Source organism: Ipomoea nil, unplaced genomic scaffold (assembly GCF_001879475.1).
Source record: "Ipomoea nil cultivar Tokyo-kokei standard unplaced genomic scaffold, Asagao_1.1 scaffold1978, whole genome shotgun sequence".
Classification (NCBI taxonomy): Eukaryota; Viridiplantae; Streptophyta; class Magnoliopsida; order Solanales; family Convolvulaceae; genus Ipomoea; species Ipomoea nil.
The window spans coordinates 1824863-1965867 of record NW_017618406.1 but is presented as its reverse complement, the minus strand read 5'-3'; the positions used below and the strand labels follow the sequence as shown (position 1 = coordinate 1965867).

The 141005-nt window shown below is 36.1% G+C and overlaps 11 protein-coding genes, 1 long non-coding RNA gene and 1 pseudogene across 20 annotated transcripts; 5 read left to right on the top strand and 8 right to left on the bottom strand.

Moving 5' to 3' along the window:
• The first annotated feature begins 1486 nt into the window (after nucleotides 1-1486).
• On the top strand, nucleotides 1487-22533 carry LOC109147261. Its single transcript, XR_002048610.1, has 3 exons — nucleotides 1487-1576; nucleotides 17150-17153; nucleotides 22523-22533. It is a non-coding gene; the product is annotated as an uncharacterized LOC109147261 (long non-coding RNA).
• On the bottom strand, nucleotides 1965-3881 carry LOC109147240 (F-box/FBD/LRR-repeat protein At1g13570-like). Of its 4 annotated transcripts, none has more exons than XM_019294878.1 (4): nucleotides 2896-3881; nucleotides 2616-2783; nucleotides 2199-2539; nucleotides 1965-2138 (listed from the first exon to the last, which is right to left on the bottom strand). In XM_019294878.1, the coding sequence occupies exons 1-3, from the start codon at nucleotides 3649-3651 to the stop codon at nucleotides 2210-2212; spliced, it is 1254 nt and encodes a 417-aa protein (XP_019150423.1). In that variant the 5' UTR covers nucleotides 3652-3881; the 3' UTR covers nucleotides 1965-2138; nucleotides 2199-2209. The 4 variants fall into 4 exon arrangements, with proteins under 4 accessions (XP_019150423.1, XP_019150424.1, XP_019150422.1 ...); XM_019294879.1 differs by having other exon boundaries at nucleotides 1965-2539; nucleotides 2896-3655; nucleotides 3785-3872; XM_019294877.1 differs by having other exon boundaries at nucleotides 1965-2539.
• A 6559-nt stretch (nucleotides 22534-29092) lies between the features above and the next one.
• Nucleotides 29093-31139, bottom strand: LOC109147231 (F-box/FBD/LRR-repeat protein At1g51370-like). Its single transcript, XM_019294860.1, has 4 exons — nucleotides 30917-31139; nucleotides 30391-30806; nucleotides 30139-30303; nucleotides 29093-30020 (listed from the first exon to the last, which is right to left on the bottom strand). Exons 1-4 carry the CDS (start codon nucleotides 31137-31139, stop codon nucleotides 29688-29690), a joined length of 1137 nt encoding a protein of 378 aa, XP_019150405.1. The 3' UTR covers nucleotides 29093-29687.
• A 2031-nt stretch (nucleotides 31140-33170) lies between these two features.
• LOC109147230 (FBD-associated F-box protein At5g38590-like) lies at nucleotides 33171-34765 on the bottom strand. Its single transcript, XM_019294859.1, has 4 exons — nucleotides 34453-34765; nucleotides 34035-34255; nucleotides 33617-33775; nucleotides 33171-33257 (listed from the first exon to the last, which is right to left on the bottom strand). Exons 1-4 carry the CDS (start codon nucleotides 34763-34765, stop codon nucleotides 33171-33173), a joined length of 780 nt encoding a protein of 259 aa, XP_019150404.1.
• Nucleotides 34766-42109: 7344 nt separating this feature from the next.
• LOC109147247 lies at nucleotides 42110-43939 on the bottom strand. Its single transcript, XM_019294893.1, has 3 exons — nucleotides 43025-43939; nucleotides 42757-42909; nucleotides 42110-42656 (listed from the first exon to the last, which is right to left on the bottom strand). Exons 1-3 carry the CDS (start codon nucleotides 43478-43480, stop codon nucleotides 42303-42305), a joined length of 963 nt encoding a protein of 320 aa, XP_019150438.1. The 5' UTR covers nucleotides 43481-43939; the 3' UTR covers nucleotides 42110-42302.
• Nucleotides 43940-67136: 23197 nt separating this feature from the next.
• On the top strand, nucleotides 67137-68729 carry LOC109147227 (F-box/FBD/LRR-repeat protein At1g13570-like). The gene is made up of 3 exons (XM_019294857.1): nucleotides 67137-68028; nucleotides 68133-68300; nucleotides 68388-68729. The coding sequence occupies exons 1-3, from the start codon at nucleotides 67948-67950 to the stop codon at nucleotides 68727-68729; spliced, it is 591 nt and encodes a 196-aa protein (XP_019150402.1). The 5' UTR covers nucleotides 67137-67947.
• LOC109147228 (F-box/FBD/LRR-repeat protein At1g13570-like) lies at nucleotides 67285-67836 on the top strand. Its single transcript, XM_019294858.1, has one exon. It carries the CDS (start codon nucleotides 67285-67287, stop codon nucleotides 67834-67836), a length of 552 nt encoding a protein of 183 aa, XP_019150403.1.
• A 19044-nt stretch (nucleotides 68730-87773) lies between the features above and the next one.
• On the bottom strand, nucleotides 87774-97027 carry LOC109147242 (F-box/FBD/LRR-repeat protein At1g13570-like). 5 transcript variants are annotated; one of them, XM_019294881.1, is made up of 4 exons: nucleotides 96145-97027; nucleotides 95891-96046; nucleotides 95509-95778; nucleotides 88005-88165 (listed from the first exon to the last, which is right to left on the bottom strand). In XM_019294881.1, exons 1-4 carry the CDS (start codon nucleotides 96934-96936, stop codon nucleotides 88130-88132), a joined length of 1254 nt encoding a protein of 417 aa, XP_019150426.1. In that variant the 5' UTR covers nucleotides 96937-97027; the 3' UTR covers nucleotides 88005-88129. The 5 variants fall into 5 exon arrangements, with proteins under 5 accessions (XP_019150430.1, XP_019150426.1, XP_019150427.1 ...); XM_019294882.1 differs by having other exon boundaries at nucleotides 95894-96046; XM_019294885.1 differs by lacking the exons at nucleotides 88005-88165; nucleotides 95509-95778 and adding an exon at nucleotides 87774-87918.
• A 2932-nt stretch (nucleotides 97028-99959) lies between these two features.
• Nucleotides 99960-108696, bottom strand: LOC109147253. Of its 2 annotated transcripts, XM_019294910.1 has the most exons (5): nucleotides 108457-108696; nucleotides 108163-108339; nucleotides 107901-108088; nucleotides 105141-105145; nucleotides 99960-99972 (listed from the first exon to the last, which is right to left on the bottom strand). In XM_019294910.1, coding segments are annotated over exons 1-5 (480 nt in total). In that variant the 5' UTR covers nucleotides 108565-108696; the 3' UTR covers nucleotides 99960-99970. The 2 variants fall into 2 exon arrangements, with proteins under 2 accessions (XP_019150455.1, XP_019150454.1); XM_019294909.1 differs by lacking the exons at nucleotides 99960-99972; nucleotides 105141-105145 and having other exon boundaries at nucleotides 107714-108088.
• Nucleotides 108697-110981: 2285 nt separating this feature from the next.
• Nucleotides 110982-112120, top strand: LOC109147226 (annotated as a pseudogene).
• Nucleotides 112121-112190: 70 nt separating this feature from the next.
• On the bottom strand, nucleotides 112191-115179 carry LOC109147225. Its single transcript, XM_019294856.1, has 4 exons — nucleotides 114693-115179; nucleotides 113254-114519; nucleotides 113028-113059; nucleotides 112191-112268 (listed from the first exon to the last, which is right to left on the bottom strand). Exons 1-4 carry the CDS (start codon nucleotides 115177-115179, stop codon nucleotides 112191-112193), a joined length of 1863 nt encoding a protein of 620 aa, XP_019150401.1.
• A 49-nt stretch (nucleotides 115180-115228) lies between these two features.
• On the bottom strand, nucleotides 115229-117127 carry LOC109147224. The gene is made up of 3 exons (XM_019294855.1): nucleotides 117027-117127; nucleotides 116006-116931; nucleotides 115229-115896 (listed from the first exon to the last, which is right to left on the bottom strand). The coding sequence occupies exons 1-3, from the start codon at nucleotides 117125-117127 to the stop codon at nucleotides 115229-115231; spliced, it is 1695 nt and encodes a 564-aa protein (XP_019150400.1).
• A 21544-nt stretch (nucleotides 117128-138671) lies between these two features.
• On the top strand, nucleotides 138672-140139 carry LOC109147222 (F-box/FBD/LRR-repeat protein At1g13570-like). Its single transcript, XM_019294853.1, has 3 exons — nucleotides 138672-139325; nucleotides 139426-139599; nucleotides 139679-140139. Exons 1-3 carry the CDS (start codon nucleotides 138672-138674, stop codon nucleotides 140027-140029), a joined length of 1179 nt encoding a protein of 392 aa, XP_019150398.1. The 3' UTR covers nucleotides 140030-140139.
• Nucleotides 140140-141005: the final 866 nt, after the last annotated feature.

Here is a 141005-nt window from a genome sequence, read left to right as displayed (position 1 = left end):
GTAGCAAGATACCTTAGCACCAAAAGTGATATGAGTGTGTTTTTGGGATGGAGATGTATTTGTTTGGTTTCAAGATCAAGAATATAATGATGTATCAAGCTCAACAAAAATTTCCTTTTTAGACTTTTTTCAGTGAATTCAAGACAACTGTGTTTGAACTGAGAAGTGAACATAGTTCATTTTGAACTTCATGCTGGGGAGAATAGATTTCACATTGGATAGCTTTCACATAGACTCTTCTCGGTTCTTTTGAACCTAGCCAAGCACCAGGTAGCCCTCTTCCAGGTAGTCATTTTCTACCACATTTTGGCCTGAGAATGTCAGCATAGAGAGAAGTCCTTTTTGGACCCTTTGACTTGTGTAGATTGCTGACCAATTTGGTCAGGAGTGTTTACATCAAATTTTGATATGCTAGAATGTTATCACTTTGAGTACCAAAACAATTCAAATTGCCATTTTGTCCACAAGCTTGCAATGACCCAGATATCTACTTTACTACTACCCATATAAGATAGTGATAGTACCCTATAAAAGACACGTAGCAAAAATTAAGCATGCATAACCCAAAACAGTAAGAAGAATACTTAGAGACATTTCTTCTTCTTCTTCTTCACTTCTTCTTTATGTATAACAAACTTTCAAGAAAAAAAATTAGTAAAGCATAATTTACACAAAAAATTACTTCAAAGGTCATTTCAAAGTGCACAAACCATGTTTGTGCCGAAGTTTTCAAATCTAGTATCATAAAGAGCTTTTAGTCATGAAGTTCTCAAATCTAATATCATAAAGAGATTTTAGTGTTCCTTGCCCAATGATTCCTCCTTTTTAACCGTCACTGAATGTGATTTGACCAACATACTCTTCAGAGATATTTTTGAGAAATCCCCTATTTCTTGTCATACGGTGAGAACACCCGTTGTCAGAACACCATGACAACAAAGACATGGAGAGACTTGCAGCGCACCTTTGTCCTCCATACTTTCTTTTGCACTTAAATTTCATTGAATTGTGTAAATTTCATTGCTTGGAAAACCAAGTGATATTTCAAAAATATAAAATTACATAATTTATATCCCCTTAAATTTAATACAATAAGAAATAAGAGTCTTAAATTCAAAACTATCAAAATGGACTCAACCAGTTGGGTTGGACCCATTTAGCCCGCTTTTTAGGCCGATTGTGCAATCCATTTTGTTGCCCCGTATATATATTTTAAAAGATTAATATAAAACATTATGCTTTGTCTAGCCTTTAACGGTTTAACCTATACATTATACAATAATCCATTAAATTTGTTAGTTACCAATTGTGCACTCTCTGCGATTGTGGTTTGAGGCAATAAGACAAAGGAAAAGATGAAAAAGTAAAATGAAATAATTCAAAGAAGTTATAGTCTTAGAAGAATCTAGTTTATATTTAATCTGATCAAAATTTTTTATGTATGTCACATTTTAAGTCAAGTTTAGACTAGGATTATGTGGTCTAATGGTACCCGGGTTGAACTTCTATTTGGAAGGTTGTAAGTTTGAGTCTCAGTAGAGGCGTTATTGCCTCTTTTTGTATGTGTTTCAATAGGGTGGGACTACAATCTAATAGAAAGTCAAGTTTAGAGGTACTTTTTTTTTTTTTTTTAATTATTGAACCCCAAATTAAACTATTGTACAGATCTCCTTTTATCCTGTAGTTATACCATTGACCAGTGTCCACCTTGGCCCTTGCAATGTAGACTTTATACAAAATCTTTACCTTCTTTTTTTGAAAACAATCTTTACCTTCTTAATTATTCATTATCATAGATATATAAATTATTACTATAAATACACAAATTTACTATTGTAAGGAAATAAATTCACTATTGTAGCCAAGGACCTTGTGGTAACACCAAGTTGCTCCCTTATATACGAGGTTGTGAGATTATTGTATCTACATTCTTGGAGAGTCTCCTGCTTATGAATTCAAAATACTTCACCCTCAATAAAAGTTAGGTCCATCATAGCCTTTAATCTACCACGACTTAAGTACCAACTGAGTTGTCGAGACAGATTCAAAATACTTTACAACATAATACTTACCGAACAATATAGGAAACAAGGTACCATCCTTATCTTACAAGATTAATATTTCAACTTCCACCCCAAACATGACCTTACAAATCTATGTTGCATCCAAACTGACCCATGGAACTTCATCATACTAAATTCCTACAAGGTTAAAACCATATGTAATTAAATAGTCCGGACACGGTGTCGTCGTGTTCCACGCAAACAATCCGGGCTTTCAGAGATGCACGAGGAAAATGCAATAATTCCCTTAGACTTTTGACAGCTTCGGAGGTATCAATATCAGCATATTCCATAATTAAAAATCTCTCTAGTGCAGGGGATTTCAAGAGCAACACTTTCACAAAAAGCTTTTCGGGTATAGATCCACTAAACCCTTCAATCATGACTGTGTTAAGAATCTTCAGATCCTGCTTTAAAATGCAACTGTTTGGATCATCCAAAAGTCTTGTACCCGTTGTAATTTCACACATACACTGCTATCACACAACAAGAAATGAGGAAAAGAAACAATCATGATTGCCAAATATGTAGTCCATAGGTTCCGTGTCTTACATTATCTGATGCAGTCATCTTCAGCTCACATAGGTTGGGGGAATGTTGAAGCAACTGCAAAACAAAGGCAAGCTTCTCTCCACATGAAAAACTTAACTCATACAGCTCAATCACTCGCAAATTTATTGCGGTCGGGAATGTCGTTGTGGCTATTCCTGCATTTTTACACTTAAAAAAAAAAAAATCATATGTGCATTGGAGAACTCTGTCAATACTAACAATCAATCCATTTGCATAAGCTACTCATAAAGGAAAAGAATGCAAAAGTAGAGATTCTCACAGGCAACAAATTGGCACTCAAGCAAAGAGCCTTAATTGTTCTCAAATACAGGGTAAACCACCTGGAATCATCAAGCTCCCAACACAGAGAACCGATAACCCTCAAGCTTTCAAGTTTTGGACTGATGATCTCAAAATTAGTGATCCCTTTACAACGACTGAAAGACAGCTCCTCAAGATTAGGAATTCTGTACACAATTCCCTTAACATTATCACTAAATTCAGCATGCTTGAAAGCTAATGAAGTGGCGCTGGGAAATATACAACCAGGGATCGACAAATCAAAAATTAAATCACCCAGAAACAGTTGCTTAACTGTCCGGCAGGAAAATATACAAGATGGCAGCTGATGATTATCCGAAATAAACAAGCTAAGTTCCTGTAGACCATTTCTGGAAAGAAGACGACACCACCTATCTAAATCAGATTGCTGGGGCTTAGGATCCGATGCGTGCCGAATGTGTAAAGTAAATTTCTTAACGGGTCCACGGAGCATGAGAATATCATTTATTGTGCTAATCTGAGCCATACCTTTCTCACCTTCGTACTTTGAGAAGCATTCGAAGAAGTCCTTATCAAATACAAGCTGCCCATGCCGCAACCAAACATCGTTCCAGTGAGTCGAGAGCAGAGCAGTTCTGGCCGCGTCTCGAGTAGGCAAGCACTCCAAAATCCTTTCCTTCACTTCTGCTGGCAGTTCACTTATTGCATCCATTCCTGCACCCGCTTCGGATTTTCTTCGACGACAACTCGCCATTAAACTGGAAACCAAAGATAAAATCGCTCGATCCCCATTCCAATTCAGTTCACTAGATGATGGAAACAAAAGAAATTTCGAAGAATTTGGGAAGAAAAAAAGAGATTAGGGAAAATGTGTCAGAAACCCTCGCCTTCTCTGCTCCACTGTCTACTGACTGGATATTTTGACTTTTGAGTTTGGAAATGGGAAGAATACAGGAAAACTTGGTGCAGGTGTGGTTTATAAATAAAAGTATAAATTCATTAAAATAAATTATTTGAAAGTAATTTATTTGAATAGTGATAATACATTATAAAAATATTATGTGTGTTTCAATTTTTTTTCTCTCAATTTTTACTCCCCACATAAAATTATATTGAGACCCACATGAAAAAGTAGCTTATCAATGCTTGTCACATGAATAAAAATTTAGGGAGTAAGATTTGAGAGTCCATGTATTAGAACTCAATACATTATTTTGTATACTATGAAATCAAGTACATTCAGTACACAAATAATATACTTTTAGTATATTAAAAATGTACTTTATATTTATGAAAAATACATTATTTGAATATTGAAAGTTTATTATTTTATATAATATACATTCAGTGTACAAATAATGTACTTTTAGTACATTAAATATGTACTTCTTTATGGTTGCCTTGGACGGTAACATTGGGCTAATATTGTAATGTTAATTAATTTATCAAGTAATTGCAAAGTTATAAAAATATTTCTCAAAAATTTAATTGATATAAAAGTATCAAATGGTCTCTCAGTTATAACAGGATCTCATAGTTCTATTCGGAGGTAAGGGGAGGGGGAGCAATATATGGATAACATTTATACTACTTAGAATTCATAGGCAAGATTTATAATTCATCTATACTTTACTTGAGGGCATAAATTATAATTTGCTCAATATTTAATCGTTGCATATTTCTGAATGTCACTTCATTTTGTTTTGAATATATTAATTTTTATTCTTGTGGACTTTTCTATTGATGATCTTATGCTTGAGAGCCTCTCATTTATGTGAAAATGATTGTGACTACTAGTTGGCCCATATATGGCAGGAATATTTTTTACTATCAAACCCCTTTTATTAAGGCCTTAACATTGTCAAATAAACTAATTTATTTAGGGCAAGAAATGGCACCATATTGAAGTAATTTATTAAAAAAAAAAAGAAAAACATATAGACATTATATATTTGATTAATATAAGAATTATGTTTGATTTCACTTAGATTTTAATTAAATGTTTTCATAATTGTAGTTAGTAATTTATCATATATAAAATTTTTACTTTAATAATATTAATCATACAATAATTATTACTCAAATTATCAACTATACTTTTAATATAATAGGAATTTTACAACTATGATTTTTTTTTAAAAAAACTATTATTTTAAAAAAATATTTTAATATAATTAAAATTTTAACATTGAGTATTAATGTTGGGCATATATTTTTGTGCATCGCGCACATAAAATACTAGTATTCTCATATAGCCGAATAAGATTAATCGAATTAAATTTTGGTTATTGTCATGATATTAAGGCAAATTATTGTGTCGACCATTGCCACACAGTACTGTGTGGACCATAACAAAAAGTACATTTTTAATATACTAAAAGCACATTATTCGTGTAATGAATTTACATTATACAAAATAATGTATTTTCTGTACTCAAATAATGTATTTTTCCTGAATACAATGTATACTTTTAATATAAAGTAAATTATTTGTATATTATTAAATATACCATGTAGTGTGATGACATCCCTGAACAGATATTTTACTTGTAAAGAATCATGAATATTATTTGATAATATAGCCTACACAACTGTGGACTATAATGATATTTAATTGCAATACTTGATATGACAAGCTAAGTTGTCACGTTTGGGGTACGTAGGAAATGATCATGAATATTATTTGATAATATAGCCTACACAACTGTGTGGACTATAATGATATTTAATTGCAATACTTGATATGACAAGCTAAGTTGTCACGTTTGGGGTACGTAGGAAACGATTTTCATCAATGAATAAGGTGGGTTTCCATCCCGCCATAACGCCAAAAAGAATGGTGTAAGGTGGGTTTCCATCCCGCCAATGAACAGTGCAACGCTATATTCATCCGCGGAAAATTCTAAAGGGAGAGGAAAATGATCCTTTTGCCCTTGCTTCTTTTTATAATTCCAAATGTATTCTTTATTTGTTTTATATGTAATGTTTTATTTTGTTAAATACTTATATTTAAACTTTGTATTATTAAATAAAAATTATACCATTTTAAAGATCTCATTGAGACGATCGAAACAAGACTAATATTGAATATATATTAATTAAAATTCCAAATACATTAAACATAACTAGAACATAATAAAAGTTAAAATACATACGACATACATCAAACATGACTAGAACATAATAAAAATTAAAATACATACGACATAATAATAATAATAATATTAGAAAATACAACACAATTTTGAAAAAATATAATAAAATTAATAATTTTCTAGTCCACTCCCACTTCCTCCCAAATTATCAAAGTATTTATCAAATTCACGATTTGATTGAACTCCTCCTCCATGCTCTTGATTTCTCTCTGCATTAATTTGTAGTTGTTGGCGTCTAATCGACTCACGCACAGCTGGATCTTCTATCAAATTTAAATTTATTATGCACTCCGCAATGCATTGATTGAGCATTTGTGGGAACGATTTAGTAATTCCGATAATTAAATGTACTAGATGTTGTATGTTGTATTATTATTGTGGAATAAATTAAATTTTCAAAAATATTGTTAAATTCAATTTTTTAAAATAATTAATGTTATAATTATGTTAAGTCGCTAGTCTGTTTCAGTTCTAATGTTGATGAAAATTGTAGGAGCATGGTAACAGGTGTCCTAGGAGTACAGGCGGGTGATACAACAGGGAAGTATCTTGGCTTGCCATCTTTGGTGGGCCGGAATAAGAAGGCGATTTTGGGGTTTGTAAAGGATAAGATTTTGAGTCGGGTGCGTGGCTGGAACTCCAGGTTTTTGTCGCGGGCAGGGCGAGAAGTCTTGCTCAAGAATGTTTTGCAAGCCTTACCATGTTATGCTATGTCAGTGTTCTTGTTGCCTGATACACTATGTGCTGAAATAAAGAGGATTTTTAATCAGTATTGGTGGACTGGAGTGGTTGGTGATTGAAGGGGACTGCGGTGGAAATCGTGGCCAGCTTTGTGCGAGCCGAAAGCAGCAGGGGGGTTGGGATTCAGGAGGTTGAAACATATGAACCTTGCATTACTGGGTAAGCAAGCTTGGCGGTTCTTAACACGCCCAGACTCCTTTGTGGCACGAGTGTTTAAGAGCCGCTATTTTCCGAATACGACTTTTCTTGATGCAGAAACTGGCAGCAATCCGTCGTATGTATGGCGTGGGATAGTGGAGGCGAGAGATGTGGTGAGACGTTGGGCAAGGCGTAGTGTCGGAGATGGCAGGAGTACGGTAATTGGGACGCACCTGTGGCTTGTGACTGCGGAGGATCCATATGTGCGTACCCTTTTGCACCCCACGATAGAGCATTCAATGGTTAGTTCGTTGTTGAGAGATGACAGCATGGGATGGGATACGGACTGTGTTATAGATGTGTTTGATGAGAGGGACACAAGGTGTATCCTCAATATTCCAGTCAGTATTCGGCGCCCAAGTGATGCATGAGTATGGAGTGGTGATTCGAAGAGGTGTTACACGGTGAAGTCATGCTATCGTCTAGTAGTTGGGGAGATGCATGTGGGGAGGCCTTGGAATAAGTTATGGAGTCTGGATGTGCCACCAAAGGTACGCCTGTTTGCTTGGCAGCAAGCTGCGAACGTTTTACCAACACGAGATGCTTTATTGTCTAAGCGGGTGTCTTGTATGGTTACTTGTCATATGTGTGGCGCCGTAGACGAGTCCGTAGCACATTTGTTTTGGGAATGTATGCACTCGGCTGCCCTCTGGACAACAATGCAGTTTGCGACAGCAAGGAATGTTGATGGGGAGTTTGTGGACTGGTTTTTTGGTTCCCTGTCGGGATTGAGGGATGAAATGCAAGCTAAGTTGGTGATGCTGTGCTGGGGTTTGTGGAGTAGTAGAAACGATGCAGTATGGAAGGGGAAGCCGTTTGTTAGGGAGACTGTAGTGCATGAAACTTTGACCTTTTGGCACAATTGGAAGGTGGTGAACGGCAGTGGTGGGAGGCCAGGGGAGATGGTTATGGCAGTATGGGTGAGGCCGGCTGCGGGAAGAATGAAATTGAACACAGATGCCGCATTGGGTAGTAACCATGGTGTTATGGGGTTAGGGTGGGTTCTCCGCGATGATGCTGGGTTGTTTTTGGCGGCATGTAGTAGGCGGGTAGATGGGCAGTACATGGTGGAGGAGGCGGAGGCTTTGTGTCTTCGTGAGGCTGTGTTGTGGATACGGAATACAGGCATGGGGGAGGTGGATTTGAAATCGACTCGCAGCTATGTTATCATGCAATGGAATCGGCACCTTTTAGTTCCGCGTTTGGTCTGCTGATACAAGATGTAAAACAGGTAGCTTCTTCCATAGGGGGGGGGGGGGATTACCTTTTGTTATGCTAGGACATCTGCGAACCGTGCAGCCCATGCTCTTGCAAGGGAAACCGTTTCAGAGACAGGTCCTGGTGAGTGGTTAGATGTACCACCACATTATCTTGTTGATGTTCTTGCTTCAGATTTAATAAATTGAGTTCAGTTCTTCAAAAAAATAATTAATGTTATAAAAAAATTAATGTTAATAAAAATTATTATTTACATTACAAATTATATTTTATATTAAACTAATTAAGTTCGAACTAAATTATATTAAACTAACTAAATTCAAACTAATAATTGAAAAATAAAATTATTTTAGTGTAAAAGTTTGGTGTTTTGGTGTAAATGGGTTGGAGATTAATAAAATTTGGTATGAGAATATGCTGAGAATATTCCTTCTGATGTGACATTTACTGGAAAAGTTTGATGTTTTGGAGTTGGATTGGTTGGAGATGCTCTAAATTGACATATTAGCCCTAGAGATATGTATATTGAATAGTATAAGATGTTTATTCTATACATTTATAGATTTTTAATTATTTTTATATCTTTTTAATTTAAAAAATAGAAATAAAACTTTATATTGAATACACTATTACCAATGTTGAATGATTTCTATAAGTACTTATTATTTATATAATAATTTTGTTTCAAATCTTTTATGATATATCGTATATTTTATATATTTTAAATAGCTTCATGTATTGCAATTGAAAAAATAAAAACCAATTTTTTTGCCATAAAATAATAAGAAATGCATATTCCATCATTATTTTTTCAAAATTTATAGGGTACCGTAAATTACGAGATAATTTTCCAAACTGGATTTCAGTGCTTGGATGGGGAACATAGCAGTGAAGGGTTTAGCAAACTGCAAACCTCTCCCAACTCAAACGCTTCTCCGTTATCTTCCGTTATTTTCCATTCTCTCTCTAAAACTAGCTTCATACAGTGATTTACACAACTCGATGTTTCAACTTTTAAGGATAAATGTTATATATATATATATATATATATATATATATATATATATATGTGTGTGTGTGTGTGTGTGTGTGTGTGTGTGTGTGTGTGTGTGTGTGTGTGTGTGTGTGTGTGTGTGTGTTCATAGATTGAGCGATTGAAATTGAATAAATTGATGTTGAAATATTGTTTACTGGATTTTCTTTTATGTAGTTTTGCTAGAATTTTTTACTTGTTGCTGACTGTAGACACAGAAAATTTGAAGCCGACAAGTGGACCGATTAAATCATTATCGAGCCCAATTTCGGGATTGATTATTAGTCCAATTTAATTAATTGAGTTATGATAATTAAATTAATTTAATTAGTCCAAGTAAATTTAATTTGGACTATTGAATTAAGTAATTAATTGGTCCAAGTCCATTTCATAATTGAATTATAATTATAATTATAATTTAAATAAAATATGATTTTATTATATTTGAATTAGATAATTATAATTTAATTTGAATTTGAATTAGATGATAAAATAATGAACCTAGACTTGATTTTGACAAAGTTCATTTTAGTAGATAATTAATTAATTTAATTAAATAAATATTAGTGGAGTTTGTTGAGGGATTTTAGTTACAAACTTCACTATAAATAGAGCCTCAATTTCATTCTTCAAATCACACCTTAAATACATTAAGAACAACTTGAAGACTTGAGAGCTTGAAAGCATTGAAGAACACTTGACAATTTGAAGGCTTGAAGATTTGAGAGCTCTTTTGAAGGCATTTGAAGATCTTGAAGAATTAAAGACATTGAAGACATTTTTTGCAGGTTTTAAAGATCTTGAAGCAACTTGAAGCTTTTTTGTAGAGTTGATTGCTTCAGAGCTTGACGTTTGCTGTTGAAGATCACGCCGTTTGAATCCCGGAAGCTACGCGGTTTAAATCCCGGAGGCACGCCCCACTTGAATCCCGGAGGCTACGCTATTTGAATCTCGGAGGCACGTCAATAGATAACGGCATTGAAGAACGCTTGAAGACTTGAAGACATTTTTGTTGATTTTGCAGGCAATTTGAATCCATTGCATGTGTTTTGAAACTTTGCAGGGTTGATTATTTCTAAATTCTTGACGTTCGTTGTTGAAAGTCACGCCAATTGAATCCCGAAAGCTACGCCACTTGAATCCCGAAGGCACGCGCCAATTGAATCTCGGAGGCTACGCTATTTGAATCCCGGAGGCACTTCAATAGATAACGTCAGTGAAGAATCAGAGGACTAGACAGAGATTTTGTACCTGCATATTGAATTATACACACACTGTACAAGGAGTTTTGTGAAATATATACAAAGTTTACTTTTTTGTGTTTACAGATTTTGGCACGCCCAGTGGGACCACTCTGCCTCTCATCTCTTCACTATCGATCTACATCAGCAAGCAACTCTACTAGCAATCGGAATGGCGTCAAGAAGCTCGATGTTCAAGAAGTCTTATGCCCAAGCCGCTAGTTCCATGTCTTCATCAACAACTGGTTCTGAAACTAGCCGAGAGACCAAACACCATTAACCAGGAGCCGTGCAAGGAGCTTAGGAATGCAACCGCCGGAGCCTGAGTCAATTGTTCGACGTATGATTCAAAGACTTGAAACGGCCCCTACCGTTCCGAGGAAATCTATTTATGTTGCAGGTCCACCATCTTCGAAAGGAGCAACCGATAGCGGGAGGCAGGCTTCTTCGAAAGGTGCAGCTGGCAGCGGGATGCTGACATTTTCGAAAGAAGCGGCGAATAGCGAGAAGTCATCTACCTCAGAAGGAGCGGCTAATAGCGAGAAGTCGACTACCCCAAAAGGAACAACTGGTAGCAAGAGTCCAACATCTCTGAAAGAAGCAGCCGATAGCGGGAATCCAACATCTCTGAAAGGAGGTGCTGGTAGCGGGAGTCCAACATCCCCAAAAGGAAACGCTAACACCAGAGGCTCGTCACCAACATAGCCGTCGTCTAACATGTGGAAGGTCCCGCCAGAATGGTCACACATCCATACAGGCATGCCGGCTATGACAACAAGCGTGACAACTATAGAGGACCAGCTTGCAAGCATCACTAAGGCGCTTGAAGGGATCACCACCCTCCTTCAAAACCAAGAAAAGAGAATCAACGACTTAGCTGAAAAGGTCGAGGGCGCAAGGAATGGTGAAACTAGTCGGGCTCTTGGAAAACAACCTGAGGTTCAAGGAGAAGATGCCTCGCACTCACCAACTTTCATTGGGCGAACTACAGTGCACGAGGAATCAACTTCGCACATACCAAGTTCGGACAGGAGCATTCCAGTCACAGGGGGCATGATACCAGTAGATCGGCTTGACGAGTTCATCATGGGAGCTATCAAAGGAAAGCTCGAGGGGGAAAAACCTTCATACACTTACACCAAGCCTTACACCCAAAGGGTAGAGAATTTGAAGATGCCCATTGGATATCAACCTCCAGCATTTCAACAATTCGATGGGAAAGGCAATCCAAGACAACACATCGCCCACTTCGTGGAAACATGCAACGACGCTGGGACATACGGAGATCTTCTTGTCAAGCAGTTCGTCCGCTCTTTGAAGGGTACTGCCTTCAATTGGTACACCAACTTGGAGCCTAGTTGCATTGATAGCTGGCATGACATGGAGCGCGAGTTCTTTACCCGCTTCTACAGCACAAGAAGAATCGTCAGCTTCTTAGAACTCACCACCACTCGCCAAAGGAATGGTGAAAGCTCGACCGCTTACATTGAAAGATGGAGGGAGTTATGCTTGAATTGCAAGGAAAAGATATCACAGAGCTCCGCGATTGAAATGTGCACCCAAGGCATGCACTTCGAGCTCTCCTACATCCTCCAAGGGCTCAAGCCTAAGACTTTTGAGGAATTATCTAGTCGCGCCCACGATATGGAGTTAAGAATAACAGCTAATGGTGGACAAAACATACCCATTCAAAGCTTCTACAATGGGGGAAAGAGTCATGATGACGTTGAAAATGGCAGCAAGGCCTTTAAGAAATATGAAAGCATGGACACTATGCATGTGAATATTCAACCAGCTAGGATATTCACTGAAGCTACTAATGTGTCTAAGGGTGCTTCTAGATCATTACGGGGTAGTAGAAGGCTTTCTTTCAGGGAAAGACAAAACAAGAAGTATCCATTCTTGGATTCTGATGTCCCACATATGTTTGATGAGCTATTGAAACACAATCTCGTTGATTTTCCAGAAATGAGGCGACCACACGAGGCATCAATGGTGGATCATCCGAGTTATTGCAAGTTTCATAGGCTTGTCGGACATCCAATTGAAAATTGCTTTGTCTTTAAGGATAAAGTAATGGAGTTAGCTCGAGATGGGAGAATTGAACTTGCAGATGCCACAGCAAGCGCTAATCAAGTTTCCATCTCATGCGGTAAATCTACTTCGCTACTTATTGAGAAGAACAATGTGAAGGGAAATAGAAAACAACACAAGTGTATATTTCCTCTTAACATCAAGTCTTATGATACCAAACCCGAGTATGGTACTCGACTTGTTATTAAGCATGCTAAGCAACACCACGTTTGTGCTGCAACACGACCGCCTAAGCAAGCTATGAAAAGGTGGGTTAAGAAGAAAATGGTAAAGGGCCCTATAGATGGGAGGACTTGCAGCCACCATATAAAAGCACGAGTTCCAGTCACATTGGCAGATTACGTGCCGAAGTGGTTCCATATTACTCCAACTAACCAAAGAGTGAAGATGAAAATTCCTCTAATCAGCCCATATGCTAGAGAAGAATATGCCTCAACACATTATACCACAATATGTGATGGAGGAAATATTCTTCAAGCTTCCTCAATGTGAATTGAAAACGCATCATATTCAAGACTCCCCGACACGAGTTGAAACTGCCTCATATTACTTCAAGGCTCCCCGGCACGAGTCGAAACTGCCTCATATCCCACAAGGCTCCTTGGCACGAGTTGAAATGGCATTATAGTTTCGAGACTTCCATGCACTACATACTTTCAAACAGTGTATGCTCTCAAGTGGCATGTCCAAGAAAGTCTCGAGGGGGCAATTTGTAGACACAGAAAATTTGAAGCCGACAAGTGGACCGATTAAATCATTATCGAGCCCAATTTCGGGATTGATTATTAGTCCAATTTAATTAATTGGGCTATGATAATTAAATTAATTTAATTAGTCCAAGTAAATTTAATTTGGACTATTGAATTAAGTAATTAATTGGTCCAAGTCCATTTCATAATTGAATTATAATTATAATTATAATTTAAATAAAATATGATTTTATTATATTTGAATTAGATAATTATAATTTAATTTGAATTTGAATTAGATGATAAAATAATGAACCTAGACTTGATTTTGGCAAGGTTCATTTTAGTAGATAATTAATTAATTTAATTAAATAAATATTAGTGGAGTTTGTTGAGGGATTTTAGTTACAAATTTCACTATAAATAGAGCCTCAATTTCATTCTTCAAATCACACCTTAAATACATTAAGAACAACTTGAAGACTTGAGAGCTTGAAAGCATTGAAGAACACTTGACAATTTGAAGGCTTGAAGATTTGAGAGCTCTTTTGAAGGCATTTGAAGATCTTGAAGAATTAAAGACATTGAAGATATTTTTTGCAGGTTTTAAAGATCTTGAAGCAACTTGAAGCTTTTCTGTAGAGTTGATTGCTTCGGAGCTTGACGTTTGCTGTTGAAGATCACGCCGTTTGAATCCCGGAAGCTACGCCGTTTAAATCCCGGAGGCACGCGCCACTTGAATCCCGGAGGCTACGCTATTTGAATCTCGGAGGCACTTCAATAGATAACGGCATTGAAGAACGCTTGAAGACTTGTAGACATTTTTGTTGATTTTGCAGGCAATTTGAATCCATTGCATGTGTTTTGAAACTTTGCAGGGTTGATTATTTCTAAATTCTTGACGTTCGTTGTTGAAAGTCACGCCAATTGAATCCCGAAAGCTACGCCATTTGAATCCCGAAGGCACGCGCCAATTGAATCTCGGAGGCTACGCTATTTGAATCCCGGAGGCACTTCAATAGATAACGTCAGTGAAGAATCAGAGGACTAGACAGAGATTTTGTACCTGCATATTGAATTATACACACACTGTACAAGGAATTTTGTGAAATATATACAAAGATGAAAAGAAAAACAGTGATATTTGGATGTCTGCAACTTTGTATGTAATCAACAAAGTCCTCAACCAGCACAATGGACTTATTCGCACATTTGTCTTTGATTTTCAGTAATCCAATACGAATACACTTTGGTCGCGGTTGTTTGACTTGGACCAGTGGTTCCTTTTTGTCACACGAAAAGGTACGTGTTGAAGAAATCCACATTTGTCTTATGATTGGAGATGAATATAGTCTTCAGAATTTCATATTTTCTTCCCTAACACTAACGAGATTACATCTTAATGGAGTCTCTATTAAATTAATAGATGCCCATTGCACATTATCAAATATCACTCCACTTTTTTTAATAATGTCGACTTTGTTGGTGTTGATCTTCCGATTCTGGTTGATTTTCTCATGCTCGAGAATCTCTTATTTATGAGTTGTGATAATCTGTCTAATTTGAATATTACTGTTCAAAAACTCAATAGTTTAACAATAAACGATTGCCGTTTTTACAAACTCCCTATTAACTTGGACTGGAGATATGTTCGTGCTTTTGATTTGGATAGTTATGCTCTCAATGTATCAGAACACTTTAATTTTAGTGGTGACTTTTCTTCAACATTCATTCATTTGCTTCGAATATGCCCAAAGTTATACTAATATTCTACTGATATTCTCACATAGTAAGATAAACAACAGAAAAATTAATATAGGAAAATTATCAATAAATTTAGGGAAAATTGTAATTTATGCCCCTCCATAATATGTCAATTATCAATGTCACCCCTGAATCCCTGATTTATTATTAGTGTAAATGTTACCCCTCAATTTTCAAAATGATACATGTATTGTCCTTCCCAAGTGTAAACGTTGCCCCTCAATTTTCAAAACGATACATATATTGCTCGTCCCATACGGTATAGGAGGGGCAATATATGTATTATTTTGAAAATTGAGGGGCAACATTTACACCACTAATAATTCAGGAGTGACATTGATAATCAACATAATATGGTGTGACATAAATTAAAATTTTCCCATAAATTTATATCAAATTCACATAACTTTGGACATATTTGAAGCAAATGAATGAATGCTGAAGAAATGTCACCGCTAAAATTAGAGTGTTATGATACCTTGAGAGCATAACTATCCAAACCAAAAGAACGAATATATCTCAAGTCCAAGTTAATAGGAAGTTCATAAAAACGGCAATAGTTGATTGTTAAACTATTGAGTTTTTGAGCAGTAATGTTCAAATTAGACAGATGATCACAACTCATAAATAAGATATTCTCAAGCATAGGAAAACCAATCGGAACCGAAGATCAACACCAACAAAGTCAACATTATATTATCAAAACAAAGTAAAGTGGAATTTGGTAATGTGCAATGGGCATCTATTCATTTAATAGAGACTACATTAAGATGCAATCTCCTTAGTGTTAGGCAAGAAATTATGTATTTCAGAAGAATATATCCATCTCTAACCATAAGAAAAGATGGATTTCTTCAACACCTTTTCGTGTGACAAAAAGGAACCATTGGTCCAAGTCAAACAACTGAGACAAAAGTGTATTCCTATTGAAATACTGAAAAATCAGTGATAAATGTACGAATAAGTCCATTGTGTTGGTTGAGGACTTTGTTACTAAACACAAAGCTGCAGACATCTATATATCGTTGTTTTTCTTTTCCTCTTGTGTGGTTTGGGTCCTGATATCACCACTAGCATGGAAATATTTTCTAATAATGCGATAAAAAAAAAACAAAAACAAAACCAAAAAAAAAAAAAAACCTAGAGTCGAAGTAGAGCTCTATAAGACTGAACCATATCTCTCTCCAAAAAGTAGACAAAACATCCCTTCTAGCAACTTGTTCAATTGGTAAGAACCCCAAAATCATGTCAACTATACCTACGGGGAGATCTCTACGTTTTCTCCCCATAATCCAGATAACTTTAATATATGCAAATTAATGTACAAATAAATTAAAATTGAAACAAAACCTTAGCATGGTAAAATTGAAAATAGTAAATTAGTAATTATAAATTGCAAGCCTTAGCTGCACGCATGAACATACTAATTTTGAAAGATGTAAAATTTAAGGGAGTGCCTATTCTAACCCACTGAAGTCATTATGAGCTTTATGCTATAGAAAGCATGAAGCATGATTAAGGTAAAAGGATTAGTACACCCATGCATTTCAAAAATCAATACCAAAAAATAATATTGTACATTGAAACTCGGCCGGTTAATGAAAAAGAAGAAACATATCAACACAGAAACCACTTGTTTCTCAAGGTGGCTAGTACATTAAAGATGGTGAATCTACAATAAATAAATGCAATTTTTTTTTTTAATAATAACACCAATAGTGATCTTATATTCCCATCTTTAACCCCCATTCTACAACCATCCTAGGTAAGTTTCAAATAAGGGGAAATAAAAAGACACCTTATTTATGATTTTCAGCCGCCAACAAGTAAAAAATTCTAACAAAACGGCATAGAAGAAAAACCAGTAAACAATTTTTCAACATCAATTTATTCAATTTCAATCACTCTATGAACACATATATAACATTTATCCTTCAAAGTTGAAAGATCGTGTTGTGTAAATCACAGTATGAAGCTAGTTTCAGCGAGAAAATGGAAAAGGCGAAAGAATGTATACATACAAACAAACACCTTGGCGCACAAAAGATAACGGATCGGAGACGCGTTTGAGTTGGGAGAGATTTGAAATTTGCTAAACCCTTCACTGCTATGTTCCCAGTTGAGTACTGATATCGGATCCGGAAAATTATCTCTATGGTGTTCTATAAACAACAATATAAATACCTAAATACACTAATATATGCCAAAAAGGGAATCAACCACAACACAAATTGGGAACAAATATACAAAATTTAAGAACAAACACCAACAAAGCAAGAGAACATCTTGTTGGAAAAAATAGCTTACAATGACATAAAATGACATATTAAGTGGCTATTTTGTGGTACAATTATCAGTGGGGTCCACTTCCGATTTGGGTCGGGTCAAAGTGGATTCGGGTTCTTCGTAGTGAGACGAAGAGATTGATATATTGTACGCTCAAAACGGATAATGGGTGAATGCATGAGATATTGATTCTCAAAGTAGACCCATTGAGTTGGAAAAATGAAGGGAAAAAGTGAGCTTTTTGTTGGTGATAATGAACCACAATCGATTTAATATCCCAAAAATAATATTTATATATACACACACAAGTATATAAAATATTATTGGATATTTACCCGAAATATATATATACACACAAATATATATAAACGGATCCAAAGGTTATATATACATGTATATCTACGAAAAAGATATACCAATATATATTAACCAAAATTGAAACTAATAATCCTCGGATTATAAGTCCAATCCAACTAGTATATCAAAAGAGGGAGAACAGATTTTTGCTTAAAATCATAATCCAAAACAAGAAAGAAGGAGAAGAAGAAAGAAATGTACGAGTTAGGCGAGATGCCTTTCTTTCCTTAAAACCTTATTTGCCACCTCCCAAAAGTGCTAGGAGCGTTGTGGCCTAGGCTTCCCAGGATAAAACGTACAACGGTTCGACGTTTGAGCACCCAAACGAACGAACCCGGCGAACTAGAGCATGGGACGAACACAGCTACAAGAAGGGAGTAGGAGCAGAGATTTTGGAGCTGAGAAAACAGAATTTCAGTGTTGTGTGTGTTGTTTTTCAGTCTGTGTAGAAACACTGCTGCTACACCCCTTCTTATATAGGGGGTGAGGAATCAATAGCATTTAGTTTAGCATTTAATCCACGATTTGTAACACCTGAAATAGCCACCATTATTGAGATTTAACTCAAAAATTCAAAAGGTGGAATTAATACAAGATTAATCCTGTAACAGTCCAGAACCAACGAATGGTCCGCGCTGTTTCAGCTCAGTTACTTTCGTGTAAGTCACACGAGAGTTCGAACTCTCGTGTAAGTCACACGAGAGTCAAACTCTCGTGTAACCTCATGACAGCGCACGAGAGATCACTTGATCTCGGGTGATCTCTCGTGGTGTGGCCATATAGTGTTGGAAAACTGTACAGAAATTGACATAACTTAGCTCGCAAGGCCAGCCAATTTCCGGACGACATTCGTGCCCCCAGGTGCCGGCGCACACGAGCTCGGGCTTGAATCAAGCATTTTTCAATCTCGTCTAGTTGGAATTTGATTTGCACCCCCCCCCCCCCGCGCGCGCGAGAGATCCTCTATGCTATACAATTCTACAAGCTTCAAAAGAGCCCTTGTATAAATGGGGGGGTGAAATCCTCTTTCCAAACCAATGTGGGAGAAAGCTCACTTTTCCCTTCATTTTTCCAACTCAATGGGTCTACTTTGAGAATCAATATCTCATTCACCCATTATTTGTTTTGAGCGTACAAAATCTCTTCGTCTCACTACGAAGAACCCGAATCCACTTTGACCCGACCCAAATCGGAAGTGGACCCCACTGATAATTGTACCACAAAATAGCCACTTAATATGCCATTTTAAGCTATTTTTTCCAACAATCCCCCACATGAATGAAAATTGATTTTCAGGGTATTTTGAAATCGGAAACAAACTGTGTTCAACGGTCGATCCCTGCATAGGATAAGTAGGGATCACTATACCCTTTTAACCTTCCCTTGTGAAGACATGTTTACTCTACTGGGTGTACGGTAGAACGCGATGTCTTTGAACCGACTGCCGTTTGTGTAGACGATGACATATCTCACACAGGAACCTCCCAACCATGCTCTGTTCTCATGAGTGTGCCCATTTTGGTCGTGGGTCACCGTCCTGGTTCTGCAAGAGTTTGTGAAGAATTGTGCCCATCAATTCTCCTTTGAAGCGAACCTCACTTCTCTCTCACATAGGTGATTCTTTTCCGAGTATCCCGCATACTCACACATGTCAACCGACATTCGAATAATTAAAGCATCAACATGCTAACCTTGCGCGGGAGCCACTGTTTCTAACGAGGAGTGGTAGGGAGTCGAGACCCCCACAATGACACGCTCCGTTCCATAATTTAGTTGTCCCATTGAACCTAGGTACCAGCTAGGTTGGGTGTCCACTATAGAACTTTTAGTCCAAGGGCTTTAGACCCATTCCTCGTTCCAACTTCTCCACAACTAATTGCTTACCCTCGGGTTAGCGAGTTAGCGGCCGCTACGTTATCTTTTGACATCACGTAGTCAATAGAGATAACCCCCGTTGTGAGAAATTGTTTAATGGTATTATATCTACGACTTATAAGTCTAGACTTACCATTCCACATTTAACTCTGTACTTAACCAATTTTGGCTTGACTATCGCAATGCACACAAATTGCAGGTACGAGTTTACCACCAGAAACATTCTCGAAATAATGGCATAGCCATTCAGCCTACTCGCTCAATTCAAAATTGGAATTAATCTGAAATTAATTCCGTGAACTGCAGCGTGGAACATACCGAAGGTTGGCATAACACTTTTCGAACAACGCTCGTGCCCGTGAACATGAGTTGAGGCGCACGTGAAAGACAACCTCTATACTATACAATTCAATAAGTCTAAAAGAGCTCTTGTATAAATAGTGGTGCAAATCCACTTTCCAAACAATGTGGGACAAAAGACTACTCCCAAGCTTTTTCCCATCATTTTTCCAACTCAAATGGGTCTACTTTGAGAATCAATATCTCATTCACCTATTATCCATTTTGAGCGTACAATATATCAATCTCTTCGTCTCACCACGAAGAACCCGAATCCACTTTGAACTGACCCAAACCGGAAGTGGACCCCACTGATATTTGTACCACAAAATAGCTACTTAAAATGTCATTTTATGTCAATTTATGATATTTTTTCCAACAATTTTAAATTTGATGGTGTGGATTAGAGAATGTGAATCGATCATTAAAACTGAATAATAGGAAAATACAGAGATATATCCTATAACAAAGACTATCCTATGCCTGAGTAATAGCATCTAAGTATAACTACTGTAGACTAGTCTATTACCACACAAACACAATCATATACTATACAAATAATAATATGGAAATAATAGCTACACTAATACACCCCCTCAAACACAAGGCTGGAGAGCCTCCACATTGAGCTTGCCACGTAGAGCAGCGAAGCGCGGCCCAGGTAAAGGCTTCGTGAAGATGTCAGCTTGCTGATCCGTAGTAGAAACATAATTGACGACGAAGTCCTCGGAAGCAACTTTATCACGTACAAAGTGATAGTCAATCTCAACGTGTTTCGTCCTGGCATGAAAGACCGGATTAGCACACAGATATGTCGCTCCCAGATTGTCACACCATAGCGTCGCGAGATGCCCTGAATGGAGACCCAGTTCCCGTAACAACGAAACAACCCAGGTTACCTCAGCGGATACATCGGCAAGGGCCTTGTACTCTGCCTCTGTGGATGATCTAGCTACCGTCCGCTGCTTCTTAGACAACCAAGACACAAGATTCGAACCCAAATAAACTGCAAAGCCACTCGTACTCTTCCTGTCTAGCGGACACCCAGCCCAGTCAGAGTCGGAGAAGGCATGAATGGTAGTCAATGAAGATGGTGTAAGCCGTAGCCCATAGTCAAGTGTCCCCTTGATGTAGCGTAGGACACGTTTGACCAGGGCCTAGTGATCAATCGTCGGTGAGTGCATGAACTGACACAGGCGATTGATAGCATAAGACAAGTCAGGCCTAGTGATGGTCAAATACTGTAACGCCCCTACAATACGCCGATACTGCGTTGGGTTTTCAAACAGTTGTTCTGAGGGTGTCACCGCCTTTGTAATCGCAGCTGGGGTGGCAAGAGGCTTACAGTCTAGCATCCCAGACCGCCCAGTAGGTCTTTCATATAACGGCGCTGTGAGAGAATTAGACCCGTGCCTGCAGTGATTGTTTCAATTCCCAAAAAGAAGCTTGGTGAGCGAAGATCACGGATTTTGAAAGTTGAGGACAGGCGTTGCAGGAGTGTGTTTACAAGCTGTGAATTGTTGCCCATAATTATAATGTCATCAACATAAATCAATAAGAACACACGAGACTCTCCTGCAGTATAGTAAAAGAGAGAAACATCTGTCTTGGATGAGTTGAACCCTGCAGATAACAAGAAATCATGAAGTCGTTTAAACCATGCCCGGGGGGCCTGTTTCAGACCATAAAGCGACCTTTGAAAGTGGCAGACATGTCCTGGGTTTGCTGGGTCTTCATAACCCGGTGGTTGTTTCATGTAAACGGTCTCTGCTAGATGACCGTTCAGAAACGCATTATGAACGTCTAACTGGCGTAGAGTCCAACCGTTTGAGACAGCTAGAGAAAGAAACATACGGACTGTGGTCGGTTTGACCACAGGGCTGAAAGTGTCAAAGAAGTCTTCTCCTGCGACTTGATTGAACCCTTTGGCAACAAGGCGTGCCTTGTGCCGCTCGATCGAACCATCAGCGGTTCGTTTTGTACGAAACACCCACTTACAGCCAATTATATTCATGTGGGGTTCGGGCGGTACAAGTCGCCAGGTGTTATTGTGGAGTAAAGCATTAAACTCCTGGTCCATGGCTTCACGCCAGTGTGGGTGTCCCACTGCTTGTGAGTAACACGTGGGATCTGTAGACACATTGAGGGCCTGAAAAGGCTCATCTGTTCCCCGAGTCATGTGATGGAGACGCATGACGTGGTCCCTGATTTGCGGTTGGGCTCGGGCCCTGCGAGTTCTCACCGGTGCAGTATTAGTAATCGCATGCCGCGGTGATTCGTGTGCCAGTGGCACGGGTTCATCCGAACTCGGTGTAGGCCCATCTGAGTTTGGGCTTGATATTGGGCTCGGTGTGGGCCCTTCTGGCGGAGCGTGAGCTACAAGAGGTGCTACGGCCCATGGTAGTTGTGGCGGTATAGCGCCCTTGTGTGTAGAATCTGTAGAAAAAGGAAAAACAGACTCGTCAAATCGGACATGACGACAGATGTAGGTTTTCCCGTTTGTCATGTCAAGGCATCTGTATCCCCTAAAGGAAACAGGGTAACCTAAGAATACACATGGTGCCGAGCAGTATTCAATCTTGTGCCGATTATACGAGCGAAGATATGGATAACACCGGCACCCGAAGACACGAAGGAACGTATATGGGGGAGAATTTTTAAAGAGACGAGTATATGGACTTTCAAATTGTATGGCTGAGGAGGGTAGGAAATTGATTAAACAGGTTGCAGTTTCAAACGCAAAGTCCCAGTATTGATGAGGTACATTGCCTTGGGCGAGAAGGGCGAGGCCGGTTTCGACGATGTGTCTATTCCGACGTTCTACCCTCCCGTTTTGTTCATGTGTGTAGACACATGATTGACGGTGGTTTATGCCCAATTTTTGAAAAGTTGTGTGTAATTTTCTGTACTCACCCCCTAAATCCGATTGAATGGACTTGATAAAACGCGCAAATTGGCGCTCTACCAACACACGAAACGACTCGAAGGCTTTATATATGTCTGATTTTACCCGTAACGGATAAAACCAGCAAAATCTGGAAAAATCATCTACAAATAATTAAAAGTAACGAAAATCACTAGTTGATATTACAGGCGACGGACCCCAAATGTCCGTGCAAATCAAATCTAATACATTTTCGCTACTACGAGTGACATTGTCTAATTTGAAACGCGATGATTTGCCAAGGTGACACGGGGCGCATGACTCAACTTGTTCAGTTTTATTTCCGATGACCGGGCAAATTTTGAGAACTTTATTTTGAACAAGTTTATGTGGATGACCGAGCCTGCAGTGCCAAACAGTGGGATTGGCACGGGAAGTTATAAATTCGAAACCTGACCGAGACAGCGGGAGCTTGTACAGACCACCTGTGGTGGGATCCCTAAGCAGAACCGCTTTGGTTGTTGAATCCTTCACAAAAAAAAAAAAACAAGAATTGTGAAATTAAAAAAAAAAACGTTATTATCAGTAGTAAATTTATGTACTGATAAAAGAGGTACAGATAAATTTGGGACATGTAAAATATTGGTTAATTTTAAGGCTTTTGACGCGGATGGGATTGATGCATGACCGACTCGCGAGATTGCCAAACCTGCGCCATTTCCAACCCGAAGAACATCAGGTCCGCCATATTCATCAGATTGCGCTATCATCTCTGCATCCGGAGTAGCATGCGCGGTGGCTCCGGTATCCGGATACCAACCGTCGCTCGGCGGTGACGCCGCCGCCGGTGGTTCGCCGGAAAGTGCTACATGAACCTGTGCCGAAGGCGGTTGAGTCGTGTATCTTTTATAGCAGTATACCGCGGTGTGGCCGTGTGACTGGCATATCTGACACCGCAGAGCCCCTCGTCCGCCACGACCTCCGCCCCGGTTCTACCCGCCACGGCCGGCACCCGACTGCCTGCCGCGACCAGGAGACGCCTGCCCCTGTCGTCCGCCTCCACGGTTCTGGCCACGGCCCGGAGTGGTGTACAGGGCAGTGTGCGACGCCGTTCCATCTGTCGTCGGGTAATCATCCACGAGGATGAACTCGTGGGCCTGCAAAAAATCTGAAAGGTGAGAAAGTGTCACCGCATTCCCGGACGCAGTGAGGGATGCCGCCAGCAATTTGAGCTCCGGCTGGAGTCCACGAAAAACGTAGAGGTTCTGCTCCATGAGGGAAAGCGGCCGGCCGGCCTAAACCAGTGACTCGACGAGAACCCCCGCCCTTCCCAGGTAGTCAGCGGTGGTGGAGTTCCCTTGGCGTAACATCTGTATCTGCCCCAACAGATTTAAACACCTGGCTTGACTAGAGGACCCTAGTGCATTGGTGATGGAAGTCCACACCTCGGCTGCAGTATTCCGGCCGAACACCAGGTGCAGTACCTCATCAGACATGGAGGATACTAATAACGACAGAATTGATTGGTCCTGCTTCACCCAGGCGTGGTACGCCGGATTCGGAGCGGACACGGTTGCCACTGCACCGGAGGATCCCTCGGAGGTTGTGGCAGCGGGAATGAAGGCCGGAGGACACGGGCAGCTTCCGTCTACATAGCCGAGGAGTTCTTGTCCCCGGAGGAAGGGAATCAGCTGTGTTCGCCAGAAAAGAAAGTTTCTGGATGTCAGCTTCATCGATATGTAATGATGTGCTCCGGCAAGAGAGCCACTGCCGGCCGGCGTAGGGGAGCCGGCTGCTGAGATAGTGTGCTCGGAGGAGTTCTGCGACATGGCCGGAGAGTGAGGGGTGAGAGCAGGGCCGTTCCAATCAAAATTGGGGTCCTATGCAATATTAAAACGTGGGCCCCTTTTTTCAAGTAATTTTTATATTAGTTATAGAGAAAATTTCAATTTTGATCATATGACTATAGGGGCTTCATCAATTTCAACACCTAACTTTTAAAAGTGTCAATTTAGTACCTTGAGTATGTAATTTTTGTCAATTTTGGTCACTCCGGTCAAATTTCACCGAAAAATTTTAATAGTTGAAATAATGAGGGTATTTTAGCCAAAATTGACATATATCTTGTGTAAAATGCTGATGAAATTTATCTAGATAATTTATCTTTGGGACCTTTATTTATTGATAAATCTCTTTTAGGATCATTTTTCACAAGAATATCTATTAATTTAGAATCAAAATCAAATAAAAGCGAACCCTTTAGTTTATCACTGTGACCAACATCATCTAAACAACTACCAACATTCTTATTATTTTCATTGTCACAGTGATACTCATCATCGTTGTGCACAATATCATTTAGATTTTAGATTTTTTCCAATCTCACAATCATCTTGATCTTCTATATGAAGATTAGCATCTAACAATTTTTCCTTGGCATCATCTTTTTGTTCCTCTATTTGAGTGTTTTTTTTTTTTTTTTTTTTTTTTTTGTAATAAATTTTTCAAGAACTCCCTTTTGAGATTGAGTTAGTTTCTCAATTCTTATTTTCTTTTTACGCTTCTCAAACCCAGATGAATATTTTCTAGAAGACATAAAATCCTAAGGAAAAATAAAAATTTATTTAGAAACTCTATGAATAAATAATCAATCAAGAAACAAATTCTTGAATATATTATTCTGAAATCAGAATTATTAAGTCATGTAAATAACACAATAAACAAAAATTGTAAAACAATACGTAATTTTAATTACTTGTCAAGAGAATTGAAGAACTTTAGAGTTTATATGATAAAAAAAGAATTGAAGAATCAGTAGCACACGAGTTGAATCTCGTCTTTGCGTCAATTCATTAAATTGTACTACATGGACAAAGAATAAAACTAAATTATATGATGCCTGCAAATTATCGTCTTTAAAAACTTATTTAGTGAATTGAGAATTCCCAAATTGACAAATTTAATTTGCAATTTTGCATAATCAATTAGTAACTCAAAAATGGCACTACTCAAATACTGAAATTATAAATAATAAACTCAAATTAAAAGTGGAGGATGAACAGATACTCAGAGAGCTGTAGCAACCTCTTTCACACACGTCATCTACTCAAAAGATTGGATATATATTGACTCTGCAAAAGTAATAAACAAATACCTAGACAATTTGTTGTAGAAATATCTCGTGAATCGTGATTCTCCTCTGTCCGTCCACTCCGTCGTAATTCGAACGCTACATTAAGGACTTAGGGAATAGGTTAGTCGGCTTCGCAAAGTTCGCACGTTGAATCGCTATTCGCTGCTATATATATAATATAATTTTTTTTTTAAAAAAAAATAAGGGGCCCCCAAATTGTGCGCCGGCCCTGGGCAGACTTACCCAGGGACACGGCCCTGGGTGAGAGAGGGTAAGATTGTGCGGTGGAGGTAGAGAGAGAATCGAAACCCGTATGATACCAGATTAGATATATAAGGTGAATCGATCATTAAAACTGAATAATAGGAAAATACAGAGATATATCCTATAACAAAGACTATCCTATGCCTGAGTAATAGCATCTAAGTATAACTACTGTAGACTGTCTATTACTACACAAACACAATCATATACTATACAAATAATAATATGGAAATAATAGCTACACTAATAGTGTGGACGTAGGACCTACTTTTGAAAGTGAGATACACTTGCATGGATAAGTATAGCCTTAGGTGGGAATGTAGCACACATCACTCATATTATAGTTAATAAACTCTAGGGTTTTAAGAATTTAATTTTGGAAATGTTGGTATCTTTTGAATGCCTTTTGAAATTCAAATTCAAATGATTAATTAAGTATTACTAATATTAACAATAACAACAAACCAAACTTAAAGGTCTAATTTTAATTAGAGAAAATTTTAATTTTGGTCCATTAATTATTGGAGTTGTGTTAATTACAACACTTGACTATTGAAAATGTTAATTTAGTACCTTGACTGTGTAATTTTTATCAATTTTGGTCACGCCGGCCAAATTACCGGCGAATTGTGACCGGAAAAACTTAAGTCAACATTTGTATTGAATTGGAAGGGGTAAAATAGTCTTTTCCTATTCCTTCTGATTTGGGAAAACGAATTGGAAGAAGAAGGCCGACGGCAAGCAGAAGAAGGCCGACGGCGGCGGCGGCGGAGGCGATTCGGTCGTTCTCAAGGCGGATTTGCATTGCGAGGGATGTATTTCCAAAATCGTCAAAACTATTCGAGGCTGTGATGATAATAATGTCTCCTCTGTTTTATTATCTTCTTCGTTGTTAGATTCTATGGTTGCTATTGCTATTTTTGTGCCTTTGAGAAGGGAATATTCACGGTTATGCTCTTTTTCGTATCTGCTTTTCAAGTTTTCATCCTTCCCTGTGTTTATGTGTTCCGAAAATTTGTATGTATTTGAAATATATTTTTGTTTTCTTCAGAAACTAAATTGTCTATGCCCTAAAATGACGATTATTATTTTAGTTTTACAAATTGTGTTTAAGCTAATCTGATTTCATTGCGTTGGGAAGGTGCGGAGGATGTGAAGGTGGAGCTGGGCACAACAAAAGACTATTTTATAATATATACTCACTGAAATTGGAGATTGATATGTGAAGATGGGTGGACTGGGAGGAGTAGAGGTCGAACTGGGTGAAAATGCAAGTGAAGTCTTCTAATTGTGACCGGAATTCAAGAAGGAACAAGAAAGAACAAGAAAAGACTATTTTACCCCTTCCAATTCAGTACAAATGTTGACTTAAGTTTTTTCGGTCACAATTCGCCGGTAATTTGGCCACCGTGACCAAAATTGATAGAAATTGCATAGTCAAGGTACTAAATTAACATTTTTGATAGTCAAGTGTTGCAATTAACACAATCCCAATAGTCAGTGGACCAAAATTGAAATTTTCTCTTTTAATTATTATGCGTAAAGGTTTGTGTAAAGACGATCAAGTGCTCAAACTCGTGACCAGCTATGATACCAATTGTTAATATCAAACATTTAACACTATGTGAAAAACTATAGCTAGTAGTGAAAATATAATTTTATTTTCTTATACTTATACAGCAATCAACGTCACGTTTCGATGGCAAGATGCTAGACTCGACTCTCCGAGCCACCACCCAACAGTTTGAAAACTTTCTGAAAGATATATTATTCTCATAACATTGTTTGCATTGAGTAGGTAGAAGGAGAGGTTAGAAAATTGAATAATTTACTTTCATATCAAATTTATTACTATTACTATTATTATTTGGCTATGATAAACGCAAATAAGCTAAACTAGAAAAACCAAAGCAAAACCACTCCAACACAACCATTTAACAGGGCACCAAAACCATTTGGCAAGGCATCAACATGTAATCCAAGATCAATCTTCTCCCAAAAGGTTGAATCCCCAACCCCAAGAGCTCCTCACACTCCGATCCGACGGAGCATTTGGGAGGATGTAAATCACGATGACTTAATGGTTCAGCAGACAGGGCCAAATGCCGGTGCGCACAAGGAATTTGCCCACTTTGAACTAAGCCCGTGTGGGAACCCAAGATCAATCTGAATATACCTTTCGTTAGTCATCAAGTTCGCACAACTATTAATTTCATGATGAATACATCATATTCTACAAATTCAATTCGTACAATAATCGATTGTAGTAGCCTGCTATAGCCTAGGTCGGTGGTGTCTTTTTTCTATGAACAAATGGCATCTAGGAACTTAACATGTTACCAAGAACAAATAATTAATTAACCTTAGCTTAAACTAACCCAGATACATTTGTGATAGTACATTTAAAACTAGTAAGCTTTCTCACAAACCATTACACACTATTGAACATACAGACATACAGTACAAAGAGATGCATAAGATTAAGATTATTTTTTTATGAAAACAATTTATGCTTTTGTAGAGGCACAAAAAAAAAAAAAAAAAAAAAATTCTTGTACGTCTAATTTTAAACTTGGTAATGAATTGGAGTAAAATATCCAACTCTGATCAATGACAACCTTCAGGATTCCAGAAAAGCAAACAAGTAGCACCTTGATAGATTGCATATCAAACATCCACCCGTTAAATCATAGAGGAGGACAAATCATATTAACAGTTGTGATTGATCTTTCTTTTCTTTAATTATGAAATCTTGAATTGTAAAATCATTCTTTTTGCATGAATGGTTGATTATTGGATGACATTATGATGCCTTGATTAATTAAAAATTTTCTAAACTTACATTGTAGACCATGATCCAAAATCCATCAATCAAATCCGCATACCATATAATTTCTTTTTGGATACCTTACAAGTCCAGCTCTATAAGGCCTCCCTAACTAACAAATGGGCAATCCTAATCGCAGATTGTTTAACAAACAAAAACAGAGAATAGAAAATGCTCTAACTAATTCCCTAACATCATTGACAATCAGATCAAACGAAGATACCAGAGATTGATTTTGGATCCTATTCAACACCTAAAGACAATCAGTTTCAACTTGGACATCATCTACATTAAGATCCTTCAACCACTTTAAAGCTTCCCTGTCTTCAATTGCTCCTGCTTCCCCAGGTTTGAAGAGCCCATGCTATGGTATTTTCTTAGCAGCAATAAAACAACCATTTGAATCCCTTATAACGTAGCCAAACCCCATTTCTCAAGCTGACTAGTATTGGGTATGGACTGGAGTTCCCCAGAATTAACCAAGTAAACTAACATCCAGTTATGAAGAAAAACAGTAGCCTCCTCAATGACTGCTTATAGATTAAAAAATAATTTACAACATAATACTTACCGAACAACATAGGAAAAAGGTGCAGCATCCTTATCTTACAAGATTTCAACTTCCACCACAACCAATGCTTACATTTCTAGGTTGCATCAAAATTGAACCCATGGAGCTTCATCATACTAAATTAAAACCATCTGTGATCAAATCCAGACTCCTCAGGGTCGTCGCAATCCATACAAACAATTTGGGCTTTTGGAGATGCACGAGAAAAACGCAACAACTCCCTTAGGCTTTTGACAGCTACAGAGGTACCAATATCATGACATTCCTTAATGAAAACTCTCTCTAGTGCCGGGGATTTCAAGAGCAGCATTTTCACAAAAAGCTTTTCAGGTGTAGATCCACTAAACCATTCGATCATGATTGTGTTAAGAATCTTCAGATCACATTTAACAATGCAACCGTTTGGATCCTCCAAAAGTCTTGTAGACATTGTTATATCCTCACATGAACATAACTATCACACAACAAGAAATGAATAAGTGAATAACACATACAACCATGAGGAAATTAACAAGGAAAAGAAACAATCATGATTCTAAATACATATATAGTCCATAGTTTTTGTGTCTTACACCATCTGTTAGCCCAATCTTCAGCTCACATAGGTTGGGGGAATGTTGAAGCTGCATAACAAAGGCAAGCCGCTCTTGACATGCAATACTTAAATCATACAGCTCAATCACTTGCAAATTTATTGCGGTTGGGAATGTCACTGTGGCTATTTCTGCACTTTTACACTTGAAAAAAAAATCATAGAACTCTATCAATACTTATAATCAATCCATTTGCATAAACCAAGAGGATGCAAAAGTAGAGATTCTCACCGGCAACAAATTGGCACTCAAGAAAAGAGTCTTAATTGTTTTCAAATAAAGGGTAAACCATCTGGATTCATCAAACTTGCAAGACTCATAACCAATAACCTTCAAGGTTTCAAGTTTTGGATTACTGATCTCAAAATTAGTGATTCCTTTACAAGAACCGAAAGAAACCTCCTCAATATTAGGAATTCTGTACACAATTCCCTTAACATTATCACTAAATTCAACATTCTCGAAAACTAATGAAGTGAGGCTAGGAAATATACTAGGGATCGGCAAATCGAAAATGAAACCACCCAAAGTCAGTTGCTTGATTGTCCGGCACAAGAATATACAAGATGGAAGCTTATGGTTACACGAAGTATACAACTTAAGTTCCTGCAAACCATTTCTCGAAAGAAAACGAACCGATCTAAATCAGACTGCTGGGGAAAAGGACGCGATGCGTGGTCAAGCTGTAGAGTAAATTTTTTAACCGGTCCGGCACGGAACATTAGAATATCAGTTATTGTGTTAATCTGAGCTATACCTTTTTCACCTTCGTACTTTGAGAAGCATTGGAAGAAGTACCAATCAAACATAAGTCGCCCATGCCGCAACCAAACATTGTTCCAGTGAGTTGAGAGCAGAGCAGTTCTTGCAGCTTCTCGAGTAGGCAAACACTCCAAAATCTTTTCCTTTACTTCTGCAGGCAGTTCACTTATCACATCCCTGGCCTCCGCTTCGGATTTTCTCCGACGACAACTCGCCATTAAACTGGAAACAGAAATTAAAAGCGCTCGATTTGAATTCCAATTCAGCCACAAGGTTTTGGAAACAAAAGAATTTGGGAAGAAAAAAGAGATTAGAGGAAAAAGTATTAGAAACCCTCGCCTTTGCTATTGGAAGAAAAGAATACTGCAAAGCTTGATTTGGGCCCTTGGCGGCAACAGTGGGCTAAAAGTTCAAGCCCAAGGTACAAGCATCATTTGACCAACAGTTATGCCATGCAGTCGTTATATGCACCGCGGTAAAAAACGGCGCCGTTTCTTTAAGTAAAGAAACGGCTCGCCGTTAGAGTTAACGGAGTCCGCTTGTTTGGTGTATTAAACACCAATTGACACTACAGTATATCTAAACCGACACTGCAGTTATATCAAAATGATACTGTAGTTATAGTGAAATGAAACTGCAGTCTATATAAAATGAAACTGAATAACATTTCACATATTTGAGTGTATATTGTACAATGAAGCTGTAATTATATCAAAATGATCATGTAGTTGTGTTTTAATGAAACTATAGTGTATATAAAATAAAATTAAATAACATTTTCACATATTTGAGTCTATAAATATTGAATGAAACTATAGTTATATCGAAATGAAACTGTAATTGTGTTGAACTGAAATTGCAGTGTATACAAAATGACACTGAATAACAGAGTTACTTTTTGCAAAAGGGTGCGAAACGGCGGAAACAAACACTGTTTATTTTCATTTAAAAAAAAAAGACGCGCGGTGCATAATCGATTATGCACTGCGGTGCATGATATAATTTGCCTATGCCATGGACCCGGGGGTTCACCTTGCGACAAATTATGCTGTGGAACTGTGTCCACCTTGTAAGGTGAACACGGTTCCAAAATTATTCATAATTATGAATATATTGTTCAAAAATTATGAACATATAGTTCTATAAATATGAATATAGAGTTGTGAACATAATTATGAACATATAGTTATGTAATTATGAATATAGAGATTCAATAATTGTAAATATGAAGTTCAAAAATTATGAGTATATAGCTTTATAATTATGAATATATAGTTCAGTATAGTAATTATGAACATAGAGTTCTGTAATTGTGAATATAAAGTTCAATAATTAGGAATATATAGATTTATAATTATGAACATAAAGTTCAGTAATTATGAACACAGAACCGTGCAGTGTCCACCTTGTAAGGTGGACACGGTTCCACAACATAACGATTATCACCTTGCAAGGTGGACCCGAGTCAAAATACACAATTTATATGAACATTATTCAGTATGTAAATTGTGAACACTTAGTATATAAAATTGTGAACATTCAATATGTAAATTGTGGGGCTTGATTTACACCACTGCCTTTGCGGTGTCACATTACCGGAGCTCCGATCCGAGGCCTTCAAAAAAGACGTGAAGGACTACACCACTGCCCATATGGAGGAGCTTGTTACTAGCTGGATTGCCACCAATGCTGGTAGGGAGTGCATAGCAGCGGAGGGGGTGTTGATGTACTTAGTAGCTAGATTTCCTTTCTTTCTTTTGTGCTATGTATGCTAAACAAAAAACAATCACTTCTTTTGCTCGTTTGGATTTATGACATTGTTAGTTCTATCCTCGTACATCCAATTTGCCCTTTTTGTCTTCCCTTTGCATGAATGAGTCCCAAAGCTTGGATTTTAATTTCGAGGTATATAAGCCACAATACTTCTTCATTTTTTTATGACTATTATTTATTTTGACATATATTTTAGGAACTAATCCATTTTTATATCTTTTTTATTTCCAAGCATTTTGTCTCTCAACTTACTAGATGGAGACTTAAACTAAATCTATCCGTTGTGCAAGCTTTCATATTCTCATATTTTTGAATAATAAGTTTTTCTAGTGTAGGAGATTTCGAGAGCAGCATTTTTACAAAAAAAATATTTCGCTTTTAGATCCACTAAATGAATCAATCTTGATTAACGATGTAACCATCAAGATTTCCCATAAGTCTTGCAGCAGCTTCAATATCATCGTGAGGAGGACATATTAATGATGTTTTGGAGGTTTGATCTCTAAATTCCTAATCCCTTCACAATCATCCAAAACCAGCTTTTCAAAATTAGGAATTGAATACTGTAAACAATTCCCTTACCATTATATTATCACTAAATATTCATACTTAAAAGTTTTAAAACTAAAGCAGTTCAAAGATGTGGCCTGGGAAAGAGAGGAGTGCTAACAAAAAGATTTTGCTAATCAATCATTTACTGGATTGAAAAAGATGTTAAAGATGTTGCTAAGTGGTTACAGTAAATTTTCTAAAAGAGATATTCTAATATCCCATTCCTAAGACTTTATGGGAATATTTTGATGCCCCATTGGAAGATATTTCGCGGGGAATTTGAGGGGGAAAAACACATGATTTGAGTACTCATTACTATATAAATCTTTGAAAAAAAAATCACATGATTTCAATAGATTACATTTCGTACCAGCATGTTTTCTGCTTGAAACTTCAGTTCACATAGGTTGGGGGATCTTTCAAGCAATTCCAAATCAATTGTGATCGGACCAAAGTCTGAATCTATCACCCATATTACTTGCAGATTTGTTGTTGGGAACTCCTGTGCCATTACTACAACTTCATCAAGCTTAGAAATTGTAAAGGAAACTTAAATTAGCCATGAGAAGAACTCTATCAAGCCTCAAGGACAAAAAAAAAAAAAAATGGCAAAATTTGTTTTCCCTAGACCCAATAGGATTGGATATAGTGGTCCGAGGTGGGAGAACATGTGCTTGGTGCTCACCAAATTAATTTTGTGAAACTCCCACTCAAGAACGCCCAATTGAGCTGCCCTCGTGCAGGCATACATACTTGCATTAAGATGGGAAGAAAGTAAAGATTCTCACCCACAACAAATATAAGCAATAAGCACTAAGTAGTCTATGATGAGGCGACAACCATCTGGGTTTAAATGCATGAAAAACAAAAGTCAAATAATCCAAGCTTTTCAGTTTTGGAGCACGGATCTTAAAATTATTGATCCCAACACAAAAATGGAAAGAAAGCTTCTCAAGATCAGAGACGACTCCTCCATTAATTCTACTCTTAAACTCAACCTCATAGAAAACTAATGAAGTGATGCCAGGAAATATACAACCAGCACCATTTATCGAGCAATCAAAATCAAAATTGAAACCCCCGAGTTTCAATTGTTTAATTGTTGGGCACAAAATTGTACAAGTCGGCAACTTATATTGTTCTCCAAATATAGTGATATTAAGCTCCTCAACTCCATTCCTTGATATATAAAGCTAAGGCACCAACAATCTATGTCAGACTGCTGTGGCTTAGGACGACCTTCCAATTCCGGACAAGAAATGCACAAACTAAATTTCTTAACCGGAGCAGCACGGTGCAAGAGAATGTGGTTTATAACATTGATGAGCCCCACGGGTTTATCACCCTCACATTTTCTGAGACATTCAAAGAAGTGGGTATCGAACACAAGCCGCTCATGGCGCAACCAAACATCTTTCCAGTGAGTCGAGAGTAGAGTAGTTCTGGCAGCATCTCGAGTGGGCAAACACTCTAAAATCTTGTCCTTTACATCGTCTGGAAGCTCACTTATTATATCCATCGGATCGGATCCAAAACAACAACCTTAATTAGCAGCTTTCTAGTTCCAATTCAGCGTATATATGGGATAATTCCTATTTCATATATTCCATCTTATGGGATCTGATCTTGGATATGGCCATATGGGGAGTTCCATATGTTGGAGATTACATTCAAGATGGTGGTTTAAAGTGTGTAGAAGGAAGACACTCTTGTCCCACATTGGAAGCATAAGGGACTAATTCCCACCTTTTTAATACCAACCCATTTTGAAAGCTTAAACTATTGTAGAGAGAGAAGGAAAGGGAACCCCATACGCGTGCCGCTGCCGCCGCCCGCCCGGCATGGTTCGGTTCGGTTCGCACGCGCGCTGCGGTTTACTCGGGCTTTATTTTAATTCCGAGTTTTTTCCTTTTTAGAGGTAGATTTCATGTAGAAATCTACCATCCACACATTAAGTTATGGTGGAACAAGTCTTCCTATTCTTGTGGGCATTTTCACCACAACTCTTCCTAAAATCGTGGAGCATGAATGGCTGAGAGGGGAGGGGCGAGTATTTTCAATACTATAAATACCCTGCTTCTCCTCAGTTCTATTCACTCATCAAATTCTCTTCTTCTCTTCTGCAATCCTGAGCTTCGGTGTTAACTGGTCGAAAGCAACCGGTAAGACTACAACCGTCTCCGGGAAATTTTTGCTTTTAAGGTAGTGTCTTGCACACGTCACCGATCCCTTCAGGATTCATCCATTCTCAGCCTATAAAAAACAGTAGCCCCAGGTCTACGACATATTCTATCCGAATTTTCCCCAACAGTTAAAAGCAAAAATTTATTCTTTTTATTATTTCGGATATGATGTCGAGCTTCGTACCTAAGCCTGCATCTGACCTTGCCAAGCTTCAACCTCTTGACGGCTTAAACTATCGTCGTTGGGCAGTCAAAATGCTCATACACATCGAATCTGCTGAACTGGAATACGTTTTCACGTATGTTCCTGAACCTGCTCAAGCGAAAGCTGCTGACTCCACTAATCCTCAAACAGAGGACGGCTCCACTTCAACCCCTGCGTCTGCAACACCTGAACCTGTCACAACTGACAAGTCTCAAGACATCCGGGCTAAGTTCGAGCGGGACAACAAAACGGTTCGCGGTCTTCTGCTGCATCACATGTCTGACAACCTGTTAGACATCTATGCTAAATACAAATCTGCAAAGGAGATCTGGGACATGCTCAAAAGGAAGTATGGCGCTGATGATGCTGGTCGGAGGAAGTGCACGGTTGGGAGGTGGCTCAACTATCGTATGGTGGATACGAAACCAGTGATCGAGCAAGTGCACGAATATGAGAATCTGGTGTCCGACCTTGAAGCTGAACTCGTTCCGGTAAGTGAAGTGCTACAAACCTATGCCTTACTTGAGAAGTTGCCAGAATCCTGGGGAGAGTTTCAAAACAAAGTAAAACATGAGTCCAAGGATTACTCTTGGGAAGAGATGGTCAATCACATCAACATAGAAGACGCCTATCAACAAAGGTCTGTTTCTAATTCTGGTACGTTAAAAGCTAACATGGTTGAATCCAGTGATGTTAAAGGTGATAGGTCCAGAACTGGGAGTGGTGGACAAAATAAAGGCTGGAAAAGAGGAGTCAAAGCCAACAATAACAACAAGTTCAAAAACAACCAGAAGAAAGGGAAAGGAGGACCTTGTTACGTCTGTGGGAAGAATGGTCATCGCGCGGCGCAGTGCCATCGCCGATGGGGCGCAAACGACCAAAAGAATGTCCAACAAGAGAACAAGAATAAAGCAAACGTGGTGGAAGAGACTGAAGTCATAGCAGCGGTTGTGACGCTGGAAGCAAATGTGGTGACTGGCACGGAAGAATGGATCATAGACACTGGAGTAACTCGGCACTTTTGTGCGAGTAGGATCATGTTCAAGGAGTTTCGTGCCTTCACTCAAGGACAAGGAGATCAAGTCTATATGGGAAACGACAGTACTGCTGAGGTAAGAGGAGTAGGAACAGTAGAGATAAAACTCAATTCCACAAAGTATCTGTTTCTGTCTAATGTGTTGTATGTCCCCACTATGCGGAGGAACTTGGTCTCAGGGCCCTTGTTGGTTAGGGCCGGGATCAAACTTGTGTTTGAATCCGAGAGAATGATCATGACCCGTAGAGGGGAGTACCTAGGGAAGGCTTATTTACGTGGGGGGCTGTTTGTTTTGCCCCTCATTGCATTCACTTCTGCAAACTTTGAAACTTTCATGAATAATCTTGCCACACGTAATGGCGGTTCTGCGTATATTGCTGTTTCTTTTGATGTATGGCATGCTAGATTAGGACATGTTGGTCTCAAATGCATGAGTAGATTAAAAACCATGAATATGCTCTCAAACGTGCAAGATGATTCGCTTTCTCAATGTGAAGTATGTGCTGAAGCTAAACTAGCTAGAAAACCTTTCATTACTGCAAAGCATCATACAATTTGTGCTCTAGAGTTAATACACTCAGACATAGCTGATTTTTAAAATACTGAGACAAAAGGAGGAAAGCGATATTATATATCATTTATAGATGATTTCACTCGGTTTTCAAAGATATATCTGCTTAGAACTAAAGATGAGGCAGAACAAAAATTTATAAGCTTTAAAACTGAAGTAGAAAATCAGTTAGAGAAAAAGATAAAAAGACTTAGGTCTGACAGAGGTGGAGAGTATGAGTCTACCTCCCTCAAAACCTTTTGTGAAAAACATGGAATCATCCATGAGGTGACAGCACCCTATACACCACAACAAAATGGTGTGGCTGAAAGGAAAAATAGAACCCTAAAGGAAATGATAAATGCTTTTCTAATAAGCGCAGGCGCTTCTAACTCTTTGTGGGGGGGGGGGGGGGGGGGGGGAAGCTGCATTTACAGCTAACCACGCCCTCAACAGGATACCTCACAAAGGTTATGAAAAAACTCCATATGAGCTATGGAAAGGTTACGCACCCAATCTAAAATACTTCAAAGTGTGGGGGTGCCTGGCCAAGGTAGGTCTTCCTTACTTCAAGAAACCTAATCTTGGCCCCAAAACCTCAAATGCAATATTTGTGGGGTATGCAGAAAATAGCGCTGCATATAGATTTATGTACCTAGACGGCCACTCTATGTGCGAGGCACGAGAGGCCGAGTTCTTCGAACACATATTCCCACTAAAACGTGGATCAAATACCTATGAAAAAGTCTCGTCCTCACTACCTTCAACTTCTGAAACAGAACTTGAGTCAGAAGAACCTAGAAGGAGTAAGAGAAAAAGGACCGAGACAAGTTTTGGGCCTGATTTCATTACGTACATTTCTGAAGTAAATGACATTAATGAAATTTCTGATCAGTTTGTGTGTCAGTTAATTCTAGAGGAGGAACCAAAATCCTTTGAGGCAGCTATGCGCTCAGTCGATGCGGTCTTCTGGAAAGAAGCAATACAAAGTGAGCTAGATTCAATCAAATCTAATCACACTTGGGAGGTGACCTACCGAAGGGAGCCAAACCTATTGGCTGTAAGTGGATCTTCAAAAGGAAGATGAGACCCGATGGGTCGATTGAAAGGTACAAAGCAAGACTTGTGGCTAAGGGATATAAACAGAAGTTTGGTGAAGACTACTTCTGCACCTATTCCCCTGTAACGAAAATAGCCACAATACGCATATTGTTTGCTCTAGCATCTTCTCACAAGTGGCTGGTCCATCAAATGGATGTAAAAACAGCTTTCCTAAATGGAGACCTGGAAGAAGAAATTTACATGTCTCAACCTCCTGGATGCGCCAACCCCGGGCAAGAAGGGAAGGTATGTAGACTAGTAAAATCCCTATATGGGTTAAAGCAAGCTCCCAAATAGTGGTACGAGAAGTTCCACAAAACACTGTTAGATATGGGATACACGGTAAACCGATCAGATGCTTGTTTGTACTCAAAAGAGATTGAGTCTAGCATTGTCTTGATTTGCATTTATGTAGATGATATGCTAATATTTAGCTCAAATATAAATGCAATAAAAGAGACAAAGAGGTCTCTGTGTGAGAAGTTTGATATGAAAGATATGGGCGAAGCCGATGTGATACTTGGAGTGAAAGTCATCAAAGAGAAAGATGGCTACAAGTTATCACAGGGTCACTACACAGAGAAACTGCTAAAGAAGTTTAACAGTTTTGAAGTGAACCCTGCGCAAACTCCATATGACCCAAGTGCAAAACTCTCGAAGAACACAGAGGCAAGTGTGTCTCAAGAGGAATATGCGAAAATAATCGGGAGTCTGATGTTCTTAATGAACTATACCAGACCTGATATTGCACTTGCGGTAAATCGACTAAGTCGATACACTCATAATCCCAGCGATACCCATTGGAATGCACTAAAGAGGGTGTTACGCTATCTAAAGGGAACGATGAACTGGGGATTGCACTTTTCTGGCTTCCCAGCGTCCCTAGAGGGGTATTGCGATGCGAATTGGGTGAATGATAGTGATGAGGTGAGCTCCACCAGCGGGTATGTTTTTACCATGGGAGGAGCAGCAGTATCGTGGAAATCCACGAAACAGGCGTGCATAGCCAGATCAACGATGGAAGCTGAATTTATAGCTCTTGATCTAGCAGGGCAAGAGGCTGAGTGGCTTAGAAACCTACTGGCAGACGTGCCATTGTGGGGGTCTTCTACGCCGTCAGTGCCCATACATTGTGACTCGCAAGCTGCGATATGCGTAGCCAAAAATAGTGCCTATAATGGTAAGAGGAGACACATAAGAGTCAGACATGAGTCTGTGAGACAACTAATTCTAAGTGCGTACTTTCACTAGAATATGTGAAATCCAAAAAGAACATTGCAGATCCTCTCACGAAGGGGCTAAACAAAAGAGCCATCCTCGAAACATCGAGGGAGATGGGCTTAATAGCGATACAGTGAGCAAACTTCGAGGTTATATAAACCTGGAAGCTAAACACACCTATTCAGAGATAGGTCTCAGGTCAAAGAGTTGACCTTACGAGAAAGACCAAGTTATATATACTTACAGGGTGATTGCTGGTGTGTGAACTGAGTTCAAAACTAACTCTTCTTTCGATAGTTCAAGATCTAATTCACTATCAAAGGAGAAAGTTACTCAAGTCACTACGTGTCAGTTCAAGGTACAACCACTGACATTAAGATCAACACTCATGCCAGAAATTCCGTCTTCTTCTTGCCACCTTGAATGTGTGGGGGATTGTTGGAGATTACATTCAAGATGGTGGTTTAAAGTGTGTAGAAGGAAGACACTCTTGTCCCACATTGGAAGGATAAGGGACTAATTCCCACCTTTTTAATACCAACTCATTTTGAAGGCTTAAACTATTGTAGAGAGAGAAGGAAAGGGAACCCCACACGCGCGCCGCCGCCGCCGCCCGCCCGGCACGGTTCGGTTCGGTTCGCACGCGCGTCGCGGTTTACTCGGGCTTTATTTTAATTCCGAGTTTTTTCCTTTTTAGAGGTAGATTTCATGTAGAAATCTACCATCCACACATTAAGTTGTGGTGGAACAAGTCTTTCTATTCTTGTGGGCATTTTCACCACAACTCTTCCTAAAGTCGTGGAGCATGAATGGCTGAGAGGGGAGGGGCGAGTATTTTCAATACTATAAATACCCTGCTTCTCCTCAGTTCTATTCACTCATCAAATTCTCTTCTTCTCTTCTGCAATCCTGAGCTTCGGTGTTAACTGGTCGAAAGCAACCGGTAAGACTACAACCGTCTCCGGGAAATTTTTGCTTTTAAGGTAGTGTCTTGCACACGTCACCGATCCCTTCAGGATTCATCCATTCTCAGCCTATAAAAAACAGTAGCCCCAGGTCTACGACATATTCTATCCGAATTTTCCCCAACACCATATAGCATTGAACTACATCCATGTATGCCTATTTCTCTCTAATTTGAAATTTCCAATGGCCTATATATAGCATTGTGATGAATGTGTGGATAATTAATAATGTTTTATCCTACACCAACAAATCTAATAAAAGCTAATAAAGTTAGGCCGTAACAAGAACTAAAAATGTTGGTTTAATTGTTTGTTAAAATTAACGGTTCATATTATTTTGATCCTAAAATATGTTGGTGTAATTGTTTATTGAAATGAATAGATCATATTATTTTGATTTTAGTATTTTTATTATTATTTTTTCTATTTTATCCTCTATTATATCATTTACTGTTCCTAAATATCTTGTATTGCGTCCGTGTAAATTATGTTTAGGGTACGTACTATCCAATCCAACATTTCTGCCTCATGTCATAGTTATGCATTCTTGAAATATTTACTTTTCTGAAAAATTTGATAATTTTGCATTTGATATAAATCAGGATACCGATGATACCTTAATAAATTTTAAAACACTAATTTAATAATACACATTGAACATCAGACTATTTGTGCAATGCCCGTGTGGTAACTAGTTGATAAATATTATTTTTTTAAAGTTATGTTGGCGACAAATATATCAATATTAAATTTTTATAATGTGTGGCAATTACAAACTGCCAATAGCCTGCATTGTGGCAATTGTGAAAATGACTGCTCAATGTTTTTTTTTTGGTGGGGCCGGGACTGCTCAATGTATTTGTACACGTCAAATCCACATAAGCATCCAGAGGTCATTTGTTGTTGTTCGTTCAAAAATGTTGAATCTCCAATCCCAAGGATCCCACACGTTAACGACTCGATAAAACATCTACGAGGATGTAAATTATGGTAACTCAACTTAATATAGAGGTTAGACCTTTGCTTATTGTGCACAAAGAGCCTCCTCACTTTGAAAGGTTGCTCCGATCCCACAGAGCCAGAGGTCATTTGTTAACCACATCAATAGTAACACTTGATAGGTCGTTTAATATTCCGATTCAATTGCATTTTTCATCAATTTAGAAAGCCTTAATGGAACCTTTAGAAAGAAAATAAAAAATAAAAGCTTTACTATTCACTCTCGTACTCAGTCCAAGGTTATTTTGACAATTTTCCTTTGAATTATAAATAAGCTATCATGTCGTCCCTATCATGTCGTCCCAACCGAGAGCACAACTCAACTGGTCAACTAATTCAAAATAAGTTATAAACTTTGCTTACAAGTAGGTAAAGTAGTCTAAACATTATACCAACGTAACCTTGATTACTTGTAGATTTATTGCAAGGCACATGCATGATTTGTTTTGTTTAATCCCTCTCTGCCAGTGTTCCATTATCTGCACCTTCACTTACAGCTCAACATTCAGCAACAGAGTGGTCTTCTTCACACTCTTTGCGGCCACATCACAGCCATCTCCTCTAATTCTGAACCATCCTAAGACATATAATTTGGCAGTCAAATTTTAAAATTGGAAAGATGCAATGTAGGCTGAAATTCAAGCCCTTCAGGACATGCATTTGTTAACAAAAGCAAATATATATATAGGAACATTCTTAAATGCCCACAACGCTTGCTGATTACAAATTATCAAACATTTCAACTTCCAACACAACCTTTGCTTACATTTCTAAGCTGCAACCAAATAGAACCATACTATTCTAAAACCTGCAACCTAACACCATGGGTATCCATCCAGTCCTCATACATACCCGCATAGTAATTGCCGTCGCAGACAATCTGTGCGTTTGGAGATGCACGAGGGAAGCATTCCAACTTCCTTTGGAGTTTTCTCACCCCGGAGTAAATCATATGATGCCAAGACTTCAAAATAACAACTCTCTCTAGCACACGTGATTTTGAGAGCAGCGTTTTCATAAAAAGCATTTCGAGTGCAGATTTATCACTGAATGCTTCAATCTTAATTGTGTTAAGCATCTGCAGCTCTTGAATAAATAACTCATGCCTTGAAGCAGCATCGTTCAGTTTGTTGTCATCCTCCCCACGAAACTATAACTCAGAAGAAATGAAAAGCAAGCACAACTGTGAGGACATTTGAAAAAGCAAAACAAGAAGAATCATATACATGATTGCCAAATATATACTCTACCTCAACTGCCAATATCTGCAGTTCACATAGGTTGGGGCATTTTTGAAGCAATTGCATAAAAACGAGGAGATGATCCCAATAATCAAAATGTAATCCATATAGCTTCAGCACTCGCAGATTTATTGCAGTTGGAAACATAGATACACGCATAAACTTGAAAAATAGGAATTAAGAAACAAAATTAGCCACCACAAGAACTTTAACAAGCCAAAAGGTAAAGAATTACATCTATCCAACCATTTGCAAGAAAAATGAGTTAGATTCTCACCGCCAACGATAAGCCACACAACCAAAGAGTCTTAATGGCTTTCAAATGCGGTGCCAACCATCTCGAATCAACCAAATAATACATAGAACCAATAACAGACAAGATTTCAAGCTTTGGAGGGCTGATCTCAAACTTATTGATCCCTCCACAATCCTCGAAAGCCAGCTTCTCAAGCTTAGGAATACTAATAGTAGAGGCAATTCCATTAACACTGCGCTTAAATGTAACATTGAAGAAAGCTAATGAAGTGACATTGGAAAATATATCACAAGCATTTACAGGCAAATCAATAAAGAGTTGTTGGACCATCAGTTGCTTAATTATCCTGCAACAGAGTAAACAAAATGGCAGCTGATATTTTGGCTCTGGATACTTATATAAAGATATGTTAAGTTCCTCCACACCATTTCTTGACAGATAACGACACCACATATCAAAATCAGATTGCTGCGGCATACGATAAGCAGATGAAATCTGTAGAGTAACTTTCTTAACGGGCCCAGCACGGAGAAAGAGGATATTATTGATTATGTCCACGCAGGTTCTACCTTCTCCATCATCTTGGCGCTGTTGGACACTTCGGAATCGAACGCAAGCCGCCCATGCTGCAACCAAACATGATTCCAGTGCCTTGAGAGCAGAGCAGTTCTGGCGGCGTCTCGGGTGGGCAAACACTCCAAAATTCTGGCCTTTACCTCTATCGGCAGCTCACTTATTAAATCCCTACTTGCATCCTCCAGTAGGGTTTTGAGTCGTCGAGCCATTAAATTGAAAGAATAATGAGGCGGCTTCAGTCGAAATCAGAAGCTAAAATCGTTCTATTCTATTCTTCAACTGCAAGATTTGGTAAATAAAAGGAAATTAGGAAGCTAAGAGTTGGGAAGAAAACAGAGATTGGGGGAAATGTGACAGATTAGAAACCCTAACCTTTGATGTTTGGTTTGGGCCTTTGCGAAGGGAAACGGAATGGTATTATATTCCTCTTGAAGATTAGCGGTGGAGCAGAGTAGCAGACGCCACGGAGAAGACTCTGGGAGTGGAGACCGGAGATGGAGAGACATTCGGTGATAGACTGATAGTGAAAAATTGCAAATACAAAAAGTATGTCTGGAAAAGATAAAAATAAACATATTTTTTTAAGAATATTTAAAGCTTGGTTTCAAAAAAATATATATATATATTTAAAGCTAATTTAAAATTCCAATAAAATAGCCACCAAACGTAACTATGTAATCCAGTGTTTGAATTTTGAAGTACGCATAGGTACGTAGACCTGTGGAGAAGAATTATAGTAACTCGTCTCATCTTATATGTTTGATTCCCTTAACGAGACTTGACTAGGTAAATTTAGCATTAGTATACAAAATTTATATATTTAGAAACTACACTAAAAGTACTGTTAAATACAAAAAATCAAATTTAAAAATAAATTTAAAATACTAAAGAAAATAAACAAAGAAGAAATAGTTAGTTTGACCATGAATAATAAGTAGGACATATAAAATGAGGCAGATGGAATACTTTTTCTAAATAATAGAGATATTATATTACTGCTTCGTCTTTCGGAAGTTCATTGGAATTACAGTAGCAACTTTAATTATTTTGTATTTTGTAAATAAAAGGAAATTGGGAAGAGTTGGGAAGAATACAGAGATTGAGGGAAAAGTGACAGAAACCTGAGTCGTTATGTTGTGTTTGGTGCATACGGATGCAAAAACGACGTCACTTTGACGTCGACTTAAAAAAAAATTCAGAATTGCATAACTATACATCCATAATTTCATAACTATACATCCAGAATTGCATAACTATACATTCAGAATTGCATAACTAGACATCCATAACTTCATTACTAGACATCCAGAATTGCATAACTACACATCCATAACTTCATAACTATAAATCTAGAATTGCATAACTTCATAACTATACATTCAGAATTGCATAACTACACATCCATAATTTCATAACTATAAATCCATAATTGCATAACTATACATCCATAATTTCATAATTATACATTCAGAAATTATGCACAACATAATGTTGTTGACGGGAATCAAAACTGAATAATTTTTTTTTTTTTTAAGTTGGACGCGCATTTTTAATCAAAACGACGTCGTTTTTGCACGTGTGCACCATGCATGGTGCACACGGATGCACATCATAATTTGCCCAGAAATCCTCACCTCTGATGTTTGGTTTGGGCCTTTGCGGGTTAGGAAAGTCGAAGCGAAACGAAATGCAATTATATTCCTCTTGAAGATTAGCCGTGGAGCAGAGTAGCAGGTGCCACACGAAAAAGACTCTGGGAGTGGAGACGGGAGATAGAGAGACCTTTGTATTGGGTGATAATTTTAAATTTAAATATAGACTATTGTTTTTGTCAAAACTATCATATTTTAAAGAGAAAATTGTAATTTATGCCCCTTCATAATATGTCAATTATCAATGTTACCCATGAATTTTTAGTGGTGTAAATGTTGCCCCTCAATTTTCAAAACGGTGCATATATTGCCCATCCCGTACTGTACCGAAGGGACAATATATGTACCATTTTAAAAATTGAGGGGCAACATTTGCACCACTAATAATTCATGAGTGATATTGATAATTAGCATATTCTGGAGTGGCATAAATTATAATTTTTCTTATTTTAAATATTTTGATCTTTCGAGTAAAACATATTTTAGACAAAGATATTTTAATTTTTTAATTTTTTTATTATTTTCTCAATGAGTCAATTTCAACAAAAGTCCATTTTTAATCATAGTCAACCTTAATTCAATAACTTACACTATCAAATACGGAGTATATAATTGGTTCCTTTCAATATATATATATATATATATATATATATATATATATATATATATATATATATATATATATATATATAGAAGAGCGCTCATATGTGGTCATGTCATTAGGTGTGGCGGTGTGGTCGTATCTATGTCGTTGAATCAGTTTAATCTAACGGCAGTGGCTAATTCTGAGGATTTGAAGATTTTCGCGCGTGGGGGTGTTATGGTAATTACAGCGGCCGCCATTTATAGCGACCGGGTTCCAGAATACACCAATAGTGTAATAAAACACACCACAGTGAAACACACCAATAGTGTATTCCCGAACACTGCATGGTGTATTTATTCATATCTAATGGCGCGTTTTTTGTGATGCGTGCCTAATTTGTGTATGTTTTTTGTTGTGCATTTGATAACATGAATTGTGTATATTTGTATAACAATTGTTGCGGTCGCACTGAACACACGGGAAGGCGTTGCCGCACCTGAACTTGGCACAAATGGAAATCTACAAATACACTAGAGTAAGGCTAATAATACACCAATTACACAAATAAAACACAAAACAATGTCATTTTCCCTATTTCGGTGCCTTATGACGAGTTTACCCTTGCAGTTTGCTGAGTAGGAGAATGTGCGCGAAAATACTAGAAGAATCTTGATTAATGTGATTCATTTGATTTATCTAATCTAATGGCCTGTAATTGACCATATGACCACACCTAACAACATGGCCACATATGATCACCCCTCTATAAAGCTACTAATAAGCTATAAGCTCTGTTTGGTAATGTTTCCAAAATAAGCTCCTAGCTTAAAATAAGAGCTTAAAATAAGGTATCATTTCAAATTAAGCTCCTAGCTTCCTAACTTTTTTTTTTTTCATCTTTATCCTTATTATTTTAAAGAAATAACATAATTTATCCTTCCCAATTAAAACCCTTTTCTCTTCTCCTTTATCCGCAACTTTCACGGCGAATATTATTATTATTATTATTATTATTATTATTATTATTATTATTATTATTATTATTATTATTATGAGATGAGATTTGCAACAATATTGCTACTTCATTATGAGATGCTAGATCATGATTATGCTAATAGTTTTATTTCAAAATGTTAATTTTGTTTAAAGACAAAATGTTAAATTTTAATATGTATGTAAACAAACTAATTTAAATTTTATGAAGATGCCCTTTTTAGTCTTTTTACATTTATCAGCTTATCAAAAAGCTAATTTTACCAAACACTTTCAATCATAACAGCTAGCTTAACAGTTATTCAGTTTTCAGCTCCGAAATTATAGCTTTTCAACTTTCAGTTCCTTTTCAGCTTTCAGCTCCTAGCTTATAGCTTTTCAGCTAGGTTTGTCAAACAAAGCCTAAGAATATTTAAAGCTAATTTAAAATTTCAATAAAATAGCCACTAAGTTTTTTGAGTACTACTGACTCTCTTACAATGTAGTATTTATGAATCTGTCAATACTACATATAGTTCATATATGAGAAAGAAAAAATTGTAATTTATGCCTCTCCATAATATGCTAATTATCAATATCACCCCTGAATTATTTGTGGTGTAATTGCCCCTCAATTTTCAAAACGGTACTTATATTGCCCCTCTCGTATCGTACGGGAGGGACAATATATGTACCATTTTGAAAAATTAGGGACAACGTTTACACTATGAGAGGGCACTAAATGTACCATTTTGAAAATTGAGGGACAACATTTACATCACTAATAATTCAGGGGTGACATTAATAATTGACATATTATGGAGGGTATAAATTACAAATTTTCCTATGAAAAATATAAACATAGTTATTAATAATATTTAAAGCTAATTTAAAATTTCAACAAAATAGCCAACAAGTTTTTTTAGTACTATTATCAATAACTCCCCTATTGGGATCAAACTCATGACCTTGTACTTGAAAAAATCACTTCCTACCATTAGATCACAATGTCATTGACTTTTAAAATTATAGTTAAATTGAATAACAATATAGGCATATAGCAATTGAATAGCAATATAGGCATATAGCAATTGACTAGCAAATTAGCAATTGAATAGCAATATATCAATTGAAAATTATTAATTATATAAATATATAACTATATAACTATATAAAATTATAAATTATAAAGATTAAAAATTAATAAACTATTCAACTAAAGCCTAAAGGTCTAAAACAGTAAGTGTAAAACACTAAAATAGGGCTTTAGGCTTACCTGGAGTGGGAGGCTGTGTGGCGGCGTACGGCGGGAGGCGGAGGCGGGAGCGGTGTGCGGCGAACGTACGACGTCTGAAGTGAGGGTTTCTACGCTTCTCTGCCTTTCTGCCGTTTCTGGTCTGAAATCTGAAGTAGAATCCCAATTCGCGATTTTAATCGCGTTTTTTTTTTTTTGGGTTAATCGCCAAAACGACGTCGTTTAATTCCGTAACAGATGAATTCAATCCCCATAACAGTCAGAACTTTCGGGTTCCATAAAAGATAAATTCAATCCCCATAACAGTCAGAACTTTCGGGTTCCAGACCGTTGGCGTGCAGGGTTCGGTCTCAACTTTCGACCTTACCCAGTTTTGGCCTTTACAGCTCTCGTGGTCACCGTTGCACGAAAGTTGTGCTCTCGGTGCACCACAACCTCTCGTGCTCTCTGTAGCACGAGAGTGGTACTCTCGGTTTCGGCCGAACCAAGTGACTATACCGGTTGGAAAAATATACCGAAGTTTGGCATAACTTAGCCCGCAAGGCCAGCCAATTTCCGGACGACATTCGTGCCCGCGCACACGAGTTTGAATCAAGCCTTTTTCAATCTGGTCTAGTTGGAATTTGATTTGCACACCCCCCCCCCCCCGGCGCAAGAGAGCCTCTATGTTATACAATTCTACAATCTTCAAAAGAGCTCTTTCCAAACCAATGTGGGACAAAAGCTCACTTTTTCCCTTCATTTTCCAACTCAAATGGGTCTACTTTGAGAATCAATATCTCATTCACCCATTATCCGTTTTGAGCGTACAATATATCAATCTCTTCGTCTCACTACGAAGAATCTGAATCCACTTTGACCCGACCCAAATCAGAAGTGGACCCCACTGATAATTGTACCACAAAATAGCCACTTAACATGCCATTTTATGTCATTTTAAGCTATTTTTTCCAACAGTTTATACTAACGGAATTTAGGATTATTTAAAGGAATAAAATAATATAATAGCGGGTAAATAAGGAAAATCATTAAAAAAAATACTAAAATCAAAATAATATGAACCATTCATTTTAAGAAACAATTACTACCGACATTTTTTTTTCAAGGAGTCTAACATTAATGACTCTTATTAGATTTGTAGATTGTAGATATGCATTATACTCTTACTCATCTTCTTCAAGTCTCTAGTCAGCAGTCATGCATCATTACTATATGAGGTTGCTTTTAAGATTTGGAAGCCATTAAACCTAGCAACTTCATGTGCTCTTATTGTATAGTTGGATGAAGTTCACTTTTAATAAATAAATAAAAAATCTTTATTTTTACTTTGTTTCATAGAAATTAGGGATAAGGGCCAAATAGACCCTCAAACTATATATCAAAGTGTAATTAGGCCCTCAAACTAAATAAACATCCAATTAAACCCTTAAACTTGTTAAAAGAGTGCAATTAATCTATTTAATAGGTTACTAAAAGGTAAATGATTAAGGAAAAAGTGTCAAATAGACCCCCTAAGTCGAGTGGATAGTGCAATTGGGTTCCCTAAGTGAAAAAAGCTTCATTTAGGTCCCCTAAACCTATAAAATTGTTCAATTAAGTCCAGGTTGACCTGTTTATCAGGTTAAATGCATACAGTGTTGACACGTGTCCTTATTTTATTTTTTATAAAAATATTACTTATTATAATTAATTAAAATATAATAATAATTAAAAAAATTATTTTTTATTAAAAAATTATTTATTATAAATTAATTAAAATAATAATAATAATAATAATTAAAAAAAAAAAAACAGTCGTGGCCGTCTAAGGAAGACGGCCATGGGCGACGAAAAAGAAGATGGTCATGGCCGTCTTCTAGATCTAGAAAACGGACATGGCCATCTTCTTTCGTCGGCCATGGTTGTCTTCCATAGACGGTCGCGACAGTTTTTTTAAAAATCATTATTATTATTATTTTAATTAATTTATAATAATAATTAAAAAAAACTGGCCATCTTCTTTCGCCGGCCATGGCTGTTTTTTTTTTTAAATTATTATTATTATTATTATTATTTTAATTAATTTATAATAAATAATATTTTTAATAAAAAATAATTTTTTTAATAATTATTATTATTTTAATTAATTTATAATAAATAATACTTTCAATAATAATATAAAAAAGGACACGTGTCAACACCGTATGCATTTAACCTGATAAACAAGTCAACCTGAACTTAATTGAACAATTTTACAGGTTAGGGGACCTGAATGAAGCTTTTTTCACTTAGGGGACCCAATTGCACTATCCACTCGACTTAGGGGGCCAATTTGAGACTTTTTTCAATGATTAATTTTGCTTGTTTTGCATTTGACATGACATTTTAATTTAACAATTAAAAAAAAACTAAAAAATAGTTACTGTAGGCGAAGTCGTCGGTTTCAATTCTTCTTTAGATTGGAAGAAGAAGCCGGGGTGCTTCCATCCAAATTGAATGAGAAGCCAGCGATTTCTCCGTTAGATTTGAATGGAGAAGCCGGTCGATTTCTCCATCCAAACTAATCGGAGATGCTGGTTCCTCATTGGAAAAGCCATGGCTACTCATTTAGATTTGGACGGAAAAGTCTGCCGACTTCTCCGTCAACCATGACATTGTTAATGGCTTGTTTTTGTTTTTTTGTATAATTATTTATGTTAAATTTAAATGGAGAAATGTTAAAGATATGTGTGGCTGATATCTTTTGTTATTATATTTAGTCCTAGTCTAACTCCTGTATAATAGTTATTAGGCTAGTTGTTGTAACTGATAGCTATCTTCTCTCTTTGTAAGGCTATTTATAGCTGCATGTGGTTTCATTAATGAATCAATTATTCATAATCTTTACATGGTATCCAGAGCCTAAAATCTCCTACGAAAGAAACTTTTTTTTCTCTCTCTCCCTTGCTTCCTTCCTACTCAATGGCGTCCACCACTCAAACTACTACTCCGGCCACCACTGAAGTCATCCAGCTTCACGCTACTACACACTTCCCTATCAAACTCACACCTGCAAATTTCCCAGTATGGCGCCGGCAAGTCCACGCTACTCTTGTTGGACTTGATCTCCTGGGATATGTTGACGGTTCCATCAAGGAACCAGCCAAGTTCACCGATTCCGCAAACACCGTCGCTAACCCGAGTTATTCTGTTTGGTATCGCCAAGACCAAACTATTGTCAGTGCACTTCTGGGCAGTTGTACTGACACAATCCAGCCGGTCATCTCCTCGGCCACAACAGCCCGCGATGCATGGCAACGTCTCATTGCCAGTTACGCCAGTGCCTCACAAGGACGCATCATTTCCCTTAAGGCAAAGCTCACCACAAATCCCAGAGGTTCTCGGTCCATTACGGTGTACCTCACTGACATGCGGGCTATCGCTGATGACCTTGCTCTTGCTCAGTGTCCAGTCACTGATGAAGATTTGGTAGTGTATGTGTTGACGCAGCTTGGAGAGGAGTACAGCTCCGTTATCTCCGCAGTCCGCGTCCGTGAAACGCCCGTCTCGTGGGGTGAGCTGGCGGATATTCTAACTGACCATGAACGCCAGTTAAAGGTTGCTGATTATACACGCCAATCACTATTGGCGACAGCTAATGCCACTCAGCGGACCTCGTCCTCCCGGAATACCCAGCAATCGAACTATGGTCGGAAATATCACAATAATACTGCTAATTCCGGCACCAACCGTACGTCTTGGCAACAATGGGGGACTAGTCGCTCTACGGTTATATGCAAATTTTGTAACTTTGCAGGTCATGAAACAAAGGTATGTCGCAAGTTGGCTAGGTTCCTAAGGGAACACAACGTTGTCACCACCCAGACTTCTACATCGCCTATAGCCCATTCTGCGCAGGCGTCTCCACCCTGGTTGTTTGACAGTGGAGCATCGCATCACGCCACCCCGAATAACAAGTCGCTGCAGACACTCTCCGAGTATAGTGGTCCTGATGAAGTGCGCCTGGGTGACGGTAATTCCCTACAAATATCTCATATTGGTTGATCTGTCATTCCTACTTCATCTTCTGGTCTTACCTTAGAAAATGTCTTGCGTGTTCCTCAGTTGCACACTAACTTAGTGTCTATATCCCAACTATGTAAGACTAATCGTGTGTCTGTTGAATTTTTTGATTCCCACTTTATTGTTAAGGATCTTCAAACGGGGATTTCTCTACTACGGGGAGTGAACAATGATGGTGTTTACTATGGTCCTGTTGCTTCTCACCCATCAGTACACACTACACAAATGTCGCGTTTGTCTCAATGGCACCAACAGCTTGGTCATCCGTCCAATAAGGTGTTGCAACTTGTGTTACAACGCTGTAATGTTCCAGTTTCTATGTAATCTCTTCGACAATTTTATTGTTCGTCCTGCAATATGCATAAAAGTCATAAGTTACCCTTCACAAAAAATACTCTAGTTAGTACTAAACCACTACAATTAATCTATACTGATGTGTGGGGGCCAACTGAAAAATCTATTGATGAGTTCCACTATTATGTAATCTTTGTCGATCATTTTTCAAAATACATTTGGCTATACCCTATGAAGCGTAAGTCAGATGTGTTTTCTATTTTTACTCAGTTCAAAAGATTAGTGGAAAATTTTTTTAGCCTTTCGATTATTTCTGTTTACTCAGATAATGTGGGAGAGTTTATAAAACTTGTACCGTTTCTAAATGATCATGGTATTTCTCATTTTACCACCCCACCACATACTCCTGAGCATAATGGTGTTGCAGAGCGCCGACACAGGCATGTCGTTGAAACTGGTTTGTCGCTTCTTCAAACTGCGTCCCTGCCGTCCTCGTATTGGACCTTTTCTTTTCAGACTGCCGTCTACCTTATTAACCGACTTCCAACGCCGGTCTTAGGTAATAAATCTCCACTTTATGTTTTGTTCCATCAGTTCCCTAACTATGATAAGTTGCAGCCCTTTGGCTGCCTGTGTTTTCCGTGGTTACGCCCATACAACACTAAGAAAATTCAACCCAAATCACGTCCGTGTGTCTTTCTTGGCTACTCCAGTACTCAATCTGGTTATAAATGTATGGATCCTGGTTCCAACCGTATTTATGTATCTAGGCATGTGAGGTTTGTGCCCCATGTGTTTCCTTATAATGAATTGCAAAACTCGTCTAACGTCCGACCTTATGATTCCCATGGTTCAGAATCACGCAATATTTTGTACAGGTCGTCTCCTTTGTCTATACAGGCGGAGGTCATGGGTGTTCCAACTCCAGTTCCAACACCCGTTCCAACACCAGTTCCATCTCCGGTTCCAACTCCTGTTCCAACACCAGTTCCAACTCTGGTTCCATCTCCAGTTCCAACTCCGGTTCCAACTCCTGTTCCAACACCAGTTCCAACTCCGGTTCCATCTCCAGTTCCAACTCCTGTTCCAACACCCGTTCCAACACCAGTTCCAACTCCGGTTCCATCTCCAGTTCCAACACCCGTTCCAACACCAGTTCCGACTCCATCACCGTCAGCTGCGTCCAGTTCGTCGTCTCAACCATCTCAACCATTGGGTAATATTCACCGTTCCACTCGGGAGCGTCTCCCTAATCCTAGGTATTCCGATTATGTCATTAACCACGTCACGTCACATCCCTTGCCTCCCACTTTAGAACCTACTACCGTCGCCCAGGCTCTTAAAGATGCTCGGTGGAGGAAAGCGATGGATGAGGAGTTTGAAGCGCTCCAGCGTAACAAAACGTGGCAATTGGTTCCCCGCGGAGCAGCTGTCCCAATTGGCTGCAAGTGGGTTTATCGTGTTAAGCGCAAGCTGGATGGGTCGGTTGACAGGTACAAGGCACGGCTGGTTGCCAAAGGGTTCCTCCAGACTGCTGGCCGGGATTATTTTGAGACGTATAGCCCGGTTATGAAACCGGTGACCATTCGTGTGGTTTTGACGGTCGCCCTGAGTAACCGCTGGACGTTGCGCCAATTAGATATCAATAATGCGTTTCTTCATGGGACGTTGCATGAAGAGGTGTTCAAGGAGCAGCCACAGGGGTTTGTGGATCCTTCGTTTCCATCTCATGTTTGCAAGTTGACTAAAGCTCTATATGGGCTCAAGCAGGCACCGAGGGCTTGGTACTTGGAGCTATCGCAGTTCTTGTTACAGTGTGGCTTTGTGAAGTCACAAGCAGATGCTTCTTTATTTGTTTACTCTGCTAATAATGTTGTAGTTTATTTCTTGGTGTATGTGGATGATATTATCTTAACAGGTAGTGATGTTGCTTGGCTTAATCGCTTTGTTGACACTCTGTCAGCTCGTTTTGCGCTCAAAGACCTTGGTTCCTTACATCACCTTTTGGGCATTGAGGTTGTTCCATCGTCAACTGGACTGTTTCTGACTCAAAGTCAGTACATCACTGATATTCTAGTTCGGTTTAAGATGGATGGTGCAAAGGCAGTTTCAACACCGCTAGCTGCCTCGAACAAGCTGCTACCTGCACCGTCTGGTTCTACACCGGTTGATGTCACTCAGTTTCGGCGTCTCCTCGGCTTGTTGCAGTACCTGGTCATCACTAGGCCAGATACTATGCGGTCAATCGTTTTCACAGTTCATGCACTCGCCTACAGAGCTGCACTGGCAGGCTGCTAAACGGTTGCTTCGGTATTTGAAGGGCACAGTCTGTCATGGCTTGTTTCTCCGGGCTGGGCAACCACTTTCGCTGACTGTGTATACGGATGTTGATTGGGGAGGTTGCACTGCTGATGGCCGCTCCACCATCGCATACTTGGTGTATCTCGGTTCCAATCTCATATCTTGGAAGTCCGCTCGCCAAAAGTCCGTGTCGCGCTCGTCCACAGAGTCTGAGTACCGAGCCTTGGCAAATGCTGCTGTAGAAGTCTTATGGGTACGGAATTTGCTCTGTGAGCTTCGGTTGCAGCTGGTGAGGCCTCCTCTTTTGCTTTGTGATAATCTTAGCGCAACCTATGTGTGCAAAAACCCGGTGTTCCATTCGCGTATGAAGCATCTGGCACTTGATTACTTCTTCGTTCGTGACTTGGTTGCTAATGGTTCGCTAGTTGTTTGGCACATCCCTTCCAAAGATCAGCTAGCTGACTTCCTTACCAAACCCTTGGGCCGGTCCTTATTTCTCCAATTTCGTTCCAAGATTGGAGTCTCTGACGGATCCTCAATCTTGCGGGGGCGTGTTAAAGATATGTGTGGCTGATATCTTTTGTTATTATATTTAGTCCTAGTCTAACTCCTGTATAATAGTTATTAGGCTAGTTGTTGTAACTGATAGCTATCTTCTCTCTTTGTAAGGCTATTTATAGCTGCATGTGGTTTCATTAATGAATCAATTATTCATAATCTTTACAAGAAACCAACGTTTTTCTTCTTTGAAACGAACCGAGAAGCCTGCCGGCTTCTCTGTCAACCATGGCAGTTTGGCTGCGGTGGTTTTCCTGTGCTGTGTGTTTCAGTATTTTTTTGTTGGTTTTATGTTATATTTGAACAGAGAAGCTAGCGGGTTTTTCCGTCTGAACTAAACGGAGAAGCCCGCCGGCTTCTTTGTGACTCTGTCAACCATGGCAGCCATGACTTTCTTGTGTTGCATGTTTTTGTTTTTTTGTTTTTTTTTTGTTTTTTTTTTTCTTTTTTTTTTTTTTGGTTTTATGTCATATTTGAACGGAGAAGTCAGCGGGTTTCTCCGTCTGAACTGAACGGAGAAGCCCACCGGCTTCTCTGTCAACAATGACAGCTACCATGGCGTTGTAGTTTTTTTTTTTTTTTTTTTTTTTTTTTTTAATGTTATATTTGAACGTAGAATCCTGCGCACTTGGCCGAACTACACACAAAGAAGCCTGCGCATTTTTTCTGTTTGAAGGAGAAGCCCATCCGTCTGCTTCTCTGTCAACCATGGCAGCCAAGCTGCCATGGCCTTGATGCTTCCCTGCTTTTGTTTTATTTTATTTTTTTGAAGAAAAAAAAATAGTGTAGGGGTTCAATTGGAATGTGAATGATTATATTTTTTGCGTATTTATGTTTGCTTGTTTCTGTTCTTTTATTATAATTATTTTATTTTTTCAAATAAGTTTAAAAATATTAATTTACCTGATGTGGCATTTATTTTTACATGGCATCCTGCATGGCATGTAACTTGAAGATAACTTGCTATTATAGGTTAAATGTGTTAATTGCATTATTTTAACAAGTTCAAGGGTTTAATTGGATGTTTATTTAGTTCGAGGGCCTAATTGCACTTTGATATATAGTTTGCGGGTCTCTTTGACCCTTATCCCAATCTTTATTAATGATGTAACCATCTGAATTTCACATAAGTCTTTCAGCAACTTCAATGTCATGAGGATGACATATTAATTAATGATGTTTTGGAGCTCTGAGTCCCTTCACAATCATCCAAAATAAGCTTCTCAAGATATTGTGAAGGGACTCAAAGCTCATGTTGGATGATTGTGAAGAGACTCAAAGCTCCAAAACATCATTAATATATCCCTCTCATGACATTGAAGCTACTAAAAGATTTATGTGAAATTCAGTCGGTTACATCATTAATGAATATATGAAAAATGCTTAACGCAATAGATTGATTCATCTAGAGGATAAATCTACACTGCACGCAAAACGTTTTTTTATGAGAATGTTGCTCATGAAATTCCCTACCCTAGAGAGACTTGTTATTCAAAAGTCTAAGAATATGAAAGCTTGCACGGTGAGTATAATTCATTGGCAATTGTTGCGCTTCCCTTATGCATTTCCGAAAGCTCATTACTCTTCGTGGGATAGAACTCTATGTGTAGAGTGTGGGTGGATACCCAAACTGTTAAGATATATAAAGTATGTCAACATTAGTATATGTGGTTGCTTTTCCTATGTGCAAGTCTTTCACTACTTTGATTTATGAGAAACTTGTCGTTACTATTTGAAAGTGTGTAATTGTTGAAACTCGCCTAGTATCTATGTTATTTAAGTACTCCCATTGTGAAGTTGGGTGAATGAAAGAAGGGCGTTCTCGGTATGGAGATGAGGAAGAGGGTATTCCAAACACATCATTACACGCAACTGAACTTATAGTAAAAATTGAGGAGATGCATAAAATTAAAATAATTATATTTAAAAAATTTCGGCTAGCTTTTGTGGAGACACAATGAAAATGTAAAAGTTCTTGTATAATTTTAAACTTGTAATTAGAGTTAAACATCCAACCTCGAACAATGACAACCTTCTCAATTCCTAGAAAACAACCAAGTAACACCTTGATGAATCACATTTCAAACCTAAACCCCGTGTTAGAGAAAGGGCTTGTAATCTGTAATACATTTGAGATACAACAATAATACAGAATACAATAGGGAACAAAAACTGGATCATTTGATATCTTCAGGCGTGTAATCACTTTCCTATAAGCTTTAAATCTCCCTCTATAAAAGCAACAAGGTTCAAGATTTAATCTTATGGGATACAAGAAGATAATGAAATTCTCAAGTTGCTTTGTTTGAGAATTTCCTGTAGAAATGTAAGTTTGTGAAGTATCTCCTACAATTTTATTGCATGTAAATTCCCTCTCCTTTCAGATGTCTTCCCTTAATATTTATAGATAAAAATCTAATTGATGGGGGGAAGTTACATGGAAGTGGTTATAGCAGTTTCAAAACTAACTTCCATCAGATATATCTTAAAAGATATATTAGACATGGGAAAATAAATAATATATAATATATATTATATATATTCATCATATTTCCATGCATGTCCCCATGCAAAATAAATAATATATAATATATATAAATATATGTTACTCATTTCGTTGCATGCAGCAAACCAAATTCACACTTGCAAAGAGTTATAGAAGGTACGATTAGAGAATAACTTTCATTCGATAACTGTTTCTCAGAAGAATACAAAGTATATGTCTACAAGGACTCTAACAAACCCTGACTAATAGATCAGATGTAACAATCTAATAACACTACCACATAATATAAACTATATATTATACAAAGATAATAAGACAAAATAATATATGCTAACACACCCCCTCAAGAACAAGGTGGCAGCATAGCAACATTGAGCTTGTCCCGTAGAGCAGCAAACCGTGTAGAAGGTAGTGGCTTAGTCAGTATATCGGCTAGTTGATCTGTAGTGGACACATAATTAACAACAAAATCCCCTGATGCAACTTTATCACGAACAAAATGGTAGTCAATTTCCACGTGTTTGGTGCGTGCGTGAAAAACTGGATTGGCACACAGGTAAGTTGCCCCAAGATTATCGCACCATAGCGTTGCTGGACCACCAGAATGAAGACCGAGTTCCTGCAGTAAAGAGACAACCCACGTGACTTCAGCAGATACATCAGCGAGAGCTTTGTACTCGGCTTCAGTCGATGACCGGGCTATCGTACGTTGCTTCTTGGATAGCCACGATATGAGATTAGAACCAAGATAAACAGCAAACCCAGTAGTACTCTTCCTGTCTATCGGACAACCTGCCCAGTCCGAATCTGAGTAGGCGTGAATGGTGGTCGACGACGACGGTGTGAGTTGTAACCCATAGTCCAGAGTTCCTTTAACGTAACGGAGAACACGTTTGACTAGATTCCAATGGTCGACTGTGGGTGAGTGCATGAATTGGCATAGTCGGTTGACAGCATAAGCAAGATCAGGCCTCGTGATGGTTAAATACTGTAAGGCCCCGACAATGCGCCTGTACTGTGTCGGGTTCTCATAAGGGGTGTCGGACGGTGTGACCACTTTAGTAACAGAGGTCGGAGTGGTGAGAGACTTGCAGTCTACCATGCCTGAGCGACCCAGGAGATCCGTCATGTAGCGACGTTGTGATAATAGTAGACCATCACCTGTGCGAACCGTCTCAATACCTAAGAAGAAGCCCGGTGAACCTAAGTCACGAATTTTGAAAGCTGTGGATAATTGCTTAAGTAGAGTGGTGACAAGGTTGTCGTCGTTGCCCATCATAATAATGTCGTCGACATAAACCAGCAAGAACACACGGGATTGTTCTGCAGTGTAGTAAAACAACGAAACATCGGTCTTGGAGGACCGAAAACCTGCAGATAACAAAAAATCATGAAGTCTTTTAAACCAGGCTCTAGGTGCCTGCTTTAGACCATAAAGAGATCGCTGAAGGTGACACACATGACCAGGGGTCATTGGATCTTCATGTCCCGGGGGCTATTTCATATAAACAGTCTCAGCTAGATGCCCATTAAGAAAAGCATTATGGACATCTAACTGGCGTAGCGTCCAGCTGTTAGAGACAGCTAAGGAGAACAGCATCCGGACTGTGGTTGGTTTCACCACAGGGCTAAAGGTGTCAAAGAAGTCATCCCCTGCGACTTGATTGAAGCCTTTCGCAACCAATCGGGCTTTATAGCGCTCAACCGAGCCATCGGCTTTGCGCTTGGTGCGAAACACCCATTTACAACCTATTATATTCATGTGGGGTTCAGGTGCACCAGCCGCCAAGTGTGGTTGTGTAATAAAGCGTTAAACTCAGCATCCATAGCCTTCCGCCAATGGGAATGACCAACCGCTTGTGAGTAGCAGGTAGGGTCGGCACTGACAGTTAGTGCCTGAAAGGGCTCGTTTGAGCCTTTTGTCATGTGCCGTAGCCGCATAACATGATCACAGCCCTGTGGTTGAGCACGAGCTTTGCGGCGGGTTCTAGCCGGGGCGGTGTGTGTGATTGCAAGTTGCGGTGGTGCATGAGCCAGCGGTTGTGGTTCATCTTCCGGAACAATAGGTGGTCCTGGTTCCGACTGATCATGTGGTGAACTAGCCTGACCCACCGGGACAATTGGCACCACGGCCCAAGGTGACTCAGGTTGCGGTTGTTCTTGTTGCAAACAAGCTGTAGAAAACGGAAAAACGTTTTCATCAAAACGCACATGGCGGCAGATATAAGTTTTTCCACTTGTTAAATCAACGCATCTATAGCCCCTAAAAGAAACAGGGTAACCTAGGAAGACACACGGGGTGGAGCGGTACTCAATCTTGTGCCTATTATATGGGCGCAGATATGGGTAACACCGACACCCGAAGACACGGAGAAATGTGTATGGTGGAGTGACTTTGAATAATCGGCTATATGGACTTTCATAGTGTATGGCTGAGGAGGGTAAGTAGTTGATTAAACATGTAGCAGTTTCGAAGGCGTAATCCCAATAGTGATGGGGTACTTTGCCTTCAGTAAGTAAAGCTAGACCTGTTTCAACGATGTGTCGATTACGGCGCTCTACTCGCCCGTTTTGCTCATGTGTGTAAGCACATGACTGACGGTGATTTATGCCAAGGGTTTGGAATATGGCATGTAATTTTCGATACTCACCCCCTAGATCCGACTGCATTGACTTAATTGACCGCCCGAATTGACGTTCAACCAACACACGGAATGACTCGAATATTTTATAAATGTCCGATTTTACCCGTAATGGATAAAACCAGGTAAATCGGGAAAAATCATCTACAAAAAGGCAAAAATAGCGAAAGCCACTAACAGATAGTACAGGGGACGGACCCCAAATATCAGTATATATGAGATCTAGTACATTTTTGCTAGAATGTGCACACTATCTAACTTGAACCGCGAGGATTTCCCAAGGTGACACGAGGTGCAGGACTCAATTGGCGAGTTTTTATTGGAAATGACCGGGCAAACTTGTAGAATTTTATTAAGAACATTTTTGTGCGGGTGTCCAAGCCGTTGATGCCAAGTGGTGGGAGTTGCCCGGGAACTGACAAACGCGAAATTGGACTTTGACACTGGAAGCTTGTACAGGCCGCCTATGGCAGGACCTCTAAGCAGGACCGCTTTGGTTAACGAATCCTTCACAATAAAACACGAATCATGAAATTCAAAATAAACCTTATTATCAACAGCAAATTTGTGCACAGATAATAATGGAACAGATAGACTCGGGACATGCAATATATCGTTTAAACAAAGGGATTTTGACACGGAAGGGATTGATGCGCGACCAACGCGTGAAATAACCAAACCTGCGCCATTACCCACGCGAAGCACGTCCGTGCCGCCGTACTCCTCCGACTGCCCCATCATGGTTGCGTCCGGTGTAGCGTGTGCGGTGGCTCCGGTGTCCGGATACCACCCATCGGCCGGAGCTTGCACCGGAGCTGGGACATCCGCCGGCACTGCCATGTTCGCCTGGGGTGGAGGTTGCGGGTGATACCTTTTGTAGCAGTACATGGCCGAGTGTCCATGACTGCGACAAATTTGACATCGCGGACCCCCGCGTCCACCGCGTCCGCCTCCACGATTCTGGCCGCCGTGACGCCCACCACCGCCACGGCCAGACTGCTGCGACTGCCTGCCACCACCGGATGAGCCGCGACCAGGGCCTGCATAAAACGCCGAATGGGAAGCAGTGGAGTCGCCGGTGGGGTAGTCATCCACAAGGATGAATTCATGCGCCTGGAGGTAATCGGAGAGGTGTGATAGCGGCACGGCATTCCCGGAGGTGAAAGACGCTGCCATGGCCTTCAGTTCCGGTCGGAGTCCACGGAGCACGTACAAATTTTGCTCCATCAGAGAGAGAGGCCGACCGGCCTGAGCTAAAGCCTCGACAAGAACCCTGGCTCGGCCTAGATACTCTGCAGTCGTGGAGTTGCCCTGACGGAGCACCTGGAATTGCCCGAGAAGGTTGAGACAGCGGGCTTGGCTTGAGGATCCGAGTGCGGAGGTGATGGATTGCCATATCTCTGCCGATGTGGTTCGGCCAAGCGCTAAATGTAGCACTTCATCCGACATGGATGAAATCAGGAGACACAGGATCGATTGATCCTGTTTCACCCATGCCCGGTGGTCCGGATTGGGAACGATGGTCGCCGCGGTGGTGCCTGCCGACGATCCCTCCGATGACGGAGCAGCAGTGACGGTTTCTGGTGGACACGGAAGAGAACCGTCAACAAAGCCCAGCAGCTCTTGACCCCGGAGAAAGGGAATTAGCTGGGCGCGCCAAAACAAGAAGTTACGTGACGTGACTTTCATCGTCACGTAATGATGAGCGCCGGCGAGAGACGGCCCGCCGGCCGGAGACGGAGTGCCGGCAGCGGAGACTGTACGTTCGGAAGAATGGGACGACATTCCGATGAGTTGTACGGGAAAAAGGGGGGAAATTTTACGGTGGAGATTGATGAAAGATCGATATCCCGGCTGATACCAGATTAGAGAATAGCTTTCATTCGATAACTGTTTCTCAGAAGAATACAAAGTATATGTCTACAAGGACTCTAACAAACCCTGACTAATAGATCAGATGTAACAATCTAATAACACTACCACATAATATAAACTATATATTATACAAAGATAATAAGACAAAATAATATATGCTAACAGGTACTCCACTCGTTTGATTCAATTCGTTAACGAATCTGCACCGAATCCATGCACGCATCGACTCCTTTCAACGAATCCACCAATTCGTTAATATACGAATTGTACATCAATTCGTTAATGATGAATTGTACATCAATTCGTTAATGACGAATTGTACATTAATTCGTTGACGAATTAGTACAACAATTCGTTATTGACAAATTGAACATCAATTCATTAAGCATCAATTCGATATCACCGAATTGATTAAAACCATTGGTTCGTTAAAAGTCAATGATCGTTAACACCAACGAATCATTAAAACCAACGAATCACGCACATCAACTTGAGTACTATTCGGTTCCAATCGTACGCAATATTAATATTTCCCAACTTACTTTCTACCAAACTAAAATAATATTTATAACTCCACAACTCCAAATATTATTTAAGTTTTTCATGGTAGCACATCTGAAACATTAATCTTCATTACTATATAAATTTCCAACATTCCTCCTCCATTTATATAGTAAAAATTAATACTTTACCAAGATAAATCCAAAACTCATGCATAAATGAAAGTGTCTTAGAGATTGAACTTTCACATAGTGTTATATGCGTTACATTAATTCGGATTGCAGTGATGGACGAACCTTGAATCACGCAGTCTCTTTGAAGAAACGTAGATATAACACACACAAGTTTTACAGTCATTACAACTCACTGTAACTTGACACTATAAATGCCATGTGTCCGTATCCATTAATGAGCACGTACCAAGTAAAGCCCAAACTTGTTTGAAGCGGCCACACTTCATGCTCACAGAGGCTAATCTTTTAACTCATGCACTGCATCTTGCATTTTTTCAAAAGATCAGTTAAGAGTAAAAACTCATCCCTACAACAATGCAGAACCAAGCATCACCTTTTCTTTGGATACAATTTTAATTAAACTTTTGATGCTTGCAATCACAAAATGAAGTACTCATCTACATTGAACTCAAGGTCTAACGTAATAACTTAGACGTGAGTTGAGCTTTCCTTCACTTGCAATTTTAATTTAGGTTTTCCGTATCCCTTCCGATGAACCATGTCCCTTGCAATGACTCTTGCAAACGGATCCGTTAAATTAAACCGGGACCGTACAAAGTGCAGTGCTACAACACCATAACTTAGGAGCTCCCACACATAGCTATATCTCATGCCTATGTGTCTTAACTTGCCATTATAACTTATTGTTATATGCTTTGGCCAGTGTAGTAGCGCTGTCACAATGTACTAAAACTGGTGACATCGGTTTTGGCCAAACCGGAATCTAAATAATCAAATTCCTTAGCCAATCAATTTCTTGCATGTCAAAGCCAACACAAGAAATTCAGATGCCGTAGTTGAAAAAGCAACTTTGCTTTTAGAAACCCATAAAACAACACCTCCTCCAAGCAGAAATATCCATCTACTAAATGAGGAACAAGTTTCATGATTAGACATTCAACTGGCATTAGAATATCTTTCCAGAATGAAAATTTCTATTAAATATACTAAACCATAATTAATGGTTTTATTCAAGTATATCAAAATTTCTTTTAATCTCATCCACTTAGCCAACTGAACATGATGATTGATAGAATTTTAATATTCTATTAATGAACTGGAGAAATAAAATATTCAATTGATTATACCGGAACCCCCTTTATAGGTTCCTAGTCAATAAATATTTATTTCTTGCAAATTCTATAACATGCATCACATTCTAATTTCTGTTGTTTTCTTTATTATTACTATTATACGGTAAAATCTTGAAATATTAACATGCCATATTTAATGACCGTGTATCGCACGCGAGACTTATTAGTTTAGTATATAGAAATGATGAAATTTTTTTTAAAAAAAAAAAGAAAGAAAAGAAGACTAGTCTAACAATATGATTTATGACTTATAAGTTTATAACAGTATGATTTAAATTAGTCTACTTGTATGGTTAATTGTACTTTCAAATCTAATTAACCATTAACTAAAATTTTTAAAAATTTCATTAATCAAATCAAAATATTTTGAATAAAAAATGACTAATTAAAAATTTTCAGTTTCATCGATTAGTCGTGTTTTTTCACTAAATTGTGTACACCCCTAATCGAGGTCCAGAAATCTTGCTTATGAATTTCAATTATTCTCATGACCTAATTAACTTTTGGGCCTCAATTTCCCGGACTCAATTGGCTTTAGACCTGGAGTCCATTCCGCCTACAGGTTTGGCAAATTACACAGTCTACATAGCTGTGTAGACCACAGTCCAAAACGACGTCGTTTTGACAATTAAAAAATTATGTTAGTAAATAACGACGTTTATTCAGCCGGTATGTGTTAGAATAATGAACCTTCTGGGGTTAGATGATGCATTTATGAGTTACAATAATGTACTTTATGAGTTATAAAAATGTATGTTGCAGCATTGGAGTTAAAGGATGAAGCAATGGAGAGGAATATGTAGGTCGCGTAAAAATTTTTAAAAAAAAATTGCGACCCACGTCTCTAACTTAATGACATCATATCTTCTTAAATGAGAGACAATATCATTTTGAACGGTGGCCCGATCCACAGAGCTGTGTGGACTACAGTCCATTGCACACAATAATGATTGCACAGGTTTAAACCAAGATGAAAATAGATGAGCAATCATCATTTAAACCCAAAAAGATGAATAACATTTCAGTTCCCTTCGATTACCGTAATTGGCAATGGTCCAAACCAAACATCATAGTATAGGAGTTTCGTAATCGGCAAGTGATTAAGTTGTATGAGTTAAGTGTTTCATGTAGAGAGGAGCTTGCCTTTGTTTTGCATGCAGTTGCTTCAAAATTCCCCCAACCTATGCAAGTTGAATATTGCGACATAAGATGGTGTAAGACACGAAACCTATGGACTATATATTTGGCAATCATATATGATTGTTTTCTTTTCAATTCTTTGTTAATTTCTTCATAGTTGTGTTGTAGCTATGTTCTTGTGATATAACAACGGGGTACAAGACTTTTCGAGGATCTAAACAGTTACATTATTAAGTATGAATGCATTTTGATAGAAACAAGATTAGCAAGTATGAATGCATTAATTGTGTGGGTAGATGTATTTATACATATATTTTTTTGAAGTTATTATGTGTATTTATATTTTATAAATTATATTTTATTATTATAGCTCTATCTCTATCTCTATCTCTATCTCTATATATATTAAAGCATAATGAAGTATGGAAAAAAGTTTATTGTGTTAAAATTTATTGGTAAAATTTTATATTTAATATAATTTGTGTATATATTCATTTAAACCTCAATTATAATTAATTTGACTCCACATATATAAAGAGGAGAAATTAGATATAAAATAAATATAGTTCTTACATAAATAATCTTTTTTAAATGAATAAGTTTTTGGTGGAGATTTTCGACAAATATCGCATGTTATTTCATTTACAAGTTTTATTTAAATACGTTAGTTATAATTAAAGTAGTTATTTCAAATTTAAATTCCTTTCAAAAAAATTCAAATTCAAATAATAATACAAGTAACAATAAACTTTAAAATCAACATAATAATAGCATAATTAAACTTTTAAAAATATTACATTGTATAATTATACTTACACTTTTAATCAAACTAATTCTGAGCTCAAGAATTCAAGTATGTTTTTTTTAAAAAACAATTACTTTTTTTTGCTAATTCAGACGATGTCAAAAATTTAATTGATAAATTCATTAAATTAATAATAATTCGTGCGATGCACAGAATAATTACTAGTATATGTATATGTAAATATATAAGCATAAAACGGGACTATTACTAGTATGTAAATATATAAGCAAAAATCTCTAAAACTAAAATGAAATCCCTAGACTCAGTCGTCTCTCCACTCTTCTCCACCGCGATTCTCCACTCTCCACTCAGCTCCACCGGCGGCCGGCCTTAGTCTTCTCTGTCTGGCGTATGCTACTCTGATCCGTTTCCCTTCGGCTTTCCTAACCCAGACCAAACATCACAGGCGAGGGTTTCTGTCACTTTTTCCCAATCTCTGTTTTCTTCCCAACTCTTAGCTTCCTAATTTCCTTTTCAAATGAAGCTTGTATTTTGAGCTTGAACATTTAGCACAGTGATGTATTACTAATAGCCCACTGTCGCCGCCAAGGGCCCAAAGAAAAGCCTCGCAGTATTCTGTTCGTTCCAAACGCAAAACATCCAGGCAGTAGGCAAATTATGCTGTGCATCCGTACATACGGATGCAAAAACGACGTTGTTTTAATAAAACGCGCCTCTCTTTTTAAAAAAAAAAAATCAGGTTCGATTCCCAGCAACAACATATGAACTAAAATTTCATAATCGATGAACTATAATTCCATAATCGATGAACTATAATTCCATAATCTAATCTATGAACTAAAAATTCCAGAATGAATGAATTAAAATTCCATAATCTATAAACTAAAATTTCAGAATCGATGAACTACAATTCCATAATCGATGAACTATTGAACTATATTCCATAATCAATGAACTATAATTCCATAATCTATGAACTAAAATTTCAGAATGAATGAACAATATAATATTGTTGCTGAGAATCGAAGCTGAATTTTTTTTAAAGGGGAGACGCGCGTTTTTTAATAAAACGACGTCGTTTTGGCATCCGTATGCACCATGCATGGTGCGTACGGATGCACAGCATAACAATTGCAGGCAGTAGACAGTAGATAAGGCAAGGGTTTCTAACACTTTTTTCCCTAATCTCTTATTTCTTCCCAAATTAAACCAAATTTCTTTTGTTTCCAAAACCTTGTGGGCTAAATTGGAATGCAAATCGAGCTATTTTAACTTCAGTTTCCAGTTTAATGGCGAGTCATCGGAGAAAATTCAAAGAGGATGCAGGAAGGGACGTAATAAGTGAACTGCCAGTGGAAGTGAAAGAAAGGATTTTGGAGTGCTTGCCTACTCGAGACGCTGCCAGAACTGCTTTGCTCTCTACTCACTGGAATGAGGTTTGGTTGCGGCATGGACGACTTGAGTTTGATAAGGACTTCTTGGAATGCCTCGATGAGAAAGGTATAGCTCTGATTAACACAATAAATGATATTCTCATGCTCCGTGCTGGACCGGTTAAGAAATTTACTCTACACCTTGATTATGCATCGCAACCTCCCCACCAGTCTGATTTAGATCGGTGGTGTCGTTTTCTTTCGAGAAATGGTGTACAGGAACTTAACTTGTATATTTCGTGTAACCATAAGCTTCCATCTTGTGTATTCTTGTGCCGGACAATTAAGCAACTAAGTCTGGGTGGTTTCATTTTGGATTTGTCGATCCCTAGTTGTATATTTCCCAGCCTCACTTCATTATTTTTCAATAATGTTGACTTTAGTGACAATGTTAAGGGAATTGGCTAATGTGTTCCTAATCTTGTGGAGCTGTTTTTCTGTTGTTGTAAAGGGATCACTAATTTTGAGATCAGTAGTACAAAACTTGAAAGATATATTGTTATTGGTTCTCTGTTTTGGATGAAGCTTGATGAATCTAGATGGTTCACGCGTTATTTGAAAACAATTAAGACCCTTTGCTTAGGTGCCCATTTCTTGCCGGTGAGAATTTCTACTTTTGCATTCTCTTATCTTATGCAAATGGATTGATTATTAGGATTGACAGAGTTCTTTCAATGCTCATATAATCTTTTTGTTTTTTGAAGTGTAAAGATGCAGAAATAGCGACAGTGACATTCCCAACAACAATAAATTTGCAAGTGATTGAGCTGTATGATTTAAGTGTTTCATGTGGAGAGCAGCTTGCCTTTGTTTTAAAGTTGCTTCAAAATTCCCCCAACCTATGCCAGCTGAAGATTGGGGCATTGAATTGTGTAAGACACTTGAAAACTAGGGACTATATATTTTGCAGTTGTTTTCTTTTCCTTATTAATTTTCTCATGGTTATGGTTGTGTTGTAGCAATGTTCTTGTGATATAACAACGGGTACAAGACTTTTGGAGGAACCAAACAGCTGCATTATTAAGCAACATCTGAAGATTCTTAACACAATCATAATTGTCGGGTTTAGTGGATTTACACTCGAAATGCTTTTTGTGAAAATGCTGCTCTCAAAATCTCCTACACTAGAGAGAGTTGTTATTATGGAACATGGTGATACTGATATAGAAGATGCCTCCGAAGATGTCAATAGCTGGCGAAAGGAATTGTTGTGTTTTTCTCACGCATCTCCGAAAGCACATCTTGTTTGCACTGAAAATGACGACTCCGTGCTCGAACTATTTGATTACTTGTGGGTTTAACTTTGTAGGAATTTAGTATGATAAGCTCCATGGGTTTAGTTTGGATGCAACCTATAAATGTAATTAATGGTTGTGGTGGAAGTTGAAACCTTGTATTATGTTGTAATTAAAGTATTTTGAATCTATAAGCATTGGACTCCAAGAATATGATGTTCTTCTGATCTTTTTACTTTTGTTAATTGTACTAGATTTTACCTATGCAGGTCTTTCTTATGACTTCATTCAGAACTACTCCAAGCATGTTTCAAACTCATTTGTCAGTGTGTAGGATACCAAACTTGTTTAATATATTCCAAAACAACTTTAAAAATGACACTAACAATAGTGAATTGAATTTGTGTATTTATATTAGTAAATCTATGTATTTATAGAAATGAATTTATGCATTTGTAGCAAATTTATTTAAAGTAACGAAGGTTGTAGTTGGTTGTAGTGGCTTATTGCCTTGTGTACATACCCCTGTAAACATCTAGTGGATTGGGCCGAAGTAAGTTGCTCGACAGACGTTGGGCAGACGTGAGTTGCCTGGCAGACATAGGAGATGTCACTCCGAACTGTTATTTCTTACCTTTTAATTTATGTTGTTCATTCTAAAATTACTTATTAAAATTGTGCGTTAATTTCAAACCTAAAAACCAAGTAGAACTTTAGTTGTTTTCTTGCATTCAAGATCCACAGCACAAGTAGAACAGCTCTGGTTTGGCTGCGTAGTTTAGAATTAAATAACATCATTATTGAAACAGATTGTTTAGTTTTTTCTTCAGCTTTTAATTCTCGTCAGTCTGATTTTTCTTATGTTGGTTCGATTGTAAAGCAATGTATTCAACTTGCTAATGACATAGGGACCGTTCAGATTCGCCATGTCAAGAGGTCAGGGAATCGCGTAGCTCACGTTCTTGCGCGGGCGACGGATTCGTCATCTATCCTAGAGTCGTGGTTAGATAACCCACCTTCGTGTATCGCTGCTCTTATGAGCTATTAATGAATTTTATTAGTTGATTTTCAAAAAAAAAAAAGATCCACAGCACAATTTCAATGATCACTACCTACATTACAAAATGCAGTTTACAAATTTATTATTAAAAAAGAAATTAACAAAAGCATTTCATAATCTGTATGATTTTAAATAGAAAGGGTCCACCCCTCACCTTTAATTCATAATTTTGGCTGCTTTATTGACTAATTGGAGGGAATGGACTTTCAATAGCAAAGTAGAAGGAATGTAAGAAAAATAGTATGCCTTTGCAGTTTAACATAAGCAAATGGTGCCAGAGTTAATTACCTCACAAAAAACTCTATAATTCATAAGGAAAACAAATTGCCTCTCTCAATAGACTGCCAATAGAAAAGCATGAGAATAGAGCCAACTAACCATCATCAAATAAAAAAGTATAATCATTTCACATCTTCAAAGTAAAGGGAATACAGTTCGTAGCCTCATGTTGATTGTAACTGCTGCAAAACAGCAGCAGAAGAAAGAGATTAAAATGCATAATCACTTCACATAATTTCTTAATTATTTTAACTTAGACTACACAACATTAGTGAAAATTCAATCAACCTACAATAACTCCTAATCAAGACATAAGAACACATTCACAAGACTTACAGAAGGAAACATATTGTTTTCCCATGATTTCAATTATGAAATGAAATTCATTCAGGTTAATTGCTCAATTTGACTAATATTGTCTTTAGAAGATCGAACAGCTTTCGAAAAACCATAAAATCATTATGCAAACCTACCCAAACACACACATAGGGGTGAGCATCGGTCAGTTTTCGGTTAATAACTGAAATAACCGGAAAAAATTCATCCCTCGTGTAACGGACCGAAATAACCGATTCAATACTCATAACGGAACCGACCGAAAACCGAAATTTTCGGTCGGTTATGATCGATTATTTTTAACCGAACGTTATTACTGAACGGGCTGTAATTTCTTAAAAATATTAGCCTAAACTAAAAAAATTTAACACTAAAAACACATTACTAGTTAAAACATTCAATCACATAAAGATTTCAAAATCAAATGTCCATAAATAATAAAAATCACAAGTCTAACAAACTAATAGTTCATTATTTAAAATATGCTCCAAAGTCTAAATGAGCTCACTGCTCACTGCCAATGTGCAAACTATTAAAAATTAAATGTTTAACAATCCATAAATTCACTAATATGTGATGAAGCAATCTATTACACAGCGTACACTAACTCACTAAGCAGTAAGTAATTTATTTAATTATTTAGAAGTTATGCAGTAAGCAACTACTGAGTCACTAACTACTAACTAAGTGGTTAAGGGAATTAGATTATTTTCTATATCAATGCGTGTTCACTGTGTTGGGCACTTTCAGTTTGGGCTTAGGGGCTAAAAGCAAACTAATATATTTATATAAATGAGTATTAGAGCTTATAAGGTATTAAAATGTATGGGCTTGACTTCGGTTTTTCGGTCGGTTTTATTTTTTTCGGCCCAAAACCGATAACCGATCGAAAAACCAAAATGACCGAATTATTTTTAAGGTCATAACCGATAACCGACCGAAAACCGAAAATTTCGGTCGGTTCGGTTATCGGTCGTCGATTTTTCGGTCGGTTTTCATTTATTGAAATTCACCAGTAGAGTTTTACTAGAGGTTGGCGTTTCAGTATTTGATTTTTTTTTCCTTGATAAAGAATATGCCATTCTTTTCAATTTTAAGCATATATTTTCATAACTCTTTAAAAAAAATTGCAGTTTTAACCCATAAAGCAATAAAAACTATTAAACTTTATTAAAATTTTATTTATTACATAGTATTTTAGCATTTTTTTAATATTTTTTTAATTATAATATTCTACAGTATTGATATTTCATTTGTAAAATAAAAAAAAAAAAATTGATTTTAGAATGTTTGTGTAGGGAAAATATGGACAATGTACCACACTTTAAGATGACATATTTAAGGAAGAAGGTATTAATTTATGTATTTTTCAAATGAAACACTAAAATTGAAAAGTCATAACAATAAAGATAATAAAATTATAAAATACCCATGTATAGTACTAAGTAAAATTTGAATAGAGTTTAATAATTTTATTCTTCTAGGAGTTAAAATTGGAGTACTTTTTTGAATAGTTAGATTAGTATATTGTAATGGTAAAAGTTAGAACTAAAATAACTAACAATGAAGAATTTATGGACAAAAAATACATTTTTCCAATTATATATTTGATAGTGTAAGTTGTTGAATGTTGACTATGATTCATAAGAGACTTCCGTTGGAATTAACTCATGTGGAAAAAAAAAAATTTGAAAAGATGAAAATAACCTTTGTCTAAAATAGGATTTTACCGGAGAAATGATCGAAAGAACTAAAAGTGTCTAAAATATAAAAATTTAGAGTGTTAAATGACAAAAATATTAATCTAAGATTAAATTTGAATTATCACCAAATATAAAGGACTTCAGTTGAAATTCCTTCTTTTAAAAACATAAGAGAAATAGCATTCCGTTTCCCTTGGGTTTTCCTTACCCGCAAAAGCCTAAACATCAGAGGTGAGGATTTCTAATCTGTCACTTCTCCCCCAATCTCTGTTTTCTTCCCAACTCTTCGCTTCCTAATTTACAAAATCTTGCAGTTGAAGAATAGAACGATTTTAGCATTTGATTCGACTGGAGCCTCATTGTTCTTTCAATTTAATGGCTCGAAGTCGTTGGCGACTCAAAACTGTAGCGGATGCAAGTAGGGATTTAATAAGTGAGCTGCCAATAGAAGTAATGGATAGAATTTTGGAGTATTTTCCCACCCAAGAAGTTGCCAGAATTGCTCTGCTCTCAAGGCACTGAAATCATGTTTGGTTGCGGCATGCATGGGCGGCTTACGTTCGATTCCGAATTCTTGCAAAGTGTCGAACGGTGCCAAGATGATGTAGGTAGAACCCTCGTGAACATAATCAATAATATCCTCTTTTTTCGTGTGGGATCGATTAAGAAATTTACTCTACAGATTAAAAATAAAGGCGCATTTCATTAGCTTTTTTTGCATGACTAAACGTTACAAGTTATCAATGTCATACAATGGACTACTATCCTCCATTACGGGACATGCCTCATCATCATCAAGAAATTCAAATTTCCAAATAGGTCCATTGTGCTACATGACAATTTTGTTGATTACATAAATCCCAGAAAATGGCCACACATAACCATTATAGTCATAATCGTAAGTGTAGTCAAAGAAGAAATAGTGTCAAGAATCTGTACCCGAAGTTCACTGATTTTATCTCTCTCTAACATAATTTAAATAACTTTAACATATGCGAATTAAAGAGCAAATAAATTAAAACTAAAACGCCAACTATCATGTAGTGTGATGGCATCCCGGTTACCTAAAATGTTTGAGAAAGTATAGAATAGAATTTAAAACATATTCTTAAGCGGGTGGACATTCAAATTGAAAGTAAAGTAGAAGAGTTAATTTCACCATAGGTCCTTTGTCTTTGGTGGCAATTCCAAATTTAGTCCCATACTATCGTCATTTTCATTTAACATCCCAAACTATTATTTTTTGGACACTTTTAGACATTCTAATGACTTTTCATTTTTTTAGTAAGGACATTTTTGTCTCTTCATATTTTTCTTTTGTTATATTTTTTTTGGTTTCAACCGATTTAATTGGTTTAGGACTTTACTAAAACCGGTTGAAAAATATGGTTACTAAAAATCACAGGCAACCTAAAGTCCTAAACCAATTAAACCAGTTGAAACTAGAAAAATAACAAAAGATAAATATGAAAAGATAAAAATGTTGTTACTAAAAATAGAAAAAGTCATGGAAGGACTAAAAGTATTCAAAAAATAATAGTTTGAGATATTAAATGACAAAAACGATAATTTGAGACTAAATTTGGAATTGCCATCAAAGACAAATGACCTCTGGTGAAATTAACTCTAAAGTAGAAATAAAAATAATAATTCAAAATTCATATTCAAATTATATTGCTTAAACACTAAATTTCTAAAACATGAATTTAAAATGAATAAATGAATAGCAAGTTAGCATTCAAATTGTATAAACCCTATCATTCACTCCAAATATGCAAAATTCTAAACTTTTTGCATTTTCACAAAAAAACATTTCAGAGTGTGAATCCCACCAAATGATTCAATCTTGATTATTGTGTTAAGCATTTTCAATTGATGGACGAAAAATACATTTTTCCAATTATATATTTGATAGTGTAAGACCGTAAGTTGTTGAATGTTGACTATGATTGATAAGGAATTTTCGTTCGAATTAATTCATGGAGAAAGTAAAAAAAAAATTGAAAAAATGAAAATAACCTTGTCTAAAATAGAGTTTATCAAAAAGAAGAAAGGTCAAAAAATGTTCACACTTACCTTTGTTAGCTATTTGTTATCTTCCTCATTGACTTACAAAGAGAATTCTTCAAATAGAGTTTGTGAATAATATTCTATAGGATTAGTTTAGGTGTATACCATATTGGTATATTAAGATTTGAAGAATAAAATCTCAATTAATGACTTAACCATATTGGTATATTAAAATTTGAAGAATAAAATCTCAATTAATGACTTAACATAAATAAAACTCATAAATCTATATATATATAAAAGTAAAATCCTCCTAACAAATTTTCCCTCCAAAACTTTTGTAGTAAAGTTTATTTGGTAAGTAAATGCCAAATGGAAATTAAATGAAATCTATTAATTGTTATATTACATAATTGGTAATGGTAATATTATGTCTGGTATTATATTCTATAATATAATTGAAAATATTATTGTTCAAGTATAATAAAAATCTTATGAAATAATGTAAGCATAATAAAATAATAATAATTATAATAATAATAATAATAATAATAATAATAATAATATTATAAAAACCATATAAATTTTCTCCCAAAACTTAGCGGCATTTATATAATATCTTAATTTTTTAATTTAATTAATTATCAAAATATTGAAATTATATATTATATATTATTCATTTATGTGTAGACATACTTATTACTGTATATAAAGTAAATTAGGTAAATATATTCTTCAAATATAAATTAAGTATCTATATATAATTTTTTGGTAAGCAAATGTAAAATGGTAACTCTAATTTTAATCGGTAATTGGTAATTGGTAATTGGTAATTGGTAATATAATAAAAACCATAAATGTTACCCTTAATTATATCTAAACACCTATATATACATCACATTCTCTTCAATACAAACAGTACCAAGTTACAAAGAACCTAAGGGAATATTCTCTGAAACTGCATAGCAATGGTGTAGAGAACAGGGACCTTCAAGAAGAGGAGGAACAAGACCCATATTCTCTGCGTATCCAGAAGAGCTGTTGCACTACACCTACACATTTTGGTAAATCTCTGTATCCTTTTTCAACTCTTTTTTTTTAATAAAGAATAGAAAATCATATATACCATTGGTGAAATTTAAAATCTATCTACATATATTATCTAAACTATGATTATATTGATCATATATATCATCTTCTTCATCATCAATCTGGACGAGTTTGCTCAACCCATTTAAAGGTATTTCTCTAATACCTTATCTCAATCCATTAAAAGTTGTTTATTATTGGACTCTGGGCAGGATTAAATAATGCACTATTCATAGTGATAGAAAAAAAACTGACCAATTATTAGTGGACTCTGAACAACTAGATCTGCAGGTCATTTGCATGAGAGGGGACATCATTGAATGAGTTTGGACTATTAATATTTTTTTTCCTGATGTGACGGTCCTTCCAGCACCAATAGGAGTAACACAAGGATTTGGAGCCATGGCAATGTGTCGAGGATCATGAGTAGTGCTCCTTGACAAAAGCCTAAAGCAACAGCATATGAATATGATAGAGATTTAATTATTTTAATTTTTATTTGATAAAGATTATTCTCTAACCAAACAATTAGTAATATTTACGATTTATTGAACCAACCTTCATATTTTTGGTCAAATGAGTACACATGATGGAATATATGTTCATTGCACGAAATCTTAATATTCATTGAGTTTCCAAATCGTATATTGCATAAGAATTATTTTACCATAATATGAATTGTAACTAATTTAATAAATCTAAATATTAACAAGTATGTATGGTAATTTTATGTATGTTAATATTATTTCATATGGACGTAATATCATAATATGATTTATAACCAATTTAAGAAATCTATATTGATAACCAGTTTAAGTATGTATGGTAATTGTATGCATGGTATTAAAAATAATAATTACGTATGGTATTATGTATAGTAATATTAGGTATGATATTTATTATGTAATGCGTAGTATTAATTAGGTTGTACATTTATTCTTTTCATATTCTCATATGGACGTAAATCCATAATATGGTATATAACGAATAACCAATGTGGTGTGTATATATATATATATATATATATATATATATATATATATATAATTTTTCACTCCTTATAATAAAATAATAATTCAATAAAAGTTTTATATAAGTAAATAATCTGTAATATTTATCTTAAGTATAATTTGTCAAATTAATCAATTTTAATTTGAGAATGATTATTTTCTAACCAAACAATTGGTAATATTTACGATTTATTGAACCAATTCATATATGTTTTTTTCCATCCAGACTAATTTTAATGGTCAAATTAATAATAAATTTTATTAGTTATTAATTAGCATAATATTAATTTATTATGCATAATTATTGTATAAAAATAAATTACCGTTCAAATGAGTACACAAGATAATATACATGTTCATTGCACGAAATCTTAATATTAATTGAGTTGTCAAATCGTATATTGCATAAGAATTATTCTTACCTTACTATATACAATTACAAATTTATTCCAAAATTCTGAAAATTAAATAAGTTAGAAATCTAATTTTAAGTATGTATATCCTGTTTTTTCATTTTTAATTTATACAACTAATTTATTAATTTATATACACAATTTTTTGCTGCTTTTAATAAAATAATTCACTACATTTTTTTTTAGTAAGTAATTCCTCTAAGCAAATAATCCGTAATATTCCCTGATATACTTTACACAATTTAATCATTTTTTTTATTTTTATAATTTCTAATTTATTAAATAATATATATATATATATATATATATATATATAATTTAATATAGATATAATTAGATAAAGCTTATTTTTTGACCAAACAATTGGTAATATTTATGATTTATTGAACCAATTCGTAAATGAGTCAATCTATACTATAATTAAAAACAAAATCCTATTTACTTGATTTTCCACCCAAACAATAGTAAATAGTAAAGGTAAATTTAAAAAAAAAAGAATGGAAAAAAAGAACATAAATATTTCACAATAATATTCTACATCATCTGTTAAAAATGGAATGGAAATTAGGTAAACTGAAAAAATAATTGAATATTAATAATTGATTGAAAATTAAAAATGAAAAAAGGAACATAAATTAGGTTAATTGAAAAAGGAAATAAATATTTATAATTGACTAAAAAAAATGATCCATAATTGACTAAAATGGAAAAGGAAAATGGTCAAATTATTACATTTTAATTTTTTACAATAATATTACACAATATAGTACATCAAATCATAATTATGTCATAAATCTTTCACAATTTTAAAAATGGAACAGAAATATTTCAATAATAATATTTTACATCATCAAGTAAACGTAAATTAAAAATGAAAAGAAAATATTTAAATAACAATATTCTACATCATCAATAATAAAGGCATATTCTAATCAATAATAAAGTTAAATTAAAAATGCAATGAAAATTAAAAATGAAACGAAAATATTTTAATAATAATATTCTACATCATCAATTAAAAATGGAACGAAAATTGGGTAAAATATCACTACATCTGATATTCTAATTGGCTAATTGACCAATTGACTGAAAATAAAAAAGAATAACTTGCTGAAAATGAATATGATATTACTAATTAACTGAAAATATAAAATGAAATGAAATATTAATAGTTGACTGCAAATAAAAAATGATCTATAATTAACTAATATGAAAAAAATAAATGGTTAGGTCAATGCATTTTAATTAAAAATTGATGGAAACTAAAATTTGACGGAAATATTTCAACAATAATATTCTACATCATAGATAATAAAGGCATATTTTAAACAATAATAAAAAATTAAAAATGCAACAGAAATATTTCAATAATAATATTATACATAATCAATTAAAACTCGAACGAAAATTAGGTAAAAATATCATTGCATATGATATTCTAATTGACTAATTGATTAAAAATAAAAAAGAATAATTGGCTGAAAATGAATATGATATTACAAACTGACTTAAAATATAAAAAATCCCTAATTGACTAATATTCTACCATTATATATTTTCACTCGAGTCACCCATCATGATGGACTGAAGGTGTTAGCTATAGACGATGATGGACAAGATTGTGTTGCTACTACCAATGTCGAAAGATGTTTCAATAATGTGTACATACAATCGTTGACATTTTTTTTAAATGACAAATTTGCTATATATCTAGACAAAAAAATATATATCTTCCATACAAATGAATTAAGATAGTAATTCATTCCTATAACTGAGTTGCTTGAGAATGAGCACATTTGACTAATTTATAAAAAAAAAAATACTAAACAATGATAAATAAAATCTCCAAAATTACAGCACCGCATGTGTACATCTACACATTAGCTATTAATTTGAGCAATCATTTGCTCAAATTTAAGCAATGATAACATCAAAACACATAAATAATCTAAACCATATGTTCAATTGCACTATATAATATTTGATGTTATAATTTAAATAATTATATATTGATCCAAATATTCTTAATATATTACAACAAATCCATTATGTACATCGAACGGGTGAAAATACTATTATTCTAATAATTTTTCTTTCCTTCTTTCGTGTAATTACTATGCTAATGTATTTAAATATTGAAAGAGAATTCTATAAAAAGGATCCTTAACTCACTAAAATTCTATATTATTCTTAAAAACAAAACCCCCATTTCTTACTTACCCGCCCAAACAATAAAAAAAAAAATTACCAATTAATAATACTAATAATAATTAGTAAAAAAGTTAGTAGTAAAATAGAAAAAAAGATCCTTAATTCACAAAAAATAGAAAAGGAAACGGGATTCACTAATTAATTAAAACTAACAATAATCAGTAAAAAAAGATCCTTAATTCACTAAAAATGAAAATATAAACGGAATTTACTGATTATGACTAATAATAATTGGTAAAATAGAAAAATAAAAAATGAGTCTTAATTCAATAAAAATGAAAAAAGAAACGTAAGGGTGTGAAAAAAAAGGTCATAATAAGGATAACAGTAAAAAAAAAAAAAAGAAAATTCTACCAAAAATTAGAATAATTAAAAAAGTTTCTTAATTCACGAGAAATAGAAAAGGAAATGGAATTCACTGATTAATTAATAGTAATAATAATCAGTCAAAAAATTAGCAGTAAAATATGAAGAAAAAAAAAAGATCATTACTTCACTAAAAATGGAAAAATAAACGAAATTTACTGATTAATACTAATAATAATCAGTAAAATTAAAAATAAAAAAGGATTCTTAATTCAATGAAAATGAAAGATTTTTTTTTTTAAAAAGGGGTCATAATAAAAATAACAGTAAAAACAATCCTACAAAAAAATTGAAAAAAAAAGATTCATAATTTACGAAAAATAGAAAATGAAATGGAATTCACTGAATAATTAATACTAATAATAATCAGTAAAATTAAAAGTTAGCATTAAAATAGAAAAATATAAAAGGATCCTTAATTCACTAAAAATAGAAAAAGAAACGAAAGTCACTAATTAATACTAATAATACTCAGTTAAATAGGAAAATATAAAAAAATTCTCAATCTATACCATTATTAAAAAGAAAATCCTTCTTCCTTACTTTCACACCCAAACAATAGAAAAAGAAAAAAAATCTATAATATAATTAAAAACAAAATTCTATTTACTTGATTTATCGCCCAAACAATAGTAAATAGTAAAGGTAAATTAAAAAAAAAAGGATGAAAAAAAAAGAACAAAAATATTTCACAATAATATTCTATATTATCAATTAAAAATGGAATGGAAATTAGGTAAATAAATAAGTATCTATTCAAACATATTTTCTCAACCAACACCTTCACTAAGGCTCGATCTCATGACTTCCCACATAAAAAAGGTCACTACATGCCATCTGAGCACAAGGTGCTTGGCAACAAACATTAGGTTAATTGAAAAAGGAAATAAATATTAACAATTGTTTGAAAATAAGAAAATATTCATAATTGACTAAAACAGAAAAAAAAAATGGTCAGGTCATTGCATTTTAATTTTTCACAATAATATTACACAGTATAATACATCAAATCACAAGTATGTCATAAATTTTACACAATTTTAAACAATAGAATGGAAATATTTCAATAATAATATTCTACACTATCAAGTAAAGGTAAATTAAAAATGAAAAGGAAATACTTCAATAATAATATTCTACATCATCAATACTAAAGACATATTTTAAACAATAGTAAAGGTAAATTAAAAATGTAGCGAAAATTAAAAATGAAATGGAAATATTTCAATAATAATATTCTAAATCATCAATTAAAAATGAAACGAAAATTTGGTAAAAATATCATTGCATTTGATATTTTAGTTCGCTAATTGATTAATTGACTAAAAATAAAAGAGAAGTAATTGGATGAAAATAAATATGATATTACTAATGGATTGAAAATTTAAAAGGAAATGAATACTAATAATTGACTGCAAATAAAAAATTATTCATAATTGACTAATATGAAAAAAATAAATGGTTAAATCATTGCATTTTAATTAAAATGGAAGGGAAACTAAAATTGAACGCCAATATTTCAATAATAATATTCTACATCATAAATAGTAAGTGCATGTTTTAAACAATAGTAAAGGTAAATTACAAATGGAACAGAAATATTTCAATAATAATATTATACATCCTCAATTAAAAATGGAACACAAATTAGGTAAAAATATCACTCCATGTAATATTCTTTTTTGAATGCTACTAGCTCTATTACATTGTAGTATCTGTTCATATACTTTCTCAACCTACTGAAACACAAAGAGTTAATAACGCCTCCACTGAGGCTCAAACTCACAACCTTCCAAATGGAAGTCCAACCCGGATACCATTGGACCACATAATTCTGGTACTCCATGTAATATTCTAATTGACTAAAAATACAAAAGAATAATTGACTGGAAATGAATATGATATTACTAATTTATTTAAAATATAAAAGGATCGCTAATTGACTAATATTATACCATTATATATTTTCACCGAGTCACCCATCCTGATCAATTGAAGGTGTTAGCTCTAGACGATGATGGACAAGATTGTGTTGCTACTACCAATGTCGTCTACAAAGAGGTTTCAACAATGTGTAAATAAAATCGTTGATATTATATTTTTTAAATGACAAAATTGTTATATGTATAGACAAAAAAAAATATCCTCCATACAAATGAATTAAGATAACAATTCATTCATATAACTGAGTTGCTAGAGAACGAACACATTTGTATAATTTATAAAAAAAATACTAAACAATGATAAAAAAAAAATCTCCAAAGTTATAACACTACATGCATACATCTACACATTAGCTATTAATTTGAGCAATTATTTGCTTAAATTCATACAATGATAATATAAAAACACATAAATGATCCAACCCGTATATTCAATTGAACTATATAATATTTGATGTTCTAATTTAAATAATTATATATCGATCGAAATATTCTTAATATATTACAACAAATTTATTCCGTGCATCGCACGGGCGCAAATACTAGTTACCTTTAAAAAAAAAAATCATTCAAAACGGGCGTCATTTTTGCTATGCCGAAAAATACTATATTAGAAATCCCTCCACCCCTAGTTTAGGTGTTCCACAATAAGCCGTGTCTCTATCTCCAGTCTCCACTCCCAGAGTCTTCTCCGTGTGGCGTCTGCTACTCTGCTCCACGGCTAACCCGCAAAGGCCCAAACCAAACATCATAGTGGTTTCTGTCACTTTTCCCTCAATCTCTGTAATTTAATGGCTCGACGTCGGCGACTCAAAACCGTACTGAAGGATGCAAGTAGGGATTTAATAAGTGAGCTGCCGATAGAGGTAAAGGACAGAATTTTGGAGTGTTTGCCCACCTGAGATGCCGCCAGAATGGCTCTGCTCTCAAGGCACTGGAATGATGCTTGGTTGCGGCATGGGCAGCTTGTGTTCAATTCGGACTTCTTGCGTAGTGTTGAACAGTGCTATGATGAAGAAGATATAACCCTCGTGAACATAATCAATAATATCCTGTTTCTCCGTGCTTGGCCTGTTAAGAAATTTACTCTAGAGATAGACACTGCATATGATCCTTGGCCGCAGCAAACTGATTTTGATAAGTGGTGTCATTTTCTGTCAAGAAATGGTGTGGAGGAACTTAACATATTTTTATATAATTATCCAGGGCCACAATATCATCTACCATTTTGTTTACTCTCTTGCAGGACAATTAAGCAACTGATAGTCCGTGGCTCCTTTATTGATTTGCCTGTAAATGCTTGTGATATATTTTCCAATGTCACTTCATTAGAGTTCTTGCATGTTGAATTTAAGCGCGGTGTTAATAGAATTGCCTCTAGTATTAGTATTCCTAAGCTTGAGAAGCTGGCTTTCAAACTTTGTAGCGGGGTCAATAAGTTTGAGATTAGCAGTCCAAAGCTTGAAATCTTGTATGTTATTCATTCTATGGATGATGTGGTTGACTCGAGATGGTTGGCACCGCATTTGAAAGCCATTAAGACTCTTTGGTTGTGTGACTCTTCATTGGAGGTGAGGATCTGCCCAGTTACTTTATGCAAATGGATGGATAGATACAATTCTTTACCTTTTGGCTTAGTTAAAGTTCTTGTGGTTGTTAATTTTGTTTCTTTGTTGCTATTTTTCAAGTGTATGAATACATCTATGTTTCCAACTGCAATAAATCTGCAAGTGATGATGCTATATGGATTAAATTTTTGTTGTCGGAAGCAGCTTGCCGTTGCGATGCAATTTCTTAAAAAATGTCCTAACCTATGTGAACTACCTATTTTGATGGACGAGGTAGAGTATATATTTGGCAATCATGTCTAATTCTTCTTGTTTTGCTTTTTCAAATGTCCTCACTGTTGTGCTTGTCTTTCATTTCATCTTGAGTTATAGTTCGGTTCGGAGGATGACAAAGAAGATGCTTCAAGGCTTTTGGAGGATCTGCTTTGTTATTCATGAGCTGAAGATGCTTAACACAATCAAGATTAAATCAAATTGTTCCGCACTCCAGATGCTCTTTATAATAATGTTGCTCTCAAAATCTTCTGCGCTAGAGAGATTTATTGTGAAGTTTTGGGGGTATGAATGCCCCTGAGGTGAGAAAAATCCAAAGGAAGTTGGAATGCTTTCCGCGTGCATCTTCAAACGCACATATTGTCTTCACGGACAATGACAATGAGTCTATGGGTATGGAGTACTGGTAACATTGGTTTAGCCTTTCACAAACTTGGTGAATCTCCTTGGGTTCAATCTTTAGAAATGTAAGCAATGGTAGTGTAGGAAGTTGAAATGTTTTCTGAGTTGTTCAACATGATCGAAGTATTTGTAATCAGCAAGCATTGTGGGCAATTAAGAATGTTCCTCTATTTGCTTTTGTTAATTAGCAAACATTGTGGAAATTTTTGACTGGACCTTAAACATATTTCTCAAATGCATTTTTGCTTTTGGATTTTTATCCAAATGCATATTAGCCTTTGGGGTATTTTGACGAAATACCCACTCATTTATAAAATGAGTTTGTATTATTTTGCCAAATTGAAAAGTGTTTGACATATTAAAAAAAAAAAACATATTTGCGTTCCTAACCTTCTCTGCTTGCAGATCATAGAAACCGAAGGAGAATGTGTTTCCGGAGAGCTTCGCCGATTCGGGCTCGGAGAGTTGCGAATAAGTTCATAGCATTGAGTTCAAAGTGTTGCGAATAAGTTCATAGCATTGAGTTCAAAGTATTGTGTAGTCCATAGATTGTTTGCCATAATTAACAAGCAAAACAGAGGCCATTTATTGTGTATTCCAAAGATTAATACCCACTAACTGAAAATGCCTTTCTTTTGAAGGATATTCATTAGGATAGATGTAAACAATTTTTGCTTTTGTAGAGGCACAAGAAAAACATAAGATGTTTCCACATAACATTAGGGAAATTGATCATAATGGAAAAATATGAAAGTGATGGAAAAAAATGAAAAAAAAAATATTTTTGGACAAATTTTAGTCCTCAAAAACATTTCTCAAATGCATATTTGCTTTTGGATTTTTTTTTTTGTTAATAAAAAACCCAAACCAATTTTCGAAATGCATTTGACCTAAAAAAACACACACATTTGCTTTTGAACCTTCTATGGTTGCAAAGAACAAAGGAGAATGTGTTTCTGGAGAGCTTCACCGACCCGGGCCCGGCGTCGATGGTGTTTTCCGATATGAGGTTGGCGGTGGTAGCTACGATGTTGGCCTTGGGAGGCAGAGATGGTGTTTATTTCCGCCATAATAGACATGATACATAAAATGATAGAAAGAATATATCACATAGTCAATACATTAAACACCATTGTAAAATTAAGATATAATAATAATATCTAGGAAACGAAGTAAAAATAAAGATTTTTTTTTATTTATTAAAAGTGAACTTCATCCAACTATACAATAAGAGCACATGGAGTAGGTTTAATGGCTACCAAATCTGAAAAGCAACCTCATATAGTAATGATGCATGACTACTGACTAGAGACTTGAAGAAGATGAGTAAGAGTATAATGCATATATATAATATAAGGCTATGATATTATAAGTAAGATTCTTTAATAACAACTTCCTTTGAAGCATAAGACTTTTGAGAGCAGAATTTTAACAAAAAGGTATTTTTTGAGTGAGGTTACATTAAATGATTCAATCTTGATTGAGCTAAGCATTTTGTAATCCTGATTAATGATGCAACTCTCTGAATTCTCCAAAAGCATTTCAACAACTTCTAGGAGTTTGAACTCCAAACTTAAGATTTCAGCACCACTCCTACACTAGAGATTGTAGAGGATATATATCATAGTTCAAGTCTCAACAAGCCTACATTTTCCTAAATACTTACTCACAACAAGACCAAATCTATACCTCCATAATTAAAATACTTTATAATTTAAGAGTATAATTTACTTTTTTTTAAGCATATAACTTGAGAACATATTTGACTCATTTCACAATAAAAAAAAAAAAAACTAATATCCCAATTAAATCCAACAACTACAATATACTCCGTAATAATGATGCATCTACTATCAAAAATCCCCAGCATATAAAATGGAGTAGTACATCACTCTTCCTAGTTCCAACAACTACATAACATCATCACAAAAGTTGGTACACTCTAATATTCCCAGCAACTCTAAGGTTAACGAACCCAGCAACTCGATCTAAGGTTGACTGCTTTTCAATTCGGTTTCCGGTTTCCAATTTCCTACTACCGGTTTCCAGTTTCGAAATATTACAAACCATAACCAGAACCTTTCGGCTCGGACCAATCTTTTTTTTTTTTTTTTTTTTTTTTTTTTTTTTTTTTTTCTATTTCCTATTTTTAAAATAGTCCAAATTCACAATAAATTTTTTAAAAAATGATTAAAATAATTTTAGCCTTGCATTTAATTTTTCAAAGATTAAGTTACCTACATATCTTATCGAAATTTCAATAAGAATCAAAGGTCTTGGCCACAAGCTTTTTATTTTTTGAAAATGTGTTTTTTTCCCAGTTTGGAACCAGTTCTAGTTCCAACAAACCAAGAACAGAAACTGGAACCTTTTGTACGGTTCCAGTTCAATTCCTACAAGGCTACAATAGACGGTTTGATTTGAACCGAACCGTGGTTATCCCTAAGCAACTTCACAATAGGAAGATTTTGGTTGATTTTTGTAGGTTTTTTTGCCATGCAAAAGAGAGAAAAGGCCAAGGTCTTCGAGCAAGACCTTGTTTTTTTTTTTTTTTTTTTGGGGGTGGGGGGGGGGGGGGGGTGCGCAGGAAAGAAAAACACCAAAGATAGACGCAATGGCGCACGTTTGGGGTACAGGCAACGCCTAGGCTGGCGCGTTAACTACTTAGCTTATTTGGTGTTTTGATTAAAATTAAAATGTTAAAATGACGAATTTGTTAAAATTTTGACGAATTTATCAATAATCAAATTACAACAACAACAACAACAGCAATAACAACAACAACAACAACAACAACAATAATAATAATAATAATAATAATAATAATAATAATAATAATAATAATAATAATGTTGGATCCCAGCGCTGCACTATGCTCACTTCCCAGGGGGTCTCCCATCCCGAGATTGCCGGAAGTCAAGCACATGTTGAATCGCGAACCGGGACGGCCGGTTCATGTTCCGAACTGAAAAAAATAAAATACATTTATTTTTGAATTTAGACTATTTAAAATAAAAAATAATAAAATTTTAAAATAAAGACGGTTCAAAATTGCGAACCGGATCCGAAACCGCCTGTTAACGGTTCAAGATCCAGTTTTTTCGATTCATAATTTTAATAAACTGAAATCCAAATATTGGGTTATGGATTTGAATCAAAACTGAAAACTTTTAATTCGATTGCTATAGTGTCCGGTTCAATTCGAATAGAACCGTGGTCATCCCTACGTATACGCAATAATTTGTTGGAGAAGAAAAATAAATAAAATGTTTACTTTAAGGGTAGAAATGTCAATTTAATATATCATGGGGAAAAACCGCCACTTTTAAAATAATTGAGGGGACTAATGCACTTGCATGAATAATTCAGGGGGGAAAAAGTGCTATAAGTATATAACTCTGGGAAAAAAGTGTCATTTTTCCTAAGAAAAAAAAAATATAAATACACATAGCATCCGAACCAGCGCAAACATGTTGTTAATATTTTAAAAATGCTAATTACTTTTTTTTTTTTTTGGATTCATGAATGAATTTGGAGCTTATTCGAGTTCTATGATTTAATTGATGTCCCTCAAATAGTTCAATGACCTATTTGTACATTTTCCCTATACTTTTAGAGTGAATTCCATTTTTGGTCCTACTGTTATAGGGCGTTTCCAATTTTAGTCCACCTTAATTTTTTTTGCCACTTTATAACCACTATTATTGAATGTGTTCCACTTTTAGTCCCACCGTTAGTATTTCCATCAAGAGGTCGTGTAATCTAGGGGTATTTTGACCTTTCTTCTCATCCAGACTATGTTTGACTAAAGAAATGAGAACATTAAACCTAAAACCTAAGAACCATCGCCGACCCATGTTGGAACGAACGAAACGATGTAGCTTTGGCTTCCCATTCTCGTTGTTCGAAGAGCCATCTTCGAATATCGGAGGAGGAGGACGAAGCACCTGGATTAAAAGAGAAGAGACAAACATAAAAGACCAAAATACCCTTTTATTATACGGCCTCTTGACGGAAATATTAACGGTGGACTAAAAGTGGAACACATTCAATAACAGTGGTTGTAAAGTGACAAAAAAAATCAAAGTGGACTGAAATTGGAAAGCCCCTATAACAGTAGGATAAAAAATGGACTCAAAAGTATGCTGCAAGTATATAAATTCACTATTATATTGTTAATGCCATTTCTAAAGTTGTTTTAGAATATATTAAACAAGTTTGGTATCCTATACATTGACAAAAGAGTTGTTTAGGAATATATTAAAAAACTAAGTTTGGTATCCAACACTGACAAAGAGTTTGAAACATGCTTGGGGTAGTTCCGAATGAAGTCATAAGGAACACCTGCATAGGTAAAGTCTAGTAGAATTAACAGAAGTAAAAAGATCAGAAGAACATTATATTCTTGGAGTCTACTGCTTGATTCAAATTAAAATACTTTACAACATAAAACTTACTGAACAACATAGGAAACGAGGTGCAACATCCTTATCTTACAAGATTTCAACTTCCACCAACCCACCACAACCATTACTTACATTTCTAGGTTGCATCCAAACTAAACCCATGGAACATCATCATATACTAAATTCCTACAAGGTTAAAACCATATGTAATCAAAGGCATCAGTATCAACATATTCCATAATTAAAACTCTCTCTAGTGCAAGGAAATAGGGTCATCAAAATGGAAACACCATTGCATTGAAGCCATAAGAAATACTTGGCTAAGCATAAGCACCCACATCACACCATGTGAAGTAGGTTCCAAAAAGGCTAAAATCATGGTTAAACTGACTAGTCCTTACAAATAGACTTTGCCCTTGATGACAATTTTTGCCTTTGGAGATGCACTGAGGGAAGCACATCAACTCCCTTAAGATCTTGATTACCATGTAGCCATCTTTACCATAATGAGATTCTGTAATAACAACTCTTTCTAGTATAGGGGATTTTGAGAGCAACATTTGTTGGAAAAATAGCATTAAAATGACATTTTGAGTGATTATTTTGCGGTACAAATATATGTGGGATCCACTTCCGATTTGGATCGGATCAAGGTGGATTCGGGTTCTTCGTAGTGAGACGAAGAATTTGATATAATGTATGCTCAAAATGAGTAATAGGTGAATGAGAAATTGATTCTCATAGTGATATGAAGGATATGGGTGATGCCTCTTATGTTATTGGCATTAAAATTCAGAGAGATAGGTCCCGGGATATACTGGGGTTATCTCAAGAAACCTATATAAACAAAGTTTTAGAGAGATTTCATATGCAAAGTTGTTCACCGAACGCTGCTCCCATATCTAAGGGGGATAGATTTAGTTTGGACCAATGTCCAAAAAATGATTTGGAGAAGGAATCCATGGAGAACATCCCTTATGCTGCAGCAGTTGGATGTCTTGGATATATTCAAGTCTGTACGAGGCCGGATATTGCTTTTGCGGTTGGAATGCTAGGGCGTTACCAACATAATCCGGGGTTAGATCATTGGGGAGCTGTAAAGAAGGTTCTAAGGTATCTCAAAGGAACCAAAGGTTACAGGCTTGGGTTTAGGCAGACGGACAATTTAGATCTTGTCGGTTATTCAGACGCGGACTTTGCTGGCTGTGTTGATTCTCGAAAATCAACTTCTGGGTGCGTCTTCATTATGGCCGGTGGGGCAATCTCATGGAGAAGTGTTAAACAGTCCTTAATAGCTACTTCTACCATGGAAGCCGAGTTCGTTTCCTGTTTCGAGGCTACTTCACAGGGTGTTTGGCTAAAGAATTTTATCTCTGGGCTTAGAGTTATGGATTCTATATCTAAGAACGACAAAAGTGGGAGTCGAACTAAGCACATCGACATCAAGTTCTTAGCAATTAGGGAGCGTGTCAAAAATAAAGTTGTATTCATTGAACACATTCATACTGAGTTGATGTTAGCAGATCCCTTGACTAAAGGCATGCCACCATTTAAGTTCAAGGATCTGATTCAGAAAATGGGACTTTCGCCCAATTTGTAATTTGTATATATATACATTCGGTTTCAATAAAATTCTTTGGCATTCGGACATTTTCTCAATTAAGTGTGTACACCTTCATTTGCTTTATATTGATGAGAAAATGTACTTCAGGGACTTGGAATAAACATAGGGTTTATTTCGTTGGGTTTGGTTTCCTAATTAAGTGCCCAATGGCAGTTTGCATTTGATCATAATGGATACTACTCGTGCTAATGAGAACATATCATTATGGTTGGTGTTTTTCTGTTATTGAGTGGTAGTGCTTGCACCAAGTGGGGGAATGTAACGTTTATCCGTTACTATTATTATAACATTAGGATAAGTAATGATAATATTCAGTATTTGATATGTGGTGCAACACTAATAACCTAATAACTAGACTACCATTATGATTAGGAGTCTAGTTAGGGTTTAGGAGATCTAAAGACAATCAACCACAATGATGGCCAGTGGTTATATAAGGTCACTAGTCCTCTCACTGCTCACAATACATACCTCATACACCATCTAGAGAGAGCTGAGTAAAGTGAGAAACAAAATACTCGTTATCTCTGCAGCAGTCCGGATCGCTCAACCGTAACAAGAAACTATGGCTGGAGGTTAGTTGATCCTATAATCACATATTATATGATGCATGTGATATTTTTGTCTAACAGAGAGAAGTCAAAATCTTAAGATAGTTGCTAATTAAATTAGCAATTTTTGTGATTCGTTTGTACCCGAAATGTACAAGGTTTTAAGCTTGATAGCTAATTAAAGAATTAGCTGTGATGTGTATCACGAAGGCATAAGCTTAAATATGATTAAGCTTTGAAAAGCTTAAAATAATGATTTGGGATTTAAAGTGACGTTTCGTGCTTTTGAGCACAAATTCATGCTTTGGTTTTTTGGACTCCTTTCGTGTGAGTCCTTTCGTGCAGCACCAGGTTGGTGCTTCTAGCACGAGTCAATGCTATATGCATTGATTCGTGATGCACCATTTTGGTGCTTGCGGGAGTTGCGGACCACTCGGGTGTGGTTTCTGATCCCAATTTGTTAAAATTTCGGGTTTGTACGGACTTCTCGGTCACTCAGATATTTTTGAAACGAGTCGTTATGGTCGATACGAATTAATCAGATATTAAGTTCGTGACCGTTGATATTATTTCGATAATAAGTACGACCGTTTCAAACTTTATAATTCAATTATTAAATTGAATTTATGTTGGTTAATGTGTCATGATAATGTCATTAAGTACCAAACTCCTATATAAACATGTTGTGGGAGCAACCTTTTGAAAATAGAATGATAGTGAGAAAGTGATTAACAACAAGAGAGGGAAGAACACGAGAGTACACAACACACAAAGATAAGCACATTTTCTTCTCAAAAACTCTGCTCCTACTCCTTTCTTGCTACTGTGTTTTGCCCGTGCTCTAGTTCGCCGGGTTCGCTCGTTTGGGTGCTCAAACGTCGAACTGTTGTACGTTTTATCCTGGAAAACCTAGGTCACAACGCTCCTAGCACTTTTGGGAGGTGGCAAATAAGGTTTTAAGGAAAGAAAGGCACTCACCTAACTCGTACAATTCTTTCTTCCTTCTCCTTCTTTCTTGTTTTGGATTATGCTTTTAAGCAAAAATCCGTTCTCCCTCTTTTGATATATTCGTTGGATTGGACTTATATTCTGAGGATTATTAGTTTCAATTTTGGTTGATATATATTGGTATATCTTTATCGTAGATATACATGTATATATAACCATTGGATCCGTTTTATATATATTTGTGTGTATATATATATTTCGGATAAATATCCAATAATATTTTATATACTTTTGTGTGTATATATAAATATTATTTTTCGGATATTAAATCGATTTTGGTTCATTATCACCAACAACATTTTCACAAAAAGCATTTCAATTGTGCATCCACAAAACTGTTCAATCTTGATTGTTTTAAGCATTTTTAGATCCTGATTAATAATGCAACTGTGTGGATCGTTCAAAAGTCTTAAAGGAGCTTCTATATCATCATCTGAGCAAGAGAGTAAACAAAATGGCAGCTGATAATCTGGCTTTTGATAACTATATAAAGATATGTTAAGTTCCTCCAAACCATTTCTTGAAAGAAAAAGACACCACCAATCAAAATCTAATTGTTGCGGCGATGGAGCATATGAAGTGTCTATGTCTAGAGTAAATTTCTTAATAGGCCCAGAATGGAAAAAGAGGATATTATTGATTATGTTCACGAGGGTTCTACCGTCATCATCTAGGCGGTGTTCAACACTATACAAGAAGTCTGAATCCAATGCAAGCCGCCCATGGTGCAACCAAGCATCATTGCAATAGGTTGAGAGCAGAGCCATTCTGGTTACGTCTCGGGTGGGCAAACACTCCAAAATTCTGTCATTTACCTCTACCGGCAACTCAGTTATTAAATCTGCATCCGGTAGGGTTTTGAGTCGCCGACGTCGAGCCGTTAAATTGAAAAAATAATGAGGCGGCTTCAGTCGAAATCAAATGCTTAAGAGGTCGTTTACTTCATTTCTCTGTTTTTCCATTTCCAATTTTCCCCATCTCCATTTCTCCAATTTTCCTTCTCAATTCTTCCAGTCTTCATTTCTCCATTCCTCCAATTTTTCAATTTTCCATTCCTCTAGTTTTTAATTTCTTAAATTTTTATTTTATTACTAGTATTTTTATGCGTGATGCCCAAGAAATAGGTGCCCAATATTAGTTCTTTATATTAAAATTTTAAATTTATTTAGATTTTAGATATTTAAATTATTGTAAATAATAATAATAATAATAATAATAATAATAATAATAATAATAATAATAATAATGTTAAAATAGTTAGTATGAATTAATGTTCAGAAAAATTTTAAAATTAAAATGTAAATAGTTCTCTGTTTATGTGTCCATTTCCAAGAGAAAATAAGCCAAGTTGGGGAAAGTGTTACGTTGGAGTTCTGTTGGCTCTTTGGTCCGATTACCTGATGTATCCTTCCAATTCACAAATAGTTAATTGATGATATAAAAAAGAATATGAAATTTATCGGGATTAAGTAATTATCATTATCCTAAAAATTATAACTAGCGCAACAATCAATATGTAACTTAAGTTTAAGAAATTACACGCAAATAGTATTTTTTCTGATTCAAAAATATCGCAAACAACCGCGAAAGAGAGAAAAAATGCAAAATAGAGAAGCGATAGTTGCAGACGCAAATGAAGAACCAAAGAAGAAAATAAAAGACATAGAAAATTAGGGCTTTAAATTTTGACTTAAAGGGTCAAATGCTTACATGTAGTCAAGTATGATAATAAGAAAAAATATATAAATACACATGACATTCCAATTAGCGCAAACATGTTGTTAACTTGTTAAAAATGTTAATTGCTCTTTTTTTTCCGGGTTCATGAATGAATTTGGAGCTTATTCGAGTTCAGTGACTTAACTGTTGTCTCTCAAATAGTTCAATTGCCTATTTGTACCTTTTCTCTATATTTTTATATCAAATTAATTAGTAATTAGACATTGAAACTTACTGTAATGGCTTTCTTTCATATAAAATAAAATATAATTAATAATACAATTTGTATAATCATTAATCAAGGACATAGGAGCCAATGCTATCCAGGAGGCTTTCTTTCATATAAAATAAAATATAATTAATAATACAATTTGTATAATCATTAATCAAGGACATAAGGAGCCAATGCTATCCAGGATAATAGCAGGTGAAGTCTAATCAAGTTTGATTTAAAATTATTTTGTATGTAAAACTTTTTTATAAATTGAAACTAGTCCGGGTTGTCATTATCTGAGAAGGCGTGCACAAGATAAATTTGATTTATGTGTAATAATTGGTAAATATTATATTAAACATTTGATTTTACAAGTATATGGTGGAATGTAGGCTAATTTAACCCAGCGATTTATCTCAATCTTCTACAATATTCAGGGGTATGAATGGTGATGAACTCTTAAGTTTGAGGTTCAATTCAAACTTAAAAAAGTTGCCAGAAAGACTTTTGTAGAATTCACACAGGTACATCATTATTCAAGAGTTGAAAATACTTGAAACATAATCAAGATTGAATCATTTAGTTGAACCATGCATGATCCAAATATATATATATATTTTAATGAATTGAAAACACTGTTCCACCTCAAAAGTCTGCTGCAAGTATATAAATTCACTATTATACTCAAAAATTTTGAATGAAGTCATAAGAAACACCTGCATGCGTAAAATCTAGTACAATTAACAGAAGTAAAAAGATCAAAAGAACATTATATTCTTGGAGTCTACTGCTTATAAATTCAAAATACTTTACAACATTTTCTTACTGAACAACATAGGAAACAAGGTGCAGCATCCTTATCTTACATGATTTCAACTTCCACCAATCCACCACAACCTTTACTTACATTTCTAGGTTGCATCCAAACTGAACCCATATATGGAACATCATCATACTAAATTCCTACAAGGTTAAAACCATATGTAATCAAATAGTCCGGACGCAGAGTCGTCGTATTCCATGCAAACAATCTGGGCTTTCGGAGATGTATGAGGAAAACACAACTCCCTTAAGTTTTTGACAGCTACAAAGGAAGGTATCACTATTAACATATTCCATAATTAAGCAATACGAAATATTTGGCTAAGCTAAACACCCACATCACACCATGTGAAGTAAGTTCCAAAAAGGTTAAACTAACTAGTCCTTACACATAGACTTTTGATTGCTGTAATTTGGGGCAAACAAATAATACCCGGAGTATTCGGGTTGTCGAATCACAGAGAGGTGGGGTACTAATCACTAGCTACTAGGTTACTCATATGAAACTAGTCCGAACAAAACTTGAAGGTTGATTGATTGCATAAAATAACAAGCAGAATAAAATAAGTAGCAAGGTTTTGTAGTCAATAGAGCAAAATAGGATTCTTGGGATCACAATGTTTAATCACCTAGTGCCAATTAACGTTTGTAATATTTGGTTTGGAATTAAGATTTGTATGGGAATGCAAAGTGGAATTGAATTACTCCCGTAATCTCTATTCCCAGTGAATTTCCACTCTCATGGCTTAAACACCCAATAAGATCAAAGATCAGCATTCAATTATTCCTAATTACTACCATCTCCCGATGAGCAATAATCTAGAATAAACTTCCCCTAATAAGTTCCCCTTTCCCAAGGACCAACCATTAGGTGCAATCGTGTGTGCCCTAATTTATGCCCCAACTCCCATTGGTGACACAAACGTGACTGTGAAGCTAGTAATTTAGGCCATTAACTACCAACAACAACAGATTAAAACAAGATTGCAACACAAATCATAAAACCAAACATAAATATATTAAGAAATTAACGAACTAGGCACATAGGTTTATAAACAAATTCACCCAAAAATCCTTAAAGAATTTAGCCGAGCATGGCTAAATTATACATAGCAAATATGAATAAAGGATTACAAATCATCAAAAGAGTACAAGAATTAACCAAGCGATTCTCCCAAATCTCCTTGGCTTCCTCCTTGCTTCCAAAGACAACTTGAGCCTCTTGATTTCTCTCTTTCTTGTCTACAAAGAACTCTAAAAATCTCTCGGTCATGTTTTAGGGTTGAGGAAGGAGGGATTTTATAGTGGGTACAAAGTTGAGATGAAATAGGAATCTTGTACAAAATTGGACTCAAATTATAATTCCTATATTTAAATAAAGAAATTGAAATTGAAGTTGGAATTGGAATTTGGAATTGAAGTTGGAATTGGGATTTGGAATTGAAGTTGAATTGGGAAACATTGCAGCCACTAATCACTTTGCATGTCGCGTCATTCTCGACGCGTCGAGCCTCTTTGGCTCAGTTTTGTGATGCTACTGGAAATTTTCGACGCGTCGAGCCCAGCCCTTTGGGTCCCGGACTTGTCCAAAATTGCTCCAAACTCATCCTTGAACTTCCCTTGCTCATAGAATTAACCTACAATGGTTCAAAAACACTAACAAACACCGTAAAACATTCAAAACAAGTGTGAACCATAATTAAATGATAATAGCAAGGAAAACATGTTTTAAATAAGCAAAATTAAAGAACTTAAATACTAAGATGATTCAAAATAACTATAAAAACAAGCAAAGATATGATAACATCAACTTTGCCCTTGATGACAATTATTTGTGCCTTCGGAGATGCACGAGGGAAGCACAACAACTCCCTTAGGATCTTGATCACTATGTAGCCATCATTTATATAATAAGATTCCATAATAATAACTCTTTCTAGTATAGGGGATTTTGAAAGCAACATTTTCACAAAAAGCATTTCAATTGCGCATCCACAAAACTGTTCAATCTTGATTGTTTTAAGCATTTTTAGATCCTGATTAATAATGCAACTGTCTGGATCCTTCAAAAGTCTTGAAAAAGCTTCTATGTCATCATCCAAGCATTCCTACAACAAATAAAATAAATAAAAAATAAAAAAACATGTACAACCATGAGGGAATAAAGAAAACAAAAATCACAACTGCCAAATATATAGGTTTCTGTCTCACAAAACTTACTGCTTTAATGTCCAGTTCACATAGGTTGGGAGATTTTTGAAGCAACTGCAAAACACCCATGAGCTGCTTTTCATTGGCAAAGTCAAACGAATGCAGTTTGATTACTTGCAGATTTATTGCAGTTGGGAAGGAGGCTACTTCAACATCTTCTTCCCACTTATTAAAAACAAAATTATATGAAAAGAACTCTAACAAACCATAAGGAAAAGAATATTAAATTTGTGAATACTATATGAAGGAACAGAGATTCTCACCAACAACAAGCTGGCCTCCAAGCAAAGAGCCTTAATGGCTTTCAAATGAGGTGCAAACCATCTAGATTCAACCCCAAAACTAGGACCAGTATCAGTACTAGTAATAGACAAGCTTTCAAGTTTTGGAGCTTTGATCTTAAAATTACAGATCCCTTGACAATAACGGAAATCCAACTTCTCAAGATTAGGGAGTGTAGACACAATTCCATTAGCATTATGATTAAAAACAACAGACCTGAAAGCTAATGAACTGAAACAGGGAAAATTAGAAGGAGCATATATTGGGCAATCAAAACCCAAACTCTGGAATCTCAGCTGCTTGATTGTCGGGCACAAGACTATACAAAATGGCAGCTTATAATGACGTTCCCAAGGATTGTGATGAGAGATGTGAAGTTCCTCAACGCCATTTCTTGATAGAAAAAGATACCACTGATCTAAATCGGACTGCTGAAGCTTACCATCAAAGATGATGAGGGAATTAATGCATATAGTAAATTTCTTAACTGGTCCAACACGTTGCAAGAGAATGTATGTTATTATTTTAACGAAAGGTACTTTACCATCAATATAACCTTTGGTTTTCCGGACCCTCGTAAAGAAGTTGCTATCAAACACAAGCTGCCCAAGGCGCAACCAAGCATCCTTCCAGTGAGTTGAGAGCAGAGAAGTTCTGGCAGCTTCGTGAGTGGGCAACCGCTCCAAAATCATTTCCTTCACATTTGCTGGTAGTTCACTCATCACATCCCTTCTTGCATCTGCTTCCAATTTTCTTCGACTACAGCTCACCATTAAACTCGAAACAGAAGTTAAAATCGTTCGATTTCCATTTCAATTCAGCCAACAAGGTTTTGGAAACGACAGAAATTTGGGAAGAAAAAAGAGATTATACGAGGGGAGGATGAGAAGTATGATTCAAACTTGAATTAATCAGATAATTACAACATTATTAAAAGAGGTTTAAACAACGTAAACCTCTCCTAATTATCAGCTTTGACTAGACTACTTAACTAGTGCCATACAAATACTAACATTATTATAAGCTAATAATATAACATTATTGACACACCCCCTCAAGCTCAAGGTGGGTGCGCAACTACATTGACCTTGGTACGTAGAGCTGAAAATCGCGGGCCCGGAAGAGGTTTGGTGAAGATGTCAGCTAGCTGATCCTTGGTGGACACGAAGTTAACAGCAAACTCCCCTGAGGCGACCTTGTCCCGAACAAAGTGAAAATCGATCTCAACGTGCTTGGTTCTGGCGTGGAACACAGGATTAGCGCAGAGATAAGTGGCACCGAGGTTGTCACACCACAGAGTCGGAGGCTGGCCCGAATGTAACCCAAGTTCCCGAAGAAGAGAAACAATCCATGTGACCTCAGCCGAGACATCGGCTAAGGCTTTATATTCTGCCTCAGTTGACGAGCGAGCTACTGTGCGTTGCTTCCGTGAGAGCCAGGAAATGAGATTGTTGCCTAAAAAGACTGCATAGCCGCGGGTGCTCTTCCTATCTAGGGGGCAGCCAGCCCAGTCGGAGTCGGAGTAGGCATGAATTGCTGAAGAAGTAGATGGTGATAGACGTAGCCCAAAATGCAGGGTCCCCTTAACATAGCGGAGTACACGCTTAACCAGGCCCCAGTGCTCGTCAGTGGGTGAATGCATAAACTGGCATAGTCGATTGACGGCAAACGACAGATCGGGACGAGTGATAGTGAGATACTGAAGGGCCCCTACGATGCGGCGATACTGCGTCGGATTGTCATAGGGTTGTGACGCGGAAGTGGCACTGGTAGACACTGCTGCTGGAGTTGTGAGTGGCTTGCAGTCTGACATACCAGCCCGATTTAGGATATCTACCATGTACCGTTTCTGTGAGAGCAGATAGCCACCGTTAAGAGCCAGTGTTTCAATGCCAAGGAAGAAGCCCAGAGTGCCGAGATCCCTGATTTTGAACGCGGTGGAGAGGCGACGTAGCAACACATCTAACAGAGGGGTATCATTTCCCATCATAATTATGTCGTCTACATAGACGAGCAAGAAGACTCGAGACTGCCCGTCCGTGTAGTGAAAGAGTGATACATCGGTCTTTGACGGCTGAAAACCTGTAGAAATCAGAAAATCATGTAGCCTCTTGAACCAGGCACGTGGAGCCTGTTTGAGACCGTAAAGTGAGCGTTGAAGGTGACAGACAAAGTCAGGGTGTGAGGAATCCTCGTACCCAGGTAGTTGTTTCATGTACACAGTCTCGACTAGATGGCCATTGAGGAAGGCATTGTATACATCTAATTGCCTGAGAGTCCAACTGCTGGACACCGCTAGTGATAGAAGGAGTCGCACCGTGGTAGGTTTGACCACTGGACTGAAGGTGTCGAAAAAATCTTCACCGGCTACCTGGTTAAAGCCCTTGGCCACCAGGCGAGCCTTGTAGCGCTTTATAGAGCCATCTGCAGTGCGTTTGGTGCGGAACACCCACTTGCACCCTATGATATTCATGTCAGCTTTAGGAGGTACAAGCCTCCAGGTGCCGTTGTGCAGGAGTGCATTAAATTCCTGGTCCATAGCATCCCGCCACTCGGGATGTCCTACGGCTTGTGAATAACATGTCAGTTGTCGTGGTTAAAGCATGAAACTGCTTGTTTGTGCCCCGAGTCATGTGTCGCAGTCGCATCACATGCTCCTGAACTGGAGCTGCTTGGCGTTTAGTTTTATGTGTCTTAGCCAGGGCAGTCCTGGATGGGCCTTCTATTGCCAAAGGCGCTGAACCCGGAGTGGGAGGTAAGGGCCCGGATGAGGGCGGGGCAACTGCTATGGGTAATTCCGGTGCCGTTGGTGTTATTATGGGCCCAGCTGCCTACGGAGCTGGTGATGATGCCAGTTCCCGTTTATCCTGCAGTGTAGAGTCTGAAAAAGGAAAAGTAGATTCGTCAAATCGGACATGACGACAGATGTATACTTTTCCACTAGTTAGATCCAGGCATCTATAGCCCCTATAGCTAGGAGGGTAACCTAGGAAGACACACGAGCTTGAGCGGTACTCTATCTTGTGCCTGTTATACGGCCGAAGATATGGGTAACACCTGCAGCCAAAGACCCGTAGAAACGTGTATGGGGGTGACGCTTTGTATAGGCGGCAGTAGGGGCTTTCAAAATTCAGGACTGATGAGGGAAGGTAATTTATGAGACACGTGGCAGTTTCGAAGGCGTAATCCCAGTATTGCAAGGGTACTGACCCTTCGGCTAGGAGAGCTAAACCGGTTTCGACAATATGTCTATTCTGGCGCTCAACTTTGCCATTCTGCTCATGCGTGTAAGCGCATGATTGTCTGTGGTTAATTCCGAGGGTTTGAAAGGTTTTGTGTAACTTTTGATACTCTCCACCTAAGTCTGACTGAATAGATTTGATAGAACGCATGAATTGGCGTTCTACCATGACTCTAAAGGACTCAAACACTTTATAAATATCTGATTTTACCCGTAAGGGATAAAAACCAGCAGAATCGAGTACAATCGTCTACAAAGAGTACGAAATATTTAAAACCGCTACTTGAATGGATCGGGGCTGGTCCCCAAATATCCGTATATAACAAATCAAGTACATTTTTACTAGAATTGGCTACTCTATCTAACGGAAACCGTGACGCTTTTCCCATATGACAAGCAGCGCATGATCCAAAAGACTCGGTTTTATTGCGAAGGACAGGACACACTTGTAGCACTTTATTGAGGACTTGACTGTGAGGATGGCCCAATCGACGATGCCACATCACTGGAGTGGTCCGGGCACTAAGGAATGCGAAATGAAACTGGGATAGCGGAAGCTTGTATAGTCCTCCCGAGGTGGGGCCTTTAAGCAGAATTTCCTGCGTTTTCGAATCCTTCACAACAAAACAATGTTTATGAAATTCAAAGAAAACATCATTCTCATTAGTAAATCTTTGAACTGACAACAACGGAACTGACAAATTTGGAACGTGCAATACATTTGACATATTTAACTGTTTAGACACGGAAGGTATAGATGCGGATCCAACATGCGAAATAAGCAAACCTGTGCCATTACCGACGCGCAGGACATCTCCACCATTGTATTCTGATGCATGGGAAAGCATAGAGGCATCCGGTGTCGCGTGGGCCGATGCTCCGGTATCCGGAAATCACGAGCCGGCAGCCGAGACCACATCGTCGCCGGTGGCCGTTAAATTCGCCTGAGGTGCCGGTTGGGTACTGTAACGCTTGTTACATGTCAGTGCACCATGCCCATGAGCCCGGCAGATTTGGCACCTAATCTGCCCACCACCACGTCCGCCATTGCGTCCGCCACCACGCCATTGACCGCCACGATTGCCCCGATTGCCGCGGCCTGAATTGCCGCGTCTGCCACTGGAGCCGGACTGCTGACTGCCCTGCGCAACATACAACGCTGCAGGTGCTCCCGGTGTGATATCATCTGCTGCAATGAATTCTTGAGCCATCAAGAAATCGGCAAGTTGGGGCAACGTCACTGGATTGCCGGAGACCGTAAGCGATGATGCCATACTCCGGAATTCGGGGCGGAGACCTCGGAACACCCAGAGGTTCTGCTCATCCAGGGATAATGGCCGGCCGGCCAACGAGAGGGCTTCTACGATTAATTGCGCCTGGCCAATGTAATCCGCCGCCGTCATATTCCCTTGCCGCAAGGACTGAAACTGTCCGAGAAGGTTCAAGCACCTGGCACGTGAACTGGAGCCGAGAGCGGTGGTTATGGAATCCCAAACCTGTTTGGAGGTATCTCGACCGACAGCAAGGTGTAACACTTCGTCGGCCATTGAGGACACCAGCAGCGAGAGAATTGAGGCATCTTGGCGCACCCATGTTTTGTACTCTGGATTCGGAATGTGCGTCGAGATCGCCACACCGGAGGATGAATCGGCGGTCGTCGGACTGGCCATGGTTGGAGCCGGACACGGCGTTTCTCCGGTGACGAATCCCAATAATTCCTGTCCCTTGAGAAACGGGACTAATTGAGTGCGCCAGAACAAAAAATTGCGCGACGTGAGTTTGATAGACACAAAATGATGTGCCGAGGCCAAGGAGTTTGACGCGGTGGTCGAATTGGGGTTAGAGGTGGTGATGGTTCTTTCCGACGAGTTTGTCGACATTTTTGGGTGAGGGGAGAAAAAAGAGGAGGATCGAACGTGAGACGTTACTGATACCAGATGAGAAGTGTGATTCAAACTTGAATTAATCAGATAATTACAACATTATTAAAAGAGGTTTAAACAACGTAAACCTCTCCTAATTATCAGCTTTGACTAGACTACTTAACTAGTGCCATACAAATACTAACATTATTATAAGCTAATAATATAACATTATTGACAGGGAGAAGTGTCAGAAACCCTTTGCCTTTTCTATTGTCTACCTAATTACCTCTACCGCCGAGATGTTTCTGAGTATCGAAGGATACTGGAAAACTTTATTTGGGCCTTTGGCGGCAACAGTGGGCTAATATTGTATCTAGCCCACTAACCGGCCCAATATAATTTCTAATGGGCAAATTATTATGTGGACCCGGGTCATTGTATCTTATAATATCATCGCCTTATATTATATATATGCATTATACTCTTACTCATCTTCTTCAAGTCTCATGCATCATTGCTATATGAGGTTGCTTTTCAGATTTGGAAGCCATTAAACCTAGCTACTTCATGTGCTCTTATTGTATAGTTGGATGAAGTTCACTTTTAATAAATAAATAAATAATCTTTATTTTTACTTTGTTTCCTAGAAATTATTATCAAATCTTAAGTATTGAACACGTAATTTTACAATGGTGTTTAATGTATTGACTATGTGATATATTATTTGTATCATTTCATTTATCATGTTTATTTCGTCGGAAATAAACACCATCTCTGCCTACCGGAGTTGTGCATCTCCTAAGGCACAAATTGTCTGCTTGGATTGCAGGTCTGTAGTATCAAACTAGTATTTTCACTTGTGCGATGCACGGAATAAAATTGTTGTAATATATTAAAAATATTTAAATTGATATATAATTATTTTAAGAGTTAATTTCACCAGAGGTCGCTTATCTTTCCTGACAATTCCAAATTTAATCATAGACTATAGTTATTAATTATGACGATTTATTCTATGTTATAATTCTTACGTTAATATTCTTACTAGTATTATTAACACTTAATTACTTTTAGATATTATTATTACCACTTATATTATTATTATTATATTATTATTATTATTATTATTATTATTATTATTATTATTATTATTATTATTATTAGTTTCTTTTCAAGTTCTGCTAGTATATAATGGTCGTGAGCCACAATAATAATATAACCATAATTAAATATTCTTGTATTGTATTCCGTGAGTCGCAATAATAATATAACAATAATTAAATATTCTTCAATTCTATATTCTTCTAGGATCTCTATTACCATCATTCATTATTCCGTAATTTACCATAATTAAAAAATTTGACCAATTATAAAGAGAGATTATTAACTAATGCACGGGACAATTTTTTAATTAAAAATTTTAAAAATTCATTAATAAAACATAACGTTCTCATAGTTTTTTCTTAGAAACTATTTAATAAAGTATTTTTTTTTAGAAATTGGTGGGCCAAACCGCCTACGGCAGTTTGCGGTGGATAGATCTCGAAAAAATACGCGATTTCAAAAAAACATTTGTCCAAAACGGACAACCGAGTCAAAAGTTATACCTTGCCGAACTTTTGACACTTTACAACTTAAAAAAAAAAAAAAAAAAAAAAAAAAAAAAAAAAAAAAAATTGATCACCGATTCAGCCGGCGAGGCGGCCGCGGAGGAGGCCGATTCCGACCTTCCTCGACGCGGCGAGCGCCGCGATTTTTGCAACACTGATATATAGTATAGATATAGATTAGAATATGAATAGTATTACACAATTTTATAATATTAGAATAGAATTTTAACATAGAATTATTATAGAAATTGATATATTTTAACACAAAATTATTGTAGAAATCGATATATTTTATTAGGAAGAGAGATTTTTTAGGAATTGGGCGAGAAGTTAAAAGTTCAAGATTTTGTTTTTATATATAGTATAGAATAGATATCGATTACAATAGAAATTGTATTACACTATTTTATAATATTAGAATAGAATTTTAACCCAGAATTATTGTACGAATGAGAAAGTAGAAATCAATATATTTTATTAGGAAGAGAGATTTTTTAGGAATTGGGCGGGAAGTTAAAAGTTCTGGATTTTGTTTTTATATATAGTATAGATATAGATTACAATAGGAATTGTATTACACTATTTTATAATATTAGAATATAATTTTAACACAGAATTATTGTACGAATGAGAACGTAGAAATCAATATATTTTATTAGGAAGAGGGATTTTTTAGGAATTGGGCGGGACGTTAAAAGTTCAGGATTTTGTTTTTATATATAGTATAGATGTGGTAAGAAGCGAAACCTATATATAGAGTATATTTGGCAGTCATATATTGCACTTTTTCATTTCTTGCTGTGATGTAGATATGCATGCATGTTCTTTTCATGACATACAAGTTGCTTCAAGAATTTTGGAGGATCTGGATTGTTACATCATTACTCAATATTTGAAAATGCTTAATACATTCAAGATTGAATCATTTGGTAGATTCACACTTAAAATACTTTAATTTTTGTGAAAATGCAAAAAAGTTGAAAGATTTACATAATTGGATTGAACTTGAACGATAGGGTTTATACAATTTGAATGCTAACTTGCTACTCGATCATTTATTCATTTTGAATTGATATTTTAGAAATTTAGTATTTAAGTAATATAATTTCAATCCGAATTTTGAATTATTGTTCTTATTTCTACTTTTTGATTACCATAATCACCCGTTTAATTTTTTATTTTTTTTAATTATTTTTTTTAGTTTTAATTTATCTACTCTTTAATTCACATATTTAAAGTTATCTGGATTATGTAGGAGAGAGAGATAATATAATCAATGAACTTTTGGTAAGATTCTTGACAATATTTCTTCTTTGACTACACTTACGACTATGATGGTTACGTGTGGCAGTTTTTACGTAATCAACAAAATTGTCATGTAGCACAATGGACCTATTTGAAAATTTGAGTTTCTTTATGATGAGGCATGTCCGGTTATGGAGGATAGTAGTCCAACAATGGACCTATTTGAAAATTTGAATTTCTTGATTATGATGATGAGGCATTTTTTATTATGGAGGATAGTTGTCCATTGTATGACATTGATAACTTGTAAAGTTTTGTCACACAAAAAGAAGCTAATGAAATGCACCTTCATTTTTATTACATGTTTCCACCTTACATGGGAGAGATTGCGTCTTTATTGAGTATGTGTTGATCTATTAATCGTTGCATACTTTCAAAAGTCATTTCACTTTGTTTTAAATATGTGTATGTAGTGAAACTTTTTGTTGATGATCTTATGCTTGAGGGCCTCTCACTATATGAAAATAATTTTGTGACTAGTAATTGGCTTATCTATGGCAAGAACTTTTACGAGTATCAAACCATAAACATTGTTAGATGAACTAATTTATGCAAAAAAAAAAAAAAAAAATAATAATAATAATAATAAGAGTAAAAGACATTTTTAGTCCTAGACTTATAGTGGCACAGACAATTTTAGTCCTCCTTAACAAAATCAGACAATTTGTGGACACTCTTATTGTGACGAGGACAATTTTGGTCCTTCGTCAATCTTCCTGTTAGATGCCCCATTTGAGGGGGGTAATTTCGTCTTTTCAACATACCTCATTCTCCTTCACATTATTACCGTCGCTTCTGGTAGACATCTAACTTCTTACCTGAGCAATGGCGAATCTTTCTTATATTCTCTACTTCTTCTTCTTTGCTCTTTGCCTTACTTCTCCAGTTCTCTCTCAGGTGATCTCAGAAAACCCAAGAACGACGTTGCTCGATATTCCGTCCTCGATACACAAAACACTCACGGTGTTCTCCTCCATCAATTCTCAAGCCGAGAAGTCATTTGAAAGTCAGAAATAGGGGTTTTCTTCTCCGTCTGTGTTCTCTCTTCCGCTACATTCTCAATTGGCTGTTCGGGGAATCTCGGAGAGAGATTACAAGTCGCTAACTTTGGCTCAACTCGAGTATGATTATATTCGGCCAAAGTACAGTCACTTCAGACTCGGCTAGATTTGGTGGTTAACTGGATAACGAAGGTGGATCTGAAGCCTATGGAGATGGAGCTCGAGGATGAGAAGCTAGAGGGGCCCATTATCTCTGGAACGAGTCAGGGTAGCGGTGAGTGGTCATTGTAGACATAGGTTATACAATCAGAAGGAGGCTCTTCAAATTCCATCAATTCTGACACATCCAAAAGCACAAGCTTAGCTTAGCAACAGCATCAGCCACATACATACAGTGTTTTGCTCACCAACTACCAAAACTGTAATTCTACGTACGCAAATGTGCGGGCCATTCAGCTAGTCTCTATAGTAAAGACTTTTCTGAAGTTAAGGATTCTCTGCTTAATTTATTCACAATAAGAGAAATAGAAGCTGATTTAGTGTTGAATGGCAAGTATGAGCCTTTATTTGAAAGCATGATAGCAAAGGGGAGGCTGGTTTACTGCCTTTTCTCGGCTTCAATTTTTGTGGGAATTGTTTGTGTTTGGATTTCAAGAGAGAGTAAAGTGCCTTGTTAATCTGCCTCGTCAATCTGCAATGAAGAACAGAAGCTCACTAAGGTAATAAAGTGAAGGAGAAGGAGGTATGTTGAAAAAGACGAAATTACCCCATCTCAAACGAGGCATCTAACAGGAAGATTGACGAAGGACCAAAATTGTCCTCGTCACAATAAGAGTGTCCACAAATTGTCTGATTTTTTTAATGAGGACTAAAATTGTCCATGCCACTATAAGTTCAAGACCAAAAATGTTTTTTACTCTAATAATAATCATAATTGAAGTAATTTATTAACAAAAGCAAATAGAGGAACATTCTTAATTGCCCACAATGCTTGCTGAATACAAATACCTCGATCATGTTGAACAACATAGAAAACATTTCATCTTCCAACACTATCATTGCTTACATTTCTAAAGATTGAACCCATGGAGATTCACCAAGTTTGTGAAAGACTAAACCAATGTTACCAGTACTCCATACCCCTAGAATCATTGTCAATTGTCCGTGAAGACAATATGTGGGTTTGAAGATGCACGCGGAAAGCATTCCAACTTCCTTTAGATTTTCCTCACCTCGGGAGCATTCACACCCAAAAACTTCAGAATAAATCTCTCTGGCGCAGTAGATTTTGATAATAGAGTTAATAGTACTAAAATAACATAAATATTGTCATTTTATATTGCAAAAAGTTTAGAGTTTTACATATTGGCTGGGATTGAACGATAGGGTTTACACAATTTGAATGCTAACTTGCTATTCATTTGTTGGTTTTGAATTCATATTTTAGAAATTTAGTATTCAAGCAATATAATTTCAATTCAGACTTTGAGTTACAAGATAGTATTAAGAATCTAAGATCCTATCATCAAGATTTGAACATATGATCACCCATTTAGAATGGTAACATGGATGACATCATACTACATGATAGTTGCTTTTATTTCTATTTTACTTAACTACGATTATCCGATCCACCCATTTAAGGATTATGTAGTTTTAATTTATTTGCTCTTTAATTTGCATATGTTAGGGTTATATGGATTATGTTAAAGAGAGATAGAATTAGTGAACTTCTGGTAGGGATTCTTGATAATATTTTGGAATTTTTGTCAAGAAAGATGCTAGAAATGTTGTATTGTCCATTGGATGAAGAAATATTTGGTCCAGTCTTAACGACTCAAGTACATGTGACCATTTCTTGGGTTTTATGTAATCAACAAAATTTTCATGTAGCACAATCGATCTATTTGGAAATTTGAGTTTCTTGATGATGACAAGGCACGTCCGGGTATGGAGGATAGTAGTCCATTGTATGACACTGATAACTTGTAACGTTTTGTCACACAAAAAAAAGAAGTTTATAAAATGCACATTTATTTTTATTACATGCTTTCGCCTTACACTAGAGAGATTGTATCTTTATTATATGTTGATCTATTAATCGTGACATATTTTCAAATGTTAATCCTACAAGTGTATTTTCTATTGATGATATTATGCTTGACAATCTCTCATTTATATGAAAATGCTTTAATGACTAGTAATTGGCCTATCTATGGCAGAAATTTTTCTGACTATCAACATTCTTAGATGAACTAATTTACGCAAAAAAAAAAAAAAAAAACAAAAAAAAACAAAAAAAAACAAAAAAAAACAAAACAAAACAAAAACAAAACAAAAAAACAAAAAAAAAAACAAAACAAAAACAAAACAAAAACAAAAACAACATAATTTAAGTAATTTATTAACAAAAGCAAATATAGAAACATTCTTAATTGCCCACAACACTTGCTGATTACAAATACCTTATGCCGAACAACTTAGAAAACATTTCAACTTCCAACACAACCTTTGCAGCTGCACCCAAATAGAACCTAGGGAGATTAACCATACAAAGTTTCTAAAAGGGTAAAACATGGGCATCAAACCAGTCATCATGCATAGACGCATAGTAATTGCCCGCGCAGACAATTTGTGCGTTTGGAGATGCACGAGGAAAGCATTCCAACTTCCTTTGGATTTTTATCACCTCAGAGGCAGTCATACCGCGAGACTTCACAATAACAACTCTCTAGCGTAGGGGATTTTGAGAGCAACATTTTCATAAAAAGCATTTCGAGTGGGAATTCACTGAATGATTCAATCTTGATTGTGTTAAGCATCTTTAGCTCCTGAATAACAAAGCCACTGTCCGGATCCTCCAAAAGCCTTGAAGCAGCTTCTTTGTCATCCTTCCCATGGAACTATAACTCAAGAAGAAATGAAAAACAAGCACAACTGTGAGACATTTGAAAAAGCAAGACAAGAAGAATCATACATGATTGCCAAATATATACTCTACCTCATCCGCAATAATCCGCAGTTCACATAGGTTGGGACATTTTTGAAGCAATTGCATAGCAACGACGAGGTGCTTCTGACAACCAAATTTTAATTGATATAGCTTCATCACTTGCAAATTTATTGCAGTTGGAAACACAGATACATCCATACACTTGCAAAATAGAAATAAAAAACAGAATTATTATCCACCACAAGAACTTTAACAAGCAAGGTAAAGAATTATATCTATCCATGCATTTGCATCAAGTAAAATGAGTTAGATTCTCACCCATGACAACGAAGAGCCACACAACCAAAGAGTCTTAACGGCTTTCAAATGCGGTGCCAACCATCTCGAATCAACAAAATCATACATAGAACCAATAACAGACAACATTTCAAGCTTTGGCGGGTCGATCTTAAACTTATTGATCTCCAGACAACGTCCGAAAGCCAGCTTCTCAAGTTTAGGCAAACTAATACTAGACGCAATTCGACTAACACTACACTTAAATCTAACTTTGAAGAAAGCTAATGAAGTGACATTGGAAAATATACCACAAGCATTTACAGGCAAATGAATAGAGGGACCTCGGACTATCAGTTGCTTAATTGTCCTGCAAGAGAGTAAACAAAATGGCACCTTATATTTCTTCAGATAACTCCCTAAAGATATGTTAAGTTCCTCCACGCCATTTCTTGACAGAAAAAGACACCACCTCTCAAATTCAGACTGCTCTGGCTCAGGATCCATCTTTTCCCTTATCTTTATAGTAAATTTCTTAACCGGCCCAGCACGGAGAAAGAGGATATTATTGATTATGTTCACGAGAGTTATACCTTCATCATCATAGCACTGTTTGACACTTTGCAAGAATTTCTCATCGAACGCAAGCCGCCCATGCTGCAACCAAACGTCATTCCAGTGCCTTGAGAGCAGGGCAGTTCTGGCGACATCTCGGGTGGGCAAACACTCCAAAATTCTGTCCTTTACCTCTACCGGCAGCTCACTTATTAAATCCCTACTTGCATCCGATACGGTTTTGAGTTGCCGAGCCATTAAATTGAAAGAACAATGAGGCATCGGTCGAAATCGAAAGCAAAAATCGTTCTATTGTTCAACTGCAAGATTCCATATTTCGTAAATATAAAGGAAATTAGGAAGCTAAGGGGGGTGTATTCAATCACGACTTTTATAGAGTTTTAAAGACTTTTATGAACTTTAAAAGTTTGGAGGTATTCAATTCAAACTTTTAGAGAGTCTTTAAAAGTTAGGTGGTATTCAATCAAGATTTTTAAAGAGTTTTTAAAAGTCGTGTGGTATTCGATTAAGACTTTTAAAGAGTCTTTAAAAGTCATGTGGTATTCAAAAAGTAATGAACTTTTGTAGACTTTTTAATTTTAAGACTTTTGTAGACTTTTCTTCTCAAATATAAATAGTTGAAATCCAACCATCAACCTCAAGATTTCAAATTTTCTTTCAAACAACTTTGAATGTTTTCTCTCTCTATTTAAACTCTGTTTTTTCCCCTATTTAAACTCTATAAACCTATCTAAATTCAATAAAATTATTTTCTTCTTCATTATTCTATATTTTCCTCATACCTAAACTCTACCAATTTTCTCTCTCTCCTAAACTTTAGAATTTTCATCTAAAAATTCAAAATAATATTATTTTTACTGCATTATTACTTGTTTATATTGATTTTTATTTTTTTTCTATGAATTTTTTTATCCCTAACTTTCTCTAAATACATGAACAAAGCAAATTTTTCATCGTCAAATTTTAGTAAATATTTCATAATATTCATATAAATACTTATATATTTTGATTTTTATTCTTTTTATGTTTATATTCGTAATATACATTTTTCCTTCTTTTTAACAGCAGATTATTACGAATAGCGAATTATTGTTTGCAACAACAATTTGAATATATCAAGTATATATATATATATATATATATATATATATATATATATATATATATATTATTAATATTAGATTTTTATTTTTTTTATTTTATGCAACTTGTAATTATATTTTTAAATATTTTATTTTATCAAGTCTTTTATTATAACTTTTATTGTTCAATATTGTTATGAATTTTTAATGAAATATTTTTTTTGTTGATGTTTATTAATAATATATATAAGTAATTAGCATATAAGCCTCAATATACTATGGATGAAAATAATAATGTTAAGAATGATGATGTGGGTGAAGAACTATATAATAAGAAGAATTTTATTACAACGGAGTATATATTATAAATGTTTTGTAAGAAAATTGTAAATGATAAGAATCAAAATCATTAAAAGTTTGTAAGGATGTATTCAATTTAGAATTTCAATGACTTTTGTAGACTTTTTAAAATAAAAAGTTGATAAAAGTTTATGAATGTTTTTTATATAGACTTTTATAGAGTCTTATAAAGTTTTAAAAAGTTTTGAACAACTCTATGAAAGTCAATCAAAGTTTATTAAAATCTATCATTTTAAAAGTCATTAAAAATCTACAAAAGTCATGATTGAATACACCCCCCCTAAGAGTTGGGAAGAAAATAGAGATTGGGGAAAAGTGACAGAAACCTTCACCTTATGTTTGGTCTGGGCCTTTGCGGGTTAGCAGATCGACTCTGGGAGAAGACTAAGGCTGGCCGCCTGTGGAGCTGAGTGGAGAGTGGAGAATCGCGGTGGAGAAGAGTGGAGAGACGGCTGAGTCGCAGAGCTGAAGAGTGTTGAACTAGAGTCTAGGGATTTCATTTTCGTTTGAGAGATTTTACATTATATATTTAAGTATTTATTATGTAATATGTGGTCGTCCTCCTCCGAGTATGTTGATTCTACTCACTATGATCCTACACTTTAAAATTCACCATTTTTTGTTCTTCGAGTTTCAAAATGTTATTAATTATAGTCCTTCGAGTTTTAAAATAGAGTTAATTAACGATTTGGTCCCTCGACTATGAGGATTTTACCAATTTGGTCTTCGATTATCAAAATTCCTCAATTTAGTCCCCAACTATGCTCTTTTTACACGAAATAGTCCTCAGTCTAATTTTTCGGTCAAATTAAAAGGGTAAATTCGGAATTTGAAAAATCTTCTTCTTCTTCTTCCCTAATTCGTTGCTTTTATACGTGGTCAACAGGAGGCCCTTCTCGGAGACCCTGGTTGAGGTGCTTTACAACATCAACGAGCTTCTCCAGAAGACGACGCAGAGGTGCCGCTCACGAAGGTCCGCCTCGTCAAGAAAGTCGCTCTGGTGGTCGTTACCGGCGACCGTTGCCTCTGCGGCGCGTTTAACAGTAATATCCTCAAGAAAGCCGAGGCCAGGATTAAGGAATTGAAGGGCCTCAGTGTGGATTACACCGTGATTAGCGTGGGGAAGAAGGGGGATACGTATTTCCTCGACGGCAGCTCTCTTCCAACCGCAAAAGACACGCAGGCCCAGGCAATCGCCGATGATGTCTTCTCGCTTTTCGTGAGCGAAGAGGTCGACAAGGTTGTGCTTTTGTACACAAAGTTCGTGTCTTTGGTCAAATCCGAGCCCGTGATTCACACCTTAGTCCCCCTAGGGAGAGATCTGCGACATAAACGACAATTGTGTCGACGCAGCAGATGATGAGTTCTTCATGCTGACTACCAAAGAAGGGAAACTAATGGTGGAGAGAGACGTAAGAAGGATTGAAACCCCAGAATTCTCATCAATCTTGGAGTTCGAGCAGGACCCGGTTCAGATTCTAGACGCCCTGTTGCCTCTCTACTTGAACAGTCAAATTATGAGAGCTTTGCAGAAATCGCTAGCCAGAAGCCACATGATGAGTGCAATGAGCAATGCCACGACAACGCTAATTAACGAATTGAAGAAGAACATGTCTATAGCTTACAACAGACAACGCCATGCGAAGACTACCGGAGAAATCTTGGAGATTGTTGCCGGAGAATTGTGATTCAGATCAAATAAGAGTAGATAATTTCTTCTAAAGTGGCAGGTGAGGGATGCGGCCATTAGTGCTCTCACTAGGTCTGAAGCTCATTTTTGCTCTCAGTGAAGAAAATGATTGGGTTGAACTGAAGATGGAATACAAAAGCCTTCGCCTGAGTTAAGGAAGAAGAGTGATTTTTTCAAATTCCGAATTTACCCTTTAGTTTTACTAGAAAATTAGACTGAGGACCATTTCGTGTAAAAAGAGTATAGTCGGGGACTAAATTGAATAATTTTGATAGTCGAAGACTAAATTGGTGAAATCCTCATAGTCGAAGGTCCAAATTGATAATCAACTCTTTAAAATATTACTAAATATGGTCCAAGCATTAATTTGCTCGGTTTGCACTGTGTAAATAAAAGACAAAACTATTCTTTCATTTTTAAGTAAAAATATAACTTTTGGACCAACGAATGCATCTTCTTTGTTTCTAGTTCTTCTTCTTTAAGTTTCAATTTATCCTAATATAATGATATCCAAAATACTAATATGAACAAAAAAATTAAAATTAAAATTTAAAAGTCCTAATCCAAACTTAAAAATCACATTACCAATAAGATGGAATGACACACATTTTTTTTTTTTGTCTACTCCATTCCCAAAGCCAATGATCAAACCATTCACCTTTAATTATTAAAGATGAACTAGTAGTTGCGCCCGTGCGATGCACGGCCATATTATTATGCTGATATGTATAAAAAATTGTTTTATTCATTATATGGTCAATAAAGTTATAGACGTCACAAATACACAAAATAAAATATTTCATTGTAAAATAATGAAACAACAATTACAAATTATTAAAGATTTCTTTATAAACTACATTTTGAGTCTTATTTAAAAGACCTCTAGACTCGCCACATATTAAGACCTTAAGACCATCTGGATTACTGACCCGAGAAACTGCAACACACAATTGTCCATGGTTAAAAACTGATTTTTCAATAACAAACCAACATGTGAAAGCGTTTGACCTTGACTTTTGTTGATCGTCATTGCATATGATAACATCAGTGGGAATTGCTTTCGTTGAAACTTGAATGGAAGTCTTGGGTCTGAAGGAGTCAAAGATAGTCTCGGTATCAAAACCTTTGTACCTGCGTTATTCCCAGCTATAATTTTTCCCTCGATAACATGATTTCCGAACTGTGTTACTATTAACCTTGTACCATTGCACAACCCCATAGAGTGATCTATATTTCTCAACAGCATAACTGGAGTTCCAACTTTCAACGTTAGAGAGTGATTTGGTACACCCGAACACCTCAAGCTATTTAAAAATTCTGTTGTGTGTACTTGAGATTGCATATCAAAGTTTGACTCTGCCTTGCAAACAGAATCACAACTCAAGTATGTCATTGAAGCAGCTTGATTAATACCATTCATGTATTCATTGACCTCATCAACTACATCTAAGGTTGGAGCTAATATAGCTCTATTCTCCAGTTGACTTTCATCCATGTTCCCAGTACGGTACTCCGGAAATGTGCTTTCAACAATTTGCCTAATAGGATCAACCTCGTTTTCTAATACAATTGAATACAGTATCATTATATTGCAATCAACACCATTGTCTTCACCAAGATTACCATCACCTAAATCTGCAATCCATTTGGCAAAACTATCTAACTTTTGAACATCATCTTCATTAGTAAGACCTTGCAATCTTAAATTCTTGGTTAGACGCAGAACTTGACAATTATTCCACAGGTAAGATGAATTAATACTGGCTTGAACAATATCTTGTCTAGTACCTTTTGGGATAACGGGTAAAATTTGTCTAAAGTCTCCACCCAACACCACTGTTTTCCCGCCAAATGTCATTGATGAGCTCCTTGAGTTCTTGAAACGCATTAAATCTCTCATTGTTCGGTCCAATGCTTCAAAACAATGTTTGTGCATCATCGGAGCTTCATCCCAAATTATTAGTTTGCATTTGATTATCAATTCAGCAAGCGCACTGCCTTGCTTGATGCTGCAAGTGGAGTCCTCATTAACAGCAATTGGTATAGCAAACTTGGAATGTGCAGTCCTACCACCAGGCAGCAGCAACGAAGCTATACCGCTTGATGCTACATTTAGAACTATCTCGCCCTTGGACCGTACAACTGCTGAAATAGCCTTCCACAAAAATGTTTTTCCTGTCCCACCATAACCATAAACGAAATACATTCCACCTTTCTCTGTTTCAACATCTGCCATCACCTTATTGTATATGACTAACTGTTCATCGGTTAGTTTCGGATGCAACGAATTATGTTGATGCAATAGAGCTTCCCTATCATATGACATCTCCTCGAACAACAACCTGTTACCGGAAAACAAATCGTTGTTTTCATCTGGCATTGGCATAGGTGGATAATCTGATAGAGATTTGTTCCAAGCATTCAACAACTTCTCGATTTCAATCAAAGAAATTTTTTTTTTTTTTGAGATTCATTTAGACTTAAATCTACAATATAAGAAGAAAGAAACGTAAGATGTAATGCTTTAAAGAATGGATATGAATAATTAATAATATAACAATAAATGTTACCTGAGACTGAGAGGTTCCTTCTACAAATATATTGAGCATCATCTGATAAGTATTGCCAAACCATCTCCCAAACATTTTCTGGCTTGGACATTGAATTGGATGTTAGAAGTGTAACAAACAACTTACGTAGCGAATGGGGTAAAGACCAAGATGCTGCCTCAGTGATTGCATCAACATACTCTTTATCATCTTCAATTAATCCGCGTGCATAACATGCATCTCTAAATGAATTGTATTGAACACCATCTACTTGTTTAATCTCATCAAATGAAGTCGGTCCACGAACTATATTAACTAAACATCTAAGATAAAAAATCTCACCAGTATTTGGTGGCACATAAAAGATTCGACCAATTGCCCAATTTCTCTGCCTAGGTTGCCATTCTCTTTTATCATTTTTCCAAACAAATTTGGTTGGCATCTGTGAGTAAGTCAACTGCCTCCCTGCAGCGTACTTTTTATTAGCCTCAAACCAGGCAGTAAACATGCTTTGAGCTACTGTCGGTCTATTTACAACATCATTGACCAAATCGTCGTCATGGAATATTGGGGAGATGAAAACTCAACCGCTCAACCGATGGATTCCTGAATTGTATGTCAAACGCAAAAATCCTCCACGCGGCCTCAGGGGGTGAAATATATCTACAGTCATAGTATATCTTGATTTCATCTATAATCTTTCCAGTAGATTCTTCCACCCCACTGTTGTAGAATTCAGCCGTGACCCTATCATTACCCTTGTTGACGTACTTGAATAAGTACTTTATTGACCTAGATTGGTTGCACCGCTCCACATTAATATGAGCCCTGTACTTCATAAGCAAATGTCTATTGTGTGGAACAACATATCTACTATCAAGGTCAATCCCATTCCTCCGAACTGTACGACCATTATCTCTACGCTGATATATTGGATATCTATCAAAATCCACTGTTGAGTTTTCCACAAATTTTTTGGGGAAGAATTTAGAACACATACCTTTTATCATGCAAGGTGAATTCTTCCTAACTGCACCACATGGACCGTGAATCATAAATTCTGCTACAGCTTGATAATACTCAGGTTCGCACAGTTGACTTGGAATCTCGACAGATATGATCCGGTCAATATCTTTAGAATTAGGGTAAGGGTTACTCTTGCTCAAGAATATCAAAATGTGAGCATGTGGCAGTCCCCTTTTTTGAAATTCAATGGTGTAAATTACTGCAAGAAACAAACAATATGCACTTGGATCTTTAAAATCGTTGAAAAATTTAAAAGATATGTTACAACCAAAAATAATCAAATATATTGATGAAATGACATAAATTACCTGCATCTACCACTCCAAAAATTTTCTCTTTCTGAATTTCTTTAATTAGTGCATTTAATTTCATTTTAAACACACGACATACTATATCTGGCCTATCTTCAGCTTTGAGTTTCCTTGGTTGTAAAAATCTTTCAATCTCGGGCCACTTAGGATTACATGTGAATGTAATAAATAGACTTGGATACCCGATCCATCTACAAATAGCCATTGCATCTTGGTAATTCTGCACCATATATCTTGCGCCTCCGGTAAAACTCGATGTCAAAATTATGCGTTTTCCTTGGGCAGTAGGATCTACTTCGCCACGTGTTAACGCATCTGTCAAACATTTGTAAGATTCACATCGAAGTGACTTTTGATGAGACCTAATATAAACCAAGCGTCCTGATTCTATCATGGTATAAGCATCAACCAAATATTGTTGGAACAACCGCCTAGCATAAAGCAAAGTTGACATTTCATTGAACCTATCTTGCAAACGGAATGAGAAATACTCCCTGGGACTAAGTTTACTCCTTGCATTTGAACTCCTGCCTTCAAGAGTAGTAAATTGTATGTCGTCTCTGTATCCGTCTTCACCATAAGGAAAGAGTAGTGGGTACTGCAGTGGGAGATATGCTGGATTTAATTCAGTTATTCTTTGAAAATGTCCAGCTTTGGACTCCACCAATATATCTCTTTCTCCCATGTTTGGGTCTAAATCACCAACAATCAATGCAGCCACCTCCCCAACCTGTGGCAAGTTATATGTCCTTGCATCCTTGGTCCTCTTACCAATGAGTTTGATTTTAATATCAGCTCTATGGTTACTTTCCATCTCTGTTTTGGCCATTCTAAAACTTTGAACCAAAACATTATTTTTATCCAGTGCATCTTTAATGTCTTTAACAATTTCACGATGGATTGTAATGTTTGACTCATCTTCCCTGTTTGGAATATAAAAACCCATACAATTTTATAATCTATATTGTTACAAAAATGATGTTAATCTATTTAAAATAAATAAACATACATAACTTACCCAAGTGCAGTTATACGATTTGTGATCTCGTTTTGAGTGTCATAAATATACAATTGAGCAAACTTTGGTCTCTCGCCAGATTGTGGGAGCAAACTACCCATCAAGTGAAAATTTTGACCATGTAACCGAAAAGTCGGTGGTGCACTACCATTGTTGACCGTTCTGTAATTTTTCCACCCATGGAAGTAAAGCAAAACATATTGTTAAAGCACCGAATGTTCTTTAGGAAATGGTTACTCTTTTGATCTTGGTTAAAGAACAACTGCCTGATTGCCATAGGTGAAATATTAAGATGCGGCAACTTTATCTTTCCATGACCGCAACATAGTGAATATTTCGGATTCCGAACACCGCTAGATTTATTTACTCGCTCCTCTAACCAAAACATAGCTCCACAATGATTGCATGAGTACGTTTGATCACCAATATCACTGTAATAATCTAGAAGAAAACAAATGTTATTACTCTTACCTAAACAAAAATAATAAAGGTTATTACTCGTACCTATACTCACCATTAACATTTGCCGAGTTTGACGGTGTATCATGGACCACACTATCAAAAGCGGACAACAAATTAAATTGCATTGACGCCTTTGGTGTTGAGCTATTGTCATCCACCACGCACGATCTTGTTGTTTGAACTATAAGATGATAAAAAACGTTATTATTCATAAACTAAACATTATACATTCATATTTTTAAAAACGATTTACTTAATTGCGCAACTTTACTATTTGTTAGATTTGTCAAAGGCCCTCGCCTTTCGTTGGACACCATAGGGGTAGTTTCGAGCACGTTAGATTGCAATGTCATTGATTGAGTAATATTTTGTAAAACTATTAGGAAACAAAATTAATTTTAATACACCAAAAAAAAAATCAAAAAATAATATAGTAATTATATATAGATATATAATTTATAATAGAAATTTGACTATCAATACCTCCACTTTGTCCACCCAAAAAATGGCTATTATTAACATGTGTAATCTTCTCTCTATCACTTGCCAATTGTAGTGCAATTGAACACTCTAAACAAAGAATTTCAAAAAATCTAACATTAATCTCTATAATATGAATAAATAAAATAAAATTTATTATACCATAGTACCGACAATATTGATTAAAATAAAAGGACTAACCATCCATCACAGTTACTTTTGGTGTGTTGAATGTTGCATTTTCTGTACAATTAGATAATAAAATAAAGAATTACTAATAAATCTTACGAAAGAATACAATGGTGTTGTATGTACTAATAAAAGACAATAAATCTATATTGCACCATATAGATTATCACATTAAATAAACAAATTTACCCCAAAAAAACAAATGCTATATATGTAACATTCCTAAATTAAAATACAATAAACACCACAGCAAAGGTTCCTATATAAATAAGCGTATGTATAATTATAGCTGATTAACCATTAGTAACCATAACATCTCATACCATTGTATACGTTGAAAGGTTGTGTAGAAAGACCCCCACACTGTGTCCCAGTAAAACGCCTCTTATTTTGAGATGTTTCAGTAACACATGTAAGCTGAGATCTATCATTTGACACTTCGACTGCGATTGAGCACTCTAAGCAAAAAAAGTACAAAAATCTAACATTAATATCCCTATAATATAATATGAATATCACAATTAAATTTACTATAAAATAATACCTATATTGCAATTAGAAATAAAGGAATTACCCGCAATCGTAGTTCGTTTCGGTGTGTTGAATGTTCCACTTTCCGTACAATCATTTTCTGTCATAAAAAAAATAAAGATTTTATAACCAATAAGATAAATAAGCATGAATATAATTTATGATTTAGATTTAAATAATACAACGATTACATAAAATAAACAATTCGACTGAACAAAAAATAAAACATATATGTTGTTCCAAAATTTAAATACAATATATGAATCATAATAAACACCATATATAATACTAATTTAACAAAAATGAATAAAATAACCATGTTAAAATAATTTATTCCACTTAAGTATATAGCTACTAATAATAGATAGGCATACTATATATTATACACATATATATACATGTTATCTACTGCGTATTATATATATATATATATATATATATATATATATATATATGTTTATTTATTTATTTATTTAACCAAAAAAAATATAAAGAAGTGTCCAGAAGTGAGACTTCTGGACACAACCCGATCCTAATTCACGCTGTCTACTTCCCTCTTCTCCCTACGATGTCTCACTCCGTCTATCTCTCTCTATCGCTCTCCATCTATCTCTGTAATCCAGACGTCTTAGGCGTTAATGGCGTCTGAATTTTGTATCGCCCATTATACACGAAAGACATTCTTGATCCAATCGCAGACTATACTACGATTTGCTTCGAGAGATAGATAGAAGAGGCCGATTTTAGGGAAACCCTAAATTTGTGTTTGGGGTTTTAAATCCTCTTTTATTTGAAGGAAGATCTACTAAGATGGTTGTTTGTTTGTACGGATACAATCTAGATGAACGCAGATCGGTATTATAGAGCCCAAAACCATACGAAGTAGTGCTATTTCACCACCGCGTGAACACTCAAGGTGGTTACTTCTAATGGATGTCAACAATCTGACGAAGGTAAGTAATTTTGGTACTCATTCTTACTTAATCTTTACTATCTTTGCTAAAATGTATATTTGTATAATTAGGGTTTGAACCTGACTAATTTAGCAACCGAGTGTTGTATGTTGCACTTGATTTATATTGATTTGCATTTTCTAACGTTTAACTTTCCTATAATTACCCAGAAAATTGTTTTTTGAATATAGGCATACTATAGTGTTATCCTTGCGCTCCTATGAAAATTTATGCTTTTTAAACACAAACAGATTTGTAAAAAATGTTTATACAGTTGATAATTGCAAGAAAGAAAAAAATCAAATTTCATAGGAGAAGGTTTATAGACAGAAAATAAGAAAGACGCAGAAGCTATGAGAATAATAGATGTTAAGATAAATGTTCAATGTACCTTTGTTTGAAATTGTGTCCTTCCTTTTGGACCCGATGACAGTTGATTTAGTTAACTTCCTCATTTGCTTGATCTGCTCAATGTTTGGAAAGTGTTTCTTTGTAAGTAGTGTGTTTAGTTGAGAATGAATTGTGTACTCTACATTTAAATGTGATTATCTGATTGTAACTGAGTTTAAAACATAAAAGTCTAATGAAATTCCCTAGAATTTTGCTGGAATTTATTAATGATTACTTCTTTTGGGAAGCAGAAAAGACACACCTTGAAAAGGTAGTATTTATTCCCATTCTTTATCCTGGCATATGTTGGTGTCAAAACTAATATTATGTTTTCTAGCTTTACAACATAACTGATTAAATTTAATTTTGATATCAACAGTCACCTAATTAGTATATGTGTATTTTGTTTCAAAATTTTAGATCCAGTACTATTTTTGAATCCCAGTTTAATATGTTTATTATTTTCTGTTTTTGAAAATAGTTCACAATTTTGTTTGTCTTAATTTATTCAGATTCTAACATTTGTTTTCAAGGAAATGGCACATGAAGATAGTAATTTCTGATGTCATTAAATTTCAGAGTTATTATATACCATATTACTATATTTGAAGTTTAATTTAAGGTGATCTATTGCATTCCACTACTGGCAAATACAACAAATGAAGGCGTCATGTTATACTTACTTACCTGGCGCACCGAGTCTTCAAGATTTCACAACTTTGGCTCAAAATTCCATTGGAAATGTATATTTATGTAAGCTATGTAATGTGTACACTATCTGACACATAGCAAATAAATTAGATTTGCAACATTTACTATGTATTTCGCAGTTTCATTATCAGCTAAATTGAGGTATACATATAGATCAACTACTGCAAATTGTTATCTGCTTAAGAAGAAGCTATTTCTTTTAGCTTTTAAAAGTACTTGACTATTAAGCTGTAGTCCTTTATTGAAAGTACTTAACTATTAAGCTGTTTTTTATAACTATTAAAAGTACTTGACTATAGATTTATTTATAAAGTACAATCCTATTTTGATTGTTTACTATGTTTGTCTCAATATACAAAATCAAAATCATAGTTTTTGTTTGAAATTGTATGTTCTAAGACTTTGTTTAGACTTAAGTATTTCTTTCCATGACTGTTTTGATTGGGAGAAATGTTTTGATAAATGAATGTTTGATTTGGAATTTTGTTGTAGTCCTTATTTGGAAGAAACATTATGGCTTTAATATAGAGAGAGAATAGGCATAAGAAAGTATATTTGTATTAATTACATACTTTGCTGATTTTGATTGAGAAGAATCTATTTTTTAGCTATTAAAAGTATGTAGTCCTTTATTAAAAGTACTTGACTATTAAGCTGTTTTTTATGACTATTAAAAGTACTTGAATATAGATTTTATTTAAAAGTACATGACTATTTTGATTGTTTACTATGTTTTTCTCAATATACTTGGACTTTAATTTAAGCTGTAGTCCGTTATTGAAATATTTATTACAATTATTCATTGAGAAGAACCTATTTTTTAGTTCTTAAAAGTACTTGACTATTAAGCTGTAGTCCTTTATTGAAAGTACTTGACTATTAATCTGTTTTTTTAGATATTTAAACTACTTAATGTTTATATATGATTAAGCCATGATATTTCAATTTGATATTCTTTATGTTTTGTATGATATTCTTGATTTGGTTAAAATTCAAATGTTTATTGACTTTGTATATGATCTATAAAGTAGTTTAGTATTTTAGAATGTCATGAAAAGAGTGTGAAGCCAAGTTCAGATGTTGACAAAACTGAACTCATGGAAAAAAATAGAACACAGCCAAAAAGGTGCCATTGAAGTAAAATAGGTGAGAAATGAAACAAATGATAGTGGAAGAACAAACGACACTCTCGGTTGCCGTGATCTCTCGGTTGCCTCCTAAATGAGACTGCACATTGGAAGAACAAACGACACTTGGGAAAATGCAATTACCCTTCATATATATATATATCCTGTATCCGTTATATGTAGATCATCATTGTATGTATTTGTATTTGTATCGTATTGTATTTCTTCTATTATTTATTCGTTTATAATGGTTGGAATTCAATTGTTGGCCGCCGCATTAATATAAAATGCGACTGACCACATTCCAAGATAATTGGGACTTTAAAAAATTGATTGTAATCATAGACTTATAGATATTTATTGATATAGATTACTTATTCTTCAATTAAGATACAAACTGAAATAATTTATTGTATTATTTAATTTTTTTTCTGATACCGAGATTCAACCAAAACGACGTAGTATAGTTTTAGCGGGAAAATGGAGCCATTTCATTGGCCGAAATCTTATGGCTTTAATATATAGAGAGATAAGTCCCTTCCACTAAACCACACCTCCAAGTTATAAATTTATTATTGTTGGTGTCATTTGTAAAGTTGTTTTGAAAATTGTTAAACTTTGTTATCCTACAGATTTTGACAAATGAGTTTGAAACATGCTGGGTAGTTTTAAATGAAAAAAGCATATGTAAAATCTTGTACAATTAACATTAGCAAAACGATGAACATTCTTGGGACTATATATAAGTTCCATCCTTTACATCCAAAATGAACCCATGAAGCTTCATCATACTAAATCCCTACAATGTTAAAAGCATATGTAATCAAATAGTTCGAGCACAGTCCTCATTTCCATGCAAACAATTTGTGCTTTTAGAGATGTACGAGAAAAACACAATAATTCTAGATTTTGAGAATAATATTTTCATAAAAAGCATTTCAAGTATAGATCCACTAAACTCGATAATTATGATTGTGTTAAGAATCTTCAGATCTTGCTTAATAATGCAACTGTTTGGATCCTCCAAAAATCTTGTACCCGTTATTATATCACAATAACATAGCCACAACACAGACATGAGAAAATTAACAAGGAATTGAAAAGAACACAATCATATATGATTGCCAAATATATAATCCATAGGTTTTGTGTCTTACACTAATGCCACAATATTCAACTTGCATAGGTTGGGGTAATTTTGAAGCAACTGCAAAACAAAGGCAAGCTCCTCTCTACATGAAACACTTAACTCATACAGCTTAATGACTTTGAAGGAATCAGTTGGCATCATCTTATTTCTTCCTTGAGAAATAGTGGCAGCAAAGCATAAGCAACCAAATATCCTTAAGTGATCATAATCCACAGTTTTGTTGTACAGAAGCTCATATGGTGACTTTCCATTGTTTACTTGTGTAGGGAGCCTGTTGATGAGGTATGAAGCAAGTAAGACACAATGGCTCCAAAGTTCTAAAGGAACTCCAGACTGAAATCTGAGTGCCCTTGCAACATTCAATATGTGCTAATGTTTTCTTTCTGCAATGCCATTTTGCTGAGGTGTGTAAGCACAAGACCTTTGGTGCACAATTCCTTTTTCATTAAAGAAGGAGGTCATGAAAAATTCAGTTCCATTGTCAGACCTTACTGCCTTAATTCTTGCTGAAAACTGAGTGTTAACATAATGATAAAAATTCTGAAATAACCCCTTAACCTCAGACTTGTTTTCATCAAATGTATCCAAGTGAACCTGCTATAATCATCAACTATAGTGAGAAAATAGTGTTCTCTTTTGAGAGAAGCAACTGCAAAGGGTCCCCAAACATCCAAATGCATTAGATCAAAACTTTTCTCAGCTCTTGTAGTACTAATACGAAAAACTGATCTTTTTTGTTTTGCAAAATGACATGTATCACATACAAAATCAACAGGCTTGTGAAATTGAACTTGTTTTATTCCACACAAATTGTGAATCTTATCTATAGGGTAGTGCCCCAATCTATTATGCCAGAATTGTAAAGATAAGCTATTACAGTATTTGTGAATGTCAACACACTGTCTTCTTTTTGCAGGAGGATGATTAAGAAGGTAGAGTCCATCTTTTGCCTTAGCAAAACCATTCATTATCCCATGTAGTCCCTGAATATCACACAGATCAGCATTCATAACAAGGGTACAACCATTTTGTTTTGTCAATTTGCTAGCAGAGACTGTTAAAAGCAAAAGATGGTATGAACAGAACATTTTTCAACAACAGATTAGGAGACAGCCTGATTTCCCCTATATGTGTCACCTGCACAGATTCTCCATTTGGTAATTTAACAAAAATGCCATGAATTTTGTGATAATTTTCAATGTAATCCAAAGAACAAGTGATGTGATCAGTTGCTCCTGAGTCCAAAATCCACATATTTGAACAACTCAAAACAGCATTTATATGAAAGTTAGGAATAGACCTGCCTTCATTCTTTTGCATCATCTGATGGATTGGTGAATTCTGGTCTCATACCAGTCTTACTCATTGTGATTGCAGCATTGGTGGAAGCTTGATTAACTTGGCTTCCTTGATTCTGACCTTGCAGAAGAGACACCAGCTTCTGAAACTGGTCAGTTGATAATCCCACATCAACAACCTGATTGACAGAGGGATTGATGCTATGTTGACTTTCCTGACTGTTTTGGTTTTGCTTATACTTAGACTTGTAACCAGGTATCCATCCAAAGGGGTACCCATGTTTTTTAAAACATTTATCTATGGTATGACCCTTCATTCCACAATATGTACATTTTGGTACATTTTTCCCTCCATAACCATTGAATTTCTTCTTATTATTTGAGCTAGTCATTGCTACAATATTCTGATCATCTCCAACTTGGTTCTGAACTGCATTGGACTGTATAACCTCAGAATTCTTATAGCTACTGGCACTATTGAGTTTCCTTTCCAATTTTAGAGCCATGTTTAACACCTTCTCCATGTTAGGCAGGGGATCCATAACAAGTGCACCGGATTTTATGGCTTCATATTCATCATTTAAACCTTCTAGAAACCTAATCACTTGATCATCCTCCCTATCCTTTTTAACTTTACTGATAAGAGTGCAGTTACATCTAGGTGTGTATTCGCAGATAGGTAAGGGTCTCACAGCCTTCAATTGCTCCCAAAGAGCATTACACTTTGTAAAATATTCATTAATTGACAAATTACCTTGCACACTTCTATAAATCTCATTCTGGATTTCAGCAATTTTGTGTGGGAGTACCTTTTCTTTAAAGTATTCCAAATGTCTTCTGCTATCTCAAAGTACAGAACGCTTTCAGCAATGGAGGAGGGGCTGAGAGATCGCGGGATCCAAACACAGACAATGTCGTTGCATCTCTTCCAAGTGCCATACCTAACATCTGATTGAGCTGGACAAGGAATGGCACCAGTAACAAATCCAAACTTATTCTTCACACCGAGAGCTATCTTCATGGATCTGCTCCAGGTTGCATAGTTACTTTCAGAAAGAGGAGGTGAGACGAGTATGGTGTTCGGATTCTCAGTGGCGTGAAGATACATAGGATCATCCAGCTCATCTACTCTGTACACTGGACTCTGATTGACCTGGATCTAACTGGGCGGAGTTGCTGGTCCTGCTGTGCTTCCAGTAGGATTTCCTTCGACAGCGTTGTGATCCATAGTTACAGCGGCTGCGTAGCTGTACGGACGCTCTGATACCATGAATGAATCAGTAAGCTAAGCTAGGGTTTGGTAGTGTGTTCATAGAGCTTTAACAAAGAAGTAAGAAAGAGCATCATTCTCATTATTGCAGTAAGAAGCAGGTACAAGCTTTATAAAGGAAAGAGAGAAAACGGTTATAACGGCCAGATGAGGGAATAACCCAGAAATTACAAAAATGCCCTTAGCATTAGTTTTTATCCTTCGTCACACTTGTTAGTTATGGTACCCCTATCATCTAATGTTTGGTTTGGGCCTTTGCTAGTTACGGTAGAAGAAGGGAACTGGAATGCTATTCATCTTATTTGGGTTTAAATGATGATTACTCCTCAATTCTCATCTTGGTTTAAACTTGTGTAATCGTTATTGCGTAGACCATGGTCCACACAACTCTGTGGACCACCGTCCAAAACGACATAATTTCCTCATCTAAGAAGAAACGACGCCATTAATTTAGATATGTGGGCCGCACAATTTTTGTTCACGCGACTTGCTTTTTCATCTCCATTGCTTCTTCCTTTAACTCCAATGCTGCAACATACATTTTTATAACTCATAAAGTACATTATTCTAAGGGCATCGTCAATAGTTGGGGGTTTTTCCCATTTTTTAAGGGTCCCAACATCCACATCATCATTAACTATCTCACTCAATCACAAAAACTCTTCCTCACATTAGTTTTAAGGTTTTTCTCAATTTTTTTATGGACCCACCATTTTACTTTATATATTTTAATTATTTCTTTATCTATTATTATTTTTAAAATTATAATTATAAACTTAATAACAATATTATTAATAATTATAAATTCAATAATAATAATAACTTAAAAAATAAATAAAATTAAATTACTAATTAAAAAATTAAAACAAAAAAAAGAAAGAAGTTAAAAATTAAAGTTAAGATAAAAATTAAAAATTAAAAAAAATAAAAAAAATAAAAAAATAAAAAAAAACAAAGAAAGTCTTCAATTGAGATTTGAGATTGGCGAGACCATGCGGGCACGCGTCTCACTCCCCTTCCTTTTCTTTTTTAAAAAAGCTGGCAAACTTTCCATGGCTTGCAGGAAAAAGAAATGGCTAAAATTTCCAACTTCCATATGTCAAAAGCTTAACATTGAAGACTTTACTATTCCAAAAGTTTAGCATGAACCCCCTATTGGGGTTACTCTAACTCATAAAATACATGATCTTACCCCAAGAAGTTCATTATTCTTACACGTAACGGTTGAGCAGACATCGTTATTAACTAACATAAATTTTTTTAAACGTCAAAATGACATTGTTTTGGACTATGATCCACACAGCTATGTGGACTATGTAATTTGCCAAACCCGTAGGTGGAATGGAATCCATGTCTAAAGCCTATTGAGTCCGGAAAATTGAGGCCCAAAAGTTAATTGGGTCAAGAGAATAATTGAAATTCATAAGCAAGGTTTCTGGACCTCAATTAGGGGTGAACACAATTTGGTGAAAAAATACAATTAATCGATGAAACTGAAAATTTTTAATTAGTCATTTTTAATCAATGGTTAAGAACTTTTAAAAATGTTAGTTAATGATTAATTCAATTTGAAAGTACAATTAAATCATACTGTCTAGTTTTTAGACTAGTTTAAATTTTAGACTAGTTAGACTCAATACTGTCTAGTTAGACTACAATTAAATCATACTGTCTACATTCAATTAAGTGATTAACCATATAGTTAGGCTAGTTTAAATTTTAAATCATAATGTTATAAACTTATAATTCAATAAATCATACTGTCTAGTTTTTTTTTTTTTTTTTTTTCATCATTTATATACTAAATAATGACTATTTTATTATGTGAAATTATAAGTTGAAATTTTTTTATTTATAAATGACTCATATTGATATTGATTTATTTATTTCAAATAAACCAACTGGTACATGAAATCATTACTTCAAATAAATTTGCTACAAAGACATAAATTCATTTCTATAAATATATAAATTTACTAATATAAATACACAAAGAACTGTGACAATCCTAATAATCAATCCATTTGCATAAAGTAAGAGAATGCAAAAGACAAGTAGAGATTTTCACCCACAACAAATGGGCACCCAAGATAAAGGTCTTAATTGTTTTCAAATAAAGCGTGAACCATCTAGATTCGTCAAGCTTCATCATCCATCATCCAAAACAGAGAACCAATAACAATGTATCTTTCAATTTTTGTACTACTAATCTCAAAATTAGTGGGTGACATAGAAATACAAACAAAAATTATTAATAACATAATGACCTAAATCTTTCTAATAATACGAAAACATAATTAAAATATTGAATCTTATTATAAGTATAATAAAAAAGAATATTAATTAAAATCTCATTCTAAGAATATTGTATTATGAAATTATGTGCCTATAGGGCATACATTATTTACATAAATCAGTTCTGAGAATAAGTAAAATAGAAAACATGTGTATGTATCTCGTAGTAAAATAGAAAACATGTGTATGTATATCGTATTATGCATTTCTGTACATCACGTTATGCAATTCTGTACGTTAAGCGTAATGATTCTGTATCTGAAATTAATTAGTAGTTGTATAACACAAAACATATTGTGTGTCTTTTTTATGAATTTATGTATTGTATTATGAAATTATGTGCATATAGGACATAAATTATTTACATAAATCAGATATGGGAATAAGTAAAATAGAAAACATGTGTATGTATATCGTGTAATGCGTTTTTGTACATCATGTTATGCAATTACGTACATTAAGCGTAAGGATTCTGTATCTGAAATTGATTAGTAGTTGTAAAACACAAAACATATTGTGTGTCTTATTTTACGAATTTGTCTTTTATTATGAAATTATGTGCCTATAGGATATATTATTTACAAAAATCAGATTTGAGAATAAGTAGGATAGAAAAGAGCTTTTTCTCAAAATGGCTCATCGACTATTGCTCATTCTCAATTTTGCATTTCGACTTTCAATTACACCAAATCTGGTCCCTCGAATTTAAAAAACTCACCCTATTTAGTCCTCCGTTAAGTTTTCCGTCAACTCAGTGTTAAAATGGAGGGCATTTTTGTCCATTTACCTATTGTACACCTAATATACACTGAGAAATAGTCGAGGATCATTTTGAGAATAGTCAAGGGACCATTTTGAGAAAAACTCTTTTTTTTTTTTAATTTTTATTTCATTGTGTTTATTTTCATTTTTTAGACTCTATCAAATTAGAATTTTTGTAGATTTTTTTTACAAATATAAATAGTTAAAATCCCACAATCGAACATCAAAATTTGTAACTTTCTTTATAGACTTTTTTTCTTTTGTCTAAAACATACAAAATTTTCCTCTATTCTTATCAAATGTTATAATAAGTTCCGTAAATTTCATAAATTCTTATATACGTTTTAATTTTATCTTTTTATGTTTATATATATATATATATATATATATATATAATCATACTAAAAATTTAATAGAGACAATCAATCATTATGTATCACATTAAATATTGTTTTTATCGTTAAAAATAACATTTTTATTTTTTGTACATACCTTGGCAATAAAGTTTCGTTTTCAAATTTAAGTTTATTAATATTCATATATAAAATACAAACAAACTTCAAAATGGCAATAACTTGTAATTTTGGTAAAGGATGAGGCTTTAGCTTTAGGATTGTCTATTTTGTGCTAATTATTTTTACATTTGGTTTGTCTTACTTGTCCTTTAACATATAAAATTGGTAGCCATAGTAGTAGATTCTCTTTAGCATGATGTACTGCTTGGTAGTTAGAGATTTGGAAATGATAGTTATGGTTTCCACTAATTATGGAATGGAACTAATATAATGGTCTTACAGGCTAAATTAAGACAACTTTTTAAAAAATATTTTCTAACATTTTGTCATTAACCGAGAAGTGAAGCGTATTTCTTAGTTCCAAGAACTACTAGAAGCACCTCTCTAATTGAGAAGTGTCTATTGACATTGTGACCAAAAAGTAAAGTTACATTTCGATCATAAAAAGATAAAAATAAAATGTATATGAGTATTTATGAAATTTACATAACTTATTGTAAAACTTGATAATAATAAAGAAAAAGTTTGTATGTTTGTATGTTTAGACAGGGTGAACAAGTCTATAGAGAAATTTAAAAATTTTGAGGTTGGATTGTGGATTTTAACTATTTATATTTGTGAGGAAAATCTATAAAAAATCTAATTTGATAGAGTCTACAAAATGAAAATAAACACAAATGAAATTAAAAAAAAAAAAAAAAGAGTTCCTTTAAAAAAAATGAGTTCCTTTAAAAAGAAAATGAATTTTTCTCTAAATGGTCCCTCGACTATTTCTCAATGTATATTAGGCGTGCAATAGGTAAACAGACGAAAATGTCCTCCATTTTAACACTCAGTAGACGAAAAATTTAGCGAATGACTAAATTGGGTGAGTTTTTAAAACTTAAAAGTCGAGGGACCAGATTTGGTGCAATTAAAAGTCGAAATGCAAACTTGAGAATGAGCAATAGTCGAGAAAAAACTCGGTAGAAAATATGTATATGTATCTCGTGTTATGCGTTTATGTACATCATGTGTACGAACCGTTGGTAGGAAAACAAATAATAATCAAATAAAATATGACTATTATTTTCTGGAAATGAGAGAAGAAAAGATGAAGGCTAGTGTTTGATGTTGGGTTTTTGCAAGAGTCGAGTGAGCACTCATTCCTTAAAACCTTATTTGCCACCTCCCGTAGATGCTAGGAGCGTAGTGGCCTAGGCTTCCCAGGATAAAACTTGCTAAGATCCAATGTTTGAGCATTCAAACAAAGGATCCGGCGAGCAAGACAAGCTATGAACACAGTAGGCAAAGAAAGTGAGTAGAAGCAGAATTTTGAGGCTGGAAAACAATGTTTCGTGTACAGTGGTAGTGCTGTAGTGTGTAAAAATCTGCTTCTCACTACCTCTCTTATATAGGGGTGAAGGAGCCAAAAGCTTTTAATGAGGCACTTTAAGGCACCCCCCACTACACCTTGTAACAACAACATTTACCATGGGTTTCAATTCAAAAATAAAGATTGGAATTAATTCCGTAACAGTAAGAATTGAACCCAACGGTCACAGAAAGCAGTACAGGTTCGTGTAGGCCGAAGGCCTTGGTGCCTTGTCTCGTCTCGGCCTCCTTTGGCCGAGACCACAGTTTCGGCCCATGCCCAAACTATAAGTTTCGGCCCATGGCCGAAACTTGGATGGCAGTTTGGCCGAAACTGCTCCAGTTTCGGCCAACCTAGTGGCATTGTGTTGGAAAATTGTTCCAGAGTTTGGCATAACTTAGCTCGCCTCGTGTTGCTCTCTCGTGCGCTGGCCGAGACCAAGCAACACGAGAGTTGCTCACAGTGGAGATTTAATTCATCCGTTTCTGGACAGTGGAGATTTAATTCATCCGTTACAGGAATTAATCTCTGTATTAATTCATTTTGAATTTTGAATTAAACATGCGCTAATGACCAGTTGTTTCAGATGTTACCAACATGCCATGAATGCCTACACCTTGTAACAGCAACATTTACCATGGGTTTCAATTCAAAAATAAAGATTGGAATTAATTCCGTAACAGTAAGAATTGAACCCAACGGTCACAAAGCCTTTTTCAATCTCTGCTAGTTGGAATTTGATCCCCCCCCCCCCCCGCGCGAGAGAGCCTCTATACTATACAATTCTACAAGCTTCAAAAGAGCTCTTGTATATAAGGGGGGAAAATCTTCATTCCAAAGCAATGTGGGACAAAAAGCTCACTTTTTTCCTTCATTTTCCAACTCAAATGGATCTACTTTGAGAATCAATATCTCATTCACCCATTATCCGTTTTGAGCGTACAATATATCAATCTCTTCGTCTCACTACGAAGTATCCGAATCTACTTTGACCCGACCCAAATCGGAAGTGGACCCCACTGATAATTGTACCACAAAATAGCCACTTAACATGTCTTTTTATGCCATTTTTAAGCTATTTTTTCCAACAATCCCCCACATGAATGAAAAATTGATTTTCGGGGTATTTTGAAATTGGAAACAACTGTGTTCAAATGGTTGATCCCTGCATAGGATAGGTAGGGAGTCACTATACCCTTTGAACCTTCCCTCGTAAAGACATGTTTACTCTACTGGCTGTACGGTAGAACGCGATGTCTTTGAACCGACTGCCGTTTGTGTAGACGATGACATATCTCACACAGGAATCTCCCAAACATGCTCTTGCTCTCACGAGTGTGCCCGTTTTGGTCGTGGGTCACCGTTCCTGGTTCTGCGAGAGTTTCTAAAGAATTGTGCCCAACAATTCTCCTTTGAAGCGACCCTCACTTCTCTCTAACATAGGTCATTCTTTCTCGAGTATCCCGCATACTCAAGAATCATTAAAGCATTAACATGCTAGCCTCTTGCGGGAGTCACTGTTTTAACGAGGAGTGGTAGGGAGTCCGAGACCCCCACAGTGACGCGCTCCGTTCCATAGTTTAGTTGTCCCATTGAACCTAGGTGCCAGCTAGGTTGGGTATCCACTATAGAACTTTTTAGTCCAAGGGCAGTAGACCCATTCCTCGTGTCAACTTCTCCACAACTTCTCTTCCTAACCCTTTGGTTAGCGGATCCGCTATATTGTCTTTTGACTTTACGTAGTCAATCGAGACAACACCAGTTGTGAGCAGTTGTCTAATGGTATTATGTCTACGACGCACGTGTCTAGACTTACCATTATACATATGACTCTGTACTCTCCCAATTGTGGCTTGACTATCGCAATGCACACATATTGGAGGTACTGGTCTTTTCCAATTAGGAATATCCTCTATAAAATGGTGTAGCCATTCAGCCTCTTCACAACCTTTGTCCAAGGCTATCAGCTCAGATTCCATCGTGGATCTAGCTATCACTGTTTGCTTAGAGGATTTCCATGCAACGGCTGCACCGGCTAGTGTAAACACGTAGCCACTCGTGGACTTAGAGTCCTTAATATCAGATATCCAATTCGCGTCGCTATACCCTTCAAGTACAGCGGGATATCTCCCGTAGTGCAGTCCAAGATCACGAGTATACCTCAAGTATCTCATAACCTTTACTATTGCCCCATAGCACCGGGGTTACTCGTATATCTACTGAGTTTACTAACCGCATAGGCAATATCCGGCCTAGTACAGCTCATAAGATACATCAAACTGCCAATAACCCGAACATATTCCACTTGTGAAATACCTTCTCCGTGGTTCTTGGTTAGATGAATATTTGTATCAAATGGTGTCCTAGCCACTTGACTATCATCCTTGTCAAATTTCTCAAGGATTTTGTCAATATAATGTGATTGGCTCAACACGAGACCATCAGGTCTTCTAATGATTCTAATCCCGAGGATTAAATTGGCCAAACCCATATCTTTCATGTCAAATCTCGCATTTAACATGTTTTTGGTAGACTTGATCATCCGATCATTACTACCAACGATGAGAATATCATCGACATATAAACAAAGAATGGCGTAGCCGTCTATCGTTTCCTTAACGTAGACGCATTTGTCACTTTCGTTTATTTTAAACTCGTTAGTTAACATCGCATGGTCAAACTTCACGTGCCACTGCTTAGGCGCTTGTTTTAAACCATAGAGCGATTTAACCAACTTACACACTTTCCTTTCTTGGCCCGGAACCACGAACCCTTCGGGTTGTTCCATATAGATTTCCTCATCTAATTCGCCGTTTAGGAAAGCGGTTTTCACATCCATTTGATGAACTTCCAAGTTCCGCAATGCGGCTATGGCAAGTATCATCATAATGGAGTTTATTCTCGTCATGGGAGAATACGTGTCGAAGTAATCGAGGCCCTCGCGTTGCCTGTAACCCTTGATTACAAGCCTAGCCTTATACTTCTCGATGGAACCGTCCGGTTTCATCTTCCTTTTAAAGACCCACTTGGATCCTAAGGGTTTACTACCCGGAGGAAGATCAACAAGTTCCTAAGTGTGATTCTGTAGAATAGAATCCACTTCACTTTTTATAGCCTCTTTCCACATTTGTCCTTCTGTAGAAGTCACGGCTTCTACATACGTTCGAGGCTCGTTCTCTATCAAACAAGATAGAAAATCGGGTTCATTTTCTAATAAACAAGTTAGAGTACCCGAATCGTACTCTAACAAGTAAGTTAGAAAATCAGGACCGAATGATTTTCCAACTCTCGCCCGCTTACTGCGTCTCGGCTCGAGCTCGGGTTTTCTCTCGGATTCCCCACTATCATTATCCATAGTTTCGTCAAACGTTCGTTTTGGCGTACTTGGTCCCTCGTTGGACCTACAAGGAAATATATTTTCGAAAAAATATGCATTCCTTGATTCTATTATCGTGTTCTCGTGTACGTCTGGATTATGGGACTCGTGTACTAAGAACCGATAAGCACTACTATTATGTGCATAGCCAATAAAGATACAGTCCACCGTCTTAGGACCTATCTTTACTTTCTTAGGTGTTGGCACCAAAACTTTGGCAAGACACCCCCACACGTTCCACAGCTCATAAGGAGTCTTATCGAGCTTCTTTCGGGGTACCTTATTCAAAAGGTAGTTACTTGTCAAAATCGCCTCACCCCAAGCATCTTGAGGTAGGCCCGAACTTATAAGCATCGCATTCATCATATCTTTCAATGTACGATTCTTTCGTTCGGCAACACCGTTCGATTGAGGTGAGTAAGGTGCAGTACGCTCGTGTATTATACCTACACTCGCATAGAAGTCACCAATAGGTGCTTCGTACTCACCACCTCGATCGCTTCTAACCTTCTTAATTCTCCGATTAAGTTGGTTTTCCACTTCATTCTTATAAAGAACGAATTTATCAACGGCTCCATCTTTGCTCTTAAGCAAATACACATAGCAGTATTGTGTGCTATCGTCGATAAATGTGATAAAATCCTTATTACCACCTCTCGTTTGTATCGGTCTAAAATCGCACAAATCACTATGGATTAATTCTAGTGGTTCAGATTCCCTTTCAACCGATTTGAAAGGTACTTTAGTTAGTTTTGCCTCAACACAAATTTCACGCTTGTTATTTGTGTCAATATTAAAGTTAGGAATATGGTCCATGCTAATTAATCTACGCATAGAATTAAAGTTAACATGACCTAGTCTACCATGCCATAAATTGGAAGACTCAAGCAAGTAAACAGAATTAACTTTGCTTTTATTGATAACAGGAATTACACTGAGCTTAAAGAGCCCATCAGTTACATATCCTTTACCAACAAACATCCCTAACTTAGACAAAACTACTTTGTTTGACTCGAACACCATGCGAAAGCCATGCTTGTTCAACAGAGAGCCAGACACCAGATTCTTCCTTAGCTCAGGAACATACAACACGTTGTTCAACGTCAGTTCCTTCCCGGAAGTCATCTTCAGAACCACCTTGCCCATGCCTTCCACAGCAGACTGACCAGAGTTTCCCATCCACACCTTTTCACCCTCAACGGTCTCAAAGGTGTTGAACATCTCTCGGTTGCAACACAAGTGTCTGGTTGCACCGGTATCAATGAACCACTCACGAGGGTTTGAGCCCACGAGGTTCACCTCGGTCACCATAGCCGAAAGGCTAATCTCGACCTCCTTCTGACTGCTATCTCCAACAACATTGACCTCAGAACTCTTGTTCTTCTTCCTTGGAGCCTTGCATTCAGATGCTCTGTAGCCATGCTTGCCACAATTGTAGCATTCACCAGGAAACTTGTTCTTGGTAACGCCACCTTTCGGACCTAGCTTTCGCTTGTCCTTCTTGTTCCTCTTGGAGCTCTTACCGTGCTCCACAACTTTGGCCTTAGCGCCAACAACAATAGGAACTTTCCTATCATTCGTCCTGTTCCCTTCCTTAATCCTGAGTCGCTGGATCAGGTCCTCCAGATTCATCTCCTTTCGCTTATGCTTAAGGTAGTTCTTGAAATCCTTCCAACCTGGAGGCAATAAATGGATCACAGATCCCACTTGGAAGGCTTCACTTAGCACCATGCCCTCGTCACGGATCTCGTCAAAGATTAATTGCAAATCTTCTACCTGACTTAGCACGGTCTTTGAATCAACCATTTTGAAGTCGAGGAATCGGCCAACTACAAATTTCTTTGAGCCGGCATCCTCACTTCGGTATTTATGATCCAAAGCTTCCCACAACGCTTTTGATGTGCTTATCTTTCGATATACATCGTATAGCGTGTCACACAATCCATTCAGGATGTAGTTTCGGCAAAGGAAGTCCGAATCCTTCCAATAGCCAACTGCCATCACGGATTGTACATCTTGTTCCTTCAACTCGGGAACCTTCTCGGACAAGAACCTTGCCAAGCCGAGAGTTGCTAGGTAGAACAACATCTTCTGTTGCCACCTCTTGAAGTTCGAACCAACACCAGTGAACTTCTCCGGCTTTTCAGCCGAACCACTCGGTACCGTAGGTACCCGAGACATGGGAATATATCCCTCAGTGCTCCCACCATCCTGTGAACCAACGTTCACTGGTGTAGCTTGGGAATTAGCAACATTGTTGCCATTTCCTCCATTGTTGTTCTCAACAACATTTTCTTCCCCATTGTTAACGATTGGCAACTCCGGGTTCTCCATTTCTTCAAGGAAATTAGAGAAAAATAACCAACGGGAAAAACAAAAAGTAAGGTTTTAAGATTGTAGAAACCGTTGGTAGGAAAACAAATAATAATCAAATAAAATATGACTATTATTTTCTGGAAATGAGAGAAGAAAAGATGAAGGAAAAGGCTAGTGTTTGATGTTGGGTTTTTGCAAGAGTCGAGTGAGCACTCTTTCCTTAAAACCTTATTTGCCACCTCCCGTAGATGCTAGGAGCGTTGTGGCCTAGGCTTCCCAGGATAAAACTTGCTAAGATCCAATGTTTGAGCATTCAAACAAAGGATCCGGCGAGCAAGACAAGCTATGAACACAGTAGGCAAAGAAAGTGAGTAGAAGCAGAATTTTGAGGCTGGAAAACAATGTTTCGTGTACAGTGGTAGTGCTGTAGTGTGTAAAAATCTGCTTCTCACTACCTCTCTTATATAGGGGTGAAGGAGCCAAAAGCTTTTAATGAGGCACTTTAAGGCACCCCCCACTACACCTTGTAACAGCAACATTTACCATGGGTTTCAATTCAAAAATAAAGATTGGAATTAATTCCGTACCAGTAAGAATTGAACCCAACGGTCACAGAAAGCAGTACAGGTTCGTGTAGGCTCTCGTCCTCCTTTGGCCAATTTCGGCCCGCACCTTGCGGGCAAGCCTTTTCCAATCTCTGCTAGTTGGAATTTAATTTCCCCCGTGCGAGAGAGTCTCTATGCTATACAATTCTACAAGCTTCAAAAGAGCTCTTGTATATAAGGGGGGAAAATCTTCATTCCAAAGCAATGTGGGACAAAAAGCTCACTTTTTTCCTTTATTTTCCAACTCAAATGGGTCTACTTTGAGAATCAATATCTCATTCACCCATTATCCGTTTTGAGCGTACAATATATCAATCTCTTCGTCTCACTACGAAGTATCCGAATCTACTTTGACCCGACCCAAATCGGAAGTGGACCCCACTGATAATTGTACCACAAAATAGCCACTTAAAATGCATTTTTATGCCATTTTTAAGCTATTTTTTCCAACATCATGTAATGAAATTCTGTACATTAGCCATAAAGATTCTGTATCTAAAATAAATTAAAATTTGTGTTGAAACGGAAAGTTACGGAGTCTATTAAAGTTTAAATATCAAACGACATCATTTTGATCACTGGTCCACGATATAAATTGTCTAAAAAAACGTATCTGGCCTGTTACAATTCAGGGTTGAGATTTTTAGCCCAATCCAACTTTTTTTTTTATTAATAAATTAATTAAATATTTTGTTTAAAATATTTTTAACTATTTGTATAACCCAAGACTTGAACTCAAACCTCAAACCTTCTAGTTAAAAATTAAAACCTTGAACAACTAAACACAATAAATTTACTAAGACCTTGTGGTCTAATGCACAAATTATGCTACACAGGGGTAGATTTATAATTTCTATGCTGTAGATTCATAATTTTGTTTTTTATTTGTTGTTAACGACGTTTATCTCTTTGCAATCGCATTATTTCGTCTTCGTAGTACATATATTATGAATCTACGGTACAAAAATTATGAATTTATAGTATAGAAATTATGAATCTATAATATAAAAATTATGAACCTACAGTATAGATGTTATAAATATACAATATAGAAATTATGAATCTACAACTTATAAATTATGGATCTATCCCGTATTCACCATGCGCATGATGAACACGGTTCCACAGCATAACTATTGGGTCTAATGACACCAAGGTTGGACGAGGTTAATAGGTTATGAGTTTGAGTTTTAGTGGATGTGACATTAAAAAAAAAAGCACAATAAATTTTTTGAACAAAATTCATATGTGCTTTTATATAATGTATCACTAGATAATTAAACTTTAATTTGTGTTTAAATAATTATATTTTAATTTGTAAAATAATTATAATTTATTTAATTATATTTAACACTAATATAATTTATTTAATTTATATATAGATAAAATGTAAAATCCCTAAAACTAAAATGAAATCCTAGATCCAAACCAAACATCAGAGGTGAGGGTTTCTGTCTCCACTCAGCCGTCTCTCTGTCTTCGCCATTCAGCCCTGCGACTCAGGCGTCTCTCTGTCTCTCCACCAGCGGTCGGCCTTAGTTTTCTCCGTTTCATAACCCGTAAAATGCCCAAACCAAACATCAGAGGTGAGGGTTTCTATCACTTTTCCCTCAATCTCTGTATTCTTCCCAACTCTTCCTAATTTCCTTTTATTTACCAAATACGAAATCTTGTCGTTGAAGAATAGAACAACGATTTTAGCTTTTGATTTCGACTTGCGCCTCATTGTTCTTTCAATTTAATGGCTCGACGTCGGCGACTCAAAACCGCACCGGATGCAACTAGGGATTTAATAAGTGAGCTTCCGGTAGAGGTAAAGGACAGAATTTTGGAGTGTTTGCCCACCCAAGACGCCTCCAGAATGACTCTGCTCTCAAGGCACTGGAATGATCTTTGGTTGCAGCATGGGCGGCTTGCGTTCGATTTGGACTTCTTGTATAGTGTGTGGTATGACGATGATGAAGAAGATGGTATAACCCTTGGGAACATAATCAATAATATCCTGCTTCCCCGTGCTGGGCCTGTTAAGAAATTTACTCTACAGATTTCGTATGAGGATCCTCAGCCGCCGCAGTTTGATATTGATAGGTGGTGTCTTTTTCTGTCAAAAAATGGTGTGGAGGAACTTAACATATGTTTAGATAGTGAGGAAAAGAGATATCAGGTGCCATTTTGTTTACTCTCTTGCAGGACAATTAAGGAACTGAAAGTCCGAGGTCCCTCTATTGATTTACCTGTAAATGCTTGTGGTATATTTTCCAATGTCACTTCATTAGCTTTCTACAGTGTTGAATTGAAGTTCAGTGTTAGTGGAATTGCCTCTAGTATTAGTTTTCCTAAACTTGAGAAGCTGGCTTTTGGATATTGTCGAGGGATCAATAAGTTTGAGATCGGCCAGCCAAAGCTTGAAATGTTATCTGTTATTGGTTCTATATATGGTGTAGTTTATTCGAGATGGTTGGCACCGCATTTGAAAAACATTAAGACTCTTTGGTTGTGTGGTTCTTCGTTGTGGGTGAGAATCTAACTCATTTTACCTAATATAATTCTTTACCTTCTAGCTTGTTAAAGTTCTTGTGGTGGCTAATGTTGTTTCTTTGTTCCTATTTTTCAAGGATATGGATGTATCTGTGTTTCCAACTGCAATAAATTTGCAAGTGATGAAGATATATCAATTAAATTTTGATCTTCGGAAGCACCTCGCCGTTGCTATGCAATTACTTCAAAAATGCCCCAACCTATGTGAACTGCGGATTATTGCGAATGACCTAGAGTTTGTATATGGCCCTGTATGATTCTTCTTGTTTTGCTTTTTCAAATGTCCTCATAGTTGGTATTGTTTTTCATTCATTTCTTCTTGAGTTATAGTTAGCTTGGAATGATGACGAAGAAGGTGCTTCAAGGCTTTTGGAGGATCCAAACGGTGGCTTTGTTATTCAGGATCTAAAGATGCTTAACACAATCAAGATTGAATCATTTAGTGACAACGCAATCGAAATGCTTTTTATGAAAATGCTGCTTTCAAAATCCCCTGCGCTAGAGAGAGTTGTTATTGTGAAGTCTTGGCGTACGAATGCCCTGGCGAGAAAAATCCAAAGGAAGTTGGAATGCTTCCCTCGTGCATCTCCAAACGCACAAATTGTCTGCACGGGCAATTACTATGCATCTATGCATAATGATTGGAAGGATACCCATGGTTTTGTACTTTCAAAAACTTAGTATGGTGAATCTCCATGGGTTCTATTTGGTTGCAGCTTAGAAATGTAAGCAAACTAGAAATGTAAGCAAATGTTTTGTTGGAAGTTGAAATGTTTTCTAATTTGTTCGCATTGTGGGAAATTAAGAATGTTCCTATATATATTTGCTTTTGTTAATAAATAACTTCAATTATGCTGCCTCTTTTTTTTTCTTCCCTGTAAAAAAATTCCTGCCTTACATAGGCCTATTACTAGTCACTAAAGCATTCTCATATAAATGAGGAGCTCTCAAGCATAATTTCATCAACAGAAAATTTCACTACACTTATCAAACCGATTCAAAACAAAGTGAAATGTCATTTGAAAATATGCAACAATTAATAGATCAACACGTACTACTCAATAAAGATGCAATCTTTTCCGTGTAAGGCGGAAGCAGATAATAAAAAAAGGCTCATTTCATCAGCTTCTTTTTGCGTGACAAAATAATGTGGATTACTATCCTCCATAGCTGGACGTGCTTTGTCATCATCAAGAAACTCAAATTTTCAAATAGGCTCATTATGCTACATGACAATTTTGTTGATTACATAAAACCAAACAAATAACCGCATATAACCATCATAGTCATTGTCGTAAGTGTAGTCAAAGAAGAAATCATTGAACTTGAGTCGAGTAGGACTGGTCCAAATATTTCTTCATCCGGTGGACAATACAACATTTCTAGCATTTTCTTGATAAAAATTCTAAAATATTGTTAAGAATCTCTACCGAAAGTTCATTGATTCTATCTTTCTCTGACATAATCCATATAACTTTTACATATGAAAATTAAAGAGCAAATAAATTAAAACTAAAACATAATCCTTAAATGGGTGGACCTGGTAAGTGGTAATTGTAGTTAAGTAAAGTAGAAATAAGAACAATAGTTCAAAATCCGGATTGAAATTATATTACTTAAATAAATTTCTAAAATATGAATTCAAAACCAACAAGTG

Bases quoted from the DNA above. Each gene is read 5' to 3' on its own strand.
- LOC109147225 (XM_019294856.1), bottom strand. From the start codon at position 115,179: ATGTTTACTGCCTGGTTTGAGGCTAATAAAAAGTACGCTGCAGGGAGG. The intron at 114,520-114,692 runs GTAACATTTATT...AATCTCTATCAG, and splicing joins AAGGAACCTCTCAGTCTCAG to ATTATCCACCTATGCCAATG. The intron at 113,060-113,253 runs GTACAAAGGTTT...TGTGTGTTGCAG, and splicing joins TATAGCTGGGAATAACGCAG to TTTCTCGGGTCAGTAATCCA.
- LOC109147253 (XM_019294909.1), bottom strand. From the start codon at position 108,564: ATGTTGTCTGTTATTGGTTCTATGTATGATTTTGTTGATTCGAGATGG. The intron at 108,340-108,456 runs GTGAGAATCTAA...CTATTTTGCAAG, and splicing joins GTGGCTCTTCGTTGTCATGG to TGTATGGATGTATCTGTGTT. The intron at 108,089-108,162 runs GTATGATTCTTC...CTTGAGTTATAG, and splicing joins AGTATATATTTGGCAATCAT to TTCCATGGGAAGGATGACAA.
- LOC109147247 (XM_019294893.1), bottom strand. From the start codon at position 43,480: ATGCCGCAGCAATCTGATTTTGATATGTGGTGTCGTTATCTGTCAAGA. The intron at 42,910-43,024 runs GTGAGAATCTAA...CTATTTTTCAAG, and splicing joins TGTGTGGCTTATCGTTGGCG to TTTATGCGTGTATCTATGTT. The intron at 42,657-42,756 runs GTAGAGTATATA...TCTGAGTTATAG, and splicing joins TGCAGATATTGGCAGTTGAG to TTTCGTGGGGAGGATGACAA.
- LOC109147240 (XM_019294877.1), bottom strand. From the start codon at position 3,651: ATGGCGAGTTGTCGTCGAAGAAAATCCGAAGCGGGTGCAGGAATGGAT. The intron at 2,784-2,895 runs GTGAGAATCTCT...TTTTTTTTTAAG, and splicing joins TGAGTGCCAATTTGTTGCCT to TGTAAAAATGCAGGAATAGC. The intron at 2,540-2,615 runs GTAAGACACGGA...GTTGTGTGATAG, and splicing joins AGATGACTGCATCAGATAAT to CAGTGTATGTGTGAAATTAC.
- LOC109147242 (XM_019294881.1), bottom strand. From the start codon at position 96,936: ATGGTGAGCTGTAGTCGAAGAAAATTGGAAGCAGATGCAAGAAGGGAT. The intron at 96,047-96,144 runs GTGAGAATCTCT...GTTTTTAATAAG, and splicing joins TGGAGGCCAGCTTGTTGTTG to TGGGAAGAAGATGTTGAAGT. The intron at 88,166-95,508 runs GCACAAATAATT...GCATCTCCAAAG, and splicing joins TCCCTCGTGCATCTCCGAAG to GCAAAAATTGTCATCAAGGG.
- LOC109147230 (XM_019294859.1), bottom strand. From the start codon at position 34,765: ATGGATATAATAAGTGAGCTTCCAGACGATGTAAAGGACAAGATTTTA. The intron at 33,776-34,034 runs GTGAGAATCTTT...ACAATTTCTAAG, and splicing joins ATTGCTTATATTTGTTGTGG to CTTGATGAAGTTGTAGTAAT. The intron at 33,258-33,616 runs GTACGAAATGTA...AATTGTTTACAG, and splicing joins TTCAAGCAGAAAACATGCTG to TATTCAATTCCTAATTTTGA.
- LOC109147224 (XM_019294855.1), bottom strand. From the start codon at position 117,127: ATGGGTAGTTTGCTCCCACAATCTGGCGAGAGACCAAAGTTTGCTCAA. The intron at 116,932-117,026 runs GTAAGTTATGTA...TATTCCAAACAG, and splicing joins AATCGTATAACTGCACTTGG to GGAAGATGAGTCAAACATTA. The intron at 115,897-116,005 runs GTAATTTATGTC...TGTTTCTTGCAG, and splicing joins TTTTGGAGTGGTAGATGCAG to TAATTTACACCATTGAATTT.
- LOC109147228 (XM_019294858.1), top strand. From the start codon at position 67,285: ATGGCGAGTCATCGGAGAAAATTCAAAGAGGATGCAGGAAGGGACGTA.
- LOC109147231 (XM_019294860.1), bottom strand. From the start codon at position 31,139: ATGGCGAGTTGTCGTCGGAGAAAATCCGAAGCGGAGGCCAGGGATGTG. The intron at 30,807-30,916 runs GTATAGCTCAGA...CCCCAGCAGTCT, and splicing joins AAAGTACGAAGGTGAAAAAG to GATTTAGATCGGTTCGTTTT. The intron at 30,304-30,390 runs GTGAGAATCTCT...TTTTTTTTCAAG, and splicing joins TGAGTGCCAATTTGTTGCCG to TGTAAAAGTGCAGAAATAGC.
- LOC109147227 (XM_019294857.1), top strand. From the start codon at position 67,948: ATGAAGCTTGATGAATCTAGATGGTTCACGCGTTATTTGAAAACAATT. The intron at 68,029-68,132 runs GTGAGAATTTCT...TGTTTTTTGAAG, and splicing joins TAGGTGCCCATTTCTTGCCG to TGTAAAGATGCAGAAATAGC. The intron at 68,301-68,387 runs GTAAGACACTTG...GTTGTGTTGTAG, and splicing joins AGATTGGGGCATTGAATTGT to CAATGTTCTTGTGATATAAC.
- LOC109147222 (XM_019294853.1), top strand. From the start codon at position 138,672: ATGACTCTGCTCTCAAGGCACTGGAATGATCTTTGGTTGCAGCATGGG. The intron at 139,326-139,425 runs GTGAGAATCTAA...CTATTTTTCAAG, and splicing joins TGTGTGGTTCTTCGTTGTGG to GATATGGATGTATCTGTGTT. The intron at 139,600-139,678 runs GTATGATTCTTC...CTTGAGTTATAG, and splicing joins TAGAGTTTGTATATGGCCCT to TTAGCTTGGAATGATGACGA.